At 31.7% G+C, this 115,495-nt stretch overlaps 11 protein-coding genes and 1 long non-coding RNA gene across 15 annotated transcripts; 7 read left to right on the forward strand and 5 right to left on the reverse strand.

Moving 5' to 3' along the window:
* The first annotated feature begins 14,992 nt into the window (after positions 1-14,992).
* LOC130900781 (uncharacterized) lies at positions 14,993-27,749 on the forward strand. 2 transcript variants are annotated; one of them, XM_057811651.1, is made up of 5 exons: positions 14,993-15,109; positions 17,234-17,356; positions 17,463-17,606; positions 21,818-22,260; positions 25,633-27,749. In XM_057811651.1, the coding sequence occupies exons 4-5, from the start codon at positions 21,840-21,842 to the stop codon at positions 26,487-26,489; spliced, it is 1,278 nt and encodes a 425-aa protein (XP_057667634.1). In that variant the 5' UTR covers positions 14,993-15,109; positions 17,234-17,356; positions 17,463-17,606; positions 21,818-21,839; the 3' UTR covers positions 26,490-27,749. The 2 variants fall into 2 exon arrangements, with proteins under 2 accessions (XP_057667634.1, XP_057667635.1); XM_057811652.1 differs by lacking the exons at positions 14,993-15,109; positions 17,234-17,356 and having other exon boundaries at positions 17,412-17,606.
* A 1,788-nt stretch (positions 27,750-29,537) lies between these two features.
* Positions 29,538-36,292, forward strand: LOC130900782 (uncharacterized). Its single transcript, XM_057811653.1, has 2 exons — positions 29,538-30,002; positions 33,241-36,292. The coding sequence occupies exons 1-2, from the start codon at positions 29,582-29,584 to the stop codon at positions 34,083-34,085; spliced, it is 1,266 nt and encodes a 421-aa protein (XP_057667636.1). The 5' UTR covers positions 29,538-29,581; the 3' UTR covers positions 34,086-36,292.
* Positions 36,293-36,974: 682 nt separating this feature from the next.
* Positions 36,975-40,474, reverse strand: LOC130900784 (uncharacterized protein CG1161). Its single transcript, XM_057811654.1, has 4 exons — positions 40,302-40,474; positions 40,123-40,250; positions 38,301-38,541; positions 36,975-37,171 (listed from the first exon to the last, which is right to left on the reverse strand). The coding sequence occupies exons 1-4, from the start codon at positions 40,353-40,355 to the stop codon at positions 37,025-37,027; spliced, it is 570 nt and encodes a 189-aa protein (XP_057667637.1). The 5' UTR covers positions 40,356-40,474; the 3' UTR covers positions 36,975-37,024.
* Positions 40,475-41,400: 926 nt separating this feature from the next.
* LOC130901845 (uncharacterized) lies at positions 41,401-42,850 on the forward strand. The gene is made up of 2 exons (XR_009060328.1): positions 41,401-41,726; positions 42,760-42,850. It is a non-coding gene; the product is annotated as an uncharacterized LOC130901845 (long non-coding RNA).
* Positions 42,851-43,585: 735 nt separating this feature from the next.
* On the reverse strand, positions 43,586-45,822 carry LOC130901844 (zinc finger protein 277). 2 transcript variants are annotated; one of them, XM_057813474.1, is made up of 6 exons: positions 45,627-45,822; positions 45,379-45,574; positions 44,903-45,126; positions 44,474-44,785; positions 43,939-44,260; positions 43,586-43,699 (listed from the first exon to the last, which is right to left on the reverse strand). In XM_057813474.1, the coding sequence occupies exons 1-6, from the start codon at positions 45,643-45,645 to the stop codon at positions 43,633-43,635; spliced, it is 1,140 nt and encodes a 379-aa protein (XP_057669457.1). In that variant the 5' UTR covers positions 45,646-45,822; the 3' UTR covers positions 43,586-43,632. The 2 variants fall into 2 exon arrangements, with proteins under 2 accessions (XP_057669457.1, XP_057669455.1); XM_057813472.1 differs by having other exon boundaries at positions 44,903-45,135.
* Positions 45,823-46,228: 406 nt separating this feature from the next.
* On the forward strand, positions 46,229-49,904 carry LOC130901758 (cytoplasmic dynein 1 light intermediate chain 2). The gene is made up of 6 exons (XM_057813339.1): positions 46,229-46,520; positions 46,573-46,733; positions 46,791-47,058; positions 48,432-48,956; positions 49,087-49,345; positions 49,605-49,904. The coding sequence occupies exons 1-6, from the start codon at positions 46,334-46,336 to the stop codon at positions 49,729-49,731; spliced, it is 1,527 nt and encodes a 508-aa protein (XP_057669322.1). The 5' UTR covers positions 46,229-46,333; the 3' UTR covers positions 49,732-49,904.
* A 395-nt stretch (positions 49,905-50,299) lies between these two features.
* LOC130901340 (ribosome biogenesis protein WDR12 homolog) lies at positions 50,300-53,215 on the forward strand. Its single transcript, XM_057812648.1, has 5 exons — positions 50,300-50,499; positions 50,553-50,852; positions 50,905-51,089; positions 52,418-52,734; positions 52,796-53,215. The coding sequence occupies exons 1-5, from the start codon at positions 50,444-50,446 to the stop codon at positions 53,189-53,191; spliced, it is 1,254 nt and encodes a 417-aa protein (XP_057668631.1). The 5' UTR covers positions 50,300-50,443; the 3' UTR covers positions 53,192-53,215.
* Positions 53,169-65,880, reverse strand: LOC130901339 (nuclear pore complex protein DDB_G0274915-like). 2 transcript variants are annotated; one of them, XM_057812646.1, is made up of 12 exons: positions 65,608-65,880; positions 65,412-65,553; positions 63,658-63,993; positions 63,177-63,546; positions 61,746-62,113; positions 59,833-60,158; positions 59,351-59,776; positions 59,066-59,293; positions 58,861-58,953; positions 53,939-57,437; positions 53,416-53,536; positions 53,169-53,292 (listed from the first exon to the last, which is right to left on the reverse strand). In XM_057812646.1, exons 1-12 carry the CDS (start codon positions 65,641-65,643, stop codon positions 53,265-53,267), a joined length of 5,973 nt encoding a protein of 1,990 aa, XP_057668629.1. In that variant the 5' UTR covers positions 65,644-65,880; the 3' UTR covers positions 53,169-53,264. The 2 variants fall into 2 exon arrangements, with proteins under 2 accessions (XP_057668629.1, XP_057668630.1); XM_057812647.1 differs by lacking the exon at positions 65,608-65,880 and having other exon boundaries at positions 63,658-63,962.
* Positions 65,881-66,150: 270 nt separating this feature from the next.
* LOC130901803 (glia maturation factor beta) lies at positions 66,151-71,937 on the forward strand. Its single transcript, XM_057813408.1, has 3 exons — positions 66,151-66,279; positions 66,336-66,435; positions 66,940-71,937. Exons 1-3 carry the CDS (start codon positions 66,277-66,279, stop codon positions 67,260-67,262), a joined length of 426 nt encoding a protein of 141 aa, XP_057669391.1. The 5' UTR covers positions 66,151-66,276; the 3' UTR covers positions 67,263-71,937.
* A 1,619-nt stretch (positions 71,938-73,556) lies between these two features.
* Positions 73,557-78,112, reverse strand: LOC130901917 (protein cornichon). The gene is made up of 3 exons (XM_057813605.1): positions 77,861-78,112; positions 77,361-77,617; positions 73,557-73,935 (listed from the first exon to the last, which is right to left on the reverse strand). The coding sequence occupies exons 1-3, from the start codon at positions 78,008-78,010 to the stop codon at positions 73,908-73,910; spliced, it is 435 nt and encodes a 144-aa protein (XP_057669588.1). The 5' UTR covers positions 78,011-78,112; the 3' UTR covers positions 73,557-73,907.
* A 481-nt stretch (positions 78,113-78,593) lies between these two features.
* On the forward strand, positions 78,594-79,694 carry LOC130901030 (gamma-secretase subunit Aph-1). The gene has a single exon (XM_057812095.1). It carries the CDS (start codon positions 78,685-78,687, stop codon positions 79,414-79,416), a length of 732 nt encoding a protein of 243 aa, XP_057668078.1. The 5' UTR covers positions 78,594-78,684; the 3' UTR covers positions 79,417-79,694.
* Positions 79,695-82,486: 2,792 nt separating this feature from the next.
* Positions 82,487-95,297, reverse strand: LOC130900831 (protein CREG1). Its single transcript, XM_057811725.1, has 6 exons — positions 95,201-95,297; positions 91,343-91,469; positions 88,588-88,742; positions 85,334-85,453; positions 82,814-82,895; positions 82,487-82,753 (listed from the first exon to the last, which is right to left on the reverse strand). The coding sequence occupies exons 2-6, from the start codon at positions 91,467-91,469 to the stop codon at positions 82,581-82,583; spliced, it is 657 nt and encodes a 218-aa protein (XP_057667708.1). The 5' UTR covers positions 95,201-95,297; the 3' UTR covers positions 82,487-82,580.
* Between the last annotated feature and the right edge of the window lie 20,198 nt (positions 95,298-115,495).

The following is a 115,495-nucleotide window of genomic DNA, read 5'->3' on the forward strand; positions in this document are numbered from 1 at the left end:
GATTTGAATCGAATTTCATTAACATTTGAATTGACATTGACAATTTGCATAATTATATTGAATATCTACCAATTTCTAAAGCTTCTTCACTTTTTAGAGATTTTTATATATTTTCCTGGATAAATTGTTTTGATTTTAGGTCTTTTCATGATAAAAAATTCGTTTCAAGAAACAAATAAACAATTGACGTTTCGATTTGATTCGAATTTCGTTAAAATTTGAATTGACATTGACAATTTGCATAATTATATTGAATATCTACTAATTTCTTAAACTTCTTCACTTTTTAGAGCTTTTTATATAATTTCCTGAATAAATTTCCTTGATTTTACGTCTTGTCTTGATGGAAAATTAGATTCAAAAAACAAATAAACAGTTGACGTTTCGATTTGATTCGAATTTCGTTAAAATTTGAATTGACATTGGCAATTTGCACAATTATATTTAATATCTACTAATTTCTTGAACTTTTTCACTTTTTGGATCTTTCCATATGTTTTCCTGAATAAATTGTTTTGATTTTAGATCTTTTCATGATAAAAAATTCGTTTCAAGAAACAAATAAACAATTGACGTTTCGATTTGATTCGAATTTCGTTTAAATTAGAATTGACATTGACAATTTGCATAATTATATTGAATATCTACTAATTTCTTAAACTTCTTCACTTTTTAGAGCTTTTTATATAATTTCCTGAATAAATTACCTTGATTTTACGTCTTGTCTTGATGGAAAATTAGATTCAAAAAACAAATAAACAGTTGACGTTTCGATTTGATTCGAATTTCGTTAAAATTTGAATTGACATTGGCAATTTGCACAATTATATTTAATATCTACTAATTTCTTGAACTTTTTCACTTTTTGGATCTTTCCATATGTTTTCCTGAATAAATTGTTTTGATTTTAGGTCTTTTCATGATGAAAAATTTTGTTTCAAGAAACAAATAAAAAATTGACGCTTCGATTTGATTCGAATTTCGTTAAAATTTGAATTGACATTGACAATTTGCATAATTATATTGAATATCTACTAATTTCTTAAACTTCTTCACTTTTTAGAGCTTTTTATATAATTTCCTGAATAAATTTCCTTGATTTTACGTCTTGTCTTGATGGAAAATTAGATTCAAAAAACAAATAAACAGTTGACGTTTCGATTTGATTCGAATTTCGTTAAAATTTGAATTGACATTGGCAATTTGCACAATTATATTTAATATCTACTAATTTCTTGAACTTTTTCACTTTTTGGATCTTTCCATATGTTTTCCTGAATAAATTGTTTTGATTTTAGGTCTTTTCATGATAAAAAATTCGTTTCAAGAAACAAATAAACAATTGACGTTTCGATTTGATTCGAATTTCGTTTAAATTAGAATTGACATTGACAATTTGCATAATTATATTGAATATCTACTAATTTCTTAAACTTCTTCACTTTTTAGAGCTTTTTATATAATTTCCTGAATAAATTTCCTTGATTTTACGTCTTGTCTTGATGGAAAATTAGATTCAAAAAACAAATAAACAGTTGACGTTTCGATTTGATTCGAATTTCGTTAAAATTTGAATTGACATTGGCAATTTGCACAATTATATTTAATATCTACTAATTTCTTGAACTTTTTCACTTTTTGGAACTTTCCATATGTTTTCCTGAATAAATTGTTTTGATTTTAGGTCTTTTCATGATGAAAAATTTTGTTTCAAGAAACAAATAAAAAATTGACGTTTCTATTTGATTCGAATTTCGTTAAAATTTGAATTGACATTGACAATTTGCACAATTATATTTAATATCTACTAATTTCTTGAACTTTTTCACTTTTTGGATCTTTCCATATGTTTTCCTGAATAAATTGTTTTGATTTTAGGTCTTTTCATGATAAAAAATTCGTTTCAAGAAACAAATAAAAAATTGACGTTTCGATTTGATTCGAATTTCGTTAAAATTTGAATTGACATTGACAATTTGCACAATTATATTTAATATCTACTAATTTCTTGAACTTTTTCACTTTTTGGATCTTTCCATATGTTTTCCTGAATAAATTGTTTTGATTTTAGGTCTTTTCATGATAAAAAATTCGTTTCAAGAAACAAATAAAAAATTGACGTTTCGATTTGATTCGAATTTCGTTAAAATTTGAATTGACATTGACAATTTGCACAATTATATTTAATATCTACTAATTTCTTGAACTTTTTCACTTTTTGGATCTTTCCATATGTTTTCCTGAATAAATTGTTTTGATTTTAGGTCTTTTCATGATAAAAAATTCGTTTCAAGAAACAAATAAAAAATTGACGTTTCGATTTGATTCGAATTTCGTTAAAATTTGAATTGACATTGACAATTTGCACAATTATATTTAATATCTACTAATTTCTTGAACTTTTTCACTTTTTGGATCTTTCCATATGTTTTCCTGAATAAATTGCTTTGATTTTAGGTCTTTTCATTATAAAAAATTCGTATCAAGAAACAAATAAACAATTGACGTTTCGATTTGATTCGAATTTCGTAAAATTTTGACTTGACATTGACAATTTGCATAATTATATTGGATATCTACTATAATTTCCTTACAAAGATCATTCCAAATAGACTGGAAAATAAGCTTGACCAACCAGTAGAACACGCGGGATTTAAAAAATGATTCTACACCATAGATCAAATTAAAAATTTTGTAGATAGTAGATATGAGAAGATTATAGAAACAGCAGTTTCGGGCTTGTCTTTTAACACCACCCAAATAAATTCAGATGAATATCACCCTAAAACTATAAAAATTTGTTTGTTGTTACTGGAAAGTATTCGAAATATCACTTGATTTATGAAAAACTGAATGAAAACAACATGAAAAAAACATGAAAATTGTTAAATTAGACTTAATATAATCTATATTTGGTTAGAAAATATCTAGTTTATGTATTACCTTTTCACCACTCCGTGTATATTTTAGTTTTTTATTTACGTACATTTTTTTGCTTTATATAAACGTGTTTCTTAAAAGACACCACTCAAATACAGTATCTGCATAACTAATTTAAAAAATTCACATTGTAAACTTTGGTAGTAAAAATATATTCAAATATATTTCCTCATAGTACTTAGACAGTCTAAAATACAAAATAAAAAGGGAACACGCTGTAGTTTATGAAAAAATGATTATTCATACCCTTTACAAACCCTAATAGTTGCCAATAAACGCATTTATAAATATTTAGGCAAACTTTTATTGACAATAAAATCAACCCTATTTCCGCATGTTTTATAACTCTTAAAAAAGTTTTTTTAGCTAAAGGCAGTTAGCCCTTTTCTTTGTCGGTCATTTTTTATGGTTTATTTGGAATTTTTTTTGACTTTCAACACATTTTATGGATAGTATAAGAAAAAAACACATTTAAATAAAACTCAATTCATAAAACAGGTAGAAAAAAAATATTTCGACTTTGTTAGAATAAAGATATCAACAAAAATTATTTACGATGGTGTGCTCGTGATACGTAAATTGGTATTAATAATATTTAAAATTCATCTATACCACAAAATTTCTTATAGTTATTTAAGCAACATCAGGCAAACATTCTCTAGATAAAAAAGCTTAATTTTCTAAAAGTATCTTCTCATTATATTTCGTTAACTTCTTCACATCTTTATAAATCTGCATTTCAACTCATATGACAAATGAAATGTCTAATACGAGGGTGATGCTAAATATTTTGAGATACAAAAAAGTCTTTTTAAGAAAGTAATTTTATTTATGGTCAAAGTCTTCAATGCAATTAAAGCTTCTACAATTTGAAAGCTTGAAGCTCTACTATTCTTTTTGACGTACCGCAAGCTTTTGACATGAAGGAATCAAATACAAAATTTATCGACTACTGCTAGAACAGTTTTCGAAGTTATTAGACTTATATACACGGTGTATCTAGATTCATTCGAAAAAATTCACGAGGTGATTACTCGTATGAAATTAAGATAGATCTTTCCTATAATAAAATTTTCTCAGACCAACACTTTCCTAGATATTATCCTTAAAAGGGGTTGACTAAAATTAATATCAACTATGAGTGTCGTGTAAACTAATGATTTAAAATAACCCCATAAACAAAAATCGCAAGGATTTAACTCTGGATATCGAGGAGGCCAATGTTGGGACTATCCTCGACCAATCCAACGATTGGAATATATTGATCTAAATGTTGTCTGGAGTGTACTGGACCATCATCGTTCTTAAACAACTGACATGTCTTCAAGTAGTTCAATCGCTGAAGCAGAAAATGTGGCCCAATTAAATTATCTTTTACAATACCAATCCATACGTCCACTGAAAGAGCAATTTGAAAATGGTGCCTTGTGAAATTATTTAAACGAGGTTTTTCTCATTGAGTGGATTGGAAGACGTGGAACGATCGAATGGCCGGTTAGATCCCCCGATTTGTTTCCCCTCGATTACAACTTATGGGTAGATATGAGGTCATATCTACAGAATGTACGAGAATTCCAAAATCGTCTTGGTTATTGTCAAGAGATGAATGGTGGACATTATCAAAACTTTTACATCTTAAAAATGTATTTTAAAAAGTACAAAAATTAACTTTTTAACAGAAAAAAAGGAACCAGGCGTTAAGTGGTTAATTTGCATATACTAGCGATTTTTAGACATATTTTCCAATGTCAAAATGAATATTCACACAATTTTATACCTTATTATCTCTTTCTTTTTAATATAACCTCAAACTTTATCCTAAATTAATAATTATCAATTGAAATACTTGGAAAATATCCAACAATGTTTATATCTACTTAACGTATTTACCAATGTCTCATTTTAAAGATAATTTACGACTAAACCAATCTGTTTAAAATTGGGTTTGAATCATAATTCATAACCACAAACTGATCTTCGTAGAGACACTTTTGGGGATGGTCTCATAATTGAATAATTGTGCTCATCCTTTTTAAGGTTAGGTATTCATAAACGTTTACGGTTTCTCTTCGGAAGCTTGTCAGAAATTACTTGAAACGAATAACCGGTTTCCTTAGGTTTCCCAAGAATGTCTGGAGCTATCTTTCTTATGTCATCCGGAAAGTTGGGATGAATTCGAAACGTGTCATTACAGGTGTCTGTAATGATAATGCTAAAATTCACAAGGTTAACTGCTACCATGCTGTAAAATATTGTCAGAAGCCACCGTTAGCAATAATTTTGTACAAATTATCCACCCCTGATTTAACAGATTTATAAAAACTTTTTATTTCTGGTTTATTATTGAACCGATCGGTAAATTTTTTGTTATATATGGAGGTAATCAAATTGACAGCTTTACTTTGTTTTGGTACCTATGACTTTCATTTTTTGCTTGGTAGAAATTCAGAGCATTTCTCTCTTGTTACTTCTCATCGGACCAACATATGTTAAATTAATTATTTCCAAAGAAGAATACTAATTGTCGGCAGTAACATTACAATTGGAGTGTGCAATAGTTGCTCCAGGATCACTTTTCAACCGTCCTTGTTTGGGCATCGTCAAACCTCAACGCCAATAACAGAGTTTGACATCTTTTCAAGGACATGACACCTCGAAAGATAAGTCACCCGATTAGTTTATTTGAAAATAATAGGTTTTCGCCAAACTGTTAGTTTGGATCGTTCTTGGAACGGTTGTTGGAAGGGTTAATTGATATTTCCAGCCGGTTCTTGTAACAATACTTGATATCAACCCATTATCGAAGATATCGTCCTGGGAACGATTCACTCTATTGCGCAGAATGTTCACCGTATCAAGAACGGTTTTTTGATGGGTTGGAACGGACCTAATAGGTTCGTTCCAGCCTGCTAGTATGGACCGTTCTTGGAACGGTTATTGGTAGCGTGTATAGATATTTTCTGCGCAATCTCCAGCCATGCACGGCTCTTGTAACAATACTTGATATCAACCAAGTATCGAAAAGACCGTCCTGGGAACGATTCACTCTATTGCGCAGAATGTTCACCGTATCAAGAACGGTTTTTTGATGGGTTGGAACGGACCTAATAGGTTCGTTCCAGCCTGCTAGTATGGACCGTTCTTGGGACGGTTATTGGTAGCGTGTATAGATATTTTCTGCGCAATCTCCAGCCATGCACGGCTCTTGTAACAGTACTTGATATCAACCCATTATCGAAGATATCGTCCTGGGAACGATTCACTCTATTGCGCAGAATGTTCACCGTATCAAGAACGGTTTTTTGATGGGTTGGAAGAACCTAATAGGTTCGTTCCAGCCTGCTAATATGAACCGTTCATGGAACGGTTATTGGTAGCGTGTATAGATATTTTCTGCGCAATCTCCAGCCATGCACGGCTCTTGTAACAATACTTGATATCAACCAAGTATCGAAGATATCGTCCTGGAAACGATTCACTTTATTGCGCAGAATGTTCACCGTATCAAGAACGGTTTTTTGATGGATTAGAACGCACCTAATAGGCTCGTTCCAGCCTACTAATATGGACCGTTCAAGGACGGTTTTTCGATGGATTGGAACGCACCTAGAAAACATCGTGAGACCAATAAAACTTTCAACGATATCGGTTTCTTTGTATATCGCCGAGTTTTGATTTTTTAGTTTTTCCCTCATTGTTTTCAATTTTGGATAATTGCTATTCGTAATATCATTTTATGATCAAACAAAAGGCGCCAAACACCTTCATTTTTGGGATTTTTACCCAGTGACAGAGTTTGACATCCTAAATGAATGATTATCAATTGAAGGACTTGGAAATATCCTACAATGATTATGTCCAGTTCACCTATCAACGAATGTCTCATTTTAAAAATAATTTACGACTAAACAAATCTGTTTAAAATTAGGTTTGAATCATGACGCTTAACTGATAATATCAAAGATACAATCATATTTCATAACCACAAACTGATCTTCGTAAAGACACTTTTGGTGATGGTCTCATAATTGAATAATTGTGCTCACCCTTTTTAAGGTTAGGTATTTTTAAACGTTTACGGTTTCTTTGAAAAATCACAATACATAATAACATAACGAAAATAGAAGTGTAATAAAATTTCGTAGTCTAGACCTGAGTGGAATATAAATGTTTCAAATATAAAAGTGATTTATTCAAGATAAGCATTATCTATAGGGATAGAATAATATACAGTTATAAGGTAACTTCTAAATAACTAGGATTAGCCGAACTACTGAAATTTATCGGCATCATAAAGTTTGTTTTCAAAATTACGAATTCTAAGAAAGTGAGAAAAGTTACAAACGTCGTAAGGGATAATTGCAGATTTAAAAGTTACGGATAACGGAATAAAATTAATAAAATAACCCCTGGGATCATACAAAAATTCCAAAATCGCATCGGTTATTATAAAGAAGTGAATGGTCATTTTGAACATTTAATTCAATTGCAAAATACATAATGCGACATTATTATCTTCATTCTATGTAAAGTTTTGTGATAGAGACATTATCAAAATTTCACAACATTAATTTTCTCAGTTATGATTGCACTAAATTTAAAAAACTTCATATTCATATTAAAACCCCTTTCCAACGAGGTGCCACACGACACCCATTTGAAATGTTCGATGGGGTGTTTATAATACAGAGGAGGTCCTGAAGGGGGATAAAGTTTGTCAATTTAGGAATAAAAATCGAGTTGTTTATTCTATAAAAATGGACCTCATTGTATAAATAAATAATGTGAATACAAGCCGAAATAGAGAAAATAGTATAAAAGGCCATTCCAGTATTCCAATATGGAATGCAGGGATAAAAAGCCTTTTGTTAAAAAAGCGCTATTACTAGCGTTTTGACTGTTCGTCCGACTGTCTGTAGCAGCGATATCTCCTAACAGGAAGCATGTGGTGAACTCGAAAAAAATGTTCGGCATTATTATCACAAAAACATTCATTATTATATTCTACTTAATAATGTGAACGTGGTCTGACTATTAAATAACGAGACTGGTTATCAAAAAGGGTTTTATTATAAAAATTATTCTACATTCGAATGATCCCCTTCAATATACTCCCCACCTCTCACCACACACCTTTCCATACGTTTTTTCCATTCACCGAAGCAGTGCTGGAAGTCTTCTTTGGTGAGTGCCTTTAGGAGCTCTGCCGTTTTTTGCTTTACCGCTTCCATCGGGTCCCTTTCAAAGCAAATCTTTTTCTAACCTTCCAAGGAAATTTGAGCAGACCCGTTAACGCAAGAGCTTTTGGTCAGGAGTCAGATTTTTTGGCACCAACTTCGCACAGACTTTTGTCATGTATAATTCCTCAAATTTTTCTAACCGTTTCTTTATCGGCGTTTTCAGCCTCGGCAATCATTCGAATGCTCATTAGACGATCTGCACGCATAATTTGATTGATTTTGGTAACTGTTTCCGGAGTTGAAACAATCACAAGGCCACCTGGGCGCTGGTCATCTTCGGGGCTCTCTCGGCTCTTTAACTAAAGCGCTTACACCACTCAAAAACACGCGCACGAGATAGAGAAATGTCCCCATCGGCCTGTTCTGCTCCTGTTTTTCGTCACATATGGTTTTCGACAAGAGAAAAAAACACGTTCGTTTCAAACCGCTACTGGGCAGGGACTATAATAATGACGGAAACGTGTTTTGTGACGTGCCTAGACAAGATATCCAGATACCCAACACACTAATCGTTTTTTACCACACTCTCCTAGGGCGCCCTCTAGGCGAATAGTCTCGTTATTCATTTGTTTTCTCATCTAATTCTCTATCTAATCTGTCCATCAGACTCCAAAAGCAAGGCAGAGGCAGAACTATTGCCAGTGATTCACTGGCCACTTTTTTCTTGTTTACTTTAATTAACTTTGTTATTTTGTAATTTTAAACTGCCCACAAAATATTAAATAAAGTTTGAAGTTACTTTTACTTTTGGAATTTTTGATTACTAACAACCATGATGCAATGGTAAGAGACTTGCATAATGTCAAACGACATGCAATATTCGTCTATTTAATATTTTGATCTTTCATGCAATTTCTTGCACGTTGACTAAGGTTTTCGATTGGGTTAATCGTAATATTTTAATCAACAAATTGCAGTACTACGATTTCAGGAGAACAACTCGCATGATTTAAGTCATATCTTACAAATAGAAGTCAACATGTAAGAGTCGATACAAAGATTTCTTCTTGCTATCCAATAGAATGTGAAGTGCCATAAGGCTCGGTACTAGGCCCTATTTTGTTTCCTCTCTTTATAAACGCCTACCTAGACATCAGTGGTAAAATATTGTCTATTTGCAGATGACATTAGTTTCCCTTGGAGCAACCCTGATCGCACGGCACTTCATAGGACCATATCTAGTGACCGAATCACCTTCAAATCATGCTGCGATTCTAAACTTCTATGTCTCAACGTTTCTAAAACCAAAGTTTTATCATTTCAAAATACATTGTTGCCTTTTTTATTAAACAACACCACCACTGACGACGTTGAATCTGCAAAATTCTTAGGGCTTGTTGTGGAAAATTCCTTGACATGGAAGTTACGTATTAAGTTCCTCCTGTTTTGCGCTGAGATCAGTTTCCAAAGAACTGAACTTATCCACCTCCTCAACAGTCTATTACGCCCTTATTGAATCGTATCTCCGATATACTCTTCCCTTCTGGTGTACGTATGGTGCGACACAATTTGAGTGAATCTTCAAACTATTCAAACTATATTGTTTCCTTATTCATCTTTGAATCCTTTTGTCTGATTTTTAAGCACGCTTCTCCAATTTCAGAAAAGTCTTTGCACGGCTTTCCACTTAGGAAGGCGGACCACGACCTTTACCTACCTACGTTCAGAATTAGTTAAAGGCTCGTTATTTTACAATGCAAAAAAATGCACAATCATTTGCCAATTGAAATCAAATCTTCAACATCTTGTCCCGCAATAATTTGAAGACATATTTACTGGAAAGTGCCCTATACTCTGTAAACGACTTCTATTCTAATAATATCTAATTCCGGACATGCTGCATACTGGTTTAATTTATTTGTATCTTTATTTAGTTATTTTTATGTTTGTTTTTCAAGTTTTACAAGGTTTTGTCTACAAATTGTAAGAATTTTTTGACAATAAAGTATCTCTCTCTTTCTTTCTCTATAAAACATCTCTCAACAACCACTGAATTAATATTTTTGTTAATATTTATAGTTAAAGGTAAAAAATGCGTTATAGTTTCTCTTTTTACTTGTTTTAAACTATTATTTATTATCTGTATTTATTGTATTTAGTTACAATTTTATTATTAGCGTTTTTATGAACGTTTACCATCTTCCCAGTAACGAAAATTTAAAGTTTACCTTTCTAGTTAAAAATGACTATTTTTTCCCGTCTTCAAAGTAAATTGTTGGTGTAAAACCATTATAATTGAATTTCAAAATGTTTCCAAACTTAAAAATATATTCCAGTAAGCAATAATTCTAGGCGACATTATTTTGTGTCTTTTATATTTGCAATATAACAAAGAAATATTTCAACCCTTTCAGAAAACCCTTTTTCGCCATAGAACCGTTACAGGTTTATGACACAAACAACTCTTTCTACGGTTCTTTTAATTACAGTTATATTGGTGATTTTTGTAACGGGTTAGGTAGGATACAGCTACATAAAATAACTGTTTCATTTTATAGCAAGGGTTATGCAGGGACGTAACCAACAAATAAATATATTTTTAAAATTTATTTAACCCTTGGTAACATCCATTTTTTACTCATTCCAAGTAATAGCTGTCTGTGAGACGTGCACAAATCAAAATTTTTTTTTTTGAGGTAAAATATTCATTAAATCTGTGAATTCTCTCTGGAAGCTTGTCAGAAATTTTTCGAGACGCATTACCAGTTTCCACAAGTTCCCCAAGAATGTTTCAAGCGCTCTGTCCTGGTTGTGGTATCGTCAAACCTTAACGCCAATAACAGACTTTGACATCTTTTCAAGGACATGACATTGTTTTCTATTTTTAATTTGAGCTAATTACTATTCGTAATATAATTTCATGATCATACAAAAGGCGCCAAACATCCTCAATTTAGAGATTTTTACCCAGTGATTTTGCATTTGTTTGCAAAGCAGGGAATTTTATCTTCATGTTATTTGGTGTCTTCGTAATTTTTGTTCTCTGGTTCTTTTGTACTAGCCACTGAAGACCCATCACCAGAGGGGCCAGCAGCAACCTCTTCCATTGGATTTCCTCCAAATGTTTCGAGTGCCTTATCATCTTGCTCATCTAATTCCTATAATTCCTCATCACTTGGCTCTATGTCTGACATGCTGTAAAAACGAAATAAAATAATAATAATAAAAATATTGAACAACGCTGTCGAAAAACTGGGAATGTCAGACCTAAAAAAATAAATTTTGGTAGGCCAAGAACAACAAAAACCATTCATAAAGAAAATATGATTATTTTAAATTTAGTTCTACCGTTAGAGTGGAATTTTGTCAAACATTACAAGATCGGAAGTCCTCTCTACAAATTTTTACGCGACAACACTCATTTGAAGTTAATGTTTAGGCAGTAACTAGATTATCACATTCTACCTGGTGATATTAGAAGATTTAACGCTAAACGAGCGAAAATTTCTATTTCCTATGCACGAAGGAATCGTAATTGGTTGATTAACCATTTTCCGAATCGATGGATTGGCCTCTTCGAGCATGTGATTTTAATCCCTCGGATTACACAGTTTGGTCGTATCTTAAAGAAAAAGTTTATTCTACAGAGAAAGACAGAATTCAACTTTGATGACCTAAGAGCTGACTCCCAACCGCTTAGAAGTTTAATGGATTCTTTAGAAAAAAGGATAGACTTGTGTTTTCGTAAAAACGGAGGATATTTTGAACAACTACTTTAACTGAATTCTATGTTATTAGCCTTTTTTTCAATTTTCATCATGTGATTTTTTGTTTAGTTAATACATTTATCAATACTTTATACCAGCATCGGTTATTACTTCATAATTTTCAAATCAAAATATTCCCAAAACGGACTACTAATATTAGAAAAGTTTTGTTCAATATTACTTGGTACGAACCGTGTAACTAGCACCCTCTATGAGAATAAGACATAGAAACAAATTCATTGGATGTATCAGCTTCCAAAACATATTCATATAAAATTTCAATAAAAATTCCAAAAATTTTTTATCTATCCAAGAGACTGATTAATAGTGGAGTCATGCTTTAATAAAATTTGTATTACCCCCCGACATTAACAATAAAAATTAATTGATCTACATACTTCAGTTGTATAATATAATTATTTAGCCTTGAATATTTGGAATTTTTTAATACTAATTATCTCGTAATAAGATAAAAATGTTCATTGTTTTATTATCATTATTTTGAGTTTTGATTTTCAATCTTATGTACATAATCTAATAATTTAGAATAAAAACATTTCTAAGATTCATATCTATTATTTTTAAAATTAATATTATTACGTGCGTTGTTTTTAATCATTGGTCTCAATTCAATAGTTGTGGTTGTATAGGGTGTAAATCATAAATTGAACCTCAAAAAATAATTCAACTAAACTAACTCCCGAAAAAAAATATTATTATTAAAATATGGGCGAGAGTACGATTTCCGAGTCGCCTTGATTTAACAGATTTGGCTTAATTAGGCTAAAATAAATCGAAAATGAAGAATGAAATTTCTTGATATCTCGATTCGTTTTCGAGATATCAATTAACTTAAAGTTTTAATCAAACGTTAGTTCAAAATTCGCTTTATTGAACAGATGGCGTTCATTACTTTGTTTCGAATAAATATTTTATCACTTCAGATTCAATATGAATCTTGTAATTCAATATACAAAAGATTTTTTATTTAATTTTTATAGTATTTACCCTGATACTTCAAAATTTTTGACTTTCATCACACAACTTACGATAAATACATGAATAATTTGATGTTTCTCATAAAGAATTGTCGGTTATTTTTCATTATTTATAAAATAAAAAAAATATTTGATGATTTGAAGATTTAATTAGTAATTTAATGTAAAAATATCCTCTTTCCAGCAAAAAGCACGTTCTGAATGGTTTCAAAAGTTATTTATTTAGGTTAGGTTAGGTTAGGTTCGGTAGTATTTTTATGTATAACTCATTTCTATAATAAATAAATAAAAAAAATTGTGCCTAAATATCTTAGAAATATACAATTGGCATAGGATCAGCTGGGCAGTCCTTTTCTATACGGACTAGTCCTTTTATATATGGTTTATTTTTTATAAACGGTCTGTAACATACAGGGTGGTCCAACGAATAGTTTTCTCCTTATTTTTTGTAATTAAATTCAAAAATACTCGGACACGTCGATATTGCTTTTGAGGGGGACATATTTTAAACATATTATTCGATCTGCGTCTTTAACTCCCTAGCGGGGGTCAGAAACAGCCCCAGGTATTAACGAAAAATACAAATAAGTTTTAATCATTACGTCTGAAAACAACTACAATTATTTCTAAATAATTTAATTTAAAGGAAAATGGGATTTCAAAAACACGACATTATTTATCAGAACTAAATTCCTCACTAATCGTTTGCGTTTTTTTGTTGAAATAAAAACTGCAGATACGTGTAGGAAAAGAATTTACACAATTTATTTTAGTCTCTTCATTGATTCAGTTTGGTAGCTTTTCAAGTTATTTTAATTTCACGGTACAAAATAATTTATTCCATTCCAGAACGAGTTGAAATAGTTAAACTTTATTTTCAAAATAATAGTTGTGCTCGACTTACGGCTCGCTTATTTAATGAGAGTCATCCCGATAAAAATGTGAATGATGTGTACGTTGACAAGTTAGTTAAAAGTTTTGTAGATACCGGATCTGTCTGTAATGTAAAACACCAGCAGAAACCGATCAGAAATGAAGCTGTGGAAGTCGCTGTGTTAGGACATGTTAAATTGGATCATGGAAGATGGAGAACCTCCGCACCTGGCTCCTCTAAGACAGTTCTTAGATGACCGGTGTCCTGGACGGTGGATTAGAAGGAGGGGCCTAATTAAATGGCCTGCCAGGTCACCGGATTTATCACCTTCACCTTTTTTTTGCCACGAAATCCGAGTGCATAGAAGATCTTCGCCAACGGATTACAGCATAATGCAGAAACATAAAACCTGATATGCTACAAAATATTAGATATAGATTTGAAAAAGATCTGTACTATTGTATGGAATCAAATGGGTCACATTTTCAACATTTATTAATATAAGGTTTTAATAAATCAATTCAACTGCTAGTTCACTTTTTTTTACAAAGCATGTTAAAAATAAATAAATATAAACTTATTTGTATTTTTCATTAATACCAAAATTTTCGGCTTAATATCTTTAAAGCCGTTTTCGCATCAACTGTTTTAGTAAAATTCAACAAAGAGTATCATTAGAATGACAATTTTGTGCCCTTCCAATTAAAATTTTAGGGTTGTTACTCACCTAGGGGGTTAAAGGCGCAGTTCAAATAATATGTTTAAAATGTGTCCCCCTTAAAAGCAAAATCGACGTGTCCGAGCATTTTTGAATTTAATTACAAAAAAAACGAGAAAAGCTAGGTGCAAAATTTTCGTTGGACCACCCTGTATACAAATATTAAATAAAAATAAATTTTTCCAACTTCAAGTATCGATATCTCGGAAACGAAGCGCGATATCGAGAAATGTTCGACTTATTTTGGGTCGATTTACAAAATGGCATAGTCAAATCCAGGCGCCACGGAAATCGTACTCGTGTCAAAATATGAATTGATGTTTGTCTCTAGATACTATTTAACAAATTAATGATGGACATAGAATCATAAATTGTGAACAACTGACATGTCGCTAATAACCTTTGTAGTTGATGCAACAGTAAATAAAAAAAAAACAATATCCGATGAAAAAATGTATTTTTTTTTAAATTTGTGCTGAAATAACTGAACTAATCTATAATGAATTTGTAATAATAGTTCGGTAATGACAGTTCATAACATTGTTCAGTATATAATAACAGTTTAGCGAGACAAGAATGTTAGTCAAAAGTTAAAATTGTTGAGTCAGATTAACAAGGTCGAACGTTTGAAGGTAAAATAAGTTTGTATTAATAATAATAATCAAGTTCACACATTAAATAATTCACTAGGAATTGTATGATAACAAAATGTAGTTGATATTTGATTTCACATTTATTCATATTAAATTTCTTAAAAGAAAAAAATATTTTAAAGCAAATGAAACTCATATATTACTAAGAATCTAACCTCACTTTCAATGTACATTATTTATTAAAACTAAATCAAACTCAACAGTTAAACTAAACTTACTCAGTGGTTTTTGATTTATGCAGTAACTTAAGGATAATTATAACTTACTGGTAAACCAATAGAATTTCCTTGTATGTGTCCTTTTTGTCATATAAATGTGGAAAGCTCCTAACACAGTCTAAAGGACATTGCTGACTTCCAGTACTTGTTTTCTCCTATTTTTTTTTTAGTTTAAAAAATAAAATACCACTGCGGAAATCGAAGTATTAATACGAATATTTCCATAACCAAAGAACAAGGATAACAAGGATGTTGTAAACAAAAACATACCACTAATACAGACAGACCTAATGTATTCTGTATTCAAAAACTCACAAAATTAAAGAATTAAATTAAGAAGTTGAAAGTACAAGTATCATTCAGTGTCTTTCAACTAGTAATTTAATGATAATTTTTAATTATCACTGCATAATTCAAGCCTACTTATTTCTTTAGCTTTAAATAAACAAAAAAAATCTAGAATTCAGAATAGCCCTGAAATATTTAGTGTCTATTATTTAGAATCCATTCTGTACCTAGTTTTATTATATTTCACATTATTCTATATTAACCAAACTATGATCATAGGATGTTTTGAAGGAGAAGTTATCTACTAACAACTCTCCGTATTTTTTAACTGTAATAGTTCTAATAATAATAAAAATAATAATTTTCGATAATAGTTTGTATTCACAAAGTATTTCCTTTTCTACTGTGGCTGTCTTTGCTAACTTGGAGCGTTAAGAATGTTATGGAGTATTTTTGACTAAATCCTTTGTATCATTTATTGAATTTAGACGTAGTTTAGTTTGATTTTGATTTGACTATATATCGAAGTTAGTTTTGTATGAAAGAGAATTATTATGAATTTCAATATTGGGACATTCAATACGTTGCGAAGACTATATGGGCTGTTTATTCGAGATGACCTTTATTCCACCAGTTGGTAAACCATTTTTCCAGGATGTTGGAGTTATTGGAGTTTGTGACTAACTGAGAATTGCTGTCAAGGGCGGGTCGTGTGCGAACGTAGCGAAAAATGTTTAGCCCATCGTTAGGATGTCTGCCGTAAATATTAAGTATAAAAATGAGCCCAAAAATGCTCGCTCCAGGTCCAGGAAAGCAGCAGCTCATAAAAGATTAATACAAAAAACTCATGCGATTAAAACAATTTTATTAATTAGAATATAAAAGATTTGATTTAAAGATCGTTTAAGAATGTATCTTTGAATATAATGTGATAAATTTGAGATTTTTATCAAATCATTGATAGTCTAATACCACTAATTATTGGCAAGTAATGCAAGCAAGAGTTTGAAATATCAAAATTTATTGAATTACTATTTACCTAATTAATTTAAAGTATGATAATGTAGAAAAACAGTCTCAATGAGTGATATACGTAGGACGGTCCATGAGCTCTTGACCTCAAAATCCGCAACAAGCTTTACACAAAGTTTAAACTTCTCCTTCGATCCATTTTATTATACGTGGATGATCCCAGAAATACCTGGCCTGACATAGAGATGGCGGTAGTTGCTGTTTAAGAATGTAAACAATCTATGTTTCAAATTTGAAGACGCCACGTTGTTTAGTATTTGTTTGGCAGCTATCAATAGTGAACTTTTTCAATGAATTTGTAAACATGGAAAAAATTGGTCATCGTTATGTGATACAAGTTTTTATTTGAAAGGTTTTAGCACAACTTATATAAAAGCTGAACTAGATTCTACTCTGGGTCTGGTTCTTTGTGATTAAAGTAAAAGTAAAAACTGTGGTCAGTATGTCTTTTTATATGTTTAGCAAAATCTCGTTTACATTAATGTCTAGTAGACACAAACAGTATAGTTTTAGGTTGAACATCCAGTAAAAAAATTATGAAATCTCACTTCTCTTGTACTTCTAGTGTACACGGAGTTTTGTATCATTTCCATAATAGGCACTATTACGAACTCGCCCAATCGTAAAGACCGTGAAGCTGGTCCTATTCTATTATTTTAATCAAGGCTGAAGTTTGGTGAACGCGCAGGTAATACAACGGCATTTTATTTGTATTGCTTTTATAACCTGTTTACGTTATGAGGTGGCGTTTTTATAGAAATAATTTCTAATAAGGCATTTTTATTTTTTCACAGCAAATTGTTGTATAAGTGTATATACAAATCAAGTCTTTAACAAAGAGAGTTAGTAAATAATTTGATACATCGGGATTGTGAAATGTAAACCAGACGGTGTTTTTAAATAAATTAGTGTGTTGAGTATATGTGAATAGCTTAGTGGTAAGTGTTAGGAATAATAATAAATCAATTACGTAAGTATAAATTCACTCTACCGTTTTGTAATTATGAACTGTTTAAATAAAATTCAGTTAACATGCTCGACAAGAATCCAGTACTCTATAGCTATAATTAATTAATAGATTTATTAGCTTTGTTATTTGAGAATACATTAAGACTTGATAGTACTAGGTATATAAAATTATATACTATGGATCGTTTCTTTCAACTTCTTGTTGTACCATGAGGTTCTATTTGGAGCTATCTTATAACTTATGAATGAGTTTTCTATTTCCGCTTTGACCGATTTCATTAGAACATCATGGGCTGTAACAAAATTTGACACAAACCATGGTGCATCCACAACAATTCTAGGCACTTTGGATTTGCTTCATAATTTCAATACTGCAATTTTCTGCTGATCCCATCAAATCCCCTAGAGCTCAAATCCAAACAATAAAAATTGGCAATATCGATTTGATTAGTTGAACAAGTTTTGTTTTATCACTGTCAACTGTCTCCACTCTACACCGTTAATACTATAAAGCTCTTTAAATTCCGAGGTCGTGGACCAGAGCAACGATGGAACAGAAGATACAGGATCTACTCCAGATTAGGCGCACGACTAGATATTTGGCATTGTCCTTTTGTAGGACAATTTGATTGTTTGAAGTGACTTCTGGACATTTGCCTTTAAAGTTGGTGGAAATTAACTGTACATGATTCAATTCATTTGCTTTTATTTCTTTAACCAATTTTCTACCTTATTAATTTGAAGTTGATGCTACAACGGTCCCAGTAACTGCATTGAAGAATGCCGAAAACTATTTTGAACAGTACATTAAGGTATTTAACCAGAAAATTGCTATTTTTGAAGTAGGAGGATTTGATAAAGATTTTCTGTTTTCAAATAAAAGTCCATCATGCCAAACCTTGTTAAATGCATGTTTGATATCTAAGAACGATACAGTACAATATTTTCTGAATCTTTTTTAGTTATCCGATGAATTATAGGTTTATATAACTTCAACTTCTAGAAAGTAGTATAATTTCTGCCACCATAAAAATTTTAATATTTTATAGCTTTCAAACTCAATTTTATTAATATTGCTTCGCGAAGAATTAGCTTTGTTCTGATAGGATTAGTAACTTGGCCTATTGTGAATGTCTGGCTATAGGTGATTGTAGGAATTCAATAATTTCAATATCAATTTTTTCGATAGGACCCATTGGAAACGGCTAAAGACATACTGGAGCTACTCATAGAGGTTTTAGAAACAAGAATTATTGCCAAATAATATACTGTAGACGAAATGACTAGGAAGAATGGTCGCACTGTTTTAAGATTACCTCCGTACTATTGGGTTTAAATCAAATCATTTTTTTTTATGGGATCCATTGGAAACGGCTAAAGACATACTGGAGCTACTCATAGAGATTCTAGAAACAAGAATTATTGCCAAATAATATACTGTAGACGAAATGACTAGGAAGAATGGTCGCACTGTTTTAAGATTACCTCGGTACTATAGGGTTTAAATCAAATCATTTTTTTTTATGGGATCCATTGGAAACGGCTAAAGACATACTGGAGCTACTCATAGAGGTTTTAGAAACAAGAATTATTGCCAAATAATATACTGTAGACGAAATGACTAGGAAGAATGGTCGCACTGTTTTAAGATTACCTCCGTACTATAGGGTTTAAATCAAATCATTTTTTTTATGGGATCCATTGGGAACGGCTAAAGACATACTGGAGCTACTCATAGAGGTTTTAGAAACAAGAATTATTGCCAAATAATATACTGTAGACGAAATGACTAGGAAGAATGGTCGCACTGTTTTAAGATTACCTCCGTACTATAGGGTTTAAATCAAATCATTTTTTTTTATGGGATCCATTGGGAACGGCTAAAGACATACTGGAGCTACTCATAGAGGTTTTAGAAACAAGAATTATTGCCAAATAATATACTGTAGACGAAATGACTAGGAAGAATGGTCGCACTGTTTTAAGATTACCTCCGTACTATAGGGTTTAAATCAAATCATTTTTTTTTATGGGATCCATTGGGAACGGCTAAAGACATACTGGAGCTACTCATAGAGGTTTTAGAAACAAGAATTATTGCCAAATAATATACTGTAGACGAAATGACCAGGAAGAATGGTCGCACTGTTTTAAGATTACCTCCGTACTATAGGGTTTAAATCAAATCATTTTTTTTTTCGATGGGATCCATTGGAAACGGCTAAAGACATACTGGAGCTACTTATAGAGGTTTTAGAAACAAGAATTATTGCCAAATAATATACTGTAGACGAAATGACTAGGAAGAATGGTCGCACTGTTTTAAGATTACCTCCGTACTATTGGGTTTAAATCAAATCATTTTTTTTTTATGGGATCCATTGGAAACGGCTAAAGACATACTGGAGCTACTCATAGAGATTCTAGAAACAAGAATTATTGCCAAATAATATACTGTAGACGAAATGACTAGGAAGAATGGTCGCACTGTTTTAAGATTACCTCCGTACTATAGGGTTTAAATCAAATCATTTTTTTTTATGGGATCCATTGGAAACGGCTAAAGACATACTGGAGCTACTCATAGAGGTTTTAGAAACAAGAATTATTGCCAAATAATATACTGTAGACGAAATGACTAGGAAGAATGGTCGCACTGTTTTAAGATTACCTCCGTACTATAGGGTTTAAATCAAATCATTTTTTTTATGGGATCCATTGGGAACGGCTAAAGACATACTGGAGCTACTCATAGAGGTTTTAGAAACAAGAATTATTGCCAAATAATATACTGTAGACGAAATGACTAGGAAGAATGGTCGCACTGTTTTAAGATTACCTCCGTACTATAGGGTTTAAATCAAATCATTTTTTTTTATGGGATCCATTGGGAACGGCTAAAGACATACTGGAGCTACTCATAGAGGTTTTAGAAACAAGAATTATTGCCAAATAATATACTGTAGACGAAATGACTAGGAAGAATGGTCGCACTGTTTTAAGATTACCTCCGTACTATAGGGTTTAAATCAAATCATTTTTTTTTATGGGATCCATTGGGAACGGCTAAAGACATACTGGAGCTACTCATAGAGGTTTTAGAAACAAGAATTATTGCCAAATAATATACTGTAGACGAAATGACTAGGAAGAATGGTCGCACTGTTTTAAGATTACCTCCGTACTATAGGGTTTAAATCAAATCATTTTTTTTTATGGGATCCATTGGGAACGGCTAAAGACATACTGGAGCTACTCATAGAGGTTTTAGAAACAAGAATTATTGCCAAATAATATACTGTAGACGAAATGACCAGGAAGAATGGTCGCACTGTTTTAAGATTACCTCCGTACTATAGGGTTTAAATCAAATCATTTTTTTTTCGATGGGATCCATTGGAAACGGCTAAAGACATACTGGAGCTACTTATAGAGGTTTTAGAAACAAGAATTATTGCCAAATAATATACTGTAGACGAAATGACTAGGAAGAATGGTCGCACTGTTTTAAGATTACCTCCGTACTATTGGGTTTAAATCAAATAATTTTTTTTCGATGAGATCCATTGGGAACGGCTAAAGACATACTGGAGCTACTCATAGAGGTTTTAGAAACAAGAATTATTGCCAAATAATATACTGTAGACGAAATGACCAGGAAGAATGGTAGCACTGTTTTAAGATTACCTCTGTACTATTGGGTTTAAATCAAATCATTTTTTTTTCGATGAGATCCATTGGGAACGGCTAAAGACATACTGGAGCTACTCATAGAGGTTTTAGAAACAAGAATTATTGCCAAATAATATACTGTAGACGAAATGACCAGGAAGAATGGTCGCACTTTTTAAAGATTACCTCCGTACTATTGGGTTTAAATCAAATCATTTTTTTTTTCGATGAGATTCATTGGAAACGGCTAAAAAACTGTTCTCCAAACAGTGGAACTTTCTCACTACTAATCTCAGCCCGTTTACCTTCTGTTCAAAGTGTGCGATCATACAGTTGATACATTGAATTAGCAGCGTTAATATGTAATCAAGACATGTACATTTGATAAATATCATTATTGAAATACGAGTAACGCTGACATTTGAACAATGACACAATCAGTTAAGATAACACAAATATTTGTATTAAATAAATTATATAAAGCAAATTAACAATGCTTGCATTTCAGTTTCAATTGTTTTATTCGCAAAATGGAATCAGAAAAAATAAAAAATTTAGACGAGTTGATCAAAAAATACCACGGTGAAGATGTGCAAATTGTGGATAAAAAGATGACGAATTTAACAGCCCCCGGTGAAAATTACCTCAGTGATATATTTAAACTCGATGTTACTATTAAAAATAAAAATGGTAATGAAAGTATCGAGCACTACGTTGCCAAATCAGTTTTGATAAAACCCGATATGCCATCTGATATGAATGTTGAAATTTTTAAAAACGAAATATTATTTTACACGACGGTTATTCCTACGATACGACAATTTGCTAAAGAACATGGACTCCAAGACAAGGACGTTTTCCCGGAATTGATTGCGGCGAGAATGAATTTAGATCATACAGATAAAACAGATGAAAATGCTGTTCTAATTCTGGAAAATTTGGCGGAAAAAGGTAAATCACAGTTCTATATTAAGTACTTTTCTGGTTCAAAACAACATGGGTTCATTTTCACACTTCTTACGTTATTTAATCTTTTGTTTGTGGATCTATCGGTCAAATAAGGAAAATATTATCTTTATAAAAAGCGATAAGAGACGCCCCACTGCGAACTGAATAGCAAACAACTTGCCCAAATTCGCATTATAATATTTAATTTTACGAATCAGTGAATCATTTGTTGAGTCCGGCTAATCCGAACTAATTGGAACCAAACGCTGTTCGGATCAGTTGATTGTTAGCCGAAATAACTAAAATAATCGAATGCAATTTAACGTATCCGTAGTGTTAAAATATGAACAACTAATACACAAAAACCAGTTTCAATAGTCTATTTACTAATAATAAAGCTCATTGTGTAGTCAGCAGGCGGCCAAACTACGTTTGATGAATACTGGGCGCGGACTGTACGCATTTCTAACCGAGACTGTACTTAAAATCTGTAATTGAAGACGATATTTGATATAAAAGATTAAAGAAACAAACGTAAAGGATGTTGCCTATTGGGCAGCTCAGTCTTGGGAAAATATTACAGTTGGTGCAATAAGAAAATCTTTTGAAAAACAGTCTACAAAAAATGATACCGTTAACCTGATTTCACTGCTACAGAACATTCCAGGTTGTGAGGATGCAGTCGAACGAAGCAGACGTGAATGAATGGATGGCGGAAGACGCCGATAACGCTGAGACTTTGATAGATGAAGACATCATCGCAGACGTGACTCATGAGCAGGTTCAGTGCGACGATGAGAAAGTCTCGCACAATTAAGCAAACCGCTTGCTCTTGACCTTGCCCTTAGCTACTTGGAACAACAGTCTACTGCCACACCGCGTATGTCATGTTCATGAGAAAATGGCGGAACTACGCGGCTAAAAACAGACTGTCAAGCTGCAATAAATGACGATGAGGGATTTTATGACCAAAAAGTAACCTAAGTTTATTCTTTTGTTCAGTACGGGATGCACCTACAATCTTTTTGACTGTGTATTTGTACTTTATTTTCATTTCTCTTCAACATAATTCACCTTCCCGACTGCTTTGTGTACTTTTAATTATGTAAAATATATTTTTACATTAGTCCAAATTGTGTACTTCATTTACAAACAATTTCTGGAACGTGGTCGGATTATATAAGCGGAAGTTCGGACTATCGGGACTCAAATGTATAGATAAACAACAAAATTACACTTGGAATTCCCAAATAAAACCGATTACCAAATCATATAACACGAGAAAAACTGAACGTAAAAACGGTTTTATAGATATAATTTTCGATGTAATTCTTAAAAAAATTTACACATAATTACAATAATTTTATGTAATGGAATAAATATAATTAATCTCACAAGCGAACCAATTAATATTCAACTCAAAATTGCTTACAATAATCTTATTTTTATAGTAAAATTAATGCTGATACATTTTTATGAAAATAACGGAGGTATTTTTCAGATCAGATCCTTTAGGTAATTTCTTCAAATTTTTTGTACTTAAAGTTGCCATTTTTTCGGACTCATAAGTTTAAATTACAAAACGAATTTAATAAGTTATCTAAATCGTTCATAAAAATTAAGTATTCAAAATTAATAAATCATCCCTTCCTTAATCAATAATTGATAAGGATGGATAAATAGGGAATAAAAATAAGGACACTTGGCACTTACAGCTATTTGAAGTCCTATCACTCGTTGAAACGTAGATTTAGTGCTTCCGGATAGAAATACGTAGTCGAAACTTTTATCGCGACCGCACTAATCCGAATGACTGCGCCAGATATAATTTTCGGTGTTCGAAAATTATTTTTAAAATATTTATTTACACAAAATTATAATAATTTTATGTAATGGAATGAATATAATTAAATTCAACTCAAAATTGCTTACAATAATCTTATTTTTATAGTAAAATAAATAATGATACATGAAATAAATGGTAATTATACACTTTCACGGTCACCTGGTTTTTTGGCTCTAGAAAATCGAAAAATGGATGGATTTTAATGATCTTGGTCTCAAAATGTTCCATTTTACGGCGGATTTATAAAAAAAATTAGTAGAAATAGCTGGAATGAAAATTTCTCATAGTTTTACTGTTTTAAATCGTAAAAAAAACGGTTTTGCAAAATAATCCTTTACAAAAAATTATCTCATTATCAGATAAAGTTCTTATATTTTTTTTGTATTCTACATAAATTAATAAACAATTTAAAAAAAAATCCAAAAAGAATGATTTTTTCAGTTTTTATAGCTTAAAATGAAATCGATGAAAAACAATCAATATTCGTGAATAGTTTCGTACTATATTCTATATAATCCGCCGTAAAATGGAACATTTTGAGACCAAGATCATTAAAATCCATCCATTTTTCGATTTTCTAGAGCCATGTTCTTGAATTTCCTTCATATAACTTTAAAAACATAATTCGAAATATTTTTTCTAAAATTAGATAGGTACTTTTAGTAGGGTTTCCGTTCCCCAGTCAATAGTTAGTTGTACAAGTGTGCGATGTACTGAAGGTCAAATTATTTTTAAATAAAATTTTTGTCAACAATAAAATATATGACAACCGTGGCTTCAAGATCAACTATCAACAAGTCGATTGATTTGCAGATTCGGTAAAGGTCTCACTAGAGCCAAGCACAGATAGAGGACAAAGAGTGGAAAAGAAATGACAACATCTATCAAAAAATGCTCAAAAAGTTATTTTTACTGTTTTCAACCGACTTTGTAGTCGAAGAATGTCCACAAGAGATGCTATCCAGAAAACAGATACTTCACAAACTACACTCTACAAAATTACAAAGTAAGGTGGGCACGAGTACCGTTTCCGTGGATTTGACTATGTCATTTTGTGAATCGACCCAAAATAAATCGAAAATGAAGAATAAAATTTTTCGATATCTCGCTTCTTTTTCGAGATATCGATACTTGAAGCTGGAAACATTTATTTTTATTTAATATTTATATATATCAACCTAACGTACTCTAAACGAAGCTAAGCTAACCTAACCTAACCTTCTCGTGGTGCACGTTGAATGTAAAAAGTTCAAAAATCGTGTTTTTTACAGCCAAAATTTTCTAAAAACATTTTTCTTCGCGTGAGAATTATTTTAGTTTTGTTTTATTATTATTTTTGGATGCCTTAGAATGCCCTACGGCTTCATGAACTACCTGTCGCAGAAACCAAGGATCTAACCTCTTTGAAACCATTATAGGTATTGAAATCATCTATCTGTGTAAGGTAGTTACAAAATTTTTTGCTTCTCTTGCCTTTTCAAGATTGTATTTATTAATATTTCTTCATAACTTCTAACTTATTTTTTTAGGTTATAAAAACGCTGATAGGCACAAAAGTTTCGATCTAGACGGCGCTAAATTGATACTGTCAGATCTCGCTATTTTCCACGCTATACCGTTGGCTTTGAAAATCCAGAAACCAAAATTGTTCGAGGAGAATATCGCAAAGATTTGTAAACTACCAATTCCTCCTAATAAACGTGATGAAATGAGCCCATCCTCGCCACCGAATCCTCCTCCTCCAGGAGGTGACAAAGATGGTAAAATGAAACCTCCAAATCTAGTGCCTCTTTTAACCGAAGTAGCCAAAGAAGATATTTTTTGTAGAAATCACGTCGATAAATTGGAAAAGTTCATAACAGATATGGAAAAGAAAATGCTAGAAGAATTTGGCGCTAAAACAGATCCCAGTTTACCTTTTGCAACTTTGTGTCATAATGACATGTGGCTAAATAATACAATGCAACTTTCCGAACAAGAAAAGTTCGTAAAAAATAAGTTTGTAGATTTCCAAATGTGTAACGTGAGTGAACTATTTTCGGATTTAATATTTTTCCTTTTCAGTAGTGTGGATTTAATCACCCTTGAAAACCATTTAGATTATTTGATAATGTTTTATCACGAATGCTTCATTAAAATTTTGGAAAAGTGCAAATGCGACGTCGCTCCTTACGCTTATAACAAATTTATGATGAAAATTAAGGATGCCATTCCTTCGAAGTTCTTGCACATCATGGTTATGAATTTTTTTATTATTTATGCTAAAAAGGGAGTGATGGGGGGCCCATTTAACATGAAAGAATTAACATCTAGTGAATCACATCCAATAGCTAAAAAGAAATTCCTATTTTTATTCAGGAAATTGATCGAAAACGAATGGATTTAAATTTTGTGAATCAATTTTATTTCCTGAACGGTTTATTTCGTAATAAAACTTGAAACAAAGTCCGGAATATTTGTTATTACATAAGATACGTATCAAAACAAGTTATTTACATGGTCTTTCGATAGAGTGCACTGTACAATAACCATATTATGTCTGTTTTTATTTATTAGTTTGGCCACAAAGTAATTTCGGTTTTGTAGTATAAAATAACACACTTTTTTTCAACAAACAATAGTTTCTAATCAATTATCTATTTTCCATTTTCCGATTACCTTTTGCCATATTTCTTTCAGTTCATAAACTTTCCGGTCCTTATCCAGGTGCGATTGAAAGACATCGTCATTTATAAAAGTTGAAAGAATTTTGCAAACTTCGAAATAAATGGTAATCAAATTGTGCCAGATCAGGGCTGTATGGGAGATGTGGCATCACTTCTGGCCGTTTTTCTCTGATTGCTTCATCCAGTTTCATGAGTTATTGATCAGAATTGATAGTTTGGTTCCTTAGATTTAGCACAAGAAACCCACCAACTTGGTAATCCCACCAAAAAACAGCATAAGCTTTTTTTGCTGTTGTCCAGCTTTCGATGTGGTTTGTGCTGGTTCATCTTGTTTGCTCCATGATAGTTTTCGAACTATGTTGATATACAGGACGCATTTTTCATCCCCAGTGATGATTCTTTTCAAGAAAGGGTCAGTTTCATTTTGTTTAAGGTGCGTATCGAAAATGTTGATTCATTCAATTCGTGAGGTTTCCAAATATCAAGCTTCTTAACTAACCCAAGACATTATAAGTTTTTTTCAATTATTGTGTGCAATACATGTAGCCTCTTCGCAACCTCTCGAACAATTATATGACGATCCTCTTCAATTATGACTTTGATTTGGTCATCATCAACTTCGGAATCAACCGTCTGGAACGTTGCTCACTTTTGAGGAAAAAATCTCCAGAACCGAATTTTTTATACCACATATTTCTTTGTGAGCCGCAGCAACATAAATTATTCAAAAAATAAAGCGAGACTCTCTATCAGTAAAAAGCGAAAGTACTTAGTTGCCAATCTTATATTTTATTCCAAATTTACTTCACTTTACATTTCGACAATATTAATATTTTAAAAGGGGGTTCACATCCACTTCTTCATATAATTTTAAGATCCACGTTTGGCCGCTTTATGATATTGAAATGAATGTTTTAATAATGGTCTTGTGATTTTGATTTTAAGATATTTATTTGCTAATAAAACACATTTTTTTTTAATGTTTTCTGTTCAATTTTTTTACACCTACATCTTATCGTCGTTATTACAGGTTTTCTGCGGTTTTCCTGTAACCTGATGAACCGGTTCACCTTCCAAATGGTCGCAGCTGTACCCGCCTTTCCCTTCCCCTAATACCCGCTTCCTATCACACAATAAACAAAAAAAAACAAAAAAAATGATAATCAAAATCTTAAATATCAAGTAAGTAGACCCAATTTAAATAAATTTCATCACTTAAACTTTACAATACATTCGTTGCAGTTAATTTAGTATTGTTTATGTCCGGCAGCCATCTAATAAAAAGTCCTTATGAGGATTTGAGAACAAATGCATCACATTATGTTATGCGGGAACAATCAAAATTTCATAAATACGCACATCTAAAACATCTAAAAAACCGTCAGTCCACGGGGACTCATTATCTCCACTGTTTACCAATGAAAACATCGAATCGTAAACATAAATGCGTTTCTATTGGCCGAAGCTGTCGGAAAGCGTATGTACACATTTTTTTCGAAATATTCCAGCGATAAGCAGTGTGTCGTTCGGTGAGATTTATTCAATTCATAAATTTCTTTATATAAATAGATATAAGGCGAATGAAGACAATGAAATTGCACAGTGTAGTAATATAAAGACAGGTGTGAATTTAATAATAAAGATTTAGATATTATGCAAACATTTTAAATATATTTTAATGTTGAAAAAAGTAAAATAATCAGCAATCTGATAATGCAATCATAATAAGAATTGCTGAATTAACTAAACCAAACAAATTTTACATTTATCGAATAGTCACGAAAGGGGTTGATTGAACAGATTATCCAGAATACAATTATACCAGTTTAGAAACATTGTTTTGTCAGTATGTGGTTTTAAACACAAAAAAACTGAATAAACGGATAGCAATAACCGAATTGTCAAAGATAGTTCGATAGCGACAAGATTATTTGTGTCAGATAGAAGACCACCGAATTTCTAATAGTGGGGTACAAAAAAAGCTCCGTTCACGTCTGGTACCCTGTTTAAACCAAACGCCCCTACAGGCAGGTACATTTTAGTCGTCTATTTACGTTTTGTAATTTTAATATTCAGTTGTAGCAAGTTAAAATGATTCGATTGCCTTTTAACTCGCATAAGATCTACATATTTTTAAAAATATTTATAAAAATAATAAATATCTACGCCTATGATAGATCAAACAAAATTTTCGGCGAGGGTTTTTATAATCTGCTAATTGATATTTGAAGAATTTTAAATTCTATCCAACTTCTAGCGAATTCACTTTGTATGTTAGTCAAATTCATCTATTCTTCGAAATGCATACACTACCTGTCAAATGTTTTTGCCCAAGCTAAGGTGGAAGCAAACCAAAAATAATAGTGTCCGTTATTTTTTTATATTTTGGTCAGTAAATGCGACAAAACAAGTATCAATTGATTTCTTTATTAATCTTTAACTTATTTCATCGGTGTTTATGATTGTAGTTTAGTTCCAGTTAGCCATATGTCAATTTAGAACAACTATATCAAATTCGCCAACTTGATATATAGTTATGTTAGCAGATCCATCTAGGGCTGTGAACTTGCACTACAAAAATGATACAACCTTAGGTCATTTACGTGAAAGGTATATAAAATTGTTGACTCATGACATGTACATTCGATAAAAATCACTTTGTATATTATTAAAACACGATAAGAATGCAGTCGATTAACCCATCTGAACAATGACACAATCAGTAAAGATAACACACGTATTTGTATTAAATAAATTATATAAAGCAATTTAAAGATGTTTTCATTTCAGTTTCAATTGTTTTATCCTCGAAATGGAACCAGAAAAAATAAAAAACTTAGACGAGTTGATTAAAAAATACCACGGTGAAGATGTGCAAATTGTGGATAAAAAGATAACGAATTTAACAGCCCCCGGTGAAAATTACCTCAGTGATATATTTAAACTCGACGTTACTATAAAAAATAAAAATGGTAATGAAAGTATCGAGCACTACGTTGCCAAATCAGTTTTGATAAAACCCGAGATGTCAACAGAAATCAGTGTTGAAATTTTTAAAAACGAAATATTATTTTACACGACGGTTATTCCTACGATACGACAATTTGCTAAAGAACATGGACTCCAAGACAAGGACGTTTTCCCAGAATTGATTGCGGCTAGATTGAATTTAGATCATACAGATAAACCTGATGAGAATGCTGTTCTGATTCTGGAAAATTTGGTGGAAAAAGGTAAATAATAATTCTATAACACGTACGATTACATAAAGTGATAGATAAATAAAATTGCGTTTACGTCATCACTGGAAACATTCGCGGCATTGCCACGTTGTTCACGAAATCTCAAAATTAATAATAAAGTAGAAAATTTGCTATAGCGAGCAAAGTTTTTCCATTTGTATTTTTTGTTAATCACAGTTATAAATACACGTTCTTTTTCTTCTCTATAACTTTTCAAACCGCACGTCAATAGTATTGGAGTTTTAGTTTTCACTTTCCTACTTCATTTGTCTTATTGTTTTCCGTTTTCTTCTTCCTTTCTGTGTTACTTATTCTAGTCAAGTTTTCCTAGGTTTTACTCTAGGTTTCTTTTCTAATGTCTGTTTGCTTCTGTCACTTTTCTTATTAATCTTTGTGGTACTCTTCTCTTTATAGGATTTTTCGGAAAACTATAATCTAAAGTTAGGTAGATCATCTATCAACTGATTGTTGATCCTGATCCAGAACCAGATTGTGATCACAGTTTCCGAACGTCGCGTTCAATTTTCAATGGAAATTTCAATTTTAAAACATGATCTACAAAAACTTTTCAGCTTTTTTGTGAGTTGATGATATTTATTTTCTTGTGTAATAGATACTGAATATTCAATCATTGTTATTGAATGAGGGTTAACCCACTCATACGGATTTTGCACCAAAGTTCATTCAATACGGCAACCATTTTCACAGATTATCACTGAATACGGATAAATCTTTGGCTCTGACGGAAAAGTTTGTTGATACAAATTATTTGATCTAACATTAATTTCAATTAAAAAAATGATTTAGAAAATCCCAAGGTCCTATTTCCGATAATTAAGCGGGTGCGTCTCGGCACGCTCTCAGTCAGTGGTAAAGGAATCAGTTCACCTGTGTAGCGGGTAGCCTAACTTCATGACTTACCTTGTAATTAATTCGTTGTTGGTTCCAAGACCGAGAAATTAAACTAACAATAAAAAAATAAAAAATGTTATTTTAAAAAAATGTAATTATGTATATTAATTACGATAACGATTACTTAAAATCATATACATATTTCACCTTTATTATCAATCAAATAAAATTGTTGTAAGAAATATAATAAATAAATAATCTTTTATATTTTTTTTAATAAAACGTTTATTATATGTACAATTTTTCAAAAACTTATTTACTGAAATTAACTTAAGAAAATTTATATAAAACAAATTAAAATTATATTTACAATTAACAGTAGACTTATTTACTAAATTTAATATAAGAAAATTTATATAAATTGGATTAAAATTATATTTACAAAACAATACAATTATATACTACAATTACAATTCCATATTTTTATGATAGTTTACGAAAAAGTCAATTAAGCACAAGGGGGTTTTTCTCTGAGGGAAGTTCATGATATTATCGTATTCTAACTTCTAAAAGTCGAAAAAATGAACAAAAATACACTGTTTATTGTTTTTAAAAGTTAGAAAGAGATAAAGTGAAATCAGAAAAAATAAAAACTGAATGTTTTATGGAGAAATATATCCCAAAACTTGAAAAATAACTAAACAACAACAAAGAATTTAAAAATGATGATAATTCTAAAAATGGTCTCAAAAATAAATGTTTGGTCCAATTTACAAGAATCTTTAGATACAACTCGCGAAGTTATTTATCAAAAATAGTTTTATAAAATAGACTGAACGAAACGTTCAAATTAAATATTTTTAATTAGAAAACATGTCAACTTATGTTAACGATTTAGTTATTTAGTTGTCATATTTGTTTTTCAACATGATTTTACTTATATACAGGAGGAATTTAAAAATTAATAGCAACAAAAGTAAAATCTACGAAAAATATTTTTCACTTACCTGAAATTCAATTTAAAAAAAGGCACACTTTCACACATAGTTTGGTGTCGAATTGTAAAGTGAAGGGAAACGAGCGCGCTGGCACGCTCTCCGTCATTGGTGAAGGGAAAGGAGAGCGTGCCGGTACGCGCACCGTTAGTGGGTAAGGAATCCAAGAGCGCGCCGGCACGCTCTCCGTATTGAATGTGTACTAATTAGCTATTTTTGTGCTGAAACGACGAAAAGTATAAAGAGACAAATAAAACAACCCTTCAGTTAATCGCATTTACCCATCGGTGCACCGGGGTAGAAAGAATCATATGATTACGATCTGATTAACTCGATCAGTTTCTTCTGTCTTCGGTTCCCTGCTATTCTTTAATTATTTCATTTCTGCTGATATTATTCTACTGTGTGTCGTTTGGATATCAACAAAAACAACAACCTACCATCCACAATGTCTAGCAAAAACAGATCCAGTTCTAAAAAGGCAAGAAACTTCTAGATGCGAGTATCTTACCTCTTTAAAATCATAACCGTTTGAAGCCGAGAGCCGTATTATTACGATTGAGGATATTTATATAAAAAAATAAAATAAAATAAAAAGATAACAGTAATTATTTTGGAAAAAATCGTTTTTTTGAAAAATAAAGTAATATAACCACGTGATCCAGCGTTTAAAAATATATAAACATCATGAGTCGCACGTTGTAAATCAGAAAAAATGCCCAGTAATAAATTATTGGGGCTTGAAAATTGTAGAATATTTTCGGCACGTGCTTGACATCATGCATTACTTGTATCTTTAAATTTGTACTTACTAAATTTGACAAATTTAGTAAGGTGTGTTTACAAGTGAAAATTTCGCTCTATTTCAAAAATTTTTAATGGTAAAAACATCTGATATTAACCCTCTGTGATAGAATGAAATCATAAAATATTTATGATTTTCCAAAAAAAAGTATCCAGATCCTGGAGCCTCATTTTGGTTTCTAGTATTCAGGGCTGAGCGGGATAATAGGAATTAATATCTTTAGAAATCAAGAGTTGTAGATTTTGACAGGAACCGTAGATCATAATAGACCTCACAGTACAATGATTATTATTATATTATTATATGTCATTGTTAAAGTTTACTTAAACTGTCGCATTCACTTTGTATCATATGTTCAGTGTTTTGTTTTATACATATGACATCAAGCAATATGGCGGCCTTGCTGAAATGTTTAAACTACCTACGAAATTTTTGAATTTTCAATAATTTTTTCTCTATGAATATCGATCAAAGAATTAAAAACAAAATTATAATGAATGTTTTGTATAAACTATCAAAAACTAATTTTTTCTCAAACTATGCAAATACTTTATTAACTTATATTAATTTTTTTTAGGATACACCAATACTGATAGACACAAAAGCTTCGATCTAGATGGCGTTAAATTGATATTGTCAGATCTCGCTGTTTTTCACGCTATACCTTTGGCTATGAAAATTCAGAATCCGAAATTGTTTGAGGAGAATATCATTAAAAATTGCGGTTTACCACCTCCTCCTGGGAAACGTGATGATGAAATGAATCCATCATCACAATCTCAACCTCCAAAAAATGATAAAATGAAACCCCCAAATCTATTGCCTCTTTTTATAGAGGTAGCCAAAGAAGATATTTTTTGTAGAAATTACATTGATAAATTGGAGAAATTCATGGCAGATATGGAAAAGAAAATGCACGAAAAATTCCGTACTAAACCCGATTATAGCTCGCCTTTTGTAACTTTATGTCATAATGACATGTGGGTAAATAATACAATGCAACTTTCCGAACAAGGAAAGTTCGTGAAAAATAAGTTTGTAGATTTCCAAATGTGTAACGTGAATGAACTATTTTCGGATTTAATATTTTTCCTTTTCAGTAGTGTGGATTTAATCACCCTTGAAAACCATTTAGATTATTTGATAATGTTTTATCACGAATGCTTCATTAAAATTTTGGAAAAGTGCAAATGCGACGTCGCTCCTTACGCTTATAACAAATTTATGCTAAAACTTAACGAAGCCATCCCGTCGTCTTTCTTACAAATAATGATAATGAATTTTACGGTTATTTATGCAAAGAAGGGAGAAGTCGGAGGCCCTTTCGGAAAGAAAGAATTCACATCTAGTGAATCACATCCAATAGCTAAGAAGAAATTTTTATTTTTGTTTAGAAAAATGATTGAAAACGAATGGATTTAAACCATAATTTTTTCAAAGCAATGCAACTTCGTTTTTCAAATTACACCAATTTAATAAAAGCACAAAAATTTGTAATAAATTTTTATATGAATAGGTTTCAAAAACAAAGTATAATCTTTCATTTGACCCGTCGCAAATTGAAGCCAACCCATGCTTAGCCAAATTCCCATCTGCCACTATGCAAGATTGCCATTCACCAACATCTTCTTCTCGATTTAGAATCCGAATCTGTTCGTTCTGTATTAATTTACATACCGAAAGTTGCGTTTTGAGTGTTCCAATTCAATGTTGACAGTTGACAGTTTCACTTTGATGATTTTGCATAACCTCAAATTTTTAATTTACTGAAATTATTTGTTTTATCCCAAGTTTTGTCTAAATTAATGAATAACAATGAATGATTATGAAAAAGATCAGCGATGAAAAGTTAGTCGAATCCACGCCACCTGATCTTACAGAAAAAAGCAATGCGGCCGGTTAAATCTCGTGCAAGGTACGAAAAACAGTACGAGCTCTTTATAAAGTGGCGAAAAATGCGAAAAACCCAATGGAAAACGTAGTGCTCGCTTATTTTACAGAAAAATCTGGAAAAGGTCTACTTTATGGTCTAAATTATCGATGATTAAAAGTACTCTCGCAATAAAACAAGATGTTCACATCAACAAATATCCAAAACTCGTCTGTTGCTCGTCTCGCAATTTTCAGACTCGTCCAACAAAGTAGTACTTCCAGTCCTTGACATGCAAATAACTATTTCCATTGTACAAAATAAGAAATATTAATCAACATAAAATAAAAATTCAAAACAAAATATTCACACAGACCCACGAAACTGGAATCAATTTGCGGCGGACCTCAAAGGCGTTCTGCACGTTGAAAATCGATCACCCAGCCGAGGTGACCTTAATCGAATTGACGTAAAAATGGACAGTGCAGAAACCGGTTGACCGACTAATATTAGGTTGGATGGTAAATGACCTTGGTCGTGAGCGCATCCCTCCTGATAAGCTGCGTCACTCTACGAATTGAGTCAACTACTCAACCGTGTAGAACGAAGCAAACAAACAAACGGTCACCTCAGTTAGGTGGTCGATTCCCACAGTGTAGAACGCCTTTTACACTGTACCACATCAACGTTATGTTTTTTTTTTCCTTATTTTATTTAAAATTTCCCTCACTTCCCCATTACGAGAATATCAATATTATGAACGGTTTTTCTTAATTAACATCAACTGCTTCCAATTTAGTCCTTTCATAAAATTTATAGAATTGTGTTATGAAGTTTTATGATACTGAAATGAATGTTTTAATGATTTTTTACATATTTTTATGAAGTTTCATTTTCCTTCTTGTTGAATGTTTTTCCTGAGGTAAAGACATCTACACATGCAGGTGTTCTGCTAATTGCATATAACATTTTCATAAAACTTCTTGATTGTCTTGACCACGGTCTTAAAGAACTTTTCGGAAACTATAACTAATGTTCAGGTGGATCACCACTCAGTTTATAGCTGATCTTAACTCAAACGTGATTTAGATCACAATCATCGAACGTCGCGTTGAATTGTCGGTGGAAGTTTCAAATTTGAGACATGATCTTCAATAATTTATGATTCTTATTACTTTTTTATGCGTTTTACCCCCTCATATGGATTTTGCACCAAAGTTTGATACTAGTTAGCTATTTTTATGCTAAAATGACAAATGAAATAACCAGTCAGTTGATCGCATTTACCCACTGGTCCACCAGGGTAGAAAGGATCATATGACTACGACCAAATCAAATTGATCAGTTTCCGAACAACAAAGAACCCGATCCGGATTAGTTTCCGAACAATCAGATCATGATCATAGTTTCCGAAAAGTCCTATAGAGGACATAACGATATAGCGAGGGTGGGTCATTTCAAGGACTCTTAGTTATCTCACTCTGTGACTTCCACGAAATATAATAAATATGAAAAACACGAAATAACTTAATTGGTGATACTGTATAACGCAGTCGTCGATTTCAGGTTGTATATTTTATGTCAAAATTTTATCCTAACTCTACCACGTCCATCCCTAGATAACAGCATCGCGTCACGGCTATTTCAAACACTTGAGAGCCACGTCGCTCTGTAAAAATTACTCTCAGCTGCACAATATACTGAGGAAGCATTTTGTTTTATGTATTTTCTGGAATAATAAAAAGTTATGCAAATATAACTACATATTATTATTATTATTATATTTACCTCTTTTGTTTTCCTTATCAGTATTCTTTAAAGAGGACAGGAGAATATCCCGCCACACTTGATCCGCCTCAGGTCTATTCTTCTATTCAAGAGCTGGGGTACATGCCAGGACCAAAGTATCCTTCATACCAAAAGCAGAAAAGAAGGATACCGCAAAGTCCAAATCCTTCAGAACAATCAGTATGACCTCGTTTCTGAAATGGAAACCTCTCCATCAATTCGCATACCAAACAAGCAAACCTACGGAGGCTGCACTGGTACAATTGACAACTGGAATTCAGAACGCTCTGACGAACAAAGAAATAATAGTATACGCCTTTTTAGGTCACTCAAAAATGGAATAGCATCGAGTAAAGAAACTTATTAAGATCAAATAAATCACTTTCAAATAAATTTAGGTTTGTATTCCCTTTACTGTGTGTTATAACCCTTTTAATAACATAACAACACTCATTTTGAAGCTAAAACGCTAATGGCTGTGAGATGCTAAGATCAGAAACATAATGAAAGGGGCTTTTGGGATTTTTTTGCTCACCACTTCATTTTTTTGGGTCATTCTTAAATCTTAAAATCCTTTCGAAGTTAATGTTGATCTACTTTATCCCACTAATAAATCTGTGAGGCACATTTTGGTTGCAACTTAAGAAAAGCAATTTACAAATACAAATATTTATTCTATAATTAATAATGGAGTTTCAACAAGCTAATTCAACATGGTATGACGATCATAAATATTTTTTCGCTGCTCTTTAACTTGTCTTTTCCATTTGTCCTGTTGGTGTCCGACTCTATTCAACACATTTCCTCTTACGCTCATATTGTGCGACATTGATCCGGCCGCTACCTCATCCTGGAAAAAAATACCACTTTCATTATAATCCATACACATACGGTGTATGCAGGAATAAATGGTAACAAAAAAAACACATATTTGATAAGGGATTTGTAAAGATGAGTTCAATTAAAAATGTGTTTCTAATATAGTGTGGAAATTAAATTTTTTTAATGTGAAAAATCTCTCGTCCATTAATATCAATCAAAAAATTACATCCTCCACGTATCCTTACATAAATCATAATTTAGACACTGGTGAGGCGTCAAAATGTCATGACATCATAACATTTAGCAAAATATCACAATGAACAACTAAAATCTAATAGGGTACTAACATGAACATTGAAAAAATTTGTTTTATAGTTTATATGTTATAATTCTTTTTCAATTCTTTGATCAATATTTATAGAAAAAAAATCTTGAAAATTTAAAAATTTTGTAGGTAGTTTAAACATTTCAGTAAGGCATGACGTCATAGGTATAAACTTTTTTCTGACTAATCAAAATGTCATGAAATTTTACACACAGTCTTATGAAAGATGGTACTTCATAAACGTCATATGGATTTGACAGTAACCGCGCCATCTGTATGTCAGTCGCACGACTTATTGAGTGATCTAATACATTCTATAATTCAAGTGTAAATTCAAAATAAAAATATAATAGAAAAATTTACCAGCGACTATAAAAAATTATAGTATAATATATAAATTATTTGAATGGAGTGGAAGGTTGATAACAAATTTTTTTCTTCAAAACCTCAAATGTTCAATTAAATAAATTAGAAGTGACTGCTGTACCATAATATTTTGGTATTGGTAAGAAAACTCAACAGGCCTAATGGAATGTTACAAGTTTCTATAAAACTCATTTAACAACATAAGTACCAAAAATACTATTACTATTAAATCACCTTGGCAATAACAAAATGTTTAATAAGATTAATTGTATGTACTTAATCAAAATACTTTAAAGCTTAATTAAGTTTCTTAAAACTTCTTACTTTTATATTTGGTGCAGATGAATCTAAACAATTATTATGTTTTTCTAAAAATGGAATCTCCTGTAAATAATAAAATAGGAAAAAAAATAAATAAACAAAAATTTATTGTTGTCAAGCAAATAAAAACGCAAATGTAATTTACCTCCTCATTTGTATGTTCCTGGTAGTTTCCTTTGATTCTCTTATTCAACAAAGGATCCAATATTATTAAAAAGGCCATGTAAATTACCAATATTGAAATCACCCAGATAACAATTATTACGACCACTTTAATAATTGTAGTATTTCTGTTTTCATATTTACAATCACATCTAGGACAGAATTCTTGTTCTTTTCCAACAATATCTTGACCGATTCTTGGCAGGATTACCCCATCACAATTGCTTGAAATAAAAATAAAAATACTTAGAACATGAATATGAACTGGGAAAGTAAAATGAATAACCTTTCCTCATTTATCAAGTTACTGCTTCTTCAATGAAACATTAGAACAATTTCTTAATGTATCAAAAATCGTCTATGGCATAATCTCATCTATAAATGTCCCAGGAAAAAAAACTTACAGTTTTAAATTTGATTATCTACACCTCTTCATCTAGTGATAGATAAATCAGCCCTACTATGAGTAAGAGTATTTCCCCAGAGACATAATAATCAAGAAAAAAATTGTAAATTGGGAGAGAGGACCTACTACTCAAACTTTCAAGAAAAACACCATCAAATGATATACAGACTCCCTCAAAATAAGAGCTGGAGATGGATTCTTTGGAGTTGACAAGCTCATTACCACTAGGATACTATGTTAGTGCCTTACAAGTAGATATATGGAAATGAACCTGGAAAGTATAAACTGCTATGCTGCTGTATGAAACTCAATGACACTGAAAGAACAATAAGTTCTTTTCGGTTGAGTTATTTAAGGATCAAGAGACACGAGGAAATCAATATACTTAACAAAAACCTTTTACTGGATTGAGTGAAGAAACTAAATAATAATTACTTCGAAGTCTAAGAAATATATGGATTTTAGTGAAAATTATGTTATAATGTAGCACAAGCTTTCTTACAGGACTCAACCACCTAATGACACTAGTAGAAACTGACAAGTATTGATTCTGTCTGGAATAGGAAGGATGAGAAATTTATGAGTGAGTATGTGACCTTCCTAATATCAGATCTTTGCCTTCTATTTTATATATACATATATATATATATATATATATATATATATATATATATATATATATATATATATATATATATGTATATATATATATATATATATATATATATATATATGTATATATGTATATATATATATATATATATATATATATATATATATATATATATATATATATCCAGTTATAAAGGCAGATCTTAGAAATTGCAGTTAATATTTTGTCTGTTCTGATGATATGAAATGCCACCTTTCCCACTTCAGCAGTTAGGAATTAATAATGTTCTCAATTGTCTCTTGCACTGTTCAAGAGAATCATAAAAAACGCTGATTTAAATTAAGTTAGAGGTAATATGTGGACAAATTATGTTATTAATTAATAGTCTAGCCCAAATATTTATTGGCCTGCATTTTCATTAACCAAGAACTAAATACAAAATTTTTATTCTTACTATTAAATATGCCTTACAAAAAAGTTGTTCAATAACAAAATTTAAGCAAAGGAAAACATCAAAATAATTCAAATAATCGACATTTATTGCTTTTAACTAGAATAATATAGGCATTTAGAAACTTACAAGAACTTGAATTAAGCATTAGAACAGTACATATTATAAATAAAAACACTTGCTACTTGAAAACAAAAGGAGTACATGTAGTTGCCTCAATAAATTATTTATTTAGTACGCGGGTAATAAAACTGAAACTTTACTTGCTTAAATTTACGAATTTACCAATATCGACATACAATTTAGATTTTGTCAACTAATTAAATTATACATACCATTTGTTTGGAGGTACATTCGTAATGTACAAAATTCTGGATGTATGATTTTTTGATTCAGTTTTATTTGTCACAGACGATATACTGGGACATATACATTTACATCTTTTGTCGTCATAGGATTGAGCCTAAAAAAATAAATTTGAACGTATGCATTGAATAGAAAATAATTTTATTACCGTAGAAAATGCAAATATACTAGATAAACTCAAAATCAATAAATAATATTGCATTGTTTCGTTTCAACACAGTTTTAAATAGAACATCATCAACTTTCGTTTTCTCTTCTATGCTAATTAATTTTCTTGAACTTCCTACTATCTGTCATTAAACCCAATCTGTAGTCTACGACCATAGAGTTAATATTAATGATAGAGAGGAAGGTATATATGAGGAATTGTTCTATTGGGAGAGAGAGAAAGGGCACCATTCTCTATTCTTCTTTACTGGCTTTTAGAATCCAAAATTGTTATTCTCCTCCTTTGCCGTTTTCACAATTCGAAATTTCAACTTCATAACAATTAAATCAGAATGAAGAGAAAGAGATATTTCTTTCTCTCTTTATCAGCAGTTCAGGCCCAAGCTCCTATAGTCATAGAGAAAACAATAAAGATAGAGAGAGAGAGCGAGGTGCGGGAGATTGTTCAAGTAGGCCAGAACTGCTGGTAGAGAAAAAAAAGAGCATCGGTATACCCTTTCTATTTCTCTCTAATCTATTCTGATTGGATCGAAATGACGTCGAACTTTCAAGTGGTAAGAATAGCAAAAGATAGAGAGTGGTATATCGATGCTATTTCTATCTCGTTCAATATTAGAATTCCACTTATACACCACCTTTAATATTTTCTCTATGTCCATACCTCGCTCTCTCTTTCTTTAACTAAAGGGAGATAGAGAGTGATGAACCGATACTCTTTCTCTCTCGTCCAATTCCACTTATTTGACTCTCTTTCCATCTTTGATATTTTCAGTATGCCCATACGTCGCTCTCCCTATCTTTAATATTAACTCTATGTCTGAGACAGCGAATTCAATAAATGATTCTTTTTCAATGGCGAGGATAGATATTATTGTAGTTTATCTATGATGTCAGATATTAATAAAATTATTTCCTGTACCGCTTTTATAGAAGCTTAACAGGAAATTGAAATAATAAATAGTCATAATATTTTATTTTTGAAAGTTTTATACGTATCTAATGTGTATGTTACGGTGATTGTCAAATTCGAGTTGACAAGCATTCGACACATAATTTGACGTGTGATCAGCGCCTTTTAACCATTCGTAACTTTTGGGAATTACGTAATTGTCAATATAAACCGAAAATTAAACGAGGCTTACTTGATTTTATATAATGTGGTTCGAACTATTACCTAGTTTTGGCATAATAACAGTTGCTATGGCACTTCCACATGCATCTGCATATATTCTTAATAACCTTGTAGTAGGAAATCGATTTAGAAGGAGTATGCATACAATGGATCAAAGGCGACAGTATTTAAGAGATAGACGATTAACTGGGGACCCATATAAAGTGCAAGGCTTAGAAGCTATACCAGATGCTTAAGCGAAACACAAATTTATTTATCCTTATAGATAATAAGGTAAATGTACTTTTATTTAATAAAAATATTGTTGAGGTCAATGGCATATATTTAACCTTAGAATACTATTTTTTGTAAATATGCGACGTTCAACTTTTCTACCAAAGATCTAATTAGATTTGTAAAAAAGAAATAATAAACGACTTTACATAGAGATAGTTTTACTACTATATTCTAGAAACTTGATTTGAATAGTTCATTTTTCATTGCAAATATGTGCATAAAGTTTGAAATTCATTGAAAAATAATTTGTTAGATTAAATTGTGAAGTTTTCAGTTAAATTAGTGGGATGGATTTTAATGATGATGAGGTATTGATGGTTTTAAAATTTGAAATGTTTGGAAAGATAATAAAGTTGTTATGATGGTGTCAAATTTCGTAGAATCAATGTTATGACAAAAAAAATATATCAACATTGATCTGATCAAGTTAATGAATGTAATCAATATGTGGGTGGCATTGATTCAGTTGACAGTATAAAGGGATACTATAAAATCTTGATGAGATGTAAAAGATGGCGCAAGTACTTGTATTCTACCATCAGATCGCACAATGGTAAAGCATGGCCTTTATACGGGTCAGTAAAAAGGACTTGTCTTTGACAGGTTCCACACTCGAGTTGAAACTTTGTACAAACGTGAACAGAGGAAACAATCAAGAGCTGCATTTCAATTGAAGTGACATTTGGGCTAAAAAGCACAGAGGTTCTGCACTACATGTTTCTCCTACTTCTCTCTTTTTTTACTTTTCAAATACTTCTATTGGTTCTTCAAATTTGTAATCAACCTTTTTTTTTGAGTTAGGATTTGGAATTATTTTTATTGAATTTCCAAATATTCTATCACCTCTACTAATTTACTAAACTTGTGAAAATTACAATTCTGGAAGAATAAAGAATACTGTGAGGAAACAAGTCATTATTGGTAGAAAAGTAGAACACCCCATATATATTGGTCTAACAAAATGAAAAACATTTTTTTTATTAATATTGTAGAACAATGAAAGTTATGGTGAATTATATTTTTGTTTTAGGTTAAACATATGTTGAAAAGAAAACATTAATGATAGGTAAATGAATTCTAATGTAGAATATTAAAATTCTGTAATATATTTATTCCTCAAAGTTTTGATGATCTATCCTCTCCCCTTCTTTTTTATTCATATTTACATATATATTTATTAAGGGTTTAAAATGTAAAACCACTTCATAGACTTATACTTTCTTTGATACACCATATTTTTGGCCGTAAAAAATTGACGTTTTCCTTCACTAGTCACGTTATTTGGCGCATTTAAATGAGACCCAAGTTTAAAAACCAAAATTTCAACACTTTTCTTTGTTGATAAAAAATTGTGACTTTTATTAACAAGAATAGAAATTTTTATAGACTTAATTAAATAATCGTTAAATTCACACAAACTTACAAATAAAGCATGAAAATATGGAATCCCAACCTAAAAATTGTTCAGATTACATTTAATTAGCCTTTTTTTTCCCAAATTGTTAGTTTTATATGTCCTTTCAAAAAAAAGTAGTCCATTCTTCAAAAAAAAATTCAATTACAGTTTTCAGAGCCAAATCAGGGAATTTTTGAATTTTTATTGATAAAAACAATGTTGTAGTAATTTTGGTTTTCAAATCCCTATCTTAAATGTGCCAATGAAACAAAATATAAATTTCAATTTTTCGATTTTCTATGACCAATGTTAAAACGTGACATTACACTTTCTTTATGATTTAGATTTATTTTTATAGCATAAGACCTATAGAGTATTAAAAACCGATTTAGTCTAAATTCTAGAAATCGAAATAAGTATTAGGACTAAATTAGATAATAAAACACTAGATAGTTACTAATTTTCACATATATATTTAAGCTGTATACACATGTTAGCTTGCCATTTTCAATTGTCTTCAACATCATCGATCAAATATAAAAAAGCATCGTTCTCATAAGTTGGAAAATAAAACCTAAAAAAAGAGAACTAAAGTTTAAATATATAAGACGGGTTCATTTCAAATTCTTTCAACAAATATCAATTGAAAATTGTATAAAACATAGTTTTTATATGCGAATTCATCAGTTTCATCCACCAACTAATTCCAAAATTGTTTCAATGAGAATGTGAAGAATTGTATTATGCTGTTGGGATTTTTGTATATTTTTCTAAATTTATTCTTGTACTATGAGAAAAAAATGAAATACTTACTCAGGTTGATCAAATGTTTTCAAGTGTGGTATTTTATAATGATTTTCCCCAGTTAAATGTTTTTCTAAGTCGACAAAAGTTTCAAATTTTAATTGGCAATATGAACATCTATTTTCATGAATTTGTTTTCTGATATAATTTATTAGTTTAACTTTTTGAAAGAAATCCAAATCTTTTGTAATATCTGTAAAACTAAAACCATGTTCGGCTTCCATATGTAGGCATATTACATTAATATCAGTTTCTTTGGCTTTACAGAACAAGCATATTATTTGATCTTCTTTTTCATTCCAATCAGAATACTCTTCATCTGCATTTGCTTCTATAAAACAAAAAAAAAACGAAATTCACATAATTCTCTTTGTACAGCACCCAATTAGAAAACAAAACACAAAGAGCTCCTTTAGTAGTGATAATAAACTCTGGCTAGTTGTGATGAAAAGCAATTAAAGCAAGGAAACAAACACAATGGCTGCTGTAAGGTCAATAAATATACATAATTTTATTAGGAAGTATAGAAAAAAATATATAATACCTCTACTGATAGCATATCTATCATCTTCTTTTAGTATAGTTTTCCACGATTTATTGGGTTCTAGATAATTAACAATGTAGAATCTGTCATACTCCTCATTTTCTGGATTAATGCGTTTATGTAACTTTTTTCTCATATGTTCTTTGAGAACGTGTCTATCTGTGAAGATTCGTTCACAATATATACATTGAAGATTCGACATTTTGGATTCTATAGTATTTATTAATTCATCAACAAAAACTAAGTTTTGGGGATTACCCAACTGCAAATTGTGTTGAACTGAAAGGTGCTCTAAATATCCTTGTCTTGATCCTTAAAAATTTATATAAGAAAGGCATTTTTCACCCCAATATATTTACTTTATGATCTACTTTTTTGTTGCATCATGTAAATCCAATACAAAATTTAATGAAATTAATCTCAACTCACCCTCGTAGCAAAGTTTACACATTAAACAAAATCTAATGAAACTTTTGTCATTTCTTTCATACTCTTGTACCTTTAAGGCATACTCTAATTTTAACTTATGCCTCAATTCTTTATCTTCCTTTAACAAATTCGACATTAGAAAATATTTTTGATTCGTTGAATCAAAAGTGATAGATGGTATTATTTGTTCAATTGTTGTGTTCTTGAATTTTTGTTGCCAATATCTAATATAGCTAAAATTACAGTAAAGTCAAAAGTACTTTTGAAATAGTTCAAATATGAACAATTTAATATTGGAAATGTTATTTATCAATTCTTTACAATGACAAAAATATTATAAAGTCTTTACATTACTATAACTAGTTCTGAAAATTCAATTTTTGAAAATAAATCACATTCTAATAGATTAATAAGCAATGGTGTGGTCTTTTCAATAAAAACAATTAGACACGTTACAAATATTAAATAAAACTCACTCATGTAAATTGGCAATATTCTGTACATCTTCAATGACAATATTATGTACATCGAAAATATGGGCTAGGAACATAGGGAGAGATATTTGCAGGTTGAATTCGTCTTCACACAATAAACATCGAGTGTCAACATTTTGTAATAGATCGCAGCGATTTTCTTCAAAAATTAATGGTCCAAACGACTCTTTTGCTCTTTCTAAAATAAATGGTATGAGAAATAAGTTTGATTAAGTTGCTTACATCACTACCCGACTTCATGAAATCCATAATAATACCCTTTTTGCTATAAAATCACTTGATTATTTTTTTAACGCTTCCCTTTTGGTCTATTTTACATCACTTTTACGTCTCTGTAAATTGTTTTTGTTATTAATTTTCTTTGATATCCATCGACAAAATTCATAGAGTTAATATAGTTAACTATATGGCTTTTCTAAATCCCAATCGTGACCTAAATATTCGGAAGGTAATCCGAACGACGTCCTGATCATGATCTAAAAAATTTGGATTACGTTCATGATCTTTCGGAAACAAGTCGAAGTAATCAGATCATAGAACTGTTTTCTTTGTTTATGTTGTTGTTGACTTTGAAAACACCTTAAATTTCTTTATTTTTTTAATTATTATGAGCAACCTAATTTATAGTGAAAATTTCAAATATGAAACAAGATTTATTTCTAACTTTGAATTTTTACTACTTTTTTCGTAGGTTAATCTCCCATGATATTTATTTAGTTGTATAATACATTTTAGATATTTGATGATTGTTATCGATAGACAAATGATCGCTGATTTACCAGGGTAGAAAAGATCCAGATTATTCAAAATTGAACGCCCTCAAGAAACTTGTATTGATACTATATTTGACATTTGATTTGTTACATGTCAAAGCTACCTAAGTGAAACGTCAATATTAAGAAAATTGGTTATCTTTCAGTTATAATAATTATTGAATATGCCGCCTTTAGTTGAAAAATCAACTGAAAATATATCTGGAAATGAGGACGACAAGAAAAATTTATGGTCTCAAATTTTGCATGACGTCCAAAAAAATGGCAATCCCAAATTATCTCCACATAAACAAATACTTGTCTTGGGTGACAACGAATCTGGAAAAACTACCATGGTAGCTAAACTTCAAGGTAAATATTGAAATATGATTTTTATATTGTCTTTATGTAATAACATCTTTAGGTATTGAGAATTCCAGTAAAGGTTCTGGATTAGAATATGCTTATATTGATGTAAGAGATGATTATAGAGATGATCACACCAGGTTGAGTGTATGGGTTTTGGATGGAGATCCAGCTCATGTAGATCTTCTTAAATTTGCCCTTAACGAGGAAACATTTCAGGTACCCATATATATACTTATTAATGTTATATATTAATTATTAATTTTTTTTTTCCAGGAAACACTTGTAATTTTAACTGTATCAATGACTACACCTTGGGGTATCTTAGAACAATTACAACATTGGGCTTCTGTTTTGGCTGATCATCTTGATAAATTGAAACTTGATATTGATTTGAGACAGGCTAGGAAGCAACTAATGATTAAAATGTGGCTAGATTATGTAGAACCAGGAGATGAATTAGATCCTGCTTCGCCTATGAAGAGGAGCTCTAGAAATTTAGGAGATGAGGATGAATTATTTGATGGAAATTCATTACCTGAAGGTATGTACTACAATTTTCCTTAATATTCAACTTTTAAGCTATTAGAGTATGTTTATTACCTCAAATTTATATTTTATATATGTTTTGTTGGCATTTTTTTTGTAATATCTTACATTTTATATTTTTTCCTATAAGTATTAATTAATTTGGAATATCTGGAATGTTCATAATGAATACACCATGTGGTTGTTGGTTTTTATACTCAAAACAGTGTAGGTTTTCTATCATGTGACTAATATGTTAGCAACAAAATTCATATGAATCAAATAAAAATTTCTCAGTAGTAATAATCCCTATGACTAATATTTCAAAGGTCGATCCCTAGGGATTGGTTATAAAAAAATAAATTTAACTTTTTAGTTGTTTTTATATATTTATAATGGTTAACATCAACATATTTAGCAAAACTTTGTTGATAAAAATGTCAATATACCTACTCTACTGGGTGAATAAGTTCCAAAATTAATATTAGTTGATTTTTTTCAGAACAATTTGAATTTTATAGAAGTAGGTTCATATTGATGTAGCTCAGAAAAGTGACGTAATAGTCAGTCTAACAACTGAGTGGACTCATAACGAAATTAAAAATAAAACTTTATAAACCAATTTTTTGGGGGGAATAGGGTATAGAAAATAGAAATAGATTCCTTGAAAATCGACGTTTTGGTAAATATATTACACTATTATCAGGACAACACATACATAAAAATATCCAGGCTGAAATAAAACTTTGTTACCAATTTTTTCTATCAGTGTAGGCACAAATTATTATTCCATGTAAGCAAAATTATGAAGTGACAAGTAGAAACACTGATGTGTTCTATTTTAATGAGACAAGATGTAACTTAGTATATTTGTGCCGATGGTGTTAGAATTTTCATTCTAATGCATGTTGGATCTATATGTAAGGTGTCGTACGTTATGCAATTTTTTTTCGTACAATATCATTGCAGATAATATATAAAGTTGAAGCAAATTTTTGTGCATTTTTTCCTGCAACAAATTAATAGAAAATCTTCTAGTTTCCTACATGAAATGGCATGCAGTAGAGTACAAGCGACAAAAAATAATTGCATTCAATAATATTGTATGAAAAAATGCAAAATACATGACCAGAGACTGATTTAAACATTAAATTACCAAGATTTTCAGATACTGGAAAATCACACTGTATATATAATACTACTTGTACTATGATTGTAATCCTAATTTTTCTTCATTTTATTTATACATAATTTATCCATTTCAAAGGACCAAGCAATGTAATTGTAGGAGTTGGTATAGCCATAGTAAATAGTGTGTTCATTGGAACCATTAAGTACATGTCCATGGTACTATATTCCTACCCGTTTGAAACAAATATGTCATTGTAGGTACTCTTACAAGTAATCTGGGTCTGGATATAGTAGTTGTGGTAACAAAAACAGACTTTATACAAAATTTGGAAAAGGAGCAAGATTACAGAGATGAACATCTAGATTTTATGCAGCAATGGATAAGAAAATTCTGTCTGCAATATGGAGCAGCTCTCTTCTACACTAGTGCAAAAGAGGATAAAAACTGCGATTTATTATATAAATATTTAACTCATCGTATTTATGGCTTTCCATTTCATACACCGGCTCTAGTTGTTGAAAAAGATGCGGTATTTATACCCGCCGGTTGGGACAATATGAAAAAAATTTGCATTTTATATGAAAATATGCACTCTTGTACGCCTGAAAATTATTACAGGGATGTAATAGTACAGCCAGTTACTAGAAAAGCTATAAATAGAGAAACCGAGATAATTGCTGAAGATGAACAAGCATTTTTGACTAGACAGCAACAGATTTCGTTTGGAGGAGGTGCTCCATCTATCCGCTTAGGAGAATCACCAGCTAGGCCACCCATTGGAGGTAAGTATTGTCTTTTTAATATTTGTATCTTGTTAAAAAAATATTTTATCATTATTAACGGGTTTTGGTAGATTTTTCTGTAAAACATAACTAAATGGCATGTAATTTTTTATTTTCACATTATTTTTAGGAATCCAAGGTTCTCCTAGGAAACTGGATGGCTCAAAGGTAGTTAGTTCACCAGGAGGTGAAGGTGTTTTGGCTAATTTCTTTAATTCTCTTCTGTATAAAAAAACTGGCAGTCCGGGCGGAGGTGCTTCAAAAATTTCAGGGGCAGAAAGTTTACCAGATAAAAGTATGAGAACAGATGCTGCAGCAGAACTAGATAGATTAGCCAGAGGTGGAGGTAAAAAGCTTCCTGTTTCTACTACACCAAATGCACATAAAGGGTGAGTATCAAGAAAATTATTTTACAGTTTGTATCATCTAGAAGAAAAACTAATTGATTGAAGATGTTATTATATCTTGAGCTTCTTTTGAGTTTCAAAGCTTTCAACAGAGTGTTCTTTCTGTTATTATTAAACCTATTTGACTTAGATTTGTCGAATTTCCTAAGAAATAATTTATTTTTCAAATTCATTTGAAGATTAAAGAATTGTAATATGTTGATTTTGATTAAAAATATATCATGTCACTGGATTTTTTTAGAACTGGTACTGGAAGTACAGAAACTAATACAGATCTTGATGAAACGTCCAAAGGTGATAAAAAAAATTCAACTGGATCTAGTATTACACAGGATGCAGGTGTCGATTTTAATGCTTCTGATTGTTAAAAATATTTTCTATAATAAGTAATGTAATTTTTATTGTTTTATTTAAGCTTTCTAATAACTATCCCTGTGATAACTTTTTTTTTATTATTTGTTCTTAGATTTCCTTAATGCTATTATAAGAATAATAATTTATATTAATTTCTATATTTCAATTAAATTTTGTCTTCATTAAATGTTTTTTTTTACCTCTGGCCCAAAATACTTTCTAATAGAGTTTTATTCAGTATTTTCACATCCTTTCCAACATACCTCACACCCAATTAATTGAAAAAGTGCTTTAACAACATTTTTAAATATCAATCCATTCCCAACTCATTTTTTCCATTTAATTCATTAAATTTCATTGTTTTCTGGTAATATACTTTAAAAAATTGAACAGCTTTTGCTATTTCACGCAAAATTGATAAATTTGAAAATATATATAAATTACCATTTTAAATTTCGCGCCTAATAAAATTTGAGTCTAACAGCATTTTGTAACAAATCAATAGACAGTGCCACTCTAATAAAAACCAAGTGATCGTGGCCAGAACTACAAAGTAGTTGATCTGTGATTAATCCACTTACCAGTAATGCACTGGCTGTTATAGTGATTCAAACAATACTTTGTTGAAATTTAAAAAAAGAAGACGAGTGTTACCTAACCTCAAAATTTTATTTGTATCTAACCTTTAAGAAAATAAAAATAGGGGTGTATAATTTAGTCGTAATAATGCAGAATTCTACAGAGGGTCAATTACAAATTAGATTTATAACTAAACAAGAAATGTGAGTATCGATAACTTCAATCTTCGATTTTCTTCAGCACGTTTATATTTCAGTTATGCAGTTCCAGATGTACCCCTTTCAGTACCCCAAGCGATAGATACGAGCTCATTAAATGCATTAATAAATCAGTTATTGAAAGAAAGTAATGTCGATTATTTGAAACCGATAGAATTTGATTTTCTTGCAATTGGGGAACTATTGAGAGTTCCTCTTATTAACCATTTACAAGAACGGAATGTATCAACAGAAACTACTATAGATATTGAATATTTAGAAAGAACTCCAGCTCCGGAACCAAAAAATTCCTTGTTGCATGATGATTGGATATGTGGAATAGAAACATTGGACAAATGGTAAGAAAATGTAACTTTCATAAAATATTCATTTGGATGAATAATTTTTTAGGGTATTAACAGGATGTTATGATAACTCCATAAATATATGGACAACACATGGAAAATTGATAAAATCTTCGAAGGAACACAAAAATATGGTAAAATCTGTTACATGGATAGATAAATCTGATGCTAGTAAAGGATTTATCAGTGTATCTCATGATTTAACAGCATTGGTGTGGTCATTTCAGCCTGGTAAGTTATATTTCACACATTGTATCCTATTTTACTAATGATACAATGAAAGTGTAACTTTGTTAATATAAATTTCTTATTACACACGACATCACATAAATAAATATTTGAGTAGAAAAGTTATGCCTTTCAAAAGACATATTGGAATAACAAGCAACATTTATGCACCTTCAACAGTTGGCTGATATTTCTGTCTTCAGTTACAATACAGGTGGAATTATTTTATACACTAACTTGACCAACACTATGCACTAAACAATTCACTAATAATAATGTACACTTAACATCTAATTTATTTTAATCACTTGTCACTGTATTTACTATATAACATATTTGTGTGGCTGTTGGACCATTGCTTTATATATCCAAAAGCATTCTAGATCCTTCAACTTCTGGAAGTTTCTGGTTTGCCTTCTTGGAAATTGTCTATGAACAGCCAGAAAATAATAATCTAAATTGCTCACAAAAAAATCCAAACAAATAGTGCATCCTCCAAACTTTATCTACGATAACATGTTAGAACAAAACTGTTCCATAGGACCTCTCACACTGATATACTCTGCTGGTAAACACTGGAGAACTAGAACAATTATAAGGTCAGAGATAATAAACTACAAGAAATTTATTCTAACTAGCCATCAACTGAGGTGCGCCAATGCTAGCAGATTACTGTTAGAGACCTACCAGAAGCCAAACATTCACAAAAATCATAGCTATTTATTGTACATTAAGGAATATTTTTCTAAGTGTTAGTGATTTTTGTACTTTTTATAAAAATATATGTCTTGATGTCACAAAGAAAACTGATGTGTCAATTTTTCTATTGATATATTATTGTTTGGTGGTCAAAGTACATTAAAAAAAAATTAAATATTATTGACCAGTGTAATTAACAAAAATAATAAAGTTTAAAATTGTAGGTTGTACATAAATAAACAATAAAAATAAGAGTTTTGTCAAAAATTTTTTGTTAATTCGTTTTTTAATTTTATCCCTTATAAGTTATAATGTAATTAATTGCACAGGAGCTTTTTTCTTTTTTCCATTATCTAGAGCAATACATTTAATCACAAAGTGATGAAATTATTTAAGGTTCCAGAAACTTCAGTTCTTGTGTAAATTTCAAGATTTAAACATCCCAATAATTCACTTCACAACCCTTCCAATACAGTATCTGCCATGTCAGCACTCACAACAAACGATTTTTAAAAAAATTAAATACTTCACTTCAATTTGATTTTGTTATTTTGCAAAAAATGGCAAATTGATTTTGGTTAATAATCTGTTAATCCAGAAGGAAATTGATAACAATTCATTTAATTTTTCAGGTACTGATAATGTAACACCAAAAGCAGTTTTAAGAGGCCACGAAAGAGGTATAGATAGTGTTGGTGTCAGTCCAAACGCATTAAGAATAGCAACTGGAGGTTGGGATACAAATTTAAAACTGTGGACTACAAGTTTGGAAGAAGAAGCAAATGAACCAGCACACAAAAAGAGCAGAAATAATAACAGTGTGATAACCAAAACACCGATTAGTACTCTTAAAGGGCATAAAGAAACAATTTCAGATATAAACTGGATTGATAATTATGTAGTATCCACCATTTCAATGGACCACACTATTAAATTTTGGGATGCAGAAGTAAGTTATTTAAATAAATGCATAAATATAAACCATATTATATTAAAATATCATTTTTAAGCTATGTGGTATAAAGAATGAAATTGTCGGTCAAAAAGCATATCTCAGTTCCTCTTGGTCGCCATTATCAAATGCACTCTTGGCTTCATCTGCAGATAGACACATCCGTTTATACGACCCAAGATCTACAGAAGGATCTTTATGTAAAACCACTTTTACGTCCCATACTTTATGGGTTAGTTCTGTGACGTGGTCGACATATGATGAGCATTTGTTTTTGTCTGGAGGATACGATTCTGCTGTGAAAATGTGGGATACTCGAAGTCCTAAAGCACCTCTTTACAATCTACAAGGACACGAGGGACAAGTGTTAAAAGTGGATTGGTCAAACAGGAAATACATGGTGTCAGGGGGTAGTGATAATAGTGTACACATTTTTAAGAATAAACATATTTAATAAAATAGGTTACAAAAACAAAAATTCTTTTCAATTTATATCATACTATTGCCATCTTTGTAGATTTACATGTTTATCTCCAAGTTGAAAACGATGAATTACTGAAAAGAGAATATTAATTATTTTTACAGTTTATAGATCACAATAAGGCATTTGACTATTCTGCTAAGCACTTAAAAGATAATTATTTGAAAAAATATTGATATAAAATAAAAAAAACTCACCCAGAAAAAGGCAACGATGTTGGCGTCGCCGTTTGCTGAGCTAAACTCCCGAATCCTACAGTATTCTGATTTGCCAAATTTCCAAAACCAGTATTGGTATTATCGGTACTTCCAAATGAAGCTAAAAGAAAAAAATATCATTGAATAAAAATTAACTAGTAACTGTGACAATCCCTCAGTCAACAAAGGCTTGAGACAAGGGTGCTGCATCTTCCCAACACATTATAAACATATGTTTCTAAAGCACTAATAAAATGGAAGAAGAAATGCAAAGGAATGGGATCCAAATCGACAATGACACTTGGTCTGTCGAAGAAGAGGGAACTGAACAATGGCGAACACAGCTCCAGCCAGTCAACGCGGTGGTTTTGGTGACCAAACTTTTTTATTACACCCCTTGGTATTTGAGGTATAAATAAAGAAGTTTGAAACTATGATTTTTTATTTAAGCCCCTTTAGGTATTTTTCCAAAAACTGACCAACTATTTTTAAGAGTTCAATCCAAATCTTATGGACCACTTACCTGTTGGTGTGTTAGATCCAAAAACTTTCGGAGGACTTCCAAATGTAGGTGCGCCTCCAAAGGTTGAGGCTCCTCCAAAAGTGGGACTAGCTCCAAACGCAGGTTGTGCGGATCCTCCAAAAACAGGCGGGGCCCCGAAACCTCCAGGTTTTTGGAAACTTCCTGGCGAGCCAAAGCCGGTTTGTACGACTCCGCTACCGCCACTACTGAAGTTTCCGGCTTGTGGACTTCCAAACGTCGATTGTTGTCCAAAAGCACTTTGTCCGAAAGTAGTTTGTTGACCGAACCCACCAGAAGTCCCAAACGAAGATGATCCGAAAGTACTTTGTGTGTTACTTCCAAATATGCTACCAGTAGAACTACCAAATATGGATGCGGTAGCAGTTGTAGGAGTTTGAAAAGTCGACGGTCTGCTAAAAGGATTTTGTTGCGCCTGACCGAATGTTGAACTACCACCAAATATACTATTGGTTGTTGATGGGGTACCACCAACATTTAATCCTCCAAAACCAAGATTACTGTTTGCCGCTTGTGCAAAACTAAACGCGTTACTTGATGCCGAACCAAAACTATTACTAGATGTACTTGGAGCGCCAAATGCTGTTCCTCCCGAGCCAAAAATACTGTTTGAAGTTGTAGTGGTATTGAATATTGAACCGGAATTGGAACCAAACGTTGCCGATTGGCCAAAAGCAGTTGTTGTAGTTGGTGTAGAACCAAACGTTGCCGGTTGACCAAAAGCAGTTGTAGTTGGGGTAGAACCAAACGTTGACGGTTGACCAAAAGCAGTTGTCGTTGGGGTAGAACCAAATGTTGCCGGTTGACCAAAAGCAGTTGTCGTTGGGGCGGAACCAAACGTTGCCGGTTGACCAAAAGCAGTTGTCGTTGGGGTTGAACCAAACGTTGTAGAACCAAATATGGAATTGGATGATTGACCAAATACAGATGTGGTACTCGGAGCTCCGAATATTGACGCTGAAGTTACAACAGGAGCTGGCGATCCAAATATTGAACTTTGAGTGGTAGCAGCGCCAAACGCAGAGTTTTGAGTACTACTGAAGATAGATCCTGAAGAAGCAGAAGGGGCTCCGAATATGGATTGAGAAGTTGTAGAACTATTACCAAAAACTGTCGCTTGTGTAGAAGGAGCAGTGCCACCAAAAATAGAAGCCGATGAGGCTGGAGAACCAAATCCAGTAGCTTGAGTAGATGTAGGTTGACCAAATATAGAAGATTGGCTGGTTGTTGGAGTACCGAAAATAGAAGACTGGCTTGAAACGGGCGTGGAGAAATTTGAAGGCGCGGTAGATTTACCAAATACTGAAGTACTTGTTACAGGGGTTCCGAATATAGCAGATACAGTAGTTGGTGAAGAATTACTAAATATAAATCCTTTGGTGGGGTCAGATGTTGTAGCACCTCCAAAAATAGGAGTTTGCATCGTAGGTGTTCCTAAGATTGAAACAGAAGTAGTTACAGCTGGACTACTGAATACAGAAGACTGTGTAGTAGTGACGGTACTACTAAATATAGGAGCCTGCGTTGTAGTGGATACGTTACCAAATATAGTACCTTGTGTAGTAGTCGTGGGACTCGAAATTTGTGTTGTAACTACCTTATTATCAAACGGAAGGGCTTGTGTAGTAACAGCTGGTTCTTGTTTAGTAGTGGAAATGATAACTTCACTAATTACAGTAGAAGTGTTAACAGTAGTCGGTGTGGTAGAAGTGATAATATTTGTAGAATCAGCGGAAGTTGCTGGAGAAGATACCGTCGATATTATATTAGACGATGAATTTATAGTAAAAACAGACGTTTTTGTTGATAGTATATTTGCACTTGAAGAAGATTTTGGTGGAGAAAATATTGATGTAGTGGTACTACATACTGGGGCACCAAATATAGATGGAGTGGTACTAGATATGGGGGCACCAAATATAGATTTAGATGTGGATGTAGTTGAAGCAGAAGAAAAAATGGACCCGGTACTAGATCCAAACATAAAAGAACTAGTACTAGGACTAACGGTTACTGGTGTTATAGACAAACTAGTAGTTGTCGGAGTGAATGTAGTTTTCATAGTAGAGGTTGAATTTTCCGAATTAGAATCTGGGATATTTTTAATTGTATTTATTGAACTGGTACTTGATTCAACTGTTGCTGGACTTGTAGTATCAACCGTTACAGAAGCTTTAGGTTCAATTAACGAAGCAGTACTGGCAGGTGCTAATGTAGATTTAGGTGCAAACAATGAGCTTGCAACTGAAGATGAACTAATAGAACCAAACAGGGAGGTAGTTTGTGTAGTCACTGCTGTTGAAGTTATTGTTAGAGCTCCAAAATTAGGCAAAGATGTACTCTTAGCAGCTGTAGTGGTGGATGTCGTTGCAATACCAACTGGTTTTACAATACTAGAAGCAGAAGTTGAATGTGGAGTTCCAAATGTAAAATTAGTCGCCTTGGAGGATGCTACCAATATTGGTTTAGTAACAGTTACTGTAGCAGTTGTTTGAGATGACATTGTAGTTTTTGGTATATCAGTTGTACTTTTTCCAAATGAAAATAAAGATTGGGATGTAGGTAGGATAGAAACAGACGTTTCAGGTACCTTGGACAGTGTAACTATAGGTTTTAAAACAACATTAGTGGTAGCAGCACCAGATGATTTTCCAAATGAGAAAGAAGTTGAAATTCCTTCAGTTTTAACAGGGATATCAGAAGTTGATTTGGTATCGAAGCTAAAAACTGGTTTTGTAGAAGTCTGTGTGGTACCAACAGTATTACCAAGACTAAATTGTGTTAAATGAATACCAGACGACCATGTCGGAGACCCTGTTACAGCGGGGGAGAAAATGGAAACTGCTGGTGAGACTGGAGGCAAAACAAAATTTTTTGATGCTTGAGTTGTTGGTACAAAAGCTGAAGAGATCGGAACTTGGTTTAAATTACTCAAAGTAGAAGCACTTTTGGATAGCGGTTGAAATGTACCAGTAGAAGGAGGTGCGATATTTTTGTCAAGACTTTTAAAAGTGAAAGATTTTGAAAGATCTTGTTGGGCTGGTGTATTTGGAGGTACAGTAGTAGGCCTTATGTCTTGTGACGGTTTCAAAGGTGTAGATTCGGAAAACTGTAGATTTTTAACAACAGCAGGTTTTGCTACAGGCGACATCTGAGCTCCTAATATCGAAATCATATGTTTGTTTTTACCGACTGGAGTTTTAATTCTAGAATGATTAAACGAAGGTTTTATGGCTGTTACATGGGAAATCTCCCTGTTTTTAAGGAAATCTTTGAGTTTATTCATTTTTGAAGAGGATAACTTTTTCTGTCGTTCTCTAGTCTGTTCATAAATAATTCGATGGTTACTTTCAGGGTCTATTTGGAGTCGCTTAAGATCTTCTTCTATTCGGTTTATATTTAATCCAACAAACAACGGAGGAGAGCTGCCCGATACCTTTCTTTGTTTGAGACGACCACTTATATCTTTCAAAATGTAGCTCTGCAAAGAAATGAAAAAAATTAGTCATTCTCACGACAGATTACTATAAAAATAAAAAAATTGAGATTTATATATTAATAATCTGTTTTTTACTGTGACGAATTAGACTAATTAAGTTTCTATTGTCTACGGAATTAAGGATGTAATGCTGTTATACAACCAAATATACCATAATGTAATAAGAAAAGACCCATAAAAAGTGAGCATATAATAGAATTGGATTAAATCAAAATTTCACATGGATAAAAAGAATATACAGCACTGAGTATCACTACAAAAAGTTCCTCCAAAACATTGAAACAAAAAATTGAAAAAAAAACTCCCAGTCACTTCAAGAAACCTCTGATGGGATTAGGTCTAGTAAAATCTGATGAATGTAGGTTCTATTGAGTGGTGGAAGAAATTTTGGATAATCTATTCCAATATTAAGCCAACACAATAAATACTTCTGCTAATCTTGATGCTGTGACAGATACTAGATTTCATCAGACCTATAAAGATGGAGTAGAAGATGTTGGTGATGACGATAATAACACTAATACAATAGACCTACTGGAGTGCATTACAGCTATGGAACTGTGAGACGAATTGTAGATAGTGGCAAGAGCAGCATTGATACAGGGTACAATAGACCTACTGGAATTCATTGAAACCCTGAGATTTGGAAGACGAGATGTAAATAGTGGTGAGAATAGCACTAATACAGGGGAACAATATACCTACTGGAGTGTAGATAATGGCAAGAGCAGCATTGATACAGGGTACAATAGACCTACTGGAATAGAAGAGCAAATTGCACATTGATTCTTCAATGTTAAATAAACTACATTACTATCTATGCATAAATTTACTATTAAACATTATGATTGTGGTTAGAAGGTGTTTCCAAATACGGTCAGTATTGTGCGTTTCAAAAATTATTTAGCAATATCTCATAGGATAGATTCCTTTTACAAGAGGATTTTGGTCTTTGGCATTTGTTCAAACTGTAACAGAACAAAAAAGTAATAACCTTAACCTATGGATGAACTTGATTAATACGTAGAAAGAATTGTATATTTGTAGCAACTATTTGAGGACGAATGAAACAAATCAGATAATTATTTTATTAAATAGTGGAGATTTTGATTTGAACTGTTTATTTTGTTAGTAAGCAATACTTCTAAGTCTCTTTAAAGGGCCATCCAAGGTACTGGGGGACAGTATAATTCAACTTGAAAGAAGTCAGCTAAGGTTGAGCATTGGAATGATTATTGACTACTGGTATAAGACAACGCACCTCAAGACGATGGGTATCACAGAGGGTATTTAATGTACAAGATGAGTAAGTGAGGAGAAAACACATATCGTTCAACTATGATTATCTCCGACTCATCAATTATATTTCTTCATGCCAAAAAAGATTTTTGACATTCTCATTTACCTGTTTCTTTAAGATGGCATTCTGTCTCACCATAGCTTGAAAAATAGCCTCCATAGTTGGCATCTGAACTTGATGTGTTTTCTTCGTGTAATCCTGCAACACAATCAAACTTAAATACCTAAAAACATGTTTTCCACTAACTCGTGAGAAAAGTATTAGATACAGTTTAAAAATAAAAAATGGCTATTTCCCGAGATTTATTTACCTGAAACTTATCCCACTGTTCATCTAAAGCTCTACTCGCTTGACTTAATTGGGAATCCAAATAATAAATTATTTTTTGAATATCGGATCGCCTTTTTTCAGTTGCAGAATCGAGTGGTTGGCTTTTTAAAATTCTACCCTTCGTTTCGTCTTTAGATGCAGTGAATCTGGACAGCGCTTCTTCGTACCAAGCCCAGGATAAAATCAAATTTTGTTTTAGTGAATGTATCTGATAAATATAGAACGTTGTTTATCAAAATGTCACAAGAAATAGTTGAAAACATACCTCTGCGCTTTCTCCTAAACTTACATCAACAATTTCTTTAATAAAATCTTGAAAATCTTGTATCTCTTTCAATATCATAACTTTTTCCTCATTGGTACCAATATTTATATCGATACTCCTTCCTTGATGTAGAATAGCTTTTAATTCCGACTCTAAGCAGATACATTCGTCTTTTACCATTTTAGCAAATAAGGCTTGTGTTTCACCCTTTACTTTTTCATCTATAACCAATTTGGGATCTACAACTTTTGAAGCTTCTGATTTAGGCGTTTCTGGTGTTTGTATCTCAGGTGTAACAATTTTTGGAGTTTGTGGAGATTGAGGTTCAGTTTTTGTAGATACAAGAATTGGTTTGGCATCTGCTACCGGTGTTGGAGTTTTTAATGCAGCGAATATTGAACTGTACTTATCGTTTGATTGGGTACCCTACAAATATACTCATAATAATTATTTTGCGGTATAGAAATAGTGCGATTACTTACCTGTGGTTGGGTATTGACAGGAGTTACACTAACAGTACTTCCGAAAGTGAGAGTACTTTGTGGTTGAGGTTTAACGGGTGTCAGGGTAACTTGGCTTCCAAAAAATGGTTTGTTGTCCACTGGTTTACTAAATGCAGAGGTATTTGATGGGGTGGAAGGTTGTGGAATATTCAATATAGGAGCTGGCTGACTTGTAAACATAAAAGTGGATTTCGGTGGTTGTGAAATAGTTTGTGGCAAAGAAATTGTAGTTGGTTGGTTGGTTTTAATTGGCGGCTGTTGAGAAGGTAGAAAGGAAAACGTCGACTTGTTCTCTGGAGTTGTTCCTGAAGATTTGATAAATTTGGTACATTAGTCATAGATCGACATTTTTTATTTAAATGTCATAGAAAATTATTTATCAACTTTTATTGATTTTCAGATAAAAGTAATTGAAATTGTTTTTATTATGTTGGTGAGTAAAACAGATTGTAGATCTAATTAAATTAGGAAAAGCCAAATCTATTGATGACCAAATTTGGCTTAAAATTTTTGACCAAATTATATCGACAAAACCTAATTTGAATTTAGGAAATCCATTTTTGACAAAATTAAAACAGGAAAAGCAATTATTTGAGCAGATTTGGCCGAAAAAACTAATTTTTCATCAAATTATATTGAGGCAAGCCAATTATTGAACAAATTAGATTTAGAAAAGCAACTTTCTGATATATAAAATCAATATTTGACCAATTTTAACCAAGAAAAACAAATTGGTAACCAAATTGAGGTTAGAAGACTAGTTGCTGTTCAAATAAAACTGATTAAAGTCTATTTAGACTTGCTTGGCTGAATTGACTGCAGAACACCTATTATTAACCAGATTGAAATCAGAAAAAGGATTTTCGATAAAATTAGAATTTTGCAAAACTAAACTTAGAACAACAATTGCTTGACTATTTTTGGCTGAGAAAACTGATTGTTAGCCTAATTTTTAGTCAAATTAGATTTAGAAAATCTACTTTTGTCAAATTAAATATATAAATCCGAAATTTGACCAAATTTAAACAAAAAAAAAACAAATCTGTAACCATACTGAGGTTAGAAAATTAATTGCTGATGAAATTAAGCAATTTAGACTTTAAAAAGCCATTTTTTGACTGATTGAGTTCAGAACATCATTTCTTATTAAAATTAGAATGAGAAAAACTATTTACAATTATATAAAACTAATAAAAATCAAACTGATGAGGAACCAAAAGTATTTTGCTTTTATTAAATTTTTTGTAACTTCTAAAATAACTGAGATGACCTTACAAATCTTAGCCTAATGGATGAATGATACTATTTTCAAACCCCTTTATAAATATAGGGCTAAGAAATTCCTATAAATCTACGTTTGGGGCGACCAAATTGCTTGAAAATTAACCTATATATGACCAAAAAACTAAATACCTTTTTTTTAAATTTTGGAGTATAAGTTAAAGTATGCAAAAGAATAAATACGTCTATAAATAATTGTTTCGAAATAAGGGATGATTTATATGGGTTTAACATTTAGGATGCAAAATATTTGAGTTAAACACAAACAAAAAGAGTCAATTTAATTAGTAAGTAAACCATCACAAAGTAATTGAATAATATTTAATTTTATATTAACCGGAGGTGCTTTATAAAAAATGAAATACATCAAACAGGGTTCAAATATTATAAATACTATATTAAAGCATTAAAGAACTTTTATTCAAACCTTAAAAGTATTTTCTACTCATTAAATGCTTAAACTTATGATTTTATTGATTTTTTTCAATAAGGGGTAGTTTCCACGCATATGGTAAATTTTCAATAAAAGGGTGAGTCAAGCTTAATTTCATGCAAATCTGTACAGGTTCATAGTTATCATTGATAAATAGAAACAAGATTCAAACACTTACCTTTAATTTCTGACCCATCACTCATTACAAAATGACCCATGCCACTAATGTCAATAATAGGATCAGGTGGGCAACAGATAGTAGGGATACCCTCTTTCAAATTAATTATATTATAAAAATAAATAACTCCTTGATGACTTAAAAGTAATAAATAAGGACATGGTGGTAATGTCCCTTCGCCCCATGGTAAAGGCTTTGTGTTACTGATATCTAACGCCATACCCAACGGAAGCGTTTCTTGTTTATCAGGTCCTAAAGGTAATTCTGCACGCGCGCAATCAGATACATTCCATTGAGTCCATATTTCAGATACGGCGCCTAGTAACCCTAATTCCATACTATTCGACGATGATATCATTAAAAGATTCCTAAAATGAATAATATCGATAGATATACATATGCATTAACATGCTTGTTATATATTTTATGAGGCAGGGATAACAACAAATCCCTCGATCGATTTCAAAATTAGTAAAATAATTTTCAATTTCCTATAGTGACCTTCAAGTTTCATGTACCGTTGAACCAATTTATTTCAATCTCACATTAAGAACAATCAGAATCCAGTTCTATAAGATAACTGTTGATAAGTTTTCTAACTTTTGCTCTTTTATATTCCATCTTTATTTTCCTGTCTTCAATTCTTCTTTCTCTTTTTCTTAGATTATCTATTATTCCTGTACATCATTTTTTCTCAATGTTCCTGTTTCCTCATTGTTTGGGTGTTTCTAAAACCCAGCATTTCCTGTATGTTTTCCATTATTCTTTCCTCCTTATATTCTTTCTAGTATTTTTCTTTGTGATCTTCATTTTTGTGTGTTTGATTATGATTTTTGTAACTTATCAGTTTTGTTCGAATTGTTCATGGTCCATATAAATAATTTTTAATAACTATATTGTGAGTCTTTTCAAAATCTATGAAAATGACATAAATTGGTAGATTACATTACTCACAATCTCTTAATAAGTTTTCTGCATGATCTCGGCCATTATTTTATAAACTATGTCTAGTAATGTGAGCTGATCTCCTGTATAGTTTTTATTTTAATTCTTTTTATCTTTTTTGTATATTGGTGCCATAATTTTTGTGTCCCATGCTTTTTTTTCTTTATAATTTTTATTAAATTGTAGATTTCCAGCTTTAATGTACTTCCACCATATTTTATCACCTCTGATTTTATTTCTTCTCCAATTAATTTTCTGTTCAGTGAGTCATTTCCTTTTTCAATTATTGTGATATTTCTTTGTCATTATGTCTTATCAATTTTCTTTGAAAAAAATAGAAAAAATATTTACATTATCTGCTTTGAAACTACTTGACTGAAGACACTGTATGAAGAATACAAGGATTTAATCAACTTTATTATTATTAATGTATTGAATATTATTATTTATTATCAAATTGTAATAAATCAGAAAATGTTTTCTTACCAATGTTGTAGCAAAATCATATAAAACTGAGGCATTCTAACAGATCCACTATAACAAACATCTTCATAGTTAATATAATTAGTTTCTCCTGTCTTGGGTGCATTTATAACAATCAATTTAGCCTGTCCGTCTTTTTCAGAAGACTGATAAACTCCTATAAATTGATAATTTGATATCCAACATAATGAAATTAGAGAATGAGCTATTTCAAAAGTGGGAGCGTTGATTACTTTAACTGCTTTCAAATCAGGTTTGAACTGGGTGATATGACCATTTTTAGAACCAACTGCAAGTTGTTTGCCCTTCGGACTCCAACAGAAACTTGTACTTTGATGTGCTGCAGGAAGTTCATTAATTTCTACAGTATTATCTGAAAATTATAAATTTTTAATTTTCGAGTTCTTAAGACTCAATTTTAGATCTATTAACACGTTTTTTTTTTTATAAAAATACCATTTTGATAATATTTTGAATTATTTACCTTTAAAGTCATAATTACCAAGTGAACCATCGCTTTTACATGCAGTAAACATTCCCGGTAAAGATGGGTTCCAATTTACTTCAGTAACGTAAATGCCAGGTGTAGCTGATAATCTTACTTCTCTAATAATACTTATATCATTTTTATAAAACGATAAGACATCGTAAAAAATACCAATAGGACAATTGTCTCTTTGTACAACCACTGCTAGTATAGTACTGTCACAGTTGACACAAACATGTTTAGGTGGAGACGGTAAAGAAATATTTCTTCTTGGGTAGTTCGTTATTTCTTTATCTTTGTGACTAAAATTTTCTAATGTCTTTAAATGTATAACTGAAACAGTAGAATTAATTGGAATTCATTTGAAGAATGGCAGAAGGTAGAATCCAGTCATATTACCAAAAATTTAAAAAGTAATCTCAACAAAATATGAAATATTTATGAAAATTAATTGAACTTATAAAATTTAATGAGTGAAATTTTAATTTGTGAATAGTTTGAAAATTTAATTTATGAACTAAGATTAGATACCCTATTCTTTTAAATGTAATTAAAAGTTTTAAATTAGTAGTAGATATGGTTTTGAAAATAAAAAATGTTGACAATATTTTAGTATTTTCAAAGGAACCTATTCTGTTAATGGTAATCCACGATTTAATTTACTTATATTATTAGTTTGTATATTGTCATAATTAAATATTTTATTATAATTATAAATATACGTAGTTCAATATTATAAAATTCATCAGATGAGGGCGCAATTTATATATAAGAAGGAATGGGTAACAATAAAAACATTTCTGGATAATTTTTAGTAATAGAAATTTAAATTTTATAGTAATTTTAATAAATTCATTCAAAGTCATAACAAAGTGATTTACTGTGAAAGTGAATCTAGAATACAATACAATACAAAAAACTTGATTAAAAAGTATCTTAGTTACATTAAAATTGTTAGATTGAATTTAATTTGAAATAAAAATTTGATTACTTTTGTAAGTTTGGAATTTTTGATTTAAGTAAAATTTATTGCGAAAGTAGTTGAAGTATAATACACAAAAATATACAATAATATTAAGTGCCAAGTAATATTAGTAAATCTAACTAACCAAAGTACAAATATAATAAAGTAGAATAATTTTTTACCTACATAATTTCTGGTACTGAATCTTCAAACTTAAAATTAGTTCTCTTAATTTAACAGTTTCTCAATTGATAAAAAAAGAAACATTTTTAAACTGTAATAGTTCAATATTTACTAAATAAAAAATAGCAGTGGCAGAAAGACAAAGATTTATCAGTTGATGTACAGTGGGACATTTTATGTACACACTTTATATAAACCCAAAAGATAGACATTTTAATTTCAATGTGTCTCTTACTGTCTGAAATATTAAGGAAAAATTTGCTTACAAATGAAAATCAACGAGTGGCCCATGACCACAAAAAGTTATTTTGTTTCAAAGATGAATTCTTTGCAACATATAATTGACTATAATGTCTCTCGATTATTAGTACTCATTGACTATAATGTGGACCTAAAGGTTTTTAAGTATTTTTACTGAATGCGAATGTGCCATTGTCAGTAAATAAATGTAATCAAAGTTGCAAGTTTTTAAGACAAGAAGAAAGCAGTTCCCCTTGGATGAGTAAAAGGTAGGAGTCAAGTAAAGTGAAGGCCTTTTTATTCATACATATACTATATAAAAAACACTTTTAATAATTTAAAATATAGTCAACAATTCATTTACCTTTAAAGTTCGCTCCGTTTGAACCTACAAATAAAAGACTATAACGACTAGCGCAGGATATTAAACTGTGATTGTTCTGAAAAGTTTCTACATCGCGATTCTCGAATATCTTCAGACTGCAATGTAATTTAAATTGGATATCCTAAGAATAAAATGATTATTTTCTAGTATTTGCATATTTTTTTTCAATACATACATTGACATCAACAGGATCAGGACACGTTTTTAACATTGTTTACATATATAATTCCTTAAACCAAAGAATTAATTTTTAAAAAACCAATAGTTCTTTCGCAGCAAAAATATTTCTAATAACCGAACTTTATTTCTTCTTTTTTACGATAGAAACACATTTCTACATAGCTTTGTGGATGCTTGGTTCAGAAATTAGACCGAACCGGGATAAAGAATATAATATCGAACTGAGATATTAATTTTTAATTTGATGTGCATTGTAGACATCAATACGATTACAAATAAATTTACATCGAAGTAATAAGGCTACCGATGAATATTTTATTTGAAACAAAGAAATATACATTAAAACTAACCTTAGTGAAAAGAGTAAAGCAATATTTCATTAAAAACTATGGCTAGCTAAACGCTAGTATAAAAAATAATTTTCCCCAAAATAATTATGTATATTTACATCAAAAATAAATTTTTAATTTAAAAATCATCTATACTCTGTGGTTTATCGTGTAGTTCTCAATCTAAGTACTTAATTCTGTGGATAATATAAACAACGCCCCATAACCCCAAATCATTTACTGTCATACCTTTTAGGTTAAGTTAATGTTTTTGGCATTGTTTTTGTACTAATTTAAAAATTTAGGTTACAAGAAATTGTCGAAATTATTAAATTATGGTAAGTACTTATTTTTTAAATAATAGAATTAGTGTTATATCAACAGTTAATTTTAGTCGGGAGGAAGTGTAAACATATGCAGCGTAACTCCGGAAGTTAAGCAAGCATTAAAGGAATTTAGATTCAGAAAATCTAATGACACAGCAGCCTTAGTCCGTAAGTATATAAACTTTATAAATTATGATTTTTAAAAAATCGATTATCAACGAGTTTTTAGCGCATTTTTTACGTAAAAAACTAGCGTTTTTTATCCGTCCGTCTATCTGTAGCAGCGATATATTCTCTCGGGAAGCACGTATCGAGCTCACATTTTTTGTATTTAATTCTTGTATAGCTGTAGATCTGCTTGCCAATTTAAAGAAATTGCAATTTCTATTTATGAATCATATTTATCATTTCATAAACCAATTATTATGAGAATTGTCAAGAAATAATGAGGAAAAAATTATTGAATAAATGAAATTATTGATATTTTTCATGGAAACTTTGCTCTGTAAACTAAGATTTTTTTTAAAATTGCTGATTGCTAATGGTAAAAGATGCGCTATAGTCGAGAGTGCGACGATTTCAGTTACTTGTTTTTATATAAAAATAAATTTATAACGAATTGTTCAGTAATATGTTCCTTTAACTTCCCATCCATTCTCAATTTATTTTCAGTTAAAGTTGATAGGGAAAAGCAAGAAATTATTATAGATGAAAAAATTGAGGACATTTCTGTTGATCAGTTACAGGAAACTTTACCTAGCCACCAACCTCGTTATATTATCCTATCATATAGACAAGAACATAAAGACGGAAGAGTTTCTTACCCTTTGTGTTTCATTTTTTTTACACCAAGAGATAGTCACGCGGAATTGCAGATGATGTATGCGGGATCAAAACTAGCCTTACAACAAGAATCTGAACTCACTAGAGGATATGAAATTAGAGAGTTGGAAGATTTAACAGAAGAATGGTTGTTGGAAAAATTGGGAAATTAATAGGTAGGCCTATTATTTACCATTTAAAAATTAAATCAAAAGTAAACATAACAATTTATTTGGTATCTTGAAAAAGTTTTTATTTGAACATTACATATACTTTTTAATAATATTATTTACCATTTTGTTATTTTTTATACACATATGTATACATCAAATTAAGAAATGAAAAATTGATAGTTTCAGAAATTTATGAACAAAATGAGCTTTATTCAATAACATTCTATTACAAATAATCTTTTGTTCTATAACAGAAATTGAAACATTAATTATAAATTATTTTTAATTAATTTAATTAATAAATTTATAATTTTAAATAAGTAATATTTATTAATTAATGAAATAACAGTCAAAATCAATTATTCTGCAATGGCATAAAAATTCCTAATGATATTCAAAACTTTTCCTTGTGGTTTTAAATTAAGTTTAAGTTGAAAAACTCTTACTTATAAGATTAATTTCAATATTCAATATCTATTTGGTCCTATTTTTCTATAGTTGTCTTACTATTTCTAAAGACAACTTCAGGGAACTGAAAAATGTAAAATTCAGGCTTAATTCCCTTTTAAAACTCTAGGCTGTTAATTAGAAACAAAATTTGGTTTTTATTTTTAATATTGGGGACTTTTATTGTATCCTCTATCTGTTAGTTACTTGAATGATCTCACCAGAATATATTATTTCAAGAATCATGGCTGTACTGATAAACAAACAATCTGCCATAGTGAAAATTTTAGAAATTACTTTATACATCTACTACTTAAGTCTTCAAATAATGCCATAATTTGAATGTCTGTTGTTATGTCTAGTTCCTACTTTCTTTCTCTTTGGTTTCCATTATAGCCCAAATCACTTCATAGGTGCACTCTTCTGATTCTAACAAGCCTTCCATCATGTTGGCAATATTCAAAATTTCTGGGTATACAAGTTTTTCATATCTTCCCCTCTGGAGCAGTCTTTCACACTGCAGTAGAGGCATTTAGGAATGTCTTATCTCTGCCTGGTATAAAGCTACCTGTGAAAGCATCCATGGCCTGTGAGTGCTTATGTTAAGAAGTAGTCTGTTGTTTCTTGTTTATTCAGACTTCAATAATAGGGATGAGTCAGCGGGTCCATCGGTCATATGTTCCGTTGTCCGATTTCCCTTGCCTATTGATAATATTTGTTCTTCCATCTTCCTTCGACACTCCGTCGTACATGTCTTTTCTTCTCTTTTAATCGGAGCTCCATAGGAGTCAACCCTGTGATTACCCCTATTCCTTCAGCACCTGTATTAGCCATAAAAGGCAAATTTTTTGTTTGTCAGTATATTCACATTTTTAAATACATATTGTTCATAATTTAAGTGCCACAATTTATAATTCCATGTAATACTTTTTGAATATTTTTTTTGTATATTTAAGTATTGATTTTTTAACATGTACAATATGGATCAATTCATTCACAAAGCAATAAATGATCTTATTAATGAAATCTGATCTCAAACGTTCCTATTCGAATTTAGTTTGATATCAAATTTATATTTAAACGTGTTCTCAGTGATTTGAATTGGCAAATATCAAAATATATTTTTAAATTGTCTAGACAAGGAAATCATATAGAATTTGTTCCTTTTCTGGTTGAAATTAAAAATAAAACTTATTTTGTAATCGTCGAGATTAAGCCTATTTATTAATATTTCATTATATCCATCAATAGTATTATTCAGTCGATTTAAATTATAACATTATTTTGTATCTCATGTACAGGGTGGTTTATTAAAAGATAGATCCATTGATAAGTATGTAATAAGTTACAGTTTTTACTTTGGGTAATGGGTCAATCATTTTTTGAAACACCCTATATAATTATGATTGATTTGTTGAAACGGAAGATTTTTATAGTGATAATTTGAATATTGGGTTGACAGAAATTTAACCCACGAGAACCCAAATAATTGACAAAAACTAGTTGACAAAAATTTTTGTTATTAAACTAATACAAAAAATATTTTTTTTATCTGGCACACTTATCAGAAAGTGGTCGAGTCTGTCGTATCTGATGTCATCACTTTCCCTGTTAATTTCCGTTTATTGGTGGAAACATGGCCCCTTCTGAGCCATGAGAACACAGGCACAGTTTCCAGGGCCTCCTTCTCCAAAGAATCTGTCTGCAATATTGCTACTTGTATTTTTGCAAAACTCCTTAAAGTTCTTTTTTCCATTTGGTATGTTAGCAGAGTTTTTTCTTTTTGCAGAAGAAAAAAAGAGAATTTTTGTGCCACTTAAAATATTATTTTTATATTTAATCCTGTCTGGCTCTTAATCATCAGTTGACGCGAGGAAATTCTGCAAATGCTTCCCATTGCTTTTAATCAATTGACCAGATTCTCCAAACAGTATTAAATCAAACTGCCATTTTTTTATATAATTTGTAGCGTCACTTATGTTAACTTCAACTGTTTCCAAAAACAATGAAGTATTAGACATCATTCCAACAAAATCTCTAAAGGCATGCAAAAAAAAACACAGTATCATACAGCAACAAATCTTTTAAGATTGATTTAGCTGTAGTTTTAACACTGGCTGTGTAGGTGATGCTTTTAAAGATTTCTGTTTGAACCGCTTCTGTAATATATGATTTTCCTTTAGTATTGATATCGTTGGTTATATCTTCTTCAGTAAGACCAATTCTATGCCCATCTGCTAAAACCAATTCCTGCCAGCTGCTAATTGGCAACCAGGAAGCCTATCTATGTTAGAATCATTGTAATTTTCATCCACCAGTAAGAAAACTGGGTTCGGGGGGTTCAATATATATTGAGTCCACTGGTAGTTCATCAGAATATACAATTTGAAGTGATTTCTCTAAAGAAAAGCCGCGTTTGAAAAAAAAATGTGAAAAATTTGCATATTATTTCACATCGAAACTTTGTTGTTGTTTGTAGAGTTGCCATATTAAACTAAACAAGTGCAGGTGTTACGCAAATCGGTATTATCAATAAATTTTCTTATAGAAACATGTTTTTAAATACCACAACACAAAAGTATGAATATTTGTTTCTGGTGAAATGAGAATTTGTACTTATTCGAACCGTATGTCTATTTTTATCGGCACCACCACGAGAAGTTCCATTAACCTGCTGATAAACAGCTATTTGACCGCTATCTGCAAGTTGCCATGAATAAAGAAGACGTTATACACAGCCAAGTACATATATATGCTGCCATCTATCCAATACTTTCTTAAATTTTTTTGAAATTTGCGCATTTGGCAGCACTAGACCTTGATGGGTTGAAAATATTTGTCAACGAATAGTTTTTTTCTTGTTAATGGAAACAAAATATTTTATTTATATCATAAAATAACAAATAAATGCTAATATATTCTAGAATTAGTAAAAAATTGTTCCAGTATTTGTCAATTGAATTAAATTAAAAAATATAGATTGTTAAATGTGAATATTACTTTTTGCTAGCTACGTCACTGATGATAATGTCAATTTTCTAACACAAACATCATTTTTTTATTTTAAACAAATTCTCTTTAAACTTTCATTTCAGTAAATTCTGATCAATGTTATTATTCTATAATTTCAGGATTGCAAATAATAACAAATTTTGTTTTAACAACCTGTATTCAACTTATTTGAGCTGTTTTAAGAGACCTGAAGGTTTCAAAATGATGTTCATTATCTTTTCTACGATAGCTGTTCAAACAGAAAGATACAACATCAATGTTACTACCCAGCCATTTACAATAGAAGAATCAAAGTTTACCATTTCAAGTCAAAAAGATTCGAGTCTTAGATTGGACTCTTCAGATCAACCATCTTCCTAACATACCGTCCATATCAATAAATCTCTTCCAATACCACTAGAATGGAAACATCCAAAATTTCTATCCAAAAAAAAAGAGTCCATGTGGACTGACGGTTTGTTAGATGTTTGCCGTGCGTATTTATGAAATAATGATTGTTCCTCGTATAACTGTTTTCTGAAATTGATATTGGAAGAACTATACATGGCGTGATATAATTTAAAAATTTTTGTGCGTTTCCTTTTAATCTTTCCGGTTAAGTTTAGTCAGTTAAGGTCGAAGTTTTTTACAATTTTGCTAATTCTGCTAGTCTAATTTACAAACTTTGAATTGCATTAGAAGATCTAAGTATAGTATTAATTTAGACAAATATTTAACAATGTTTTTTGTGATAACAAAATATATGAATTGACAAATATTTGAACGAATTTAACAAATATAATACGAGCTTTATATGTATATTTTTTAAAAAATTTGATTAGTCTTTTGTTGGGGGAAGTTTCTAATTGTTAATGATGACCACTTCAGTATTAGTTCTTTTTACAAATTATTTTTATATTGGGATTTTTTTATTAATCTAAATATCGATTTATGTAAGACCTAACAGAATGCTAATTAAAAAAAAGAAAGAAAACGTAGCGTACATTAGATAGGTACCTGAAAATATAAATTTAACTTGTTTGAATATATTTTATATCAATTAATATAAAACTATATTGATGTATAGAAATCTAACAATTTAACTTGCCAAAAAAACTGTTGAATACATTCCAAAGTTAACCAAATACTTGTGTATACAATGTAAGTAAGAAACATAAAAACAGAAATATTATGGAATGCAGTTTTGATAATTAGCATAATAAAACAACTAATACAATTTCTATTCGTATTATTTTCCAAATCCTCCTCCTCCTTTTCAGTATTTCCTAGTAATCACCCAACAGATGTACGAAAGCGATTTTGCACCATTTCGAAAGCGAAAGTCTCCTGCAGATTTTTGACATGTGACTTTTCTACATTAATTTCTTTCTTGATATCGAAAGTGTAAGTGAAATTATGACTCGTGTATAAGGAGGAGTTTAATTGCAATTATTGACAGTATGAGTTTCCGGTGTTGTCAGTTGTATTGCTGTTAAATCGGACAAAGTTGTCACATTTTTTCATTTTTTGTTTGTTATTTATCATAATCACTAACCTTTTATGCTATTTTAAATATTGACGTTAGTGGTCATCGAACAAATTCTTAATATCGAAAGTGTAAGTGGAATTATGACTCGTGTATCAGGAGAAATTGAATTCTAATTATTGACAGCATCAGTTTCCGCTATTGCCAGTTGTATTTCTGTTAAGTCGGGCAATTGTGTCACAATTTTTTGTTTTGTTTGTTATTTTTCATAATCACCAACCTTTTATGCTATTTGAAGTTTTGACGTTGGTAGTCATCGAACAAATTCTTAATATAAAAAATGTAAATGGAATTATGACTCGTGTATCAGGAGAAATTGAATTCTAATCATTGACAGCATCAGTTTCCGGTGTTGCAAGTTTTATTACTGTTAAATCGAACGATTAAGTTACGATTTTTTGTTTTCACGAAGCTGGAGACGAGACAAGTAACAAAAAAGAAATTTCAGTGAATACTAGCCAAAATATTTGTTTTCATTTTTTTTTTATATTATTGGTAATAGAACAGTGGGAATTATTCTTGATGTTAAAAGGTTCTAAGCTGGTTGACATATACCTAATCGACTCCTGTCGAATATGAAGCGAATGACAGTTCTGTTACTTCAGTGCCTAGGCAGTAAAAGGCGATTTCACTGCCGATTTCTATCGACCAATCGGCATTAATGTTTCACTTAACTGCTGATTTCGAAATAAAACATGTTTATTTTCATACACATATATAAAGCTTTCTATTTTTTAACATAATCTCCGTTTAGATCAATGCATTTTTGCATGCGGCACCATCTTGTTTATGCCAGAGTCGTAGAAGTTTGCCGCCGAACCGCGGAGATACCTTGGAACCACTTCTTTCAGCTCTTCGCCGGTTGTAAAATGTATTTTTTCAATTCAAGGAAGAAATTGTATGCACTGGGGGCCAAGTCTGGACTGTGAGACAGTATTCTTTCCAAATTACTCATACACTGCACACAGTTGGAATTGAATGGCTACCAGGGGAACGTTCAATGCACACAAAAAGATAAATTCGCACTAGGCGTGAGAATCAAATGGAAGCTCCATCATTTACGGCTACCAAGACAAGAATAAACGTCGTAGACAACTCGCTGGGGCGGGCACAGGGAGAAAGGGGGTGAAAGTACATTCCAGTCTCGTCAAATCCCCTCTAACAGCATTCCTAGTGTCCTTGGAATTCTTATTTTATGGACAACCTTCGTATAAACTAATTTAATTATAGGTAGGAACCAAGGATCAAGTAGATAGAAGATGTAATGAACGATTTAAGGTAGTTAAGACTGGAAGAGAAATAAAAAAATGTTTTTAAATTCTATTTCAATTAAAATATTTTATATTACAAAATGAATATAAATTATTTATTATATTATAATAGTGCAGTAAATTCTATAATATCTAATAGTAAGTTTAAACAAAACATACAATCACAAACGACAAAAAAAAATTAAAGTACGTTTCCAGCATACCTGGTGGTTTATTGGGGCCAGTTCTTCAAATTATGCATTTCTATTCCTCCAACAAGTCTTTCATCGTCAGAAAAAAAATCGGCATAATATCGAGAACCGAATTCCCAACTGTCTTTGTATTTGTTTTTTTTTGTTTTTATAAATTAACGAACATTTCTTGATTTACGGTCGAGCTGGCCGTCAATTCTCAGTTGGAAATTAAAACGTATATCATTCTGGAACAAATAGGGAAACATTAGGGATTTCGGTTCTGAAAAACATTTTCTATAAGAGTAAAAATGTTTCCAACACAACATTCAATCACTGTTATCAAGTGATTCGACCAAAAAAGATTTAATCAATATTCAATAAAAAAAATATTATCACCCAAAAGTAGATTCGATTACGTTCAAATATTTTGTACTAAGAAAATATTTTTATCAGAGTAAAAAATGCACCATTTATATAGTTTTCAGAATCAAAGTTTAGTACAGTCATTTTAAATTTTATTAAAAAATAATCTAAAGCTTTATGACAATGCTCCACTCTACTACGAATATGGCTTCACAGAGATTAAACACCCACCTTATAGCCCTGATTTGGTTTCGTCCGACTACTTTTTGATCGCAAAGCTAAAGACCGAGTTAGGCAGTAAAAGATTAACAGCGACGTTTAAATTATAATGATATAGAAGCTTTAGTCAAATATTCTAAGAAATGTGTGGAAATAAAGGAAGAATGAATATCTGCAAAGCTACATTCGTCTATGGTAGCTATGTAGCTTCCCAGAGATTAAACACCCACCATATAACCCTGATCTGGTCCTGCCAGACTATTTATTTGTTTGCAAAGCTGAAAACCGAGTTAAGGGATGAAATATTTAACAGCGACGATTAAATTATAATGCGATAGAAGCTTTAGTAAGACATTCTAAGAATTGTGTGGAAATAAAAGGAAAATATATATCTGTGAAGCCACATTCCTGTACAGTAGCCTTGGAAAGCGAATCGGTGTAGACTGGAGCATTGTCAGGAAGCATTTGTATTCGAAAATAATCTTTATAGGTATCGGAACTTGTTACAAAATACGTGTGGGCTTGGATAATAGATAAAATAAATTATCAATAAAGACCCAACGATAATTGATCGGCTAGAGAGAAGAAACAGGACAAAATAAAAGTTAAACTCTGGAAAAGGATATGGAATTTTTTACCAGGGACATAAAAGCATGGAATGAGTAGTTCAAAAATAACATGGAGTTTCAAATTGACGAAAAAACACAAAAACTACTAAACCATTGGTTGAAATTGAACTAACAAGACTATTATTAGTGATTTCTTTCATCAAGTCGATTTATGAATGTTAGTTTGTCATTAACATCTCTAATTATTGTTCCAGTTATAGTATGAATGTCTCTATCATTTATTCAAAACAATGCAATAGAGTCTTTTATACCACCCCATATTTGGTACAATGTGCATTTATAGAAAAATATTTTCAATATTATGTGTCCCTTGGAAAAGTTTTTACTCTTATATTCGTAAATACAAAAATACAAAGACAAATTCTTGTGGAATCTTAAATTGTTATAAAACCCAAACAACATTACATGAGAGACCAGTAATATAAGTTAGAAAGACATACTGGCGAATAGTTGCACATTTAGTTTTGATTGTCATAAGAAATAAATTTTTGAGCCTGTTTGATTTTCTCATTCTACTCACAAAACATAACAACTGGGTAATAGTGTGGATTTACCAAACATATTAATTATATATGATGAGTCTGTAATTTGGAATAAATTTGATTTGTTTGATTAACCACATACCTTAACAGAACAGTAGTTAATTCTGTATAAAAATATATGTCAGATATTATATTAGTTTAGTGCAACAAACTTCAGTGAAGTCTTAAAATTTAATAGAAAAAACCTTGTAACTACTAATCTTATCGTTAGCACATAAACAGCAGTCTTGATAACAAAACCTGTGTAAATACTAGATAAAAAAATATAATTTGTAAAAATAAATAGTTTGAAGTACAGAGAGGCTCAAAGTTGTAAAAGTAACAAATAGAGGAAAGGTTGAATCGAAATAATAAGTTCTAAATTATAAACCACATTAAAATGAGTTGGAATCAATAACACCATCTACCTCATTTGATATTATACAAGGAAACCTAATAATGCCAAATTTTGTTTGTTACTTAAATTTTTATTTCGACAAATATAAAAAAGTGCTTGTTCCGAAGGTTTCAAAATTTTAAAGCAGCTATCATTATCTGAGATATGTCATAATTGCATTTTGTAAAATTACTCATAATACAAATGATGCCCTGTTAAATCATTTTTGAATCAGTCTTACAAGATTTATAAAGTACTGACTAGAAAAAAAAATGGATGCTATCAAAAATATCTAAGGTGTCTAGAAACAAAAACCACCAAGTTTTTTCAAAGTTAAGTTTGATATTGTTTCTTATAGAATTTTCCATTCTAAATTCAGTACAATTGTCATTTTGTAGCTACATCCTAGTGTATTTAAAAGACTTGAGGTTTAGTTGCAATATCTGCCAAATCTAAAGGCAGTTATGCCATTTTCAGTTTCAAAATCTGCCAAATCCAAATTGGCCTATAGCAGCGCCTAGTTTTATCACGAGACTACCCTCAGTCCTCTACGCGTTGTTTACCCTTTATTTTGCACAGGGTTTTCAAATTGATTGAGAAAGATTTGAAACAGAAGGACACTATTTTTAAGCCAGAAGAATATGAAAAGGTTCTGTTGAAACATGGAACCATTCACCAAGTTGTAGTCACTGACCCAGTTTGTATTTCACCAATTTGCAGTTCAAAACAGTTTTGGTTTGCACTTTAATAATGTTGGTAATAGACATTAATTCATTAATTTTAGGTTTTGTTGATGATATAAAATTTACAAACAGCACAATAGAATCTCAAAAAGGTTTGTATGTAGAAAATTGTGATGTAAAGTATACCCCTTCAACCAGCACTTGAGAATGTAATTAAATGTCACTCAAATTGGCTTTACTTTCTTGAAACCTTGTATTTTAAAGAAAATTTTGGAATAAAAAAGTTTAGTTTTTGATTTTTTTGAATATGTAGTCAGTGTGAATTATACCAAATCATTTTAATGAGCTGTTAAATTGGCAGCTTTTAACCTTGTTTCCCGATATAGCAATGGTATCAATTGCATATGGGGACGAACTATCTATCTAATCAACTGAGGATATTTTTAGTATTTAAAATGAACATTATCCATAACAGTTTACTCAATAAACTAGAACAACAGTGAAGACTAGAAAATTCAATCAATATGATTTAGTAGGGATAAGACATCTTTAGTCAAAATATTAAGATTTTTTTGAGAAAATTATTCTTCATTTAAAAAAGAGTAACAAAGCTTTTATTAATTACTTGTTTTCAAGTTTCGTCATGCTAGATTCCAAAAAATTATCACATACAGTTAATAAAACTATTAATTAAATATAAGATAAGCATAGTCAATTTTATCAGCCTAAGACAGTAGAAACAAAACAAATCATTCTTATGTATATTATAAATAATAATGTCCAATAATTAAAAAACCAAACAATACAAAATGTTCTCATGTGTGTTCAATATGGAAACTTTCTAGAGCTATAACATACCCGTAGAGGTAGTAGAAAAAGCTTAATAAGTAGAAAGCCAATTTGATCCATCCTTCTCTTTGACACCTTGTAAGTACATCTGCATTCATGATACTTGTGGGATCATATATACCATAACCTGACATCACAGGTCTTGTGCGATATCTGTTGATGTGGTAGGCTATTAAGGGAATGTTCAGGAATAAGGAGAACCATTCTCCAGAAGCAGCAAAAAGAATATTGAAAATTAAATGAAGTAAATATTCCGGTAATACTAGCTGTAAATGAAAATATACTTAAAACTCATAATTAAAACACTGTAAAATAGAAACTACCAATGAGCCGTTACAAAGCTCTAATTGAAATTACATTATTTAATAATTAAATTATAGTAAATATCATAACCTCACATTATTGATTCTTTGATTTTATTTAAATCATGAGCAATCTTTCCTCAATAAAAACTTGTTTTAAAGCACATTTTAATATAATTCATACTAATCAAGTTAAATGAGACTTACCGGGTTTAGACTATTACATTGATCAATTGGATTTTTATAATCAGTTTTTAGTTCATCAAAAGCTATTACGTGGAAGAGAGAAAAGAATATTAAAAATGCATCTACAACAAGAGCAATTATATATGCAAATGCTGGAAAATTAAATGCCATTTTTTAATTCTCTAAACTCCAAATAAATTATTGAATGACTATTTTTTTTTAATTCAATAACCCCGTAGGTTATGGTTTACCATTGACATTACGATGACAATTGAAAATTAATATTCGAAGCGGTGTGAAGTAGTTGCAAGATTTGCTTAGATCATAGATATATATGTTAAAAAACAATACTACAACGGGACTACTTGATTTAAGTGTACACTAAAGGTAGTCTCCATATCGAATATTACCCCCTATAAAATTTATTTTAGAGTTAATAATTGAAGGTTTAGTCGTAATTTAATTATAGACAAGATTCATTTAGAGTAAGTTCTAAAAGTAATGAACCACATTAGGTTATAATTTATATTTTATCTGTACTAACTTTTTCAATCACAGAAGATTTTGAATTGTAAAATTATAAGTATTATCTATATGTAAATCTAAACCATCGTATTGGCACTTTTGTTATGATCTTAATAAATTTTAAAATGCTCCTTTACCGTAAATATTTTATCAAAAATTACGGACATATGGATTAAGATTCATCTACAAACGCTATCTTCACGTTAATGAGTTATTGACACATCAATCACTCATTTTGACAATTGCAGTGTCAGTTCAATGTATTGTAAATAAATACATTTTAGTTTATTTAAGTAGCTACAACAAATGTTGACAATAAAATGACATTAGCAGAGTTTTTTGGTTGCACATGCCTAGCCTTCGGGCCACCATTTACAATGTTCGTGTTTACAATTGCACATGATCCTATACGAATTATTATCCTGGTTGCTGCAGCATTTTTCTGGTTAGTCTCGCTACTTTTATCATCGATTGTGTGGGTTGCATTAATTCCTATTAAAACGTATCTCCAGTTTGCGATATTCTATACAGTATTATTTCAAGAAATCTTCAGATTCGCTATTTATAAAATACTTCGAAGAGCAGAGTATGGTTTAAAGAAAATTACAGAAAATAGTACCACTTTAACTGAAAATAAACACATATTGGCTTACGTGAGTGGCTTAGGATTTGGAATTATGAGTGGAGCTTTTTCCCTAATAAATATATTAGCTGATGCAGTCGGACCAGGAACTATGGGATTGAAGGCAGGAAAGGAAACCTTTTTCTTAACGAGCTCAGCAATTGGTTTATGTTTTATTCTATTAAATACTTTTTGGAGTGTCATATTTTTTAATGCGTGCGATAATAGAAACTATATAAATTTGGGTTATGTTATTCTGTCACATTTATTAGCTTCATATTTAACATTATTGAATAGTCAATACAATTATTGGGAATGTATTACTACTTTGTACATATTAATGATTTTCACTGGTTGTTTTGCTCTAAAAATTGCGGGGGGAACAATCCATTCATTAACAAATGGGTTGAAATTCAAAGCAACAATTTAAATTATTAATTTACTATATAGAATTACTGTCCAATGGACAAATTTTAACATCAATAGCCAGATATTTATTGTACTGTATCAAATTTCTAGAATATTGTAATAACAGATTTATAATGCATACATTAAACAAGACTTTTTAGATTTGGAAGTGCTTATTGCTACTAAAATGTTTTTTTAAACTATATTTTGGTACTTTTCCATTTATATAATATTTATTGTTGTTTAAAATCTTGTAATAATGTAAAAAACGAAAATATATATTTCTCTTAGCCAAAATAATGTTTGTTTTTATTAATCTCATTTTAATATACTTCCTAAGAAAGGAGGCAGTATCTCTACAAATGTTACTTTTGAGATAATGCAGATTTTAGTAAACACCATGAAAATATTTATCAATTCTGGAACTTTTTGACTTTGTTGTAGTTCTTATGCTTATCATTGAATTAGTTCATATTATTATAAAATATTTCATTAAATTTTGATCAAAATGGCGGTTACTGCTTTTAAACAATGTATATGAGGTCTGGCTATTAAATAACGAGACTGGTTACGAAAAAGGGTTTTATTATAAAAATTATTGTGCATTCGAATGCTTCCCTTCATTATACTTCCTTACCCTTACCACACACCTTTTTTTGTTACTTTTGGTCACTGTTTCCAGAGTGAAACAGTCACAGGGTGACTTGGGTACTAGTCATCTTCAGTGCTCTCTCGGTCCTCATTAAACCGCTTACACCACTCAAAAACATGCGCACGAGATAGAGAATTGTCCCCATAGGCCTCTTGCAGCAATTTATGGCACTCAGTTCGAGTTTTTTCAAATTTAACGAGATTGAGATTGATACGTTGCTCATAGTTTTCGACACTACTGCACAAATGCTATAATAGTGACGGAAACGTGTTTTGTGACGTGCATAGACAAGATATCTACACACCCAACGCACTACTCGTTTTTTACCCCACCCGTCTAGGGCGCCCACCGAAATAATGAAAGTAAAATAGGGTTAAATCGATGAATCATAAATTTATTCTATTATTATCATATGATTATCCATATGTTGTTTAAAATAGAAAAATCAAAATCTATAGTTTTGTTTTTACTACATACTCACATAACTAACATTATTCGATAGAAAAAAATTGGACACATATTTTGTAATATCACCTGCGTTAATCAACTTTTTATATAAAACTTGTCGAGTGATCCTGGTATACCATAGATTCTGTATGTAAGGAAATGGAAATTTGCTGTGTTTACATTATTTTAATGAAGTTTTTGACGTAGCATAGTCTTGTTAAAGTTCAAAATTTCTAGCATCGTGGTAAACAAACATTCCTCAATTAAATTTGTGGTTCCTGGATCTATTCGAGCAAGTTGTAACTTCATTTTTCGTTTCCTCTTGCTGTAGGTATGAGAATAAATAGTTTTTCAGGTGTTTTCAAAGAAGTATTAATACACCGAGACACTACGTATCACTTATAAGTTAAAAAAGATATTCCATAACACAAAACACTAAATAATGTCGTTAAGTGTTTACAAGCTTCCTATATATTGACGTCAGTACACCGCCATGTTGGTAAAGAGCGTTATAGCGGCAAGTTTAAACCGAAAATGTAAAAACTTTACTTTAAATGTGATAATTATATGAAAATTTATTATTATAATTTGGAATGTCAAATTAGACAAATTTTTCAAGTTTTGTCAAATATCTATTCGACTTCAATCGCCTTCCTCGTTCTTATCAACAGCTTGTTTTTGAGTTTTGATGTATAGTCTACAATTATTTTTTATATTAATTATTTTCCTTGTTTATAGTGCGCGGCAGATTGTGTGTGTGAAATCAAATTTCAAGGACATCGATATTTATAAAGTACCGGGTGTCGCAATAAGAATGGCTCTCGGCCATATCTTGGGAACCGTTCATAATACAGCTTCGGGAAAAAAATTTGTTAAAAAGTGACTTCGAGAAAAACCTGGAAATTATTTACAGAGTTGTAGGTACACCGCCAGAGGGCGTAATTAAATACCAAAATTATAAAATGAATTATTCACAAATTTTGCCTAATTAAGATGCATTTAAACTATGATTATCGCATCCTTCAAGAAATTCAGCGTTTTGATTTGATTTTACAAGTTTTAGTCTATCTCTTCAAATAAGAGGTGGGGGGAAGCGGGAACTTTATTATGAAAAAACCCATGGAAGTTTAGCTCTACTTAACCTATCTATGCAAACTTAGTCTTTTTAAAGAGAGCTCCTTTGTACCAATGTAAGAGTTAAAATTTCAAAACAACCTAATGAGTAACGTATACGCTAGAGGGCGCTATTTATTTTTTTAAATCTAGCTATCCTCGAAAAATGTTAAATGGAAACATGCAGTTTTAATTGAGAAATATAAAAGTGGACCAAATTAGCAACAGAATATCGAAAACCGCATGTCGATATCTTTTTCGTATTACGAGATATTCTAAGAAATGTGTAAATTCCCTAACGCAGTTTCCCGGTGACAGCATAAGTAATATTGACATAATAATTGGAACTATTATTAATATAACAAGGAAAGACAATTTTGAGTAGTCAAAAAATGTTAAAATCCTTTCAGTCAATCCGGAGTAATTTATGTTTAAACGAGAATGCTTAAAATTTACACATTTTTTAGGATGCTTCGAAATTATAACTCTTACATTGGTAGAAAGGAGCTCTCTTCAAAAAAACTAAGTTTGCATAGATAGGTTAAGTAGAACTGGACTTCTCTTCAAAGAAGTAGACTTCTTCTTTGAAGAGAAGAAACTTGTAAAATCAAATATGCGCTGAATTTCTTGAAGAATACGATAATCATAGTTTAAATGCATCTTAATTAGGCAAAATTTGTAAATAATTCATTTTATAATTTTTGGTATTTAATTACGCCCTCTAGCGGTGGACCTACAACTCTGTAAATAATTTCCAGGTTTTCTCAAGGTCACTTTTGTTATAAATTTTTTCCCGAAGCTGTACTATATACTATATTGGGACACCCGGTACATTAGCCTAAATTTGCCTTATTAATATGTTATAGGGTATAAAAACATGTTCACAAACAAAATATATTTGCAGTTTTTTGTAAAATTACATTTCTAATGTAGATACTAACGTACTTAATTTATTTACAAATAATTTTTATGAATCAATTGGCATCAATATCAATAATAGCAACTCTGGAAAAGTGTCTATCTAAATTTATTAATTCGGTTATATTGGCATTAAAATAATCTTCGATTGTAACGAACTTCAATCCTCCGAAATAATCTAGAACTTCAATTTGTTCAGGAACTACTTTCGCAACATAAAACAGATGATCTGAAATGAAGTGTATTTTTAATAGTCTTGGCTAAATCTTTCGAATAAATAATGTTTCACCTTTCGGCCAGTTTTTCATGCTAGGATGTTTTTCAAATAAAGAGTTTCTCCCGAAATCGTATTCTGGTGAAGTTGCTTCGATCTGAAAATGGTTGAAACGATCAAAACATACAATATCGAAACAATTTTACGGAACATAGCAAGCACAAGCAAGCGATCAGCAAAGGAAGTGATTTGATTAGCAGCGATATGAAATTTTTTTATTTTCATGTACCCCTCCGCTCGCAAATTTGTGACGCGAGCGACTAATTACGGCAACACCGCATTATTAGCGTATTTTGTCAAAATATTTTCTAGTTCTGTGCTTGTGCTGTCAATTAAATGACAATAGATCATTTTGAGATGACGTTACGACCACCCCGCCATTTTCCTCGTGGGGCAAACACATTTTAAATAACCTGAACAGAGAGATGTTCAAAAGCGGATGTATGTAAAATGCCGGCTTTTTGTGCAATCGTGGGTTGCTCTAAAAGGGCTAACAGGGACCAAGTTCGTTTTTTTAGGTTCTCAAAATCTTACAAAAAGGAAAATAAATGATGCAATGATTCCTTTTTGAATAATGCGAAAATTTGTGCAACTTACTTTGTTACAGATAAGCAGATTTATAAAAATAATGTTTTTTTATAAAGTATTTCAAATTTGTATTTGTATTGCTTTTAAGTAAATGTAATAACTGTATATTTCGTGATTTTAAGGCACTCTTGTTCAGATTGAGGAGTCATGTAATATAAGCAAATTTTTTTCTTTGAAGATATGTTTCATTCAGTTTACTTAAAATAGATCTAGATTCATAATATTCATTCAAAATCTTGTAATTATGTATAAGCCTTCATCTGACCACCAATGCGATAGTTGGGACCTAAAATTAAATAGTTCACCAAGCCCATTATGCCTACACACTAAGTTTTTCGATAAATCACCAATACTATACGAATCTACATTGTTTATTATCCTTATTTTTTCGTCATACTGCGATTTCAGGACTTATATTGTTCTTAAATTATTAATTTTACTCCTCGATGTCCGAACAACAATGAAAACCTTGGTAAAATGATATTTATTTGCCCCACGTACGAAATGGCCGAGACATTAAAATCACATGACTTGGAATAACTTAAGTTGGAATTTTTGTAACACTATAACACTATAACACTACCACTACACCACTACTCACAATTACACTGATTGACGCGCGTTTCGATAACCAAGTTATCGTCTTCAGAGACTGAAGGTAAACAGTTTAGACCAACACTCACAATTACACTGTCTGACATGCCTTTCGATAACCAAGTTATCATATATCATAATAAAATTATTAAGAACCTGCGTATTGGAAATACTTACATCTTTATCAGTTATAGAAATTAAACACGCCTGGATCTACACTTAATTTTGCAAATTGCTTTTTTTCTATTCGAAAATTGATAAATTTTCAAAAATTTTATTACAACTTTTTCAAACTCTGAGTTATTACTGCTGAAGATTCTAATTATACTATAAAATACAAAATATATGGCGTTCCATTTGGAAGAATAGATAAAATGAAAGGTTCGAGTTTACCTGTTTACCTTGTATACACAAGAGAAATAATTAAAATATTGCATTATATTACTAAATTATATATCGAATATTTTTTTTGTATTTTCGAGTCGGCTTCGAGGCTTACAGACCGTGTTTTGCGCTTAATTTGAAGCTTAATTAAATTATATTTGATCATTTATACCCGTATGTTTAATTATTTCGGTCAAAAGAAATTACAGTTTCTAGAAAAACTAATCTTTTTCAAAATTCCGTAACTAATTGATATGAAAATTTTTAGATTGGGCTAAATTAGTCACAATTTCAATGATCTGTATAAGTACATACAAATTCCTTGGTTTTTTGAGAGATGCAAACTTACATGATACCAAAGGTTGTGACTATTCGCGCGTTTCCTTGAAAATACGGGAGACGGTCAAAAAACCGTAATTTAATTAATAGAAAATGTTATTTAAATCTGTGGTAGTATTGGATTATTCAATTTGACGTGAATTTAGATGATCAGTCGTGACAAATCGTAACAATACATCGATTACCGATTCAAATTCAATTTATGCTTTTTAAAAGGAAAATCTCTGGATATGTGCGATAATGAAAGTGATATTGAAAATTCAACCTCCCCAAATATTATAGACCAAGCCTTAAGAGCCGCAAATAAATTGTTGCAAGTAAAATCATCAAAAGTATACGAGAAATGTTGCTCTCAATATATGGACTGGAAGAACAAAAATAAGGTAAGCAGTTGTTCAGAACACGCGGTAATTGTTTATTTAGATGAGTTATCCAAAAAAAAAAAAATTAAAATCTTCAAGTGGACACGTGTGATTGTTTTTAATTATTATGATTGTTCGTAGAAAAAATAGTGTACGCATCTCGCATTTAATAAAAAGTTACATACACAACTTTATATTGTGTGAGTTTAGTGAAAAAACAGCCCTTCGTTGGTAGGGTAGATATTACGAGCATAATTAAAATTCTTACTTTAAACAATTTTCCACTCATAAGTATTTTAGCACATCTGGGATCTTGCGGGTCAAATTCTTTATTCTCGCAGTAATTAGTTTCAGCTAATGTCGCCATTATCGTAACTCTACTGTCTTTCTGAAAAATTCAATATAATATACTCCAAAAATATTAGATCCAAGGTATGGAATTCAGTAAAGGTTTGAAAATTCTGGCAGCAATAGACTACGAGGATGGTCCCAGAAATACCTTGCCTGAGCTATAGATGGCGGTGGCTGCTTGAAAAATACTACTTTATTAGAAAGTACACAATCTATACATCACATGTTTCAAGTTTGAAGACGCCATGTTGTTTAGTATTTGTTTGACAGCCATCAATAGTAAAAGTTTTAATTGCATTTGTAAGCACTGAAAAAAAATTTTTCTTCGTTATACTTTTATTTGAAACACCTTAGCTCAACCACTATAAAAGCTGGACTAGATTCTACTCTGGGTGAGACTACTCCTTCATTATTAACAGTAAAATATTGGGTAGCAGAGTTAAAACGAGGCCGTACGACCTGCCAAGACTGACAACGCAGTGGTGGTGACGATTCCAGAAATGTTGAAGAAAATCTACAAAGCGGTACTGGATGATCGTTGTTTTTGCATCATTTCATAATCATGGATGAAACTTGGGTCTATCACTCCCTACCCGAAACAAAAGACCAATCAAAACAATGGACTAAAAAGGGAGAATCGGCTCTAAAGAAGGCAAAGAACGTTCTATCTGCAAGCAAGGTCATGGCGTCGATTTTTTGGGATTATTTTCATTGACTGTATTGAAATAGGAAAAATTATCAACAGTGAGTATTATACGAGCTTATTGCAAAGTTTGAGCGAAGAGATCATGCAAAAACGGCTGCATTTGGCTTAGAAGAATTTGTTGTTTTATCAAGGCAATCCACCAGCTCAATTAAAGTTTAAATTGCTACCTCATGCACCCTATTCGCCAGATTTAGCCCCCTAGGAGTATTTCCTGTTTCTAGACATTAAAAAATGGCTCGGTAGTCAAAGATTTTCCAATAATGAAGAGGTGATGTTGGCAGTTAATGGTTATTTTGAGGAACTTGACGATTTTTATTATAAAATCGCTTGGAAAAGTGTATGGAGCTAAAAAGAGATTACGTTTAAAAAAAATATATATTTTTTTCCAAAATTTTTGTGTTTTCTTTGTTGGGTCAGATACTTCTGGGATCATTCTCGTATATAAAACTCTTAATGTTCCATAAATTTTAAAATATGTACGTGATATAATATTCAAATGAATCTATCTACAAATATCACATAATCTATGGATAACTATTAAAATATTGACAAGAAATGACCATTCTTTTTTTTATTAATTGAACAATATTGACAATACGATAGTATAATACGAGGGTTATTTGAAAATTTTCCGATCTCAATCCGAAGATATCAGCATTTATCAATATAATTATGTTAACAGATTCTTACTAAACGACAAAAATTAAGTATCTAGCTGTTATATTTATTTTGAGCTAGACACTGTGTACGAAGACTCTACAACTAGCGATGTTCACCACATGTTATTCGAAGACCATCGAATTGAGGTTAGAAGGATAGAAGAGGCTATAGACATATCAAAGGAACCCATTTGCCATGCACTGAATAAAGAATTATATGTGCGCAAGTTATCCGTAGGGAAAGATCGAATCAGCATCAGCAGCTATGATGATGTAATCACCATATTTGCTGCAATGGAGGAAGAAATGGCGGTTCTTCTTAACAGAATAGAGCAGGAGAATGGAAAGTTCAAGATGTAACAATAAACAGAAACAAACCAAAATTAATGATAGTGGATAAGTTAAAACAAGTCAACAGGATTAATTTTCCCCTATTGCTCAAAAGTTAATCACCAGATTATCATCACTATGCACGAAGAAAGTGCATTAGACACTTGGACAGAAAACAATATGGACAGGATTATAGTGATTAGAGAAGTACATGAGATGGTCTGATTAAGGACAGGCTGAAGATTGAAAAATATGGAAGGAGACACTAAAAGATGTGATAGAGACATTCCAAAGAGGCCACAACCCTCGGGACTGAGGAGACGAGTAGAGAGAGAAAGTATATGGGTTCCGCGTTTGCTAGCTTTGGGACAAAAGCCCATTTGACCGAACATTTCCCTGGCCTTACGCTATGATGATGATTTTCCCAATCTTCCCATATGGCTCAGAATTGTGGAAACTTCGAATCATTTGATATGTAGTGCTACAGACGATTATTTAGAACTGCCTGGACTGGAAGAGTTAAGTTAACCACAAGACTATTATCACTATGAATGAAGAAAGTGCACTAGCCACTTAGAAAACAATATGGACAGGTTTATAGTGATTAGAGAACTAGATGAAAAAAAAGATAATGCCGAGATGGTCTGATTAAATCAAACAAGTCATTTATAATAACGCTAGGTTGAAAATTGGACAATATGGAAGTAGACAATAAAATATGGAATAGAGACATTCCAAAGAGGCCACAACCCTCATGACTGAGGCGTTTGCTAGCTTTGGACCAAAAGCCCAATTGAATGAACATTTCCCTGGCCTTACTGGCACTATTTAAGCAAAATTGGTCGAATTTTTGACGTTGATTCATAACTTGGAGCTATCACTACACACCTAAAACGGAAAAACAATCAAGACAGTGGATTTCAAAGGACAAATTAGCTCCGAATAATGCAAAGACGATTTCATCTACCGGAAAAGTAATAGCGACTATTTTTTGAGATACTTAGTAAAGGTAAAAGAAGAGAAAAACATTTTAAGTAGTCCGCACGACCATCCTGATTATGACTAACTACTAAATACTTTGATTATTCTCGTCAGTAACTATTAATAACCAATTTTTTTTAGAAAAATTAGATAATTTACCATTTTTTCTCATTACCGAAAATGATAATGTAAACAATAACGTTACATTGATTTAGCTCTGATTTTTGAAATGTGGATTAGACCACGGATCTCAAAAGTTTGACTACTCCTGACCTATCTCGAGGAAAAAGCAACAACCATTATTTCTAAGAGTTAAAAAGGCTAAAGTAGTAAAAGGTAGAAAAAGTATAAATACTTTTCATATAACTCTCGAAGCTGAAAATTCAATTGGAATTCCAAATTAGTAAAAAAAAACATCGAATGATCATCAACGTGGGGATTTTAAGGTTGACAAATGATTGTTCGATAGATGAAATCATTCGAATAGATATTTACCATAACATCTTTGCCTGTAACGTCTAGATCGGTCATATAAAGATATGGAACACCTGTTGAATTAGTTGATGTACCATCGCTGAAGGATTTCAAACTTACGAAAGGAAAACCATTTATTGCTTCTTGAGTAGATATAGTTGCTATCGAAACCCAATCTAAAATCGAGAAAAATCAATAAAACACTACTGGTAATCTAAAAATAATTATCAGTTACTCATTTGTTGGTATATCGCTTTTTTCGAAATAAAAATTTTAATTTTTTCAACGATTTTAAGAAGTGTTACCAGTGACACAAAAAGCAAAATGGGTGTTAAATCATTTTTTAAAAATCTAGAAACATTCGAATTTGTAATTTATTATCAATAATTGATGTTTTAAGTAATATATTTCCGAATCATAAATTTAATATCGCAGTCATGTCAAAGATACGGCCCGCGGGCCTCATCCGGCCCTTAGGACATATCAATAAAGCCCGCGATCGCGTTGTGTCACAGAAAGAAGAATCATGTTTTTTAGAGTTTTTACACTTCATTCGATGATTCCTCTACGGATGTTTGGTATGATTTTTAACTTATATAATTTAATAAATAAAATGTTATAATAATTAAGTTAATTTTTTTTTATTTTCAATCTGACCCACCTACGAATATTCAAAATTTAATATTCGGCCCTCTGCAAAATTGAGTTTGACACCTCTGCGTTAGAGGCTTGTTAGAAAAACTTGAAACATTTTTGGAATTCCAAAGATCTGACAATAATTTTGAAATATTTGTCAAATAAGCGAAAACATTTACTAGATATTTATGTTTTAATTTAATAAGTTTCATCTTGGAGTATAGGAAAAAAAGATCTTTTATTTTATTAGAAAGATAGTGATAAACAAGTGTCGAAAATATCTTCCAGCAGCTCAAGACTGATCACTGCTTATATTAGACGATGGAAAATTTTCAATTACATTTGAATTATTGTAAGTTGTACTGTAGTTATCACAGAATTCTCGGAAAGTTCTTTAAGTTTATATAGTTCGCTCAAATTTAAATTTGTACTAGCTAGTAATTCCAAATCGCTAAAAGTGAGTTTTTTTATATTTGGTCTGCTTTGACATAACGAATTTTTCTGAAACTGGAATAATAATATTAGGTTCAGCAATTACACTGTGGAATATATGCACATTTAAAAACCTTATTACAAATTGTTGAATTCAATTTTTCTCAATATTCTATATATTTTCATTTTCTACATACGAGGATATATCTATTGAAACATTCTTAGTCTGTTATAGAACCAAACAAAATTTCAATGTCAAAATATTTTATTACTCACTCAACATATTCTCCTCTTAAATTGATACATTTATTACAGCGAATCTGCAACGTCTTTAGACCTTTCAAAAAAATGTTTCTTCTTGCTCTGTAAACCAGTCCTCCACAGCTTTTATTACCTCCTCGTTGGAAGAAAATTTACAACCTTTTTTCCAGTTGAGGAATGAGATGTAGTCGGACGGAGCCAAATCTGGTGAATAAGGGATTGTTCTGGTAAATCAAACCCTAAATCACGAATTTTTTGCATGGCAACATGAGATTTGTGTGGAGGGGCGTTGTCTTGCAAAATAAAACACCCTTGAATAGCTTTCCGTGTCTTTTCTCTTTATTTTTTCCCTTAGAATGCTCAGTAATGTCGAATAGCAATCCCAAAAAACTGAAGCAAGAATATTTCCAGCAGATTTTTGGACAGGAAACTTCTTAGGTCTTAGAGAACCAGAGTGTCGCTATTCCATCGATTGTTGCTTTGTTCCTGGATCGTAGAAATGTACCCAAGTCTCATCAATACTAATAGTGGTAACAATTCGGTTTAAAAATTCTACATCGTTTTCAAATCGAGCACAGATCGAACGCGATGCTTCTACCCTTGCACGGTTTTGGTCAGCATTAGAAAATTTGGGAATCTATCTTGAAGAAATTTTTCTTATGTCCAAATTAACGTGAACTATATGATAAACGCGTTCGTATGAAATATTCAGTGCTTCAGATATCCGTTTTAGCCCAATTCGATGGTCTGATAAAATCATGAAATGCATCGATATTTTCGGGGACTCACACAGAAACTGTCCTTCCCGATCGGTCATCATCTTCAATGGAAAATTTACCTCGACATTGAACACCAAGGGTATTAAGCATATCTTCGTAAATCTGCTTACCTCTTAACCCTTTTAAATACAGGTACTTGATGATGACTCGATACTCCAATTTTTCGATTTTCACAATTTCGGTGTACACTTCTGCGTCAGTTTGTTTCAAACTAATTTATTTAAAAGTTCATACGTTTTTCAGTTTCCTGATGTTTTTTCATTATTATAATCTGGCGGGGCGAAAAATAAACTTTCGATTTCGAATTTTATTATTGTTTAAATTGTTCTTTCATGATAATTAGCGGATACCATCATTGTGTAGTGTAGCAAAAATATTGGTACTTCCGCCATCCTAAGATCGGCCCTGATGAAGTTCATTGCTTAGCTTGAGATATAGCTTAAAAAACTCGGTTAAAAAATAACCAATGATTGTAAGAGGCTCTTGAAAGTTTACTCCATGTTTTATCAAATTGCTTACAGCTGAGGATCGATTGGAATTATTGATTATTTGTACCTCTACCAGAAGAATAATTCGGCGATTCATGAAATATGGTTTACTTCATTTGTAAGTATGCAGGTATCGAGATTAAACTGCTCTAATAAAAAATATTTCACAACTAAATTTACCTGTCATGTGTATGACGTATCTTGCCATAAGAGCGGCTTTCCAAGGTTGAGGAGGTACTATCGGTACCGATAGTGCATCATAACCACAAACAAAGTGAGTAAAAATGAAAAACGGCAGATAAAACATCTGAAACAAATGTCATTTTGAAACATGTGGTGTTCTAATTTAGCTAGTGTTGATTATGGTACTATTTAGAATAAAAGAGATTAGATAAAAAGCTCATGTCATAACAAAATATAGTTATTTATGATGTGAGTGTTGAAAGTGATGTTTCATTCTGTGCGGGAAATGAGTGTAGCGGATTGAGCAATTCCACGAACAAAATAAAATCACTTTTTACGCAAATGTCATACAAATAACTATAAAAATAAAAACTCTTCATGTCTTTAATCTAAATACAGGTTAGGTTAGGTTGTACGTCGTCTTTTTTGGAAACCATGATGCTTTCAAATTTCCATACAACACTCCAATTCTATAAATAGTCCAAGAGCCCCAACCAAAAAAGTAGGTTCTGAAAAAAACGTACGGTAACAGATATTTTTTTTTTAATATGTCCAGGGGTGTCCCCTGAATGTAAATTCCGTCGACATCGAAAAAAAAAAAGACTCGCCCCGTAAAATGATGCGCCACTTTTTATATTATAACAAATGTCCGTTTTTTTTGAAGTAACATTCGTAAAATTCTTTTTCTTTTAGTGATTTCGACAACAATTTCGATCAACAATCGACAAGACAGAGAAAATAAAGTGCAGACGAATATACATAGTATTTTTCAAAATTTGCAATAATAGAAACGGCTTTTCGATTTTTCGAAAACCTCAGATCCATGTTAAATTTAAAAAAATAAAAAATTCAAATTGAATACTCATCTTCATATTCTTTTATTAAAAAAGAAATCATTTTTAATATTACAATATATTATAATATACAATATAAAATAGCATAATACAATCATAACGTTAATTAATAATAATATTATTAAAAATAACAATAACAATTCTTACGATGTAGTGTAACTAAATATTTAGCAAAAACCATATTGAAAAAAGTTTGGAGCTCTATAATTAAAAATTTACGCATTATACAAAAAAAAGTTTCAAATAAAAAAGATTACAAATATTATTATCTAAAATAATGATTTCTATCATTTTTGTTGTACGATGAGCGTTTCGAGAGATATTTGATAAAATGTGTTTTTCAAGATGGCGGCTGAAGTGAAGTCCCCTCCATGACGCCCACTTGGATTTACATTCAGGGGACACTCCTGAACATATTAAAAAAATACCTGTTACTGTACGTTTTCTACAAAAAAAAACCCGGTTCTTGGTCTAAACGAGTAAAAATCCTTCACTTTCTTTTAATTAGTTTGTTTTTTTTTTGTTTATTGTCGACGCAGTAGGTTTTTATAAAAAATAGTGTGAAGTGCAAGGAGAAGACTCAGTTAATGAGAGTTAAGGGATGTTGAGGCTACACGGAGAACAGTAGAAAATCAACCTAGTACCAGCACTTGAAACGCCTAGTAGGTGTGTGAACTAGGGTGACACAAGTTCTATTTCTATTTCCATTGATGACAATATGCTGTTTGACGAGTTCAACTGCTTAATAAAGTAAATGAATGAAGAAAAAATCAACGGCTCTAGAGAGTTCAAGACTCCCGACGAGCGGTGTTGAGTTCAGTGTTTCAAATATTTTGAAACTGAGCTAGTACACTGCCTGCTTGGTTCCAATGCACTAGTGAAGACAGTTTTCACTCATATGAACAATTTCTGGACTGTAAACAAATCATAGTTTAAAGTGGAAACAACAATTAACTCCTTTGGTAAATATCAGTAGTTTCGTACAATATTTTCTCTAAGTGAGTTTTTTATTTGTAAATTTGACTCGTCCCGCAGTGGTGTTTCAAAATTATGGTCACCTTAGTGTAAACAGTTCCCTGCCTTTCCAAAAGGCTAATGTTTTATTGACACATTCTACTTGCTATGGAAAATTGATTAATCTGAATAACCCGAACATGGAAAGTCAGTTGTAAGATAAAGGACAGTTACCAGAACTCTTCGCAAACAGTGATCGATTCGAGCGGAAGGTCTTGTCGTGGACTTACGAAGGTTTAGCAAACTTCGAAATCATTCCAGATGGTTTAAATATCAACAAGGCATTTTCCGAACTACACACTGCGAAAATTACGGGGGAAAAGATCGACGAGATTGGTGGTATTGAGCTCCTATCACATCCAGCATTTATTCCGGACCTTGCACTTTTAGATTACTATTTATTCAGATCCAAGGCGAATTTCTTACGTTTTGAAACATTTTGAATTCAAAGATGTTAAAAATGACGCCGATGGAACGAAAGCTACTTTGGATACTTAGTTGAAGGTATAGAGATGAGCGAAAAGGAAAAACGATACCTAAATGAAAAAAATGCTTTCTATCGACCTGTTTATTCATTTGGCTTCAAAACGATATGAATCTAATGTAATCTTATATTTGAAAATAAGCTTTAGAATCAAATTGTACCTAACCTTGAACAACATGGTACAGTTTCCTAACAGTGATTGGAAAGCAGCAGGTTAAACCAGTTTCTCAGGTTTATTTTTAAGTTAACCGCTGCAGAAAGTTCATTATACTTCATTGCTATTCGAGGTTAGTTGTCTTATCGTACAATGGTTCCCAGGACAAACCGGAGTGAAGGAAAATGAAAAGAAGGTAGATTGAAGCAAAACGAATTATTGGGACAATCTACAGGGGCTGAGGCAGGCGGGGAGATCTGCTGGATGTATCAATCAACATTCTCTCGAATTGTGAAAAAGTACGGAACTCCAGAGCACTACACCTGAGAAATAAAACACGAAGATCTTCAGTAGCTGTAGCCATTCCACATTCTGGACTTTCCAAAAAGAAAGGAATCAACAAATCAGCTGTAAACACCGGGTTCCCCAGTATTGCAGCAAGAAAAGGGAATACCAAAGATCCTTTGGGTCGCGGTGTATATGATACCCCAATATCCACATACTTACATACAAGAATATTTGAAGAGGTTTGCAGAAAAGTCCAATCACGTATTAATATTCTACCGAAGCTAATTCCTACTGGAGTAAAACCAAAAATTTTTAAAACTTAAGAATATGGATAACTTATTTGGCAAGCATTACGACTAATAGTTGAAAATTTTTGAAGTTCTAGAATACTACAAGCGAGTAGTGGAAAAATCTTCTTTATAGTTCCGGTGACGGTGATGAAACCAAGAAAATAGTTTTTGTGAACAAATAAAATGTTAGTTTAATATATTTTCTAATTTTGTTTTTCAATAAGGGAAAAGAGAACCCGGAAAACCACCAAAGAGATGGATGGACAGCTGGCAGGTCACCTCCCAAGAACTGAGAGGACAGAGAAACCTGCAAAACTAACAGATTATGAGAACTTAAAATGAATAAGAAGAAGAAGTTTTCCAGTAATTATGTACTAAGCTTTGCTTCAGTGTTTCTCTTAGATAAAAGTTTTGTTTCTTAAAGTCTAATCCGTTTTCTACATTTTGAAACTCCCCCAAATCCATATTTTGGTAGTGAACTCCACCAAGATTTTCTCAACACCTAATTTGTGTATTTTTAATATAACACATAGGCGAAGCTAGTTTTTTGTCGATTTCTCAAAATTGTAAATAATGGACTTACGGAGATATGAAACCAGACACTCTTAGTTTCATCTTAACGATATTTTTTATTTTAACGTTACATTGTGGTTGGAAATAGTATAAGAAATTAATTCAAACAGATATTAAATACCTTACTAATTAGTGCCTATCAACTATTACTATTTATATGTGAATCTATTCTATTTTATTAAAAAAAATAAGTCATACCTCTTAGTTTATACCACTGTTGACTTCGAAAACGATTGATCTTTATTGGCATCTAGAATTAACCACATGATCGACGATTTAAACAAAGGCAAAGGTTAATATAATCAACATTGACTAGTTTTTGTCGTTATTTTTACGTTGTTTTACGAGGGGACTTCGAAAAATATTTAAGTAATATGAACATAAACGATTTAAACATCAAAAATAGAGCTAAATGGCCGTATTCAAATTTTAGTAATCATAAAATGATGTTGATTTTGAAGGTATAATAAAATGAGCTAAAATGCTTTTCACAAAATGAGTTAGATAATCTCTTTTAAGAAATTTGGTAATTATTTAGAATTGGGGCTCCGGGCAAAAATCGTTCCAAAAAATTTTTCACGCATTTGGGGTTGTTTCTGAGAGTAAAAATAGTAAATTTAAGGCGGGGAACACATATTATTTCCATTATTTTAGACATTACATCGTACAACTTACATATGATAAATCAATGAAACCTAACCTAACCTAACCATCTTGGTTAGGTTAGGTTAAGTAAGGTTACATTGATTTATCATATGTAAGTTGTACCATGTAATGTCTAAAATAATGGAAATAATATGTGTTCTCCGCCTTAAATTTACTATTTTTACTCTCAGAAACAACCCCAAATGCGTGAAAAATTTTTTGGAACGATTTTTGCCTGGAGCCGCAATTCTAAATAATTATCAGAAATTTAAATCTTTCTAAACCACATAGGAATTGTTAGCATCAAGACTGAAACAAATTTGCTACAGTACAAAGTTAAAGAATTTAATTAGTCTTGAACAAAATAAAATTTGTGTCTGCAAACTTCTAGATCAACTGAAACAAATTTGCTACAGTACAAAGTTAAAGAATTTAATTAGTCTTGAACAAAATGAAATTTGTGTCTGAAAACTTCTAGATCAACTGAAACAAATTTGCTACAGTACAAAGTTAAAGAATTTAATTAGTCTTGAACAAAATGAAATTTGTGTCTGAAAACGTCTAGATCAACTGAAACAAATTTGCTACAGTACAAAGTTAAAGAATTTAATTAGTCTTGAACAAAATAAAATTTGTGTCTGAAAACTTCTAGATCAACTGAAATAAATTTGCTACAGTACAAAGTTAAAGAATTTAATTAGTCTTGAACAAAATAAAATTTGTGTCTGCAAACTTCTAGATCAACTGAAACAAATTTGCTACAGTACAAAGTTAAAGAATTTAATTAGTCTTGAACAAAATAAAATTTGTGTCTGAAAACGTCTAGATCAACTGAAACAAATTTGCTACAGTACAAAGTTAAAGAATTTAATTAGTCTTGAACAAAATGAAATTTGTGTCTGAAAACTTCTAGATCAACTGAAACAAATTTGCTACAGTACAAAGTTAAAGAATTTAATTAGTCTTGAACAAAATGAAATTTGTGTCTGAAAACGTCTAGATCAACTGAAACAAATTTGCTACAGTACAAAGTTAAAGAATTTAATTAGTCTTGAACAAAATAAAATTTGTGTCTGAAAACTTCTAGATCAACTGAAATAAATTTGCTACAGTACAAAGTTAAAGAATTTAATTAGTCTTGAACAAAATAAAATTTGTGTCTGAAAACGTCTAGATCAACTGAAACAAATTTGCTACAGTACAAAGTTAAAGAATTTAATTAGTCTTGAACAAAATAAAATTTGTGTCTGAAAACGTCTAGATCAACTGAAAAGTGGTTAAACTAATTTTTCTTATCTTTGAGGCAGGTACAGCTAAACATGAGCATTGGATAAGAAGAAGATACTGACCCTTGAGAGAAAGTTTAGAGCCTGGAAAGAGAAGCGTAGTTCAGATTTCATAACTAAGTTGTCTTTCCTTATATTTGCCAAAACGTTCCTCGGCTTACTATGGAAAAAATTAAACATACAAAAAATAACATTTTTGGTAGCCCTCAAATTAAAAAGCTTTCGAAAGATACTTGATTCAGGAATTCTATGACAGAGCTAGAATTAAAAGCTTGGACATATTTCGTCTTAGTATTACAGAATTTTCTCGAAAAATAAAAAATCTGAAGGTTGTATTGAGTTTGTAGAAGACTTTCTGCTACAAATAAAGAATCTGCGGTGTTTAAGAGCATAAGGGTGATTCCGTTCTAACTGTGATTTTTTGTATTCAAAATTTCAAGATTTTAAAATTTAACTTTTCTAACTTTTTTATGCATATTATTCATCTATTTTACTGTAAAAATAAAACTCTAAGAGGAATTTACTACAACTTCAAAGTATCACGAGCAAGACACAAATGTCGGATTTTGAGTTCCACGGTACTGACTCATTTATCCACGGTACTGACATGGTAACTTAAGATATTAAACAACAAGTGCATCAATTTTCCTCAGTTTGATCATAAACATTAGAATTTATAAGGTAATTAGTTTAAATCATTTGTTACGACAAAAAAAATTAATAATTTATCGGTAAATTCTAGGAATGGACATGACACGGTACTGACATGGTAACTTAAGATATTAAACAACAAGTGCATCAATTTTCCTCAGTTTGATCATAAACATTAGAATTTATAAGGTAATTAGTTTAAATCATTTGTTACGACAAAAAAAATTAATAATTTATCGGTAAATTCTAGGAATGGACATGACACGGTACTGACATTCAAGTGATGTAGTATAAGTTTTCTTTAAGTGGCAAGTTATATTGTATAAAAATAATGTTTAAATATCTTAAGAATTATTCAATTAACACAAAATTTTTATTAATTGATTATTAATTAATGACTAGTACAAAAAAACAATACAGGACATTGAATATCACAGTTAGAACGGAATCACCCATAAATCTGCACTTCGTCCATAGACACTTAGATAGAGCTCCGGAAAGTTTAGAAAATATGAGGGAAGAACAGGGAGAGCTTATGCATCGCGACTTAAGAATCATGGAAGAGCTCTACCAGGGTTTCTAATATACGAATATGTATGCAGATACATGTTTTTTTTTCTATTTTATACCAACTAATCAGCAACTGATGTACTATAAACTAGTGTAATTGTCAGTAGCAAGAATTGAAAGCAAAAAATTCGTTTTATAACTTCATTATAAATGAATTATCCGACCACGCACGATAAAGACACATTTTATTTAATTAACAAAATAACAAATGTAAAAATAGGGGAATAGATAAACTTGGCAACTACTGAATCACAAATCAAATAATTATCCTACGTGTTATACACTATATTTTTTCTACAACGTACAGGAGCGACGAGCAAACATTTTATAGCAGCCATAAAAAAACTTTTTTCATGTTATTGTATACAATACAACATCATAAATCCGGAATCGCTGGGAAAGGATAGTTTTGATTAGGTTAAGAACATTTGAATGCATTTATGGTGGTGCCATCTATCGCGCTAACGCAAAATCATATCGCAGTACATAATAATGTAAAAACAGAGACAGACAGAAATATAAAATATGATAAAATCGCGTTAAATACCGCACAAAAACACATTTATAAAATAATAACAAAAAGATTAAATACTTTATAAACATATTCTTAATGCTAATACTTTATGTACGGTGGCGAAATCTAGTATCAAATGCAGAAGCTAAACATCACGATACGAACTTATCAATCCGGATTTTAGATATTCCGCGTTTTAGAAGTCCGGATTTACGATGTTCAACTGTATAAAACGTTTCAGAAACCAAATATAAATAATCCAATTAAAATTGTTTATATGTTTATGAATTATAAGATGTTAGGTTAGGTTAGGTTACTAAACAGAGAGGGGGGTTTACATAAAATATAATAAAATCGCGTTCAATACTGCACAAAAACAAATTAACAAAATAATAATAATAAAAAGATTGAATACTTTATAAACATATTCTTAATGCTATCTTTATGTACGGTGGCGCCATCTAGTATCAAATGCAGAAGCTAAACATCACGATACGAACTAATCAATCCGGATTTTAGATATTCCGCGTTTTAGAAGTCCGGATTTACGATGTTCAACTGTATAAAACTTAAAAAACCAAATGTAAATAATCCAATTAGTACATTAAGCGGTATTGGGATATAACCTTTAAATTTAAAGTTGTTTATATGTTATGGGTTTATAGGTTGGTTTATAAAAAAGTTTTTGTGACGTGAAATAGACTCAAATAACAAAAAAATATGGCAGACAAAAACGATTTGTCGAAAAGTCTACATAACCATAGAATCACCGTACTTAGTTAACAGTTAATGGGTCTGTTCACAAAATAAGAATTTGCTGTATTATCAATATAAGATGGGCATTGAAATAATTTTTCAATTGCTTTATCTAAATTTGGAAATAGTTGATTACGATCCTGTGCGTTACAGAAAAAGAAATGTTAAGAGATATCTTACTTCATGGCGGTATAAAAGCGAGTGACAACGCGAGTAGAACGTGTGAGCTATTAAAAGAAAGATTTATGTTAAAAAAAGCGTCTTTCCTAAATGTCTACAAATTGTCGTGGCGGCAAATGAGGTACATTTATCTCAGCACTAATACACGCATTGCATTTTCTGACGAGTCGAGTTAATTTCGTGCGAACCTTATAAATTCATGGGATTCTTTGACGTTTTTATTTGTTTGGCATTTTTGAGGTGCAGAAATTTTTGTGGCAATATATTTAGTGTACATATTTCATTATAGAATGTGTCCACTAACAGCAAATGACACACTTCGTTATTGTTGATATTACAACAAAAGTTCTGCTTGATGTAGGCCGTCAATCATAATTTTCAAATTATTAAGTACATAAAATTGATCAATTGATTACTTTTTTATATCGTATTCGTTTTATAAAACTTCAAATATCAATTGCAGAAGACAGTTATGCGAGGAACTCATATCAAATTGAAAAATGAAAAATAATGTTTACTCCCCGTATAAAATTCAGTAAACATTTAACAAACCGTCAGTCCACGTGGACTCATCATCTGCACTGTTTACCAATGAAAACATCGAATCGTAAACACGAATGCATTTCTATTTTAGCTTTAGCGATAGCAAACGTTCAGCGCGGCCCCGAAAAACTGCAACAGCCTTTGAGTACTTCTACAGTGAAAAGGAAATTGAGAGAAGAAGTCCTTTTTGGAAGGGCGGCAGTGGAGGAGCCTATGTCGAAACATCAAAATAAAATTAAGAGGATGGAGTGGACTAAAACATAAAACTGGACGCATAAAGAGTGGGAGAAAGTTCCGTGGAGTGATAAGTCAAAGAAATTTTTGGAAAGCTCGATAGTACGTTCTGGCTAGCGCCTGATTGGTAGAAAATTCATCTTCCCGCCTGACAACTTCTACCAAAAGGTAGAAGAGGAAGAATGTACTCAAAGTAATGATTTGGTCGTAAAGTGTGGATAGGCCGAGGCATCTAAAGATTTTTTTTCAGTTGAAGCAGGTTTTCTGCGCCCTGATTTAGATAAATCTTCTACTGAACCAGTTTCTTACACTTTTTTACTAATTTATTGATAGTAGATCTTGTTATGGGATTTCGGTTAGGATATAAATTATTAAAGAGATTACACGTTTCTAGTTGACTTCTACGCTCCGAATATCATTAAATTATCATTTCGTTCTTTGTCGTATTAACGATCCCTTGTGACTTTCAATAAATTTCAACAGTAATAATTTATTGCATCGTCAAATTATGGCATTTACGAGTAGGTATAGGGTACGATCCATTTGGAATAACAAAATTGATTATTTTTTCGGAAAATGTAGAGATCTGACAACCACGTTAATGCTACCATAATACCGGCCGTATCACAAGATCCTTGTATATAAAAATTTATAAAAATCGTACGAGCCGTTTCCGAGATAGGGCGTTGTATACATAAAACTCACTCTGTATGTTCACCATCAAAATCAAATATTTAAATCATCCATAGTCATTCACTAAAAAGACGTTCTTTCATATACTTATAGATGTTTAACAATTTAGCCATACTGTGAATGCATTTCGAGTTGAAATTAGTCTTGATCTCTGAATTTCATTAGTAAACAATGTAAGGTCGACCTACAGTAGACAAAAAACTGCATAAATTTCGTGTGTCTGGTGCTAAAAGGTACGTCGCAGATTAAATTTTCAGCTTTTTTAATAAAAAGTGTGAACTATTATCATTGAGCACATTATTTTTTGTTTTAACAAATCATCATAATCAGAAAAGTCATCATCATCATCAAGTTTAATAATAATTTGATTTATTGCTACATTTAGACGTAAAGCTGTTTCAAAATCTTTTTCACCTTTTCAGAATGCACCACTGCTTTGATAAACAAAGTTTCTTCTACGGCGTTCTGTTTACGAATCGTAACTGCTAGAATGATCGGAAAGTCAAATAAAAACATTCAATACAGACAGAGACAACGCACGAAACGTAAACACACATGACTGCCACTATTGTACTGGATCAACCACATCTTTTAGATAATTAATTCGAGCTCTCGTTTCAGCGCCATATCTTGGTTCATTAGCAGTACTAATCGTACATGAAACAACAGTTTCCTTTCTGCTTTTGGCGGCATATTTCAAATTCAAATCAATCATCCAGTTATTTTTCGGAACAGTTCAACCGTGATCGTTTTGGTTGATGACGAAAGTTGGTCTTAAATATGATGCAACCTTTTATTGTGGGGAGAATGCGGCTATAGAAATGAAACTAGCTGTCTGCGGAAAAACCTCTTACCTGCTCACTGTTCCATGCCTACATGAATCCAGGCGAGGCGTTTGGAATCGAGGAGAAGTTCATTCTGTCAACGACACAGCGAAGCGAATGCCGACAACTCAGCGAAGCTGCGCCGTTTCCAGTGACTTAGCTCGCGCGGCGTGGATTCTACTCTTTAATTCTATACATATATCTGTGTATATATAGTTTTGTTGATATATTTCAGTAAGTTTAAGTTATTCAACTTTATTTATTGTGTTACCTCTCCACTTTTCGTTCGAATTTCGTTAAGAAATCACATTGAACTGTCATAGATTCATAATAACAGTGCAAAGTTTCGAATAAATCCGACGTTTAGAAGTGCCCAAAAAGAAACGTCAAGGATTCTGTTACTCAATTGTCAGCTCCAGGGTTAACAACCAACCAAAATCCCCTCCCGACAAAAATCAAATTCTCAATAAGTATGCAAAATTTTTAAATAGTTTTGAAGTGCTCGAAAATCGACTTCAAAAATTTCGTTAAAAGAAAACAGCTAATCCTGTGAATCTTATCAGGATAATGACACATTGAACTGTCATAGCTTCATAATAATTGTGCAAAGTTTCGAATAAATCCGACGTTTAGAAGTGCCCAAAAAGAAACGTCAAAGATTTCGATTCTCAATTGTCAGATCCAGGGTTACCAGCTTCGTGTGATTGAAATCCAGAACACTAAACCAATAGAAAAGATTTTATAAACACAAAAATTTGACAAATTAACAAAAATAAAACAAAAAACAAACTGAATGAAGTGCAGTATTTTCTTCATTCTTCCTCAATCACTACTTTTTAAATCCAAATCAGTGCGACTCATCTTTGAATTTAAACATATGAGAAGCTCGGCTTCTATCAAATTCACGTAATAGGGGTTTCTAGACTCCGTCCATTTGAGCTGCATGTGAGAAAAAACCCTCTCGACAAAAATCAAATTTAATCGGTTCTCAATAAGTATACAAAATTTCAAATAGTTTAGAAGTGCTCAAAAAGAAACGTCAAAGATTCCGTTACTGAATTGTCAGGCACAGGGTTGCCAACCTCTATTACGGATTGACAATATATTTGTTTTAAAGGGTTATCGTCGCTGAAGTGAAAATATTTGTCTAAATTGTAAAAAAATTGGAAATCGGAAACTGAACCTTGAAAAATATTCATATCTGCATGATTCTTGGTCAGCCTCAGATTGTAAAAAGAAATTGATCTTCTTTCCTAGCAATAATTTAGATTTCTAAACATTTCATAGTTGCAAAGAATTCTGTAGCGTTGTTTCAGTTTTCTGAAGAAGCCTATTTGGTTTTTATATGTTTCGAGTGATCAAATGTAAATTTTTAAAATTTTTTCCAAGACTTGACCTAATGACAGCCACTTAGTTGGTACATATTTGACAATCTCTTTCAAATATTCCCTCTCGAGGGCAGGTTGTTGAAAGTGATTTCGATTTAGAAGCAAAACATCAATTTTCCTGTTAAATGTTCACTTCTTAACTCCCAAACCCCGGAAAATTCGTGTCTCGGGAGCAGACAAGACGGGACACGGGACAAGCGAAATCGCGGAATATCCTGGGGAATCTAGGACGTTTGGTAACTGTGGACTGACCTCGTATAAGTGAGAAATAATGAGAAACGCAAAGGTTATGCATAAAGAATTATCGTAATATAATTCGTTACATATCTCATGCTGACATTGTTGCGACAACATCTTGTTTGTTTGGTAAAAGTACAATAGATTTTTAATCTGCGTCATGTATATTTAAAAAATCTTGACCGATTTTTGTTTAAGTCAAATACCATCGAATGTACAACAAAAAGTAAAAATACTAATCTATCACTGGGACTAATGCCTGTTCGTTAAAACTGTGGACAAATAAATTTATCGCCATGTCACTCCCACTCTATGAAAGCAGTTGTTTCATATAAATTATCAACTACTAGAAATTTTATTTTTGTCCTACCAAATACGTTAGGCCAGTGCTCGATTTTTTTTATTATATTAATTTTATAATTATGTCATTTATTCTGGCGAAAATTGAAAGTTTTTCCTCATTAATGTGTCACACGCTCAAGACATTCTTGAAAGTTATACACAATAGAATTTATCGAAACTTGTTTATTGATTACGAGAAGTCCGTCGTGGATAAATGTCGCTTCTGTAGAGGACCAAATGAAACCGCCGAATACCTTCTTGGTGAGTGCGAGGCAACTACTAAGAAATCTATTTATTTTGTTTATTTTTATTCTAGAACTTTGTAGAATTTTATTTTGGTATATAAATGATTTGTGTATACTCAGTTAATAAGTTTTGAAGAAATAGTCTTAGTGAAAAGAACGAATTAGTAAAAGTAATCGCGGAAATCATTTAATTGATGTTAATAAGTAAATTATTATAAGTTAAGTGTATTGTATAGTGTGTAAATAAATTAAGAACGCTAGAGACAGTGTTTATTAATTTACCCCACGAATAGAGAGGGTGTAAACTGCAGCTATTAAAGTCAAACTAGTCCGAATTTATTTGTTGAAAGACATACTCAAAGGTATCAGAAATTAAATGTTTGAAAACATAGGTAGCAGTAGTTATACATACATATGTCGATGAAATTGTATAGATGCAATAATTCTTAAAGACAATCACGACATTTGTCTTGTTTTAACAAGATGGAAAGGAGCCAGCTTGTGAAATAGCCAGCTCGTTCAGCCGACTTAAACCTTTCACTAAGTCAAATTAAACCGAAAATATTTGCAACTATAGAAGAAGAATTTGAATATATTGTTGCGAGTTGCATGGTATCTGACGCCAACTCTTGACGGAATGTGAAACTAAGTCCAGAAAATTCGTCATTCTTACCTGTATATACACGCAGTCAATCAGTCTTGTATCGACATCGATACAGGTGAAAAGTGAAGAAGATTTCAAGAAGTTTGAGCATTAATGTAAGTGGTATAAAGTTTAAGAAGCTTGGACATTGTTGTAAGTATCGGTGTAAATAAAATACTAGAAGATTTTAAGCTCAAGCTTTTTAAAGCAAGAAGAGGTAAGTCGCAAAGCCCCCAGACAGATAAGTCGTTGCTACTTGACTAGTGAACAATCAATAGATCGATAGGTCGAAGTGTAACGTGTAAATTCACGAACTTACACCTATTCCAATTTTCCCGAATTAAACAAGAAGGATAAGTCGTTCTATCTACGGATTTTCTATCCAATTCTATAAAGTACGGAATATTCACCATAACATCAATCCGGATAATTATATGAAGTTGCAAGCGTTCCTTCCAGTTCGACTGCCATCGAACAAAGGTTGTACACCAATGGAATTGAATATATTTCTTAACGAACCACCAGGTCATCCATTTCTTCCGAACAAATTAAGATTTTGATGGGACTCACGTGGGAATGAGAAACGTTACATGAAAATTAAAGGTATGAAAGATTATAAAGGAGCTTTTATAGCCATTAAAGAGTGTATAGCCAATAGGCTAATCCCTTAACTAAAAGATAAGAAATCCCAGAAACTCGGCGGTTATCGTCTTCAGAGACTGAAGGTAAACTTTACCTACACCAACACTCACAATTACACTGTCTGAAGCGAGTTTCGATAACCAAGTTATCGTCTCCAGAGACTGAAGGTGAACAGTTTACACCAACACTCACAATTACACTGTCTGAAGCGAGTTTCGATAACCAAGTTATCGTCTCCAGAGACTGAAGGTAAACAGTTTACACCAACACTCACAGTTATACTATCTGAAGCGAGTTTCGATAACCAAGTTATCGTCTCCAGAGACTGAAGGTAAACAGTTTACACCAACACTCACAGTTACACTGTCTGAAGCAAGTTTCGATAACCAAGTTATCGTCTCCAGAGACTGAAGGTGAACAGTTTACACCAACTCTCACAGTTATACTGTCTGAAGCGAGTTTCGATAACCAAGTTATCGTCTCCAGAGACTGAAGGTGAACAGTTTACACCAACACTCACAGTTACACTGTCTGAAGCGAGTTTCGATAACCAAGTTATCGTCTCCAGAGACTGAAGGTAAACAGTTTACACCAACACTCACAGTTACACTGTCTGAAGCGAGTTTCGATAACCAAGTTATCGTCTCCAAAGACTGAAGGTAAACAGTTTACACCAACACTCACAGTTACACTGTCTGAAGCGAGTTTCGATAACCAAGTTATCGTCTCAAGAGACTGAAGGTGAACAGTTTACACCAACACTCACAATTACACTGTCTGAAGCGAGTTTCGATAACCAAGTTATCGTCTCCAGAGACTGAAGGTAAACAGTTTACACCAACACTCACAAGTACACTGTCTGAAGCGAGTTTCGATAACCAAGTTATCGTCTCCAGAGACTGAAGGTGAACAGTTTACACCAACACTCACAGTTACACTGTCTGAAGCGAGTTTCGATAACCAAGTTATCGTCTCCAGAGACTGAAGGTGAACAGTTTACACCAACACTCACAGTTACACTGTCTGAAGCGAGTTTCGATAACCAAGTTATCGTCTCAAGAGACTGAAGGTGAACAGTTTACACCAACACTCACAATTACACTGTCTGAAGCGAGTTTCGATAACCAAGTTATCGTCTCCAGAGACTGAAGGTAAACAGTTTACACCAACACTCACAAGTACACTGTCTGAAGCGAGTTTCGATAACCAAGTTATCGTCTCCAGAGACTGAAGGTGAACAGTTTACACCAACACTCACAGTTACACTGTCTGAAGCGAGTTTCGATAACCAAGTTATCGTCTCCAGAGACTGAAGGTGAACAGTTTACACCAACACTCACAGTTACACTGTCTGAAGCGAGTTTCGATAACCAAGTTATCGTCTCCAGAGACTGAAGGTGAACAGTTTACACCAACACTCACAGTTACACTGTCTGAAGCGAGTTTCGATAACCAAGTTATCGTCTCAAGAGACTGAAGGTGAACAGTTTACACCAACACTCACAATTACACTGTCTGAAGCGAGTTTCGATAACCAAGTTATCGTCTCCAGAGACTGAAGGTAAACAGTTTACACCAACACTCACAAGTACACTGTCTGAAGCGAGTTTCGATAACCAAGTTATCGTCTCCAGAGACTGAAGGTGAACAGTTTACACCAACACTCACAGTTACACTGTCTGAAGCGAGTTTCGATAACCAAGTTATCGTCTCCAGAGACTGAAGGTGAACAGTTTACACCAACACTCACAGTTACACTGTCTGAAGCGAGTTTCGATAACCAAGTTATCGTCTTCAGAGACTGAAGGTAAATTCAGCGTAAATGTGAGTGTTGTAGTGGTTGTGTATATAGTGCGCTCAGTATAAAGATAAGAAATATACTATTCAGAAAGTATTAAGAAAATGAGATTAGAATATTAACAAAGATTCAAAGATTTTGATTGAAATTTTTGATTTCAATGCAAACCACAACAATGATGTTATTTTAAGATAAAAAAATAAACAATTGAGAAGTGGGATTTAAAAATTAGTAGATTTTTTGAGATTTAGTGAGGACCGTGTTTATTAATAGGGGATTTCGGGATTGTGAAATAGGAATTAAAGTATTTAGAATATCTTATGAAGGCATTTATATCGTTTAAATCGTTTTAAATGAGCTCCAGAGCCATTGTGGTACATTTAAAAATACACTTGGGCTTAAATTGAAAAACATTTCATCGTAAATAACATTTAAAAATACTTGAATACGGTATTTTGAATAAAGTGAAACGTATAAACAGATCACTATTTCTAGGCCTTTCCTTATTACGATTCTTATTGTTTTCAAAGATAGAGTTCGATATAAATAATCATTTTTACTTTTCTTATATACTTCACAATGAATGTTTTCAGCTGGGGTGTAAAAACCGTATTTTTTTCTTATTGTGCCAGATCGTCGGTGTCGCAGGTTTTCTGCAGTTTCCCTGGCGAACCGGTTCTCCAGCCAAATGCCCGACGATAGGGAATAACGTAGCCGCAGCTGAACCCATCCGTCCCCCTTGAAAATTTTTCAAAAATTCAAAAAAAAATCCAAACCAAGAAGATCCGTTTTACTTGCAAGCTCTCTTTTCGTTTTATTTTAGCCTAAAATCCTAAATCTTCGTTTTTCTTTACCTAGAAAAGTTAGCAAACACAATCCCACACAGCCACCACAACCCCAGCCCCGCAGAGGAGCAATTCCTATATCAGAGCCCACTCCAACAAACCCTCCTCCTATTAAAATTTTCCTTTTCCTACCTAATTCAATCTAACAAATCTTTCTGTCTTTTATTGTGCCTTGCAAGGTCCTTCTGAAGATGGCAATCACATTGACTAGCTGATTCCCACTTCAAACAATTGTTCGTTGCTATGTATCCATCCATTCCCAGATGTTACTTAACCAGGATATTTATTTTTTTACTGCGCTCCTGCGACCCTCTATTTTGCTCTTCATTATAAGTCATATATAAACAAAGAAACATCTAAAATGTCTGATCCTAAAGGACGAGTACCGTCAACATTGAAACACCTTCTTCATCTACTTTTTTCCAAAGAAGACTACGATATTTATTATAGAATGAAGCCTTGTAATAGATAGACGTACCAGTCTTAGTAGACACTTAAAATATATTATACTTCGAGTATTTTCGTATGAAATAACATTTTATATAAATATAATGAATATATCGGGTGTCCACTTATATTTTCAAATATTCAACTTGTTTACGAAGGCTGCTACTTTTGAAATTTGGCAACTCCGATGTGAATATGTCAAATCTGACATTGCCATCAAAAATTTTGATATGTTTAATGGTGAACGTTTTTTATAGATACTTGGAAGATTCATCTTGGTCAAAAGAGCAACGTAGCAGATCAATTCTCCATGGCAAAAAATCAGGGTAACCAATCGGAAACAAAAACGTTTTTGTACAGTCAGGATATCGAATTGATAGGTTACCCTCAACGATTTCTTCTTATTCCCACAGATCAAAAATAAGTTGCGAGGTTAACGTTTTTCTACAACCTGAAGAAGAAGTTGATGCGTTCAAATTATAGGTACTTCAATCGGAATGGAACAAATGCTTCGACAATTAGTTAAAACCCATGCAGAAGTGTATTGATCTTGATGGATGATATTTTGGAAAACAATAAAAACTATGTATCTGAATAAAATAATGTTTGTTTCGTTGTTATGTCAAAAATTTTCCAAAAAACATTAGTACTTCTAAATATCAAATCAAATACCACCGTTATATACTTTTTGTTTTTCATAATGGTGGTAAGTCTAAAATTAGATCTGGAATTTTGTTTTTTCTAACTCTTATCGATTTTTCTAACATATCGATCAGGAAGACGAACAACGTTAGAAAATGACATTATGAGTGCAGAAGTGGAAGCAAATCAATGTTAGGAAATCGAGGAACATCATTAACCAGCCTTGGTCGACCATTTAAAAACAAAAATAAGCGAAGCAGATAATTGAATTCTCTATAACATGTCCGGAGAGATCCAACTCATCACGTATTGCTTCAACGGCACTATACAGTACCGATTTTTAATCGCTTGATTACTGAAGACGAAACTTTCTCCGAGGATGGTCCCAGAAGTACCTGTAACACCAGTAAAATACTGGGTACAGGGTTCAAATGAGGCCGTACAACCTGCGAAGACCAGCATCTCAGTGGTCGCCCAAATGAGATAACGACTCCAGAATTGTTAAAGAAAATCCACAAAGTGGTACTGGATGATCGTCGACTAAAAGTGCGCGAGCTAGCAATCCAAAAAGTGCAGTATATTAACTGATAATTTGGACATGAGAAAGCTGTGCATAAATGGGTGCCGCGTTTGCTACCGATGGAACAGAGTCGTGAAGATGTTTCCATCGAGTGTTTGGGCAATGTTTTATGGAAATTAAGCTGAATTTTTGCGCCGTTTCATAACCACGGATCAAACGTGGGTTCATCACTTAACACCAAAACAAAAGAACAGTGAAAACAATGGATCGAAAAGGGAGAACCGGCTCTAAAAAAGACAAAGACCATTCCATCTGTAGCCAAGGTCGTGGCGACGGTTTTTTTGAATGACTATCTTTAAAAAGGAAAATGTTTGAACGAAGAAATCACAAAAACAACCTCATTTGGCCAAGAGGAAAGTGTTGTTTCATCAAGACAATGCTTCAGTTCACACATCCCTTATTGCAATGGCCAAAATTAATGAATTAAAGTTGAAATCACTACCTCATACACCCTATATGACAGATTTAGCCCCCTCGGATTATTTTATATCCCCAAACTTGACAAAATGGCTCGGTGTCAAAGATTTTCCATCAAAGAAGAGGTGTTGATTGCTGTTTTGGGAAGTTTGACGATTCTTTTTAATAAAAGGATATCGAACTTATTGCACATCCCTGGAAAAAGTGTAGGAAGCTAAAAGGAGATTACGTTGAAAAATAAATATATTGTTTTTCATAATTTTCTTATTTTCTTGTTGGGCCTGGTACTTCTGAGACCATCCTTGTATATGATGAATAAAAACGCAAAAAGCTCTCTTCAAGTAAATCATCACGAAGCACTTTGAAGTCTGAAAGTGTCGAATGATCCCTTTTGACCCAAAAAATTGTAAGGCACCATCATAGACGGAGAACGGCATTGCGTAAAATAAAAGAACATAATTCTCTTCGACTAGTTTTTTTTCCTTCCTGTTTAATTACCGTCTCCGGCGACGCTGATAATCCATAGGGATTATTTAGGAATGTTTACGAGGTAGATATTCTTTCAAAATAGCAACATATAAGCGACGACACAGCGGACCCCGACTCGCGAGAGTTGACAAGACGTACTGGCAACAGCTGACTCCCTGAAGATTTGGGAAAATGTAGATAGATACGTTCCAGTGAGTGATGAGATTCAGCTCTCGGTGGTATGTTACTCTAAGTAGTTGAATGTCGACGAAAAATAATTTACCTACTATTTAAAAAAAAAATCGAAAACTCCGTCAAGAAGAGTAGCTTTCGAGTTTCAGATAATATTTATCATGTGAAGAATTTTCGAAATGTTTATAATTTGCTCTAAAATAAATTGTCCGTGAAGAATTTTAAACCGATATTTTTGGAAATAGAAATATATTGTAAAGATACGATTTATAAGATAAATTCCCGCCATTTACACATTTAGTGAACAAAAAAATGATATCGATGTGATTCTAGTTTACTTTCGAAAGATCTACTTGAAATTTTATGCTTCTATTCAAATTTAACAAGAAAAAATAGAATAACTAAAATATATGAAATAACGCCCTCTAGCATTCAACTTACTAATTAAATTGCATGAAATTTATGTATCTTGTATTGTTGGACAAAAGTTCTTTCGAACAACATCAAGATTATAAAAATCGGTTAAGCAGAAACAAACCAAAAGGCATTTTTATTTATTTTTATTTATAAATACCCCCTTTAGTGGTGGACCTAATTATATAAATAATGTCCACGTGTTTCTAGAAGCCACCAACATTTGGCAAATCTTTGTCAATGTTTATCACCTTTTTTTCATATTGCTTCGTTTTTTGTAAACGAATCGGCAAGACAATTTTAATTTGAGATTTGGAATACATAAAAATCTAATTCAAATCCTTTTCAAACCCACACACCTACCTAAAATGGATGTATCGCTGTTTCTACGAGGGTTGCTTCTTAAAGTTATGAAAGTTAGAGAAAGACAAATATTTATAATTGGATATGGATTTATTGTTTTCCAAAATATTCCCCATTAAGATTAATAATCAATTGCCGAAGCATTTTTTCCATTCCGATTGATCCACACCTAAATATGTAATTTAAACTTGGGTCTAATGAAAACAGGTGAAATAAAATTCAAATAAATAAAATAATAACAATTTTTAATAAAAATATTTGGATAAAATTATACAAGTTGAAAAATAGTTATTAAAATATAAAACAAACACTTTAGTTTTTAACAAATTTTTGAAACTTAGGTAAGTTATAGACTATCTATTAGATATTAGATACTATAACATATAGTTAAAACTAAATAGTATTTTGACTGGATAGCTCTGTATGTCTAATGCAAGATTTGAGACGAGGCACGCGAATTTTAAAATTTGAAAACCCAGCGCTGCTTAAAAACTATTCAGGACGTCCCAGGACACTACAAAAACTAGGAACTAAGAAAACAGGACGGTTGGCAACCCTAATTTAAACGCCTCAACTTTTTCTTCGGGCGTAGAAAAACGTTAACCTTGCAATTTTTTAATCTGCGGGATTAAGAAGAAATCATTGGGTGCCAAACAAGGACTGTACGCCTGATGACCCATCCATTCGATGTTTTGACTGTTTTTCTTTGAGCTTATGTGCGAGAATTTGCTTTGTCGTGATGGTAAATAATTCGTCTTCTGCTAGTGGTCTTCCTGAATTTCAATATGAGTTCTACGAATGAAAAAATTCAACTATGGATATATACGTGGCCTGCGAGTTAGATTTCCCTGTAAACCGGATAATTATACAACGAAAAAACATTTTGTGTGTGTATGTGGTTAGGTTGTGTAGGTGTAGTTGCCGTGATGTTGTTCTTCGTTTTGTGTGCTGTCTTCTACCAAAGATTGGCGACCATCATTTGATCGACTTTCTCTATTTTGCGCCGCATGAATTATATTCGAAGCTTCTGGTATTTGGAACCATTCGCGTAGGTTTTTCAGACAGGATTTTTTCTTTTTACCTAACTCTCTTCTACCTTATATCTTGCTTTCCACTATAAGCTGTTCTTTTTTTTAATAGTTACAAGCAATTGTAATTCTTTAGCCATTATTCTCATTACCTCCTTATTGGTAACTTTTCATGGCTCGCCATCGGGTACCAATGCTTAGGTTGCTGTTGCTCAAGAGCTTCCTCATTTTTATGATTGTGGATCTTGCCATTTCAATCTTAAGACCAGCTTTGTCGCCTATTGTAGTTACTCTATTGAGAATCATCTGTAGATCGTTATCTGCCAATTAGAAGTGTCGGATACACGAATTTGTCGCCTACAGGCCAGACCTGATTTACCGCCCTGCCTAATACCTAATGTAATAAGGAGGGGGGGGACTTGTGAGTAGGTGTAGGGGAGGTGAGAAGCTTTCAAGGTAGGCAAAGTTGGAAACTAGCATGACCAAGAAACTAAATCTCAATAAAATTGTCTAAATACGACGATAGAGACAGTTGACAGTTGACAGCGCGCGGCGTGGGAATGACTCAAAGCAACAGGGTGCAAAAGTAGACTGCAGGGGGCAGCACGGAAAACTACTTTTTCATCTTCCTGCTTTGCCGGTAGCCAGCGGTATCATCGCCCGAGTCGCATCTACCTTATCATTGCACAATCCAGTTTACACATGCACATTTTTTACTGACTGAAAAGTCCTCTACATCGTGTTTTAATTATAGTTTATTTCAGAAAGGTATAGAGTAATAAAACCTCATTAGATATGCAAGGGGACCACACAGTGACCCAACGAATATTTAAGCCACTTTCATTGTTTGGTATTGATTTCATTGTAAATTCTTTATTTTTATCAAGTGCGGGTAGTACCACCCGGGTTGGGGTCAATATATGGGTTTAGCTTATTGTTATCTATTAACAAACTTTGCAAATAGTTTGCCAAAGGCGTCCCGGAGGATACTCGTAAAAAGGAAAGAAACACACTTTTCTTAATTCTCTTACGCAATTACTTGAAAATTTAATATTACAAACAATACTATTTCAAGACCTACATCTATGGCCGACACCGGACGGAATTCCCCATTTTATTACTCTATATCTTTCCGAAATAGACTATAGAACATTTTAAACGGAAATGGTAAAACAGAAGTGATTTTATCATTTATCAATTGTTTACTTCAAAGTAAAAAAACTTATTTTTCGATTTTGCCGACCCTAAAATTTGTCACTCTGGGCCATGGCCCGTCCGGCCCCCCTGTAAATACGGAACTGCCAATAAAACAGTATCGTACGCATAGCGGAGATTGTTGATTGGTACACCGTTAATTTTGATGCCCTATCACAGTGCCTCTATAAATATTTGCTCTGAGTACAAGTTAAACAGCAACGGCGATAGAATGCAACCCTGCCTAACTCCCCTAGCTAGCAATGCCTATGTCCTGACTTTTCATGTCTCCATATTGAACATGTGTGGAAGAAATTTCAAGTACCCTAAAATATGTGCTGTTGATCATGTCATATCAGTTTACGCACAGCATCAACGTTTTCTGGTACAACAGCCGATTTTGGACGACCTCCACAAAATTCATCCTGTAGTGAGGTGCCACAACGATTGAATTCGGAATATATTCGTTTGTATAACCAGAAATAACACACATTCTCATAACTCGAACATAATGTTAGTGAAGTTCTGTTTGACACAAAAATATAAACAAAACAAAAATGTAAACATAATGACGTAGCTGGTGTTCTAGCTGCTGATCGTTTGTTTACAAAAACATGCGCATGTCACAAACCTTCTATTATTCTAGTAACCTTGGGTTTATTCACGTCGAATGTCATGTAATTGTAAACAACTCAAACAGTACTCGTATGACAAGTTTTGAGTACGGTCAATGTCAAATTTGAGATATTCACAACAGTATCGGCATACTTTAAAACTTAAGTAGCAGCCCTCGTAACATTGGATTTTGATTTAAAAATCACTCCAGCGCCAATTGTTCCTAAATTACTTTTTTAGAGGACGTCATCTTGAATTTGTTCGTTCTGTATTTATTAACATACCGAAAGTTGCGTTTTGAGTGTTCCATGTAATGAAAGTGACGTTCCGTACTGCAAAACACTTTCGGGACGCTCTGGAGTAGACAACTTCAATGTTGACAGTTGACAGATTCACTTCGATGATTTTGCATAACCTTAAATTTTTAATTTTCTGATATTATTTTTTTTGTCTCAATTAATGAATAACAATGAATGTTGATGAAAAAGAAAACATTAGCGATGACGAGTTACTTCTTAATCCGTTGCCGGATAAGTCTTGTGCAAGGTAGGAAAAACAGTATGAGCTCTTTATGAAGTGGTGTCACCAGAAAAAATTATAAATAAGTCCAACAAAGTAGTACTTTCAGTTCCTGGCATATAAATAACTATTTTTTAAGTACCTCACATTTTTTAATTTTCTCAGTGCATAAATGCGAAAATATTCTGTATTTGGAAAAATATTCATTTGATACCATTAATGTTTCATCGTTTAATTATAAAATATTAACAAACAGAATATCATTTATTTTCAAATTTTGTAATCCTCAAACGCTACAAATAAAAACGTTATATAAATAAATATTATCAATACGAGTGTTGCTCGGTTTCTAACAGTGTCATTATTTATTTGAAAAAAAAGTTGTTTTAAAAATAAACCCACAACACCTGTCGTAAAACACTTAAATGTAGACTTCCACACGTTTAAGTGATAAGTAATAACGATATTTACTATAAAATGATATGTTTGTAATACAAAGATGATTGTTTGTTGAAAATGTTCACTTTCGTTTACTAAACATAAAGATTTCGTTTGACACTTTTCAAAATAACCACGCG

This window comes from Diorhabda carinulata, chromosome X (assembly GCF_026250575.1).
Source record: "Diorhabda carinulata isolate Delta chromosome X, icDioCari1.1, whole genome shotgun sequence".
Taxonomy (NCBI): Eukaryota; Metazoa; Arthropoda; class Insecta; order Coleoptera; family Chrysomelidae; genus Diorhabda; species Diorhabda carinulata.

Excerpts from the sequence above, each read along its gene's own strand:
- LOC130900784 (XM_057811654.1), bottom strand. The coding sequence starts at position 40,355 with ATGCAATATTATTTATTGATTTTGAGTTTATCTAGTATATTTGCATTT. Across the intron at positions 38,542-40,122 it reads AATGTACCTCCAAACAAATG|CAATTGTGATGGGGTAATCC; the intron begins GTATGTATAATT and ends TTTTATTTCAAG. Across the intron at positions 37,172-38,300 it reads AGGAACATACAAATGAGGAG|GATGAGGTAGCGGCCGGATC; the intron begins GTAAATTACATT and ends ATTTTTTTCCAG.
- LOC130901803 (XM_057813408.1), top strand. Across the intron at positions 66,436-66,939 it reads TGACACAGCAGCCTTAGTCC|TTAAAGTTGATAGGGAAAAG; the intron begins GTAAGTATATAA and ends ATTTATTTTCAG.
- LOC130901917 (XM_057813605.1), bottom strand. The coding sequence starts at position 78,010 with ATGGCATTTAATTTTCCAGCATTTGCATATATAATTGCTCTTGTTGTA. Across the intron at positions 77,618-77,860 it reads AATGTAATAGTCTAAACCCG|CTAGTATTACCGGAATATTT; the intron begins GTAAGTCTCATT and ends TTTCATTTACAG. Across the intron at positions 73,936-77,360 it reads TTTTTCTACTACCTCTACGG|AATGATATACGTTTTAATTT; the intron begins GTATGTTATAGC and ends TATTTGTTCCAG.
- LOC130900782 (XM_057811653.1), top strand. The coding sequence starts at position 29,582 with ATGGAACCAGAAAAAATAAAAAACTTAGACGAGTTGATTAAAAAATAC. Across the intron at positions 30,003-33,240 it reads GGAAAATTTGGTGGAAAAAG|GATACACCAATACTGATAGA; the intron begins GTAAATAATAAT and ends AATTTTTTTTAG.
- LOC130900781 (XM_057811651.1), top strand. The coding sequence starts at position 21,840 with ATGGAATCAGAAAAAATAAAAAATTTAGACGAGTTGATCAAAAAATAC. Across the intron at positions 22,261-25,632 it reads GGAAAATTTGGCGGAAAAAG|GTTATAAAAACGCTGATAGG; the intron begins GTAAATCACAGT and ends TTATTTTTTTAG.
- LOC130901340 (XM_057812648.1), top strand. The coding sequence starts at position 50,444 with ATGCAGAATTCTACAGAGGGTCAATTACAAATTAGATTTATAACTAAA. Across the intron at positions 50,853-50,904 it reads ATAGAAACATTGGACAAATG|GGTATTAACAGGATGTTATG; the intron begins GTAAGAAAATGT and ends ATAATTTTTTAG. Across the intron at positions 51,090-52,417 it reads GGTGTGGTCATTTCAGCCTG|GTACTGATAATGTAACACCA; the intron begins GTAAGTTATATT and ends TTAATTTTTCAG.
- LOC130901030 (XM_057812095.1), top strand. The coding sequence starts at position 78,685 with ATGACATTAGCAGAGTTTTTTGGTTGCACATGCCTAGCCTTCGGGCCA.
- LOC130901758 (XM_057813339.1), top strand. The coding sequence starts at position 46,334 with ATGCCGCCTTTAGTTGAAAAATCAACTGAAAATATATCTGGAAATGAG. Across the intron at positions 46,521-46,572 it reads CATGGTAGCTAAACTTCAAG|GTATTGAGAATTCCAGTAAA; the intron begins GTAAATATTGAA and ends TAACATCTTTAG. Across the intron at positions 48,957-49,086 it reads AGCTAGGCCACCCATTGGAG|GAATCCAAGGTTCTCCTAGG; the intron begins GTAAGTATTGTC and ends CATTATTTTTAG.
- LOC130900831 (XM_057811725.1), bottom strand. The coding sequence starts at position 91,469 with ATGTTTTATCTGCCGTTTTTCATTTTTACTCACTTTGTTTGTGGTTAT. Across the intron at positions 88,743-91,342 it reads ATACGTCATACACATGACAG|ATTGGGTTTCGATAGCAACT; the intron begins GTAAATTTAGTT and ends TCTCGATTTTAG. Across the intron at positions 82,754-82,813 it reads CATGAAAAACTGGCCGAAAG|ATCATCTGTTTTATGTTGCG; the intron begins GTGAAACATTAT and ends ACTTCATTTCAG.
- LOC130901339 (XM_057812646.1), bottom strand. The coding sequence starts at position 65,643 with ATGTTAAAAACGTGTCCTGATCCTGTTGATGTCAAT. Across the intron at positions 65,554-65,607 it reads CTGATCCTGTTGATGTCAAT|GATATCCAATTTAAATTACA; the intron begins GTATGTATTGAA and ends TTTTATTCTTAG. Across the intron at positions 58,954-59,065 it reads AACAGTGGGATAAGTTTCAG|GATTACACGAAGAAAACACA; the intron begins GTAAATAAATCT and ends ATTGTGTTGCAG.
- LOC130901844 (XM_057813472.1), bottom strand. Across the intron at positions 45,136-45,378 it reads AATATTGCCAATTTACATGA|CTATATTAGATATTGGCAAC; the intron begins GTGAGTTTTATT and ends CTGTAATTTTAG. Across the intron at positions 43,700-43,938 it reads AAAACATTTGATCAACCTGA|GTTTTATTTTCCAACTTATG; the intron begins GTAAGTATTTCA and ends CTCTTTTTTTAG.